Source organism: Hylobates moloch, unplaced genomic scaffold, assembly GCF_009828535.3.
Source record: "Hylobates moloch isolate HMO894 unplaced genomic scaffold, HMol_V3 SCAFFOLD_23, whole genome shotgun sequence".
Classification (NCBI taxonomy): domain Eukaryota; kingdom Metazoa; phylum Chordata; class Mammalia; order Primates; family Hylobatidae; genus Hylobates; species Hylobates moloch.
The window spans coordinates 38876484-38983459 of record NW_026652298.1 but is presented as its reverse complement, the minus strand read 5'-3'; the positions used below and the strand labels follow the sequence as shown (position 1 = coordinate 38983459).

General features: G+C 47.7%; 4 protein-coding genes, 1 long non-coding RNA gene, 3 other non-coding genes and 1 pseudogene across 15 annotated transcripts; 6 read left to right on the top strand and 3 right to left on the bottom strand.

Moving 5' to 3' along the window:
• Window positions 1–1213: 1213 nt before the first annotated feature.
• On the top strand, window positions 1214–1285 carry TRNAP-AGG (transfer RNA proline (anticodon AGG)). The gene has a single exon. It is a non-coding gene; the product is annotated as a tRNA-Pro (tRNA).
• Window positions 1286–3058: 1773 nt separating this feature from the next.
• TRNAK-CUU (transfer RNA lysine (anticodon CUU)) lies at window positions 3059–3131 on the top strand. Its single transcript has one exon. It is a non-coding gene; the product is annotated as a tRNA-Lys (tRNA).
• A 2347-nt stretch (window positions 3132–5478) lies between these two features.
• Window positions 5479–5551, top strand: TRNAR-CCU (transfer RNA arginine (anticodon CCU)). Its single transcript has one exon. It is a non-coding gene; the product is annotated as a tRNA-Arg (tRNA).
• An 8052-nt stretch (window positions 5552–13603) lies between these two features.
• On the top strand, window positions 13604–15878 carry LOC116462466 (olfactory receptor 1F1). 2 transcript variants are annotated; one of them, XM_032144983.2, is made up of 2 exons: window positions 13604–13683; window positions 14928–15878. In XM_032144983.2, exon 2 carries the CDS (start codon window positions 14940–14942, stop codon window positions 15876–15878), a length of 939 nt encoding a protein of 312 aa, XP_032000874.1. In that variant the 5' UTR covers window positions 13604–13683; window positions 14928–14939. The 2 variants fall into 2 exon arrangements, with proteins under 2 accessions (XP_032000874.1, XP_058289770.1); XM_058433787.1 differs by lacking the exon at window positions 13604–13683 and adding an exon at window positions 14142–14160.
• A 14266-nt stretch (window positions 15879–30144) lies between these two features.
• Window positions 30145–44315, bottom strand: ZNF200 (zinc finger protein 200). 5 transcript variants are annotated; one of them, XM_032144979.2, is made up of 5 exons: window positions 43408–44315; window positions 42398–42728; window positions 41460–41548; window positions 41044–41170; window positions 30145–32342 (listed from the first exon to the last, which is right to left on the bottom strand). In XM_032144979.2, exons 2-5 carry the CDS (start codon window positions 42645–42647, stop codon window positions 31624–31626), a joined length of 1185 nt encoding a protein of 394 aa, XP_032000870.1. In that variant the 5' UTR covers window positions 42648–42728; window positions 43408–44315; the 3' UTR covers window positions 30145–31623. The 5 variants fall into 5 exon arrangements, with proteins under 5 accessions (XP_032000870.1, XP_032000871.1, XP_032000869.1 ...); XM_032144980.2 differs by having other exon boundaries at window positions 43477–44315; XM_032144978.2 differs by having other exon boundaries at window positions 43529–44315.
• Window positions 44316–51231: 6916 nt separating this feature from the next.
• MEFV (MEFV innate immunity regulator, pyrin) lies at window positions 51232–65314 on the bottom strand. Its single transcript, XM_032144886.2, has 10 exons — window positions 65038–65314; window positions 62894–63526; window positions 58167–58516; window positions 57645–57740; window positions 55468–55698; window positions 54977–54999; window positions 52935–53050; window positions 52716–52748; window positions 52317–52349; window positions 51232–52151 (listed from the first exon to the last, which is right to left on the bottom strand). Exons 1-10 carry the CDS (start codon window positions 65312–65314, stop codon window positions 51598–51600), a joined length of 2346 nt encoding a protein of 781 aa, XP_032000777.1. The 3' UTR covers window positions 51232–51597.
• An 8221-nt stretch (window positions 65315–73535) lies between these two features.
• Window positions 73536–76335, top strand: LOC131382337 (uncharacterized). The gene is made up of 3 exons (XR_009211727.1): window positions 73536–73711; window positions 74403–74526; window positions 75894–76335. It is a non-coding gene; the product is annotated as an uncharacterized LOC131382337 (long non-coding RNA).
• A 6144-nt stretch (window positions 76336–82479) lies between these two features.
• On the bottom strand, window positions 82480–91883 carry LOC116462257 (inorganic pyrophosphatase-like; annotated as a pseudogene).
• Window positions 91884–92240: 357 nt separating this feature from the next.
• ZNF263 (zinc finger protein 263) lies at window positions 92241–100967 on the top strand. 3 transcript variants are annotated; one of them, XM_032144564.2, is made up of 6 exons: window positions 92241–93308; window positions 94103–94283; window positions 94729–94802; window positions 95072–95198; window positions 97869–97985; window positions 98797–100966. In XM_032144564.2, the coding sequence occupies exons 1-6, from the start codon at window positions 92922–92924 to the stop codon at window positions 99960–99962; spliced, it is 2052 nt and encodes a 683-aa protein (XP_032000455.1). In that variant the 5' UTR covers window positions 92241–92921; the 3' UTR covers window positions 99963–100966. The 3 variants fall into 3 exon arrangements, with proteins under 3 accessions (XP_032000455.1, XP_032000456.1, XP_032000457.1); XM_032144565.2 differs by lacking the exon at window positions 97869–97985 and having other exon boundaries at window positions 98797–100967; XM_032144566.2 differs by lacking the exons at window positions 94103–94283; window positions 94729–94802 and having other exon boundaries at window positions 98797–100965.
• The last annotated feature ends 6009 nt before the right edge of the window (window positions 100968–106976 follow it).

The following is a 106976-nucleotide window of genomic DNA, read 5'->3' as shown; positions in this document are numbered from 1 at the left end:
TGGTCGCTCCAGGGGCATAAATGTTTTCTATGATTCGAGTATGGCGGCTCCAGTCCCAGGTGAGCCCTACTCCGCTTAAAATTCCAGTTTATTCGGAGAAGGGGAGAACATGGGAAGCCGGGGAGAAGGGAGGGGAGTGAGTGAGAGGAGGGAGGCGGGGAAGACCGGGCAGCCGCGGGCAGCACTTCAGTCGGCCCTGGCAGGGTGGGGGTCTCGGCCCCTGTCTCCACGCCCAGACCCCAGGGCCTTCCCACTGAGAGCGAGGAAATTCGCGGCTTGGATCTGGAAGGGACAGGGAGCCCCTTTTAGCCCAGATCTGCCGGATTCTCGGGAATCAGATGAAATCTGGAAACAGGTAAGGGCAGAGTGACAGTAAAGGGTGCTCCGGAACCGACGCCCGACGCCTGCTGCCCCACGGGCTTCATTCTTCCTCCTCCTCACTTCCTGGGGACTGGAGGTCCCTCCAGCTCCCCCCAGTGAAGGGCAAGGGGGCGCATCGCAGAATCGCCCCTGGTGCGCAGCGTGGTTGGTGGCGTAAGCCGTCTTCTCCGAGGGCTCAGCCATCCTGGGCACTTGAGGCCAGGCAGGCGCTGCGGGGCTGGTTCAGCCGGTGGAGAAAAGAGACTCTCAGCGTCAGCCTTTAGGGTTCGAGGCCCACGTGGGAAGCTCGCTTTCTGGGTTTTGGCTTCCCTGGGGAGAAGGGAGGACTGGAGCCAGAGAAGCGTGAGGTGCGGCGAGGTAGGGTGCCTGGTGGCTGGTATCTCGTGCACTCGGTCAGGCCTTTATTGAACACCCATTGGTGCCACGCTGAGGGACTGCAGCATTTCCAAGGTGGACGTCCAGTGATCGCGGCTCGCAGACCCTCAGCGCAGCCGCTGCCTGCTATTGGGAGGTTCCCATGTCCTGCGGAAGCTGGAGCTCCTCACTGCGCGCCTCGGAGACGCCGAATTCCCAGCCCAAGGCCGAGTGGCGGTGGCGGGCGAGGACCCAGGGCCCTTCTGGGTTGTGGGAGCGCCAGGGCTGCTCCCCATTTTGTGCGTCACGGAGGAGGGGCCGGGGCTCTGGGCTCCCGCCACACCCATCCGCCCTTGAAATTGCCCCTTCCAGGCGGGTCTGAAATAACAGTTTACTCCCTGGGTCCTGCTGGGTCCGCCCCCGCCGCCCCCAGGATGCTAGGACGCCCACAAAGACAACCTTAATGAGTAACTTGTGTGGCTCGTTGGTCTAGGGGTATGATTCTCGCTTAGGGTGCGAGAGGTCCCGGGTTCAAATCCCGGACGAGCCCGGCTTTTGGTGCAGGGTAAAAGTCGTTTCCTGCTCTTTCTTAGATTTGGCTCGACCTACAGACCTCAGCGCAGAACGTGGACACCCTGCAAAGGTAATTTGTACAAAGGTCTCAAGCTATGTTGACGCCGCCTACTATCCCACTGCCTCTTCTTAAAATTCATCTAGAGTCCTGTCACCAGTGTTGCCAGAGCCCTTTTGACAAGCTATTTTTTGTCGTTTGTTTGGTTTTTGGTGGCTTTTTTTTGTTGTTGTTACTTCTGTCAGTGCAAACTCGAGGCACCGAAGAAGAGACAAGTGCCTATACACAATAAGAGCCGAATCTTCACAGTCAGACGCCTTAAAAGGTCTAGCCTGGGACTCCCACCCACTATCCCTGGCTCTAGCAGTCGCAGTCTTAACGAGAGAGTGAGCCAGGCACTTGAGCAGAGGAGATAAGCTATGGGTGTTTGTATCTGGGGTCCAGAGGCCTCTCCCTCCCCACATCCCGTCACTCCTCACCTGCGTGTAGACTCTTGGGGCTCCTCTGCTCCCCCGTCCTAGTTTTGGAAGGAGCACGGACTGAACCCTGGAGCCCGGGTACCCGGTCCTGAGTCCCAGCGCCCACCAGGACTGGGGCCTCCTCTGGTCTACTCTGAGGACAGATTCTATTGGCAGGGACTTCATTTTTGTTTGGGACGCTGGGTTTGAGAACGTGCTATGAACCAAGAATCAAAGAAATTTTCAAGGAAAATGGACCCAGCACAAGGAGGCAGGGAGCAGTGGCTGACGCCTGTAATCCCAGCACTTTGGGAGGCTGAGGCGGGTTAATCACCTGATGTCAGGAGTTTGAGACCATCCTGGCCAACATGGTAAAACCCTGTCTCTACTAAAAATACAAAAATTAGTCGGGCATGGTGGCGGGCGCCTGTAATCCCAGGTACTAGGAAGGATGAGGCAGGAGAATCGCTTGAACCCCGGAGATGGAGGTTTCAGTGAGCTGAAATGGCGCCAGTGCACTCCAGCCTGGGTCACAAGGTGAGACTCCATCTAAAAAAAAAAAGCAAGCAAAACAAGATATCATGAACAACAAGTCATCAACAGTAGGCAACAGAAACAAAATTGCAAACATTTTGGATGCAGAGTATTAGGAAGATTGTAATACAATTATCCTTAGGAAAGGCAATAAAGAAAATATCTTTGACAACAGGACCTATGTAAAATGCTCTCCTTTCAACCTTCTAGATTGAAAAGAGAACCAAATAGTTCTAGATATAAAAGCACACGGTAATGGAGACGGAACAGCTAGATGCACGTCACAGTAGGTTACAGTGCAGAGCGACACCTGCGAGGGCTTCTGCGAGCTCCCAGTGAGCTTCAGGCATTCTGTCTGCAGCTCCAAAGATGGGTTAATTTGCCCGATACACAGCAGAACTCTCCTGTTCCTGTAATTCGAGTGGCCTCAAAAAAGAGTTTGTCGTTGACTCCTTCAGGTGCGTGCAGTGTGGGTATGTTTTTTCTCTTTCTGAAAGGAGGACATTTCAGCGGACGGCAGAGAATACAGATTTATGCCAGCGCCGTGCGGAAAGAGCCTCTGGCGGGTCACCCCCATTTATGGGAGATCGCAGAGTGGTGAGCCAAGTCTTGCACTAGCGGGGATGTCGGGGCGGAACTGAACCTGTTGTGGGGGACCCCCAGTGTGCCCTGGTTTATGGGGCTGATTCATTACGTCACTTAGTTTCTACTATTCTCATGCTACCCCGCCAATTACTAGACATAAAATGTTCCCAGAGAAGCCCGGCTAGCTCAGTCGGTAGAGCATGAGACTCTTAATCTCAGGGTCGTGGGTTCGAGCCCCACGTTGGGCGACTTGTTTTCTTCCTTGCTACCTTGGAGTTCTGGAAACAGCCAGCATTTAATGAACACTACCAGGTGCCACATCGCGCTCTGTGATAGTATCCCCTCAATGATTGAATTTTGGTCTCCGCGCGCTCCCAGCAGCGAGGATCGTCAGTGAAATGACCAAAGGCAGCACCGGAACGGGCTGGTTGCCAGCCGGGGGCAGAGGGGCAGGGGCGGGTGAGAACACAGGGGCCACAGGATGGATGTGATTGGTGCAGGGGCCTCTCCCCACTTTGTGCGGTGCGGAGAGGGGCCGGGGCGCTGGCCCACTCGCCGAGTCTGCAATCCCAGTCTCTTCTCACTTTGCTTTCGCAGGCTTGAGCTTTATCGCTCCAAGTACTCCACGACTGCCCCAAAGGAAAGTAAATCTCCTGCTACGGTGTCTCGTTGGTCTAGGGATATGATTCTCGCTCGGGGTGCGAGAGGTCCCGAGTTCAAGTCCCGGACGAGCCTCTCTCCCTGTTTTTGAGACAGAGTCTCGCTCGGTCTTCCAGGCTGGAGTGCAGTGTCGCTATCTCCACTCAATGCAAGCTCCGCCTCCTGGGTTCACGCCATTCTCCTGCCTCAGCCTCCTGAGTAGCTGGGACTACAGGCGCCCGCCACCACGCCCGACTAATTTTTTGCATTTTTAGTAGAGACGGGGTTTCACCATTTTAGCCAGGATGGTCTTGATCTCCTGACCTCGTGATCCGCCCGCCTCGGCCTCCCGAAGTGCCGGGATGACAGGCGTGAGCCACCTCGCCCGGCCCACAGCCATGCACTTTCAAGGGCTCAAGTCCAGGGTTTACTCCAGTGAGACTCAACCCCTCGGTCCTGGATTTTTCTCCTTCAATTTATAAAACATAAAGTCATCGGGGGAATTTAGAATATGGATTGTATATTAGATCGTCTTGTTTTATGAGTCTCTGAGGTCCCGGAAGCTCCCTTGGTGGGATGAGTATCTTGAGCAGCTTCAACTCTGCTGAATTTTTACCACTGGGTAAATGACAGTCACAGCGGATTCCAGGGGTCGTGTCCGCGATCCCGGGGGCGTCGGCTTTGAGCAGCCTCAAGGGGAGGGTTTTGTCTGTCTCTTTGCTTCCTCTCGCGCCGAGCCTGGAAAAGCGAGGTGCAGGGTAGAATCTCCCGGGCCGCCTCCGTGTCCCGGACGTTGGCCCAGCTCTGAGTCGTGGCGCTCGGCCCTGGGGTGCGGCGCGGGGGGCTGCTAAGAGGGCGCTGACTTGGGCTTGCAGTTGAGCTTCTGGGGGTCCGGTGGGGTGTCTGACTCGCGCCGTCTGCAATCTTCCTCCCCGGTACTGTGCCCTGCGGGATTAAAAAAAAAAGTTTTAAAAAATGTTTTATTTTTTTGAAATGTAGTCGTCCTCTGTCGCCCAGGCTGGAATGCAGTGGAGCGATCTGGGCTCACTGCAGCCTCCGCCTCCCGGTTTCAAGCGATTTTCCTGCCTCAGCCTTCCGAGTAGTTGGAAGAGCCACCACATCCGGCTAATTTTCGTGTTTTTAGTAAAGACGGGGTTTCGCCATATTGGCCAGGCTGGCCTCGAACTCCTGACCTCAGGTGATCCACCCGCCTTGGCCTCCCAAAGTGCTGAGATTACTGGCGCGAGCCACCTCGCCCGGCCCCTGCAGGATCTTTTGTCATGCCCTGGGCCCCAGGAGGACCTGACCTTTTTTAAACACACGGTAGGGCTGTCAAGGGTCTCGCGTCAAGGCTCAGTGCTCCACCGACCCACCCAGCCCGAGACCTCCGTTGCTCTCTGACTCCGAAGGAAAATCAAGTTCCTTCGGGCGCCCGGGACTCCCTCCTGGAGGATCAGACGAGTCGGGCTCCGCGAAGCCCATGCGGACTGGAGGATCGGAAACCACGCGGGAGAGGGCAGCGCCGGGGGCTCGAGGACGCAGCCTGCAGAGCTCTACGGGGACTGGGAGTTTTCTCTCCTTCACTATGGCGTCCCCGGCGACCCGAATGGAGGCTGCTGCGTTGCAAGAATTCAGCTAAGATTTTTTTTTTTTTTGAGGCAAGATCTCACTCCCGTCGCCCAGGCTGGAGTGCAGTGGCGCCATCTCGGCTCCCTGCAGCCTCCACTTCCTAGGCTCAAGCGATCCTCCAGTCTCAGCCTCCCAAGTAGATGGGACCACAGGCGAGCACAACCACACCTGGCTAATTTTAAAATTTTTTTGTAGAGACAGGGTCTCGCTATATTGCTCAAGCTGGCATACTTTCTTGAATAAATGTCCAAACCAATTGTAGGGTCATTTTCTAGCCACCCACGATAAGTTATTCTTTTAATATTCTCAGTAGGGTACTTGGTAACTGCCCCAGTGGCCTAATGGATAAGGCACTGGCCTCCTAAGCCAGGGATTGTGGGTTCGAGTCCCACCTGGGGTAAGACAGCACTGACCTTTGCTGACCTTGGGGTAAGGCAGCACACCTTTTAAAAAGGACAAAGCATGGAGACACATAGGTAGAAAAACTTTACAAGAATAAGAAGCAAGGGCATGAATTTGGAAGTAAAACAGGGCATTAAACTCAAAGACACACAATCTCCCCCCTCTCTCTAGGATAAGAAGAGTGAAGATTTTACTTACCTCTCTCCACACCAAAGGGACAAGAAAAAGCAATATACAGCTTTTGTATACATCAAAGTGGGAAAATGTTGGAGGCTGGTTTTCTGTTTTGGTTTGTTTGGTTTGGTTTGTCTTTTGGTTTTAGAAAGCAACCTTTGTATACACACCTCTTTGACCCGCAAGTTCCATTTCATAGAAATAAAAGTACCATGTATGTACAAGGATGTTTTATTGCAGTAATTTTGTTCAAAAACGGGAAGGGGGATGACCATGAATAGGGGATGAAGTGAATACAGTTTGTTTCATTAATGTTGTTCAACCTCAGAAAAGAACGTTCAATCCATCGTGGTTGACTTGGATATCCCCCACAGGAGAGATGTGTGACACACTTTACAAAACAAGCAGCCACTCCGAGGCCCCAGATGTTTGTATATGATCAGTGCCAAAGGCTCTTGGCACTCGGGCCAGAGGAGAGGAGGGGAGACAAAAGAGATTCTAATAAAATGGAAAAATATGCAGGTCAAAAGTAAACAGGAACAGTAGAAAACAGAGGTCTATTTTGGAATTTAAGGGGGGCACTTGCGAAATTGGAAGTGAGGTGGGCAGATGATCACGTGGACTTAATCTGGTTTATGATCGTGAGTGATTTAGGTCTCGCTATGTTGTTCAGGCTGGTCTGGAACTCCTGGGCTCAAGTTATCTTCCTGCCTCGGACTCCCAAAATGCTGGGATTACAGGCGTGAGCCACCGCCCTTCTTCTGTGACTTCTGATAGTGACTCCTGGGCGTGAAAGACCTCGTGAGTGGAGTCTTGGCATCAGTCCAGGATTTGGGGTCCAGCAAGTGCTGTCCAGATTGGCGTGTCACTCCGTGAGCACTCTGATGGTGGAAGGCCCCGTGTCCCCCGGAGCACAATACCAACCGTGCTCCGGGGAGCGCATCCCGGCCCAGGAGGGTGCGTCTTGCTCAGAGCCCGGGTCCTGGACCCAATCTCAGAACCTGCGCCTCCGGCGCTCTCCCCCCCTCCTTCCCTTCCTGCTGCCACGGAAACAGGAGAGAATCCTCCCTAAAAAGACAGCTAACTCATTGTGCTAATTGCGTTTACTATTAAAAAAAAAAAAAAGAAAACAGAAAAAAAGGCAAAAAACAAAACAACAAACGAATAAAAAACAGCTACCGCGACTTGTGTGCGGGTTAAACGACGCGCTGACTTTAAATGCGGGCGTCCATCCCAGTGAGAAAGGAAACAGGGCTGGGCGCGGTGGCTCAGAGAGGCAAGGCTGGCAGATTACCTGAGGTGAGGAGTTCGAGACCAGACTGGCTAACATGGTGAAACCCTGTCGCTACTAAAAATACAAAAAAATTAACCAGGCGTGGTGGGGGTGGCCTGTAATCCCAGCTACTCGGGAGGCTGAGGCAAGAGAATCGCTGGAGCCCGGGAGTTGGAGGTTGCAGTGAGCAGAGATCACACCATTGTATTCCAAGCCCGGGCTACAGAGTGGGACTCAAAAAAAAAAAAAAAGAAGTGAAGACCAGCAACTGCCTCTGATACGGAATCCACCCTCTTTCCTTTTCTGTTTTGAAAGTCCATTTTGTTAACTGCTATATTCCCAGTGCCTGGCACACAGAGGCGCTCGATACATATTTGAGAGCATGAATTACTTTATTGGGCAATGTGACCCCCGGTACATCTGGGCACCCCTTGGGACCGAGAACATAGGATGGGATGTACCCTCCCACCTGGGTGCACAGCCCCACCAGGTGGGTTTGGTCCCTGAGCCCCTGCCTGGGGCTTCCAGGACCCCAGAGTCTCTATGCCACCTGCCACCAGGACGCGTGGGTCACGTCTCTCCTGGCTGACTTTCTCTTCTCCTGGGAAGGGCAGGACCCAGCGAGCAGTTGGTGGCACTCCCTGATTCATCCTCACGTTCATGTCAAGTGGTGGGCACACACTCCATTATCAGAAAACCTTGCAGTCATGCCCGGCTAGCTCATGCGGGAGAGCATGAGACTCTTAATCGCAGGGTCGTGGGTTTGAGCCTGTGTTGAGCACATGTTTCCTTTTCCTTTGCAGCCCTAGGCTGCAGAGAGGGTTGAGACATGGAGTACCCTCAAGTCTTTGCCCAGTGAAAGATTTTGGATGAAGGTTAGTAATGTTTAGCAAGACTTAGGAGATGCTAATCAGGGCCATTACAAGTTTTAGAGTAAACATATTATTATTGTTATTTTGAGATGGGGTCGCCCTCTGTTGCCCAGGCTGGAGTGCAGTGGTATGATTATAGCTCACTACGTCCTTGACCTCCCAGGCTGAGGATATCCTCCCCCCTCAGCCTCCTAAGTAGCTGGGACCACAGGCATGCACTACGACACCCAGCTAATTTTTAAAATTATTTTTGTAGAGATGGGATCTCACTCTTGTTGCCCAGGCTGGTCTTGAACTCCTGGGCTCAAGAGATCCTCCTGCGTTGGCTTCCCAAAGTGCCGGGATTACAGACGTAAGCCACCATGACTGGCAATGAAATTAATCTTTTTTTTTTTTTTGAAATGGAGTTTCGCTTTTGTTGCCCAGGCTGGAGTGCAATGGCATGGTCTCGGCTCACTGCAACCTCCGTGTCCTGGGTTCAGGCAAGTCTCCAGCCTCACCTCAGTCTCCCAAGTAGCTGGGATTACTGGCACCCGCCACCATGCCCAGCTATTTTGTTGTTGTTGTCGTCGTTGTTGTTGTTTTGTTTTGTTTTTTTTGAGATGGAGTCTCACTCTGTTGACCAGGTTGGAGTGCAGTGGTGCAATCTCAGCTCACTGCAACCTCCGCCTGCCGGCTTCAAGTGATTCTCCTGCCTCAGCCCCCCGAGTAGCTGGGATTACAAGAGTGCGCGACTGCACCTAATTTTTGCATGTTTTTCAGTAGAGACAGAGTTTGACCATGTTGGCCAGGCTAGTCTCAAACTCCTGACCTCAGGTGATCCGCTCTTCCCAGCCTCCCAAAGTGCTGGGATTACTCACGCCTGGCCTTTTCTCTTTTTTTTGTATTTTTATTTTTATTTTATTATTATTTTTTTTGAGACGGAGTCTTGCTCTGTTGCCCAGGCTGGAGTGCAGTGGCGCAATCTCGGCTCACTGCAAGCTCCGCCTCCCAGGTTCACGCCATTCTCCTGCCTCAGCCTCTCCGAGTAGCTGGGACTACAGGTGCCCGCCACCACGCCCGGCTAATTTTTTTTTGTATTTTTTTAGTAGAGACGGGGTTTCACCGTGGTCTTGATCTCCTGGCCTCGTGATCCGCCCGCCTCGGCCTCCCAAAGTGCTGGGATTACAAGCGTGAGCCACCGCGCTCGGCCTTTTTTGTACTTTTAGTAGAGATGGGGTTTCACCATGTTGGCCAGGCTGGTCTGAAACTCTTGACCTCAGGTGGTCTGCCCGCCTCGGCGTCCCAAAGTGCTGGGATTACAGGTGTGAGCCACTGTGCCTGGCTCAAAACTAATCTTAATAATACATTTTATTTGAACAAATGTTTTGTGTCACATGTAATCAATACATACATTATTAATGAGATAGATTATGTTGTTGTTGGTTTTTTTTTTCTGTCATTCTAAACCTTCAAAATCTGGCGTACTTTCCTCTAAGGCACATCTCAATTTGGACAGCCCACATGTCAAGGGCTCTAGAGCCACCTGCTGCCGGGGGCCAATTCCTCAGACAGCACAGGCCTAGATCTGACTACAAGCTTGAATGCAACTGGGGAGAGAGGGAGAAGGAGGAGGAAGAGAGAGGGAGAGAGAGAGAGAGACAGAGAGAGAGAGATTATAAGGAATTGGCTCACGCAGATGGAGGCTAACAGGTCCCCAAGTCTGCAGGGTGAGTTGGCAAACTGGAGACCCAGCAGAGCTGATGGTGTGGTTCTAATCCGGAGGCTGGCAGGCGGCAGGAGACCCAGGAAAAGCGGGTGTTTTCATTGGATTCTGAAGGCAAGAAATAGCCGGGGTGCCATCTGGCTGAGGCAGGCAGGCTGACATGTTTCCCCTTTCGGTGGTGGGGATCACACATGCAGAGAGAGGACACGCTTAACCCCTTAAGCAGGGGAAATGCTTGATGAACATGGGTGTTTTAGGGGAATCAACACAGTTCTGTACAGATACGCAAGTGGGGACAGGGAACAGGAAGCTCTCCTGGGGCTGGTCTATGTTGGACCTGATGGTGGCAGCTGGCAGGCGATGAAAGAAAACAAAAGTGAGACTTTGTACTTCAGGCGAAAGGGTAGTGGCGAGGCCCTGCCTGGTAGAAACCATAAGGTATTCTGATCCTTTTTGTTTACCCTTAAGAAATCACAGCGGTGGACGTGGTGGCTCACGCCTGTAATCCCAGCACTTTGAGAGGCGAGGCAGGAGGATCACTTGAGCCCAAGCGTTCAAGATCAGCTTGAGCAATATGGCAAAACCCCATCTCTACAAAAAATACAAAAATTAGCTGGGCTTGGAGGCTGAGATGGGAGGATCGCTTGAGCCCAGGAGCTTGAGGCTGCAGTGAGCTGTGATCGCTCCACAGCACTCCAGCTTAGGTGACCGAGCAAGATCTTGTCACAAAAAACGAAAACAAAAACAAAATCAAAACCCATTAAAAAAGGTGAGGATGGTGGCTCACGCCTATAATCCCAGCAATTTGAGAGGCCAGGGCAGGAGGATCACTTGAGCTTAGGTGTTCCAGACCAGCCTGGGCCACATGGCGAGACCCTGTCTCTACAAAAAAAAAAAATTACCTGAACATAGTGGCATGTGTCTGTAGTCCCAGCTACTCAGGAGGCTGAGACAGGAGAATCACCTGAGCCTGGAGGGTTGAGCTGTGTTCATACCACTGCATTCCAGCCTAGGCACAGAGGGAGACCCTACCTCAAATAATAATAATAATAATAATGAAAATAAAAATATGTAATAAAAGAGATTAAAGAGCTGGGCACAGTGTCTCATGCCTGTAATCCCAGTATTTCAGGAGGCTGAGGTAAGAAGATTGCTTGAGCCCAGGAGTTCAAGACCATTCGAGACCAGCCTGGGCAACATAATGAGACATCATCTTCACAACATTTTTTAAATTAGCCAGGTGTGGTGATGGTCTCACTATGTTGCCCAGGCTGGTCTCAAACTCCTGAGCTGAAGCTATCCTCCCACCTTGGCCTCCCAAAGTGCTAGTGTTGACCATTGATATGATACCTTGGTTTTTGTATTCTTGGTTCAAAAGAATTTAAACAAGAGACACACAGCAAAACAAATGCAGCATAGAGTAATTTCTTGGAAAAGAAAAAGGATATTTTGAAAGTTATGGGTGGGTGCGGTGGCTCACACTTGTAATCTGTCAGCACTTTGAGAGACCAAGGTGGGTGGATCGCCTGAGGTCAGGAGTTCGAGACCAGCCTGACCAACATGGAGAAACCCCCGTCTCTACTAAAAACACAAAATTAGCTGGGCATCGTAGCACATGCCTGTAATCCCAGCTACTCAGGAGGCTGAGGCAGGAGAATGGCGTGGACCTGGAAGGCAGAAGTTGCAGTAAGCCAAGATTGCGCCACTGCACTCTAGCCTGGGCGACAGAGCAAGACTTCATCTCAAAACAAACAAAAAACAAATAAACAAACAAACAAAGAACCAGGAAAAGGTCAATTTGAAGACAGATAAGATCAGAATGCACATGCTCTGCAGAAGGGAAAGTACCTACTGAAGATAGCTTTGCTTGAATGACCTCAATTACAAGGTGAATGCTGAGGCTTACTGTGCTGACTGTGTGGTCACCACAGTTGCTGTGTCCCAAGAACATGGTCACTTTCTTGACTATCCATCCTGCCTCACTAGGATTACAGGTGTGACCCACCATGCCTGACCAATGGCATTAATTACATTCACAATGTATGCAATAATCACCATTATCTGTTTCCAAAACGTTTTCATTTCAAACGAATTCTATAACCATTAAGCAATAACTCCCCCCACATCCCATTCCCCAGCTGTTAATAACCTTTAATCTACTTCCTGTCTCTATGGATTTGCCTACTCTAGACATTTCATATAAGTAGAATAATACATTATTGTTCTTTTATATCTGGCTTCTTTTACTTAGCATAACGTCTCAGGGTCCATCCACACTGTAGTGTGTGTCAGTGCTTCATTCCTTTTTTATGGATGAATAATATTCCATCATAAGGATCTACCACATTTTGTTTATCTATTCATCTGTTGATGGATACTTGCGTTATTTTCACATTTTGGCCATTGTGACTAATGTACAATAATTGTTGTACAAATAACTGTTTGAGTCCCTGTTTTCAATTCTTTTGGATGTGAACCTAGGAATGGAATTGCTGGATTGTATGGTAATTCTACGTTTAGCTCCTGGGGGAACCACCCAACTGTTTTCCCCAGCAGTTGCATCATTTTACATTCTCACCAGCAATGTAGAGCTCTAGTTTCTCTACATCCTTGCCAACACTTGTCATTTTTGTTTGCTTGTTTAATTATTGCCAAATACGTGGAGGAAGAGGGGAACTCCTGTCCTCCTCCATTTAGTCCTGGTGATAATGTCCATCACTGGATTCCCGCATGGAATGGATTGAATTGATGATCCAGAATGATGAGAGTACCCCGTTCTTCCATGCAGAATGGCTGGTTCAGGTTTAGACACATGACCCACGAAGGGATGATCACAACCTTACCTGGAGTTGAGGTACGAGGCAGGGCTCGGACACTGGACCAAATTGAAGATTAGCTAAAAGAGATGGGGTGGAAGCAGCTTTCCATAAGACATACCCACCAGTGACACCCAGGTGTCACCGCCCCTTTCCATAGCAATGACTCAATGACCCAAACGTTACTACCCCTTCCCTAGAAATTTCTGCATAAACTCCGCCTTATTCTACATGTACTTAAAAAGGAGTATAAATATGGCTGCAAAACTGCCCAGAGCTGTTACTCTCAGCACACTGCAGAGGGGGAGCCCTCCTCTGCAGAAGCAGTCAGGGAGCTGTAACACTGCCTGCTGCTTTAGTAAAGCTGTTTTCTTCTACCACTGGCTCGCCCTTGTATTCTTTCCTGGGCAAAGCCAAGAACCCTTGCAGACTAGGCCTCACTTTGGGGCTCGCTTGTCCTGCATCAGTACATGTTATTAATAAATAAACATTGGTAGAGAGAAGTTTCATGTGCCCTGTGGCTCCTAGTCTGGAAGGATGTGAATTTGGAGCCACTGTTGGACATCTTGCTGCCACATGAGGAGAGGTAATCTGCAGAATGAAGCTGAGCAGAAGCCGACACAGTAGTGAGACAGAGAAATACAGAGTCCTGATGTTATTATTCAGATCCCTGAATTTGGTTTGGCCTGAAACACAAAGGCTTTGCAAGAAGACACCCTGGATTTTGTAATGACATTAACCTGTCATTTCTCTCTAGGCTGATATGAGTTGGTTTTCTATCGCTTACAAACAATGTCTTTGCTAATTCAGTGGCCATTCTCCTCCTCCTCCCCAGATCTTTCGTAATTAGCTTTATGGATTGTTTGTTGTTCTTGTTGTTTAAGACGAAGTCTCGCTCTGTTGCCCAGCCTGGTGGGCATGGTAGTGCATGCCTGTAGTACCTTGCCTGGGCAACAAGAATGAAATTCCATCTCAAAATAATAATAATAATAATAATAATAATAATAATAATTTAATATCTTTAGCCTCCACCTAGTGGACATGGTCTTAGCCCAGTGCATTGATGAGGTTGAGAGTCACGAGATATTTAACATAAATTACCTAATTTAGTTATTACAACCCTACAAGGTGAATATTATCTCTCCACTCTACAGATGATGGGAGCTGGTGATTCAGTGGAGGTTACTAGCTCTCCCAAGGCTATACAACTGGTAATGGTGGATCTGGAAATTGCGTGCTGGTCTGTGAAAATCCAAAGGTTATCTTCTTAATCCCAGTACAGCTTCACAGGTATCTCCCAACAAGATCAGCATCCCAGCTGGGTGGGGGAAAAAATACAGGGTTGCGAGTTTCCTCTAGCAGAAGGGTTGTTGCCAATGATTACCCCTTAGATTGCATCATTTTCAGTGTTGCCAAATGCTGACGCAGGAATTACATACGACAAAGCTTTATCGTCAGTGTTGGACACAAAAGAGCCAAGGAGGGGAACGGACAATTACTCTCTGCTTTTCTTAATGAGGCTCTCAGGGAATATCACCCTAGTGGCCATGGAGGCTCCTGTAAAGAGCTTGCCCTGTGATTCTTCCAAACATCCTTCCTGCATCAAGGGCTGAGTCTGTGCAGCCCAGCTCCTGATTCATGAGATACTCAGCCTCAAAGCTCCAGTGACGAGTCACCCTCCCTCAGACCAATAACCTCTGGCCAGGTCTGAAAAAGGGAAGCCAACCCAGGACTTCAGGAGACAGTGAGGACTGCTGCTGTTTCTGGGTAAGAGTCAGATCAGCGGCCAGGTGCGGTGGCTCACTCCTGTAATCCCAGGGCTTTGGGAGGCCAAGGCGGGCGGATCACAAGGTCAAGAGATAGGGACCATCATGGCCAACATGGTGAAACCCTGTCTCTACTAAAAATACAAAAATTAGCTGGGCGTGGTGGCATGTGCCTGTAATCCCAGCTACTTGGGAGGCTGAGGCAGGAGAATCACTTGAACTAGAGAGTAGAAGGTTGCAGTGAGCCAAGATCTCACCACTGCACTCTAGCCTGGCAACAGAGCGAGACTCCATTTAAAAAAAGAAAAAAAAGAGTCACATCAGTGAGACTTCACTGATAACTGCTTGCCAGGACGTAAAGACTCAGAGGGACCCTCCTTCCTTTCCATTATGTGGAGCCAGAAAAACAGTCCTGAGCTCAGGAGCAGTTCCTCGCAATCACCCAGTCAGTACCAGTCTCTGTCCTGTCTGTCTGACATCCTGAACTGTGGGGAACACAAACTGACTGAGTTTCTGCCCAGACTTCTGGGTTGTTCCATTTTAATTTTACAAATTGGACGCAGGGAGCTCAGTGGATATAGCCAAGAAGACCTGGCTCAGACTTCTGTAAACCTGAGCTCTGAACTAAGCAGTAGCAGCCCCAGCAGGGTTGACAATATTGTCATTTACGTCCCGCAAGCAAAATTCTACTGCCATTCCTGTGCTCCATCTTAACCAGCATTTTCGAAGCTTTTGCATTTCATCTTCTTTGTCTGCCTCTGTGTCCAGGATCCCAAGCCCATGAGCGGGACAAACCAGTCGAGTGTCTCCGAGTTCCTCCTCCTGGGACTCTCCAGGCAGCCCCAGCAGCAGCATCTCCTCTTCGTGCTCTTCCTCAGCATGTACCTGGCCACCGTCCTGGGGAACCTGCTCATCATCCTGGCCGTCAGCACAGACTCCCGCCTGCACACTCCCATGTACTTCTTCCTCAGCAACCTGTCCTTTGTGGACATCTGCTTCTCCTCCACCACCATCCCCAAGATGCTGGCCAATCACATACTCGGGACTCAGACCATCTCCTTCTGTGGCTGTCTCACACAGATGTATTTCGTTTTCATGTTTGTGGACATGGATAATTTCCTCCTAGCTGTGATGGCCTATGACCGCTTTGTTGCCGTGTGCCACCCCTTACATTACACAGCAAAGATGACCCATCAGCTCTGTGCCCTGCTGGTTGCTGGATCGTGGGTGGTTGCCAACCTGAATGTCCTTCTGCACACCCTGCTGATGGCTCGACTCTCATTCTGTGCAGACAATGCCATCCCTCACTTCTTCTGTGACGTGACTCCCCTACTAAAACTCTCCTGCTCAGACACACACCTCAATGAGGTCATAATCCTTAGTGAGGGTGCCCTGGTCATGATCACCCCATTTCTTTGCATCCTGGCTTCCTATATGCACATCACCTGCACTGTCCTGAGGGTCCCATCCACAAAGGGAAGGTGGAAAGCCTTCTCCACCTGTGGTTCTCACCTGGCTGTGGTTCTCCTGTTCTATGGCACCATCATTGCTGTGTATTTTAACCCTCTGTCCTCCCACTCAGCTGAGAAAGACACTATAGCTACTGTGTTGTATACAGTGGTGACTCCCATGCTAAACCCTTTCATCTACAGCCTGAGGAACAGGTACTTGAAAGGGGCTCTGAGAAAAGTAGTTGGCAGGGTGGTGTTTTCTGTCTGATGAAATAACCAAGACTGAATCTCATTCCCAAGGAAATTTATTTTTCACCAATTGAGTTTAATGCAGTAGTTGTTTCATTAAATGATATTCTTGCTAGTGACACATAGGGGGAGATCTTATTACTTATACTAAGTTAAACTATTAATTATAATTTTTTTTTGAGAGAGGGTCATGCTCTGTCACCCAGGCTGGAGTGCAGTGCCGCGATCTTGGCTTGCTGCACCCTCCATCTCCCAAGCTCAAGTCATCCTCCTGCCTCAGCCTTCTGAGTAGCTGGGACCACAGGTGTGTGCCACATGCCCAGCTAATTTTTTTTTTTTTTTGAGACGGAGTCTCGCTCTGTCACCAGGCTGGAGTGCTGTTGTGGGAAGTCAGGGACCCCGAATGGAGGGACCAGCTGGAGCCGTGGCAGAGGAACATAAATTGTGAAGATTTCATTTTAATATGGATATATATCAGTTCCTAAAATTAATACTTTTATAATTTCTTACACCTGTCTTTACTTCAATCTCTGAACATAAGTTGTGAAGATTTGATGCACATTTATCAATTCCCGAAATTAATACTTTTATAATTTCTCATGCCTGTCTTTAATCCCTTAACCCTGTTATCTTCATAAGCTGAGGATGTATGTCACCTCAGGACCACTGTGATAATTGTATCTAACTATATAAATTGATTGTAAAACATGTATGTTTGAACAATATGAAATCAGTGCACCTTGGAAAAGAACAGAATAACAGTGACTTTAGGGAACAAGGGAAGACAACCATAAGGTCTGACTGCCTGTGGGGTCGGGCAGAATAGAGCTATATTTTTCTTCTTGCAGACAGCCTATAAATGGACATGCAAGTAGGGAAGATATCGCTGAATTCTTTTCCTAGCAAGGAATATTAATAATTAAGACCTTGGGAAAGGAATGCATTCCTGGGGGGGAGGTCTATAAATGGCTGCTCTGGGAGTGTCTGTCTTATGTGGTTGAGATAAGGACTGACATATGCCCTGGTCTCCTGCAGTACCCTCAGGCTTATTAGTATGGGGAAAAAACCCCACCCTGGTGAATTTGAGGTCAGACAGTTTCTCTGCTCTTGAACCCTGTTTTCTGTTGTTTAAGATGTTTATCAAGACAATACGTGCACAGCTGAACATAGACCGTTATCAGGAGGTTTGTTGTTGTTGTTGTTGTTGGTTTTTTTTTTTTTTTTTGAGACGGAGTCTCGCTCTGTCACCCAGGCTGGAGTGCAGTGGCGCGATCTCGGCTCACTGCAAGCTCCACCTCCTGAGTTCACGCCATTCTCCTGCCTCAGCCTCTCCGAGTAGCTGGGACTACTGGCACCCGCCACCACGCCCGGCTAATTTTTTGTATTTTTAGTAGAGCCGGGGTTTCACCGTGGTCTCGATCTCCTGACCTCGTGATCCGCCCGCCTCGGCCTCCCAAACTGCTGGGATTACAATTGTGAGCCACCGCGCCCGGCCAGGAGGTTTTGATTTTGTCCTTTGCTTTGTGATCTTTGCTTTGCCTTTTGCCTTATGATCTTTACTGGCCTCAGAGGCATGTGATCTTTGTTCTCCTTTTTGCCCTTTGACACCTGTGATCTCTGTGACCTACTCCCTGTTCGTACACCCCCACCCCTTTTAAAGTCCTTAATAAAAACCTCCTGGTTTTGCGGCGCAGGTGGGTCCTACCGATATGTGATGTCACCCCCGGGGGCCTAGCTGTAAAATTCCTCTCTTTGTACTCTTTCTCTTTATTTCTCAGCTGGCAGACACTTAGGGAAAATAGAAAGAACCTATGTTGAAATATTAGGGGTGAGTTTCCCCAGTAGAGTGCAGTAGAGCCATCTCAGCTTCCTGCAACCTCCCGAGTAACTGGGACTACAGGTGTGCACCACCTGTGCAGCCCGGGTGAAGACTCACTGGCCTCATCCTCCTTTTATGTGTCCTCCGAAATGGTCAAGCATAAAGCCTGGGTCACAAAAACGCTAAGGCAAAAGAACAGTGGAGTGAGGCCGAGTGTGGTGGCTCATGCCAGTAATCCCAGCAGTTTGGGAGGCCAAGGCAGGTCTATCACCTGAGGTCAGGGGTTCAAGACCAGCCTGGCCAACATGGTGAAACCCTGTCTCTACTAAAAATACAAAAATTAGCTGGGCGTGGTGGCAGGTACCTGTAATGCCAGATAATCGGGTGATGAGGCAGGAGAATTGCTTAAACTTGGGAGGTGGAGGTTGCAGTGAGCCAAGATCAGGCCATTGCACTCCAGCCTGGGTGAAAGAGCAGGATTCTATCAAAAAAGGGAGGGGAGGGGAGGGAAATGGAGGAGAGGGGAGGGGAGGGAAGGGAGGGAAGAAAGAAAGAGCGGAGTGAAATGTGAGTACTACAGCGAGTAACAAGCATTTCAGATGAACCTGGAGCCCTGGTCCGCTTGTAGCCCAGGCAGTGCGGAGGTGAAGTGCCGCTGAACCTTGGGAACGGGCTAGGAGCACCCTGATTGGCTGCCTGATTTAGGGGGCGGGGTCAACCGGAGCCAGGACTTTGACATCAGGGAAACAAATCGACATTTGGTCTTCCCTCCGTCCAGACCACTGCCCCTGGCTCTCCTCTCAAGTCAGCTCCCACCCACACCTTCAAGAACCAAGTCAATGCCACCTCCTCCTCCATGAAGCCTCCAGATTCACTCTTCCGGCTCTCAGAGCTCTGTTTTTCTTTGGTTTATCATTCCCTCTCCACAAGGGCTTTCCACAGACTAGGAGACCTACAGACCCGAATACACACACGACTCACTTTGTATCTCGGTGTCCAGCACTGCTCCTAGACCAAAGGTGATCGTCAACTTTAATTGAAAGGAAAAAATATAGGTGAAGGCATATTGGCATACATTTTAATTTGGAGAGTGTTACTTTAGAATAAGAAAGAAATAGCAGAGTGAAATGGGAGTACTACACCAAGTAACTAGCACTTCAGATGAGCCTTGGGCCCTGGCCCACTTGTAGCCCAGGTGGTGCAGAGGTGAAGCAACACTGAACCTTGGGAACTGGCCAGAAGCACCCTGATTGGCTGCCTGACTTAGTGGGCGGGGTCAAATGACAAAAAATCATTTCGTTATTTGAAAGCTAGTGTCTACCTATGCATTATGGTACACCAAAAATCATAAAGAAGAAAATTTAAGTAACCCGTATCCTTGCAGCTCAAAGGTAATCACAGTTAGGCACTTGGAATATCGTTTTACAAAACTTGGCTGCAATCAATGCATATAATTTTGAGTTCTGATTTTCCACTTCCTACTTCCCATGTCAGTGGAGCTCTCAGAAATGTGATTTCTTTTTTGAGACAGAATCTCGCTCTGCTGCCAGGCTGGAGTGCAGTGGCACGACCTTGACTCACTGCAACCTCTGCCTCCCGGATTCAAGCAATTCTCCTGCCTCAGCCTTCCGAGTAGCTGGGACAACAGACAGGCACCAACACGCCCAGCTACTTTTTGTATTTTTAGTAGAGACGGAGTTTCACCATGTTGGCCAGGATTGTCTCCATCTCCTGACTTCGTGATCCCCCTGCTTCGGCCTCCCAAAGTGCTGGGATTACAGGCATGAGCCACCATGCTTGGCCCAGAAATTTGATTTTTTTTTTTTTGAGACAGAGTCTCTCTCTGTTGCCCAGGCTGGAGTGCAGTGGCATGATCTCCGCTCACTGCAAACTCCACCTCCCAGGTTCACATCATTCTCCTGCCTCAGCCTCCCGAGTAGCTGGGGCTACGGGCGCCCACCACCACGCCCGGCTAATTTTTTGTATTTTTGGTAGAGATGGGGTTTCACCGTGTTAGGCAGGATGGTCTCGAACTCCTGACCTCGTGATCTGCCCATCTCGGCCTTCCAAAGTGCTGGGATTACAAGCATGAGCCACTGTGCCTGGCCCCAGAAATTTGATTTTAATGGCTGCATAATATTTCATCACAGGGATGTGATATAATTCACCCATTCCCCAACTCTGAACAATTTCAAGTGTTTCTGTACCATAACAAACACTGCTGCACACTTCCTTGTGCGGGAATCGTTGTTTGTGTTTGTTATTGCCACAAGTATCCTGAGTGATCTATTTCTCCAGCTTGGAGTAAAAATGTCACCTTTCCTTTGTTATTCATTATTTCTGCCTAACCATACCCTGCCATTACTACCAGGGGGTCCAGCACCTCCCTGTGGGTGTCAAAAAGCACCCCAGGAGTTCACTCAAAGGAGTCAGTCAGGTGGAGAGAGGGAGAGACTGGGGAGCTAGAAGCATCCACTGGCAGGATCCTTTGAGTTACTGGCACACAGTGTAGTCCCTGCCCTCTGATGTCTGGTCAGCTGGCAGCCTGTGTGCTGCAAGGTAGATGCCTGTGGCCCATCCCTTTGGGGGCCACACTGGGACCCCCCTGAGGTTCAGATCACAGCCATCTTTGTTCAAACTCATGTTATTCTCCATTAAAATCTGACTCTGGGCCGGGTGTGGTGGCTCACACCTGTAATTGCAACAGTTTTAAATTCCAAGGTGGGAGGATCATTTCAGCCCAGGAGTTTGAGACCAGCCTGGGCAATATAGTGAGACTCCATCTCTACAAAAAATTAAAAAATTAACTGGGCATCGTGGCTCATACCTGTGGTCCCAGCTACTTGGGAGGCTGAGGTGGGAGGATCACTTGAGCCCAGGAGGTTGAGGCTGCAGTGAGCTGTGATCATGCCATTGCACTCCAGCCTGGGGAACAAAGCAAGATCCTGTCTCCAAAAAAAAAAGAAAAAAAAAAATCTGCCTCCAGATGGACACCCACTCTCCCTGGCCCTGTGGCTTCCAGTCCCACTGTGTCAAACCAGGTTTCCCCAGGAACACCCAGAGCAGATCCAGGCTTATTCCTTTGAGATTCCCTCTGGGTCCTAGGGATCTTTTTATGTGGAAATGACTTCAATATATTTTTTTCTCATGATATAGCTGTAGCTGTAAAATATAATTCAAATAGATCTATATGAAGATTATAATGTTTGAATTCTGACTGCTTCTTATTTATTTATTTGATTTTTGAAGTCTAATAATTAACATTTCAATTATTTTCTTTCTATATGTTAATAGCTTTTACTTTTTTTTCTTTACAGAATGATTGTAGTAAGCTTTTACTTTTTTTTTTTTTTTACATCCTTTTTTTTTTTTTTTTTTTTTTATGAAGTCTCACTCTGTTGCCCAGGCTGGAGTTCAGTGGCACGATCTCGGCTCACTGCAACCTCTGCCTCCTGGGTTCAAGTGATTTTCCGGCCTTAGCCTCTTGAGTGGCTGGGATTATAGACATCCACCACCATGCCTGGCTAATTTTTGTATTTTTAGTAGAGATGGGGTTTCACCATGTTGGCCAGGCTGATCTTGAACTCCTGACCTCAAGTGATCTGCCTACCTCAGCATCCCAAAGTGCTGGAATTACAGGCATGAGCCACCATGCCGGGCCAGCTTTACTTTTTGATTTGGTGTTTGGTTATGGAGGTGACGTGATTTGGCTGTTTGTCTCGACCAAATCTCATGTTGAAATGTGATTCTCAGTGTTGGAGGTGGCGCCTGGCAGGCGGTGTTTAGGTCATGGGGGTGGGTCCCTCAGGAATGGCTTGGTTCCCCCCACATGGTAATAAGTTACCATGAGCTCTGATTGTTAGAGCCTGGGAGCTTCCCCTTCTCCCTTTTATTCCCTCTCTTCATGTGACACACCCGTTCCCAGTTCACCTTCTGCCATGATTGGAAACTTCCTGAGGCCTCACCAGAAGTAGATGCCCACACCACGCTTCTTGTACAGCCTGCAGAACCATGACCCAAAAAAACTTTTCTTTATAAATTACCCAGTGTCAGGTATTCCTTTATAGCAGTGAAAACGGACTAACACAGAAGGCCTGGAGGTTGGTGAATGTTATCCATTCATTATGAATTATATTAAATACCTTCTAGTAATACAATGATCTTTGTCCTCTTCAATTCTTGCTTCCGCTTAAACCATACTTTGGTTAATATTAATATTACTCATTCTGCTTTCTTGTGTTTGCTCATTCTCTCAGACTTTCTGAAATAATTTACTTGGATGAGGGGCGCCTTCCCTCTGTATCAAGATCTTCCTTTTCAAAGCTTTCAGTATGTGAGAAAAAATTAGGCCAGGCGAGGTGGCTCACACCTGTAATCGTAGCACTTTGGGAGGCCTAGGGTGCTGGATCACGACGTCAGGAGATCGAGACCATCCCGGCTAACATGGTGAAACCCCGTCTCTACTAAAAATACAAAATAATTATCCGGGCGTGGTGGCGGGCGCAAGTCCTAGCTACTTGGGAGGCTGAGGCAGGAGAATCACTTGAACCCGGGAGGTAGAGGTTGCAGTGAGCTGAGAGCACGCCGCTGCACCCCAGCCTGGGTGACAGAGCGAGACTCTGTCTTAAAAAAAAAAAAAAATTAGAGTACAATCTAACACCTAGAAAGAACAGTCTACAGGCTGGGCATGGTGGCTCACACCTGTAATACCAGCCCTTGGGGAGGCCGAGGTAGGTGGATCACCTGAGGTCAGGAGTTCGAGTCCAGACTGACCAACATGGTGAAACCACATGTCTACTAAAAATACAAAAAAATAAGCTGGGCATGGTGGCGGGTTCTTGTAATACCAGCTACTCAGGAGGCTGAGGTGGGAGGATCCCTTGAGCCTGGGAAGTGGAGGTTGCAGTGAGTCGAGATCGTGTTACTGCACTACAACCTGGGTGACAGTGAGACTCTGTCTCAAAAGAAAAAAAAAAAAGAAATGATTCTGTTTTTCAATTTGTCTTTTGTCTGTCTCACACATTTTTGTCTCTGCTCTTCCACGTATATTTTTATCTACTAATTTTCATCGTTGAATGTCCCTCTTTTGAAGATGGCTGAGTGGGGCTTTCGGTTTTGTAAGGGATACTTGCATTATGTTAGGATCCATCCTAACATTTTCAGGAGCGTGTGTTTTGGGGAAGAGGTGTGCATATTAATGCCGCAAGCCAGAGGGTGACTCTAGTGGACATTTTTCAGACTTTGTGGCTTCCAAGCATCTGGGCCCACTTCCAAAGTTTGTAGAGTCCCCTAGTTTATGGATGTTGTTGGGAAGAGAGCCCACCTCCCACTATAGAAATAAGTACACCAGAAACTTGCTTCCAAGTGTCTCTTTCAGCTAGAATGAGAGCAAGTGACAGGCTCTCTGCCCATCAGATATACCTGCCTTGCATTTGACACAGAGAAGGGCAGAGAAGGAGGAACTTGCTCTGGCAGTGGCAGCCATTGTAGGGACATGGATTCCTGGAGCATGATGACAGTAATGCTTGGGGTGGCAGCGAATGTCTGTGAGAAGTACATCAGAAATGCAAGCTGCAGCATCTAGTGCTTGGTGGCAGCAGCACTGGTGTCCTCACTAGCTGGCTTGGAGTCATGATTTGGGGCACTGTTAACAGATGAATTTTTTTTATTGTTGTTGTTGTTTTGTTTTGCTTTTGTTTTTGTAGAAGTGGGATCTCACTATGTTGCCCAGGGTGATGTTGAACTCCTGGCCTCAAGCAATCCTCCTGTCTTGGCCTCCCAAAGTGCTGGGACTTCAGGCATGAGACACCACACTCAGCCACAAGACTCGTTTGTTAGTTCTCCTGAGAAACAGAGCCAACAAAATATATTGCTAAAGGGTGGGTGGGGGGCCGGGCACGGTGGCTCACACCTGTAATCCCAGCACTTTGGGAGGCCGAGGCGGGTGCATCACAAGGTCAGGAGATCGAGACCATCCTGGCTAACATGGTGAAACCCCGTCTCTACTAAAAAAATACAAAAAAATTAGCCAGGCATAGTGGCGGATGCCTGTAATCCCAGCTACTGAGGAGGCTGAGGCAGTAGAATGGTGTGAACCCAGGAGGCGGAGCTTGCAGTGACCCGAGATTGCGCCACTGCACTCCAGCCTGGGTGACACGGCAAGACTCCGTCTCAAAAAAAAAAAAAAAAAAAAAAAAGAAAGGGTGGGTGGGAAGGTAAGATTTTAAATTCTAAGGAATTGGCACATGTGATTGTGGAGGCTTGGCAAGTTCAGAATATGCAGGGTAGACCAGAAGGCTGTAGACCTAGCAAAGAGCTGATGTTGTTGCAGCTTGAGTCCAAAGGCAGTCAGCTGACTTTTTCTATCGTGGCCTTCAACTGATTGGGTAAGGCCCACCCACATTAAGGAGGCTAATCTGCTGTACTAAAATCCTATTGATTTAAATATTAATCTCATCTTAAAAATACTCTCCAAAAAGAAAAAAAAGAAAGAAGGAAAGAAAGAGGAAAGAAAGAAAGAGAAAGGAGGAAAGAAAGAGAAAGAAAGAAAAAGAAAAAAGAAAAGGAAAAGAAGAAAGAAAAGAAAAGAAAGAGAAGAAAGAGGGCCAGGTGCAGTGGCTCAAGCTTATAATCCCAGCACTTTGAGAGGCCGAGGTGGGTGGATCACAATGTCAAGAGATCGAGACCATCCTGGCCAAAATGGTGAAACCCTGTCTCTACTAAAAATACAAAAAATTAGCTGGGCGTGGTGGCACGCGCCTGTAGTCCCAGCTACTTGGGAGGCTGAGGCAGGAAAATCGCTCAAACCTGGGAGGTGGAAGTTGCAGTGAGCCGAGATTGCACCACTGCACTCCAGCCTGGCTACAGAGTGAGACTCCGTCTCAAAAAAAAAAAAAAGAAAGACGCCAGGCGGGGTGGTTCACGCCTGTAATCCCAGCACTTTGGGAGGCTGAGGTCAAGAGATCGAGACCATCCTGGCCAACAAGGTGAAACCCCGTCTGTACTAAAAATACAAAAATTAGCTGGGCATGGTGGCGCGTGCCTCTAGTCCCAGCTACTTGCGAGGCTGAGGCAGGAGAATCTCTTGAACCTGGGAGGTGGAGGTTGCAGAGTCGAGATCGAACCACTGAACTCCAGCCTGATGACAGAGTGAAACTCCGTCTCAAAAAAAAAAAAAGAAAGAATGGGACAGGGAGAAGGTGATTGGATTTACACATTCTAGCCAAGCATGTAGCAATGGCTTTGCTCAATCCTGATTCCAAATACTCTGGTTCAACCAGCTATGGTGAAGAGGAGGTGCTATAAACATGACTCCTGGGGCTCCACCACACTGTGCCTATGCAGATTAGGGAGCTCTATCCCAAGAAAAGGGTAAACCATGTGAGTTGCAGGGACATCCCCAAAGATGTCCATCTTAGGGGTCTAGAGTTCATAAATCACAGCATCCTGGGTTCTCTTGGAGAAAACCTCCCTTAGAATCAGACTACCCTTCATCTCAAACATTTTCTTTTTCCTTTTTTTTTTTTTTTTTTTTGTGAGACAGAGTCTTGCTCTATTGCCCAGGCTGGAGTGCAGTGGCGAGATCTCGGCTCACCGCAACCTCTGCCTTCCAGGTTGAAGTGATTCTCCTGATTCAGCCTCCTGAGTAGCTGGGATTACAGGTGCGTGTCACCACGCCTGGCTAATTTTTGTTATTTTTAGTAGAGATGGGTTGTCACTGTGTTAGCCAGGATTGTCTCGATCTCCTGACCTCGAGATCTGCCAGCCTCGGCCTCCCAAAGTGCTGGGATTACAGGCGTGAGCCACCGTGCCCGGCTGAAGGGAGGATTTATTTAGAGTTTCAGAAAGCCCTTATTCTGCCACTCATTTGAGCTACTTTTATTTTCTTATCTAAGCTTTATGTATCACACATTACAGCAGGAATATGCGTAAGTTAAACAAGAAAAATATCTTCCCCAGTCCCAAATATCCAGCCATATCAATCAACTACTTCTATTTTTTTACACTCTGTTCTGTGTCAATGCACACATATATTTTTATTTAGATGCTGATTTATATCCTGGTTCTTCGCCTTTCACTTTATAATAAAGCTTTTCTAAATCACTACATAGTGTCCACAATTTTATCTTAATACTTTGTCTCCACCAAGTTCTCTAGCAAAAGATTCTTACTAATAATTCTATTTCTAAATTAAAACATAAAGGAAATTTACTATTTAAGAGCGTGATTTGAATTTTATTTGTAGGCCAGGCGCAGTGGCTCACGCCTGTAATCCTAGCACTTCGGGAGGCTGAGGCTGGCGGATTACCTCAGGTCAGGAGTTTGAGACCAGCCTGGCCAATATGGTAAAACCCCGTCTCTACTAAAAATACAAAAATTAGCCGGGTGTGGTGGCGTGGTGCCTATAATCCCAGCTACTCGGGAGGCTGAGGCAGGAGAATTGATTGACCCTGGGAGGCAGAGGTTGCAGTGAGCCGAGATCATGCCACTGCACTCCAGCCTGGGAGACAGACTGAGACTCTGTCTCAAAAAAAAAAAAAAGAAAAGAAAGAAAAAGAAAGTGATTGCAGAAAATAACAAAACTGACCAATTACGAAACTGGTTATTTTCTCCTTGTCTTTAACATTCAGCATTTCTTTCTTTTTTTTCTTTTTCTTTTTCTTTTTTTTTTTTTTGAGAAGGAGTCTCGCTCTGTCGCCCAGGCTAGAGTGCAGTCTTGCCATCTCCGCTCACTGCAAGCTCCGCCTCCTGGGTTCACGCTATTCTCCTGCTTCAGGCTCCCAAGTAGCTGGGACTGCAGGCGCTGGCCACCACGCCCGGCTAATTTTTTTTTTTTTTTTTGTATTACTGAGACGGGGTTTCACTGTGTTAGCTAGGATGGTCTCGATTTCCTGACCCTGTGATCCGCCCGCCTCGGCCTCCCAAAGTGCTGGGATTACAGGCGTGAGCCACACGCCTGGCCAACATTCAGCATTTTTACTATGATGCATCTGTTTGTGGGTCTCTTTGTGTTTATCTTACTTGAAGTTTACTAAGCTTCCTGTTTGTATAGATTATTATGTTTTAATAAATTTGAGGCCGGGCTCAGTGGCTCAAGCCTGTAATCCCAGCACTTTATGAGGCCGACGCAGGTGAATCACGAGGTCAGGAAATCAAGACCATCCTGGCTAACCAGGCGAAACCCCATCTCTGCTAAAAATACAAAAAAATTAGCCGGGCATGATGGCAGGCGCCTGTAGTCCCAGCTACTCGGGAGGCTGAAGCAGAATAATGGCGTGAACCCGGGAGGCGGAGCTTGCAGTGAGCCGAGATCTCACCACTGCACTCCAGCCTGAGCGACAGAGTGAGACTCCGTCTCAAAAAATAAATAAATAAATTTGGGAAATTTTTAGCCATTATTTTCCCAAAATCTTTTCCTCTCCTTTCTCTCTTTTTCTGGTACTCCCAGTGTGTGTATTTGGTGCACTTAATGATGTCCGCATTTCTTTGAACTTATATTCACTTGTTTTTTTTTTTTTTTGAGATGGAGTCTTGCTCTGTCACCCAGGCTGGATCTCCCCTCACTGCGGGTTCAAGGGATTCTCCTGCCTCAGCCTCCCAAGTAGCTGGGACTACAGGCACTCTCACACTGTCATGCTGGAGTCAACCTCCCATTTACTCTGATTTTTTTTTTTTTTTTTAAAGAGATGAGCCCAGCACTTTGGAAGGCCAAGGCAGGAGGATCACTTGGGCACGGGAATTTGAGGCCATCATGGACAACATAGCAAGACCCCATTTCTACAAAAATAAAAATAAAAAAATTAGCTGGGTGAGGTGGCATGTCCCTGTAGTCCCAGAAACTTGGGAGAGTTAGGCGGAAGGATCTCTTGAGTCTAGGAGTTCAGGGCGGTAGTGAGCTATGATCACAGCTCTGTACTCCAGTCTGGGCAACAGAGTGAGACCCTGTTTCTTAAAAAAAAAAAAAAAGAGATGTGGTCTCAGTAAGTTGCCCAGGCTGGTCTCTAACTCCTGGATTCAAGGACTCCTCCCACCTCAGCTTCCAGAGTAGCTGGGACTACACGCACATGCCACCATGCCGTCTTGATATTGTTTTTTAGATTTTAAAAATAATCGTTTTTTGAGAGAGTATCTCACTCTATAGCCCAGGCTAGAGTGTAGTGGCACAACCTCGGCTCACTGCAACTCCGCTTCCCAGGTTCAAGCAATCCTCCTTCCTCAGCCTCCTGAGTAGCTGGGACTACAGATGCCTGCCACCGCACCTGGCTACTTTTTGTATTATTAGTAGAGATGGGGTTTCACCATGTTGGCCAGGCTGGTCTTGAACTCCTGACCTCAGGTGATCTGCCTGCCTTGGCCTCCCAAAGTGCTGGGATTACAGGCGTGAGCCACTGCACTCAACCAAATCTTTGTTTTTTTTGTAGACAGGGTCTCACTATGTTGCCCAGGCTGGTCTTGAACTCCTGGCCTCAAGCCATCCTCCTGATTCAGCTTCCCAAAGTGCTGAGATTACAGGCATAAGCCACCATGCCTGGCCTCCCTCTGCTCATTTGATACACCTAAAATGGTATCTTGTTCTTTCAATTTATAATTCTTAGATTATGTAAGTCTGAACATCTTTTCATGTATTTCAGCCACTCGTTTCATTATCTAAAAATGGTCTGTTCCTGTCTTGTTACTAGAACATCCTCCTTCCTCAGCTCATAATCTGGTCTGAGTGGTTGCAACACCACTTCTCCAGAGCCCTCTTGTCCCACCTTGTAACACTCTTATAAAATCCTTTGGTTCCTGGTGCCGTCAGTTTGTTGCCACGTACACATGTGCGAGATTCTGGACCTCTGTCCCCTCTAGCTCCAGGAAACTCTAGGGGCTGTGAGCCTAGTGCTGCGTCTTCAGAAAATTAATATTTTCTTTGTTTTTTTTTGAGACAGAGTCTTGCTCTGTTGCCCAGGCTGGACTGCAGTGGCGTGATCTCGGCTCACTGCAAGCTCCACCTCCCGGGTTCACGCCATTCTCCTGCCTCAGCCTCCCGAGTAGCTGGGACTACAGGCGCCTGCCACCGCGCCTGGCTAATTTTTTTTTTTGAAACAGATGGCTAATTTTTTTTTTTTGAGACGGACTCTTGCTCTGTCGCCCAGGCTGGAGTGCAGTGGCGTGATCTCGGCTCACTGCAAGCTCCGCCTCCCGGGTTCACGCCATTCTCCTGCCTCAGCCTCCCGAGTAGCTGGGACTACAGGCGTGCACCACCTATGCCTGGCTAATTAGGATTTCACTGTGTTAGCCAGGATGGTCTCGATCTCCTGACCTCATGATCCGCCTGCCTGGGCCTCCCGAAGTGCTAGGATTATAGGCGTGAGCCACCGCGCCTGGCCTATTTTCTGTAGTTACTACCGCAATTGGATCTTTGGTCTGTTACATTTTCCAACTCTCACTCTACTATATTGGGAAACTATTCACTATTGTTTACTTTTTCAATTTAACTGGTGATCAGGCTCCTTAGGTAAGAGAACTTACTCATCCAACAACTTCCCAGGGGTTCTCGCGTTTGGGGGCAGCCCCTGGTCCTGGTCGGGGCGCTCCTCTCAGTCCCACCCGGCCTCACTAGTGCGGAAGGAAACCCTACGGCCCATGTCCCGGCCTCTGGGACACTGGGTGCGGATTGACGGCAACCCTGACTGTGGGCACCTCCCCAGTCCAGGAGACGGTGTGGGTTGTGGTGGCTTCACCCACCTACACTTAAAAAAACAAAAAGCTACTCAGGAGGCTGAGGCAGGAGGATTGGTTGAGCCTAGGAGGCGGAGGTTGCAGTGAGCCAAGATCGCCCCACTCTAGCCTTAGCAACAGAGCCAGCCTCAACTAAAGAAAAAAGTGTCTCAGGTACTGTGCCATGGCTTCATGAGAACTGATGTAACACCCGACTCTGGGCAGGGGTGCCAAAGAGTGAGTGAGTGGAGACTCTCTCTCACCACTCACTGCCTGGCAGCTTTTCTGGACGCATGGGCAGGTCCCCTGCACATGAGATGGTGTGGGTTGTGGTGGCCCACCTACACTTAAACAAAAAGCTACTCAAGAGGTTGAAGCAGGAAGATCGCTTGAGCCTAGCAGGTGGGAGGTTGCAGCGAGCCAAGATCACCCCACTCCAGCCTTAGCAACAGAGCCAGGGTACTTACTGTTGACTTGAAATGCAACGTTGGTAAAGACAGTTTTTCTGTGGCTTTTCTCTGTTGTGGAGGATTTGTTGTTTTTAAATTATGATTCAGGACTGAAATGTATCATAGAATGTCCTTCTTTCAGACTGCTTTGTGCCAAAACAAGAAACCTCAGAATTACATGTTAATAACAACAAACAAAACAAAAAAGACCAATAGGCAGAAGGCAAGAAAAAAACTATTCTTTGTAGATGGTGTCATTTTACCAAAAGTTGTAACAGAACTAAACCAAGAAACTATTGAAAATTAACAACATTCAGTGAGGTGACTAGTTATACAAATATATAATTAAAAATAACTTTCCCATGTAAAAGCAATAATCAACTATAAAAATATAATGGAAAAAACTACAATAACAAAATTGTGTAAAACAAGTGAAGAAAATTAGAAAAATTTTCACAGAAATATTCTAATAAACAGAAAGGCATGTTTCTGGATGGGAAACATATACTAGAATTTTTCCCAAATAACTTATAGGATTGCTTTATTCCAATCAAAACAGCAGTGTATAACTTTCAGAAACCTAAAGCAAGCAAAACTGATCAAGAATCCCTAAAATGCACCACAGGATCAGTCCCGTAAAGGCACCGCTGGCCTTGCTTCTAGGCAGAGGACAGGAAGGTATGGATATCAAGAGGCTGAAGACAATGAATACCCACTACAATGAAGACACCTGGAAACCTGTCTCTTGAGGGGCAATGTGAGCTAACCACTAGAGACGTAATTTCTAATTATACGACACTTTGCCTTGTGAGGTAGTGACCACCCTATTGCCAAAGGTCTGATGACAGCATAGAGGGGACCTAAGCATATGGTAAGGTTATTGATGAGACATGGATCCAAGCCAACTTTTTCCTGCCTCCAGGTTGACCCCTCCTCTCTGGGTCTTGGGGTTTCCTTCCTAGCACATGAGATCTGGGCTCAAGAGAGGGATAAGATTCTGAAGAGCTTTTCTAGTGGTGGGGCTGGATGGCCCTGCCTGAGTAATCCAAACTTCTTTTAGCAAGGGAGAGGCATGAGACGGCTGCTAGAGAGATCAACAGCTGAACAAAATACAGTAAGAACAGTAAGACACTTAAATTGTGTTGTGAAAAGGAATCTGTAAAAGTCAATTTTATCACAAATTGCAAATATTATTGAAATTGATTGCAAATTTAGACCACATACAAATGAAAGTCTAACATTCAATTGTTTTCCTATATTCCAAAGTAAACAATTCCTTTCAACACGCAAGACTTAATAAACAGGTGTTGTTAGAGGGTTATATGAATTGCTATCAGAAGCTGTTGGCTCAACGAGCCAGTAGTTTGGTTCTTTCACCAGAACACAGTTCCAGATAAGCATCTTTACACTATTTCTCAAGTATGAATCACCATGTGCGGGGAAAATGGATATACTTTCAATAGACACGAGTCACTCTTTGCCTTGCAAGTAAGCAGACTCCAGATTCATCTTCAAAGTGTTGGGAAAGGGGATCTGTGACCTGTACATTATCATGTAACTTCAAAAAGGAAAGCTCCTTAGTCCAAAAAGCCTAGATGCTGAGGTATAGCCCTTGAAATGTTTTCTTCCCTGTGAATTTTCTAGCAATTTGAGGTTTTAGCTAAGATGGGCATTTATCCAATTTTGGCAATAATGAGGATTTTACATATTTATATCTTTTTAGACAGCTTGGGAATTCAGAACTACTTATGAAAGCTCTCAGGTTGAGGCAGCACCATCAGACCCCTTTCCCAGTATTACTTCTGCTTTCGGGTCTTACAGGCTGAGTGGGTTTTCTCATGCCGGGTACAGTTTGACAGCCGACCAAATCTTCTCCCACATTTTTTGCAACCATATGGTCTCTCAGCCTCATGACTCTGCAGATGAAGCACAAACTCCTCATTCTTTGGGAAGGTTTTCCCACATTCTGGACACTTAAATATCTTCTCCCTTATATGGATTCCTTCATGACGACTCCGATGAGAATTCTGACGGAAGTTTTTTCCACACTGAGAACAGGAATAAGGTTTCTCTCCTGTATGAATTCGCTCATGTTTATTGAGGTTTGTTTTATGATTGAAGCTTTTCCCACAGTGACTACAGTCATAGGGTTTTTCTCCAGTGTGGGTCCTCTGGTGGGAAATGAGGTAAGAACTTTCATTAAACTGTTTACCACACAGTGGACAAGTGTACCATCTCCTTGTCCTCCGATTTTGAGTAAGTGCAATAATACTGATGTCTACATATTTTGAGAGATCCTCTGGAGGAGTATCATTCTCAATGGTAACTAACAGATTTCTCATTTTCCTTTTTTGTGGAATGGATGTATTTGGTCTTTCCTTTTCCTGATTATCTGCAGGCTGCTGAGAGACCAAGGAAGAATCCATTTCATCATCATCTGAAGACTTTTCTCTATAATCTTCATTTTCTACAGGTTCCCTCTCAGGATCTTCACCTTCAGGATTACTGCCATTGACTGTTGAAACGAAGAATTTAACAACTTCTGAGAGATATGACAACACCAGGCAGGAAAAAACAAGTCAGGTTTCTTATGCCACAGCCACCTTGAAAGTCAATCTGAGTGGCAGATAACTGCCGTCGCACTCCTTTTCCACATTTATTGAGGGTGGGATACATAACTGATAAATCTTTCCATCTACCACAATGCAAGCACACTTTAAAGAAATAAAATGAGTGGGATTTCACTGAAAGACTTCATATGTTTGTTCTCTTCATAGGTGTTAATTACTCGACAAGTTCATATTCACCTTATACTCTGTAGAGCACTCAGCTAAGGACTAGGGATGAAGACTATAAATCTACACAGGGAACCACCCATTATTTTGAAAGAGTCTGGTAACCGAATAGTAAGATGAACCACTTGTAGGTTTTCACTACATTAAATACTATCACAGTATTATAGCACTAAATAATATAATGTCTTACAATGAGAAAATTGAAACAATTCCAATAACCAAAATTAAAGAGGGCACAGCATATTCATACAAAAGTGTATTATTGGCCAGGTGTGGTGGGTCACACCTGCAATCCCAGCACTTTAGGGGGTCAAGGCGAGCAGATCACCTGAGGCTGGGAGTTCGAGACCAGCCTGACCATCATTAAGAAACCCTGTCTCTACTAAAAATACAAAATTAGCTGGGCATGGTGGCACATGCCTGTAATCCCAGCTACTAGGGAGGCTGAGGCAGGAGAATCGTTTGAACCCAGGAGGCAGAGGTTGCGGTGAGCCGAGATCGCACCATTGCACTCCAGCCTGGGCAACAAGAGCCAAACTGTCTCAAAACAGAAAAAAGTTTATTATTTGGCAATTAAAGAGATTACTACAACTAATGAAGCTTTGGGATTAGAAGTCAGTAGTGTGTCTCTTTAGGTAGGAAAGGAAGTAGTGACTAGGCACAGGGTACAAAAGGGATTTTTGGGATGCTAAGAAAAGTCCATTTTGGGTGGTGATTAGTGTGTACACTTTGTGAAAACTTGAGCTATATATTTACAATTGGTAGGCTTTTTCTGTATTTCTATTATACTTCAGAAAAAAGTCAGCGCAAGCAGATTATAAAGACTATGTAACAAAGTGAAAAACAAGCATGCTGTGGAAATACTTGTGTGACAAGGGACCCCTCAACTCGGGCCTACTGAGAATCAAGGGTTCAAATCAACCACCAAGACATGTGACTGATCTTGAAGCTGGAGTAGGAATCTCTGCTGGATTTAGCAGTTTCACACCAGTAGATTTTTTTTTTTTATTTCACTTTTTTTTTTTTTTTTGGCAGAGATAGGGTCTTGCTATGTTGCCCAGGCTGCTTTTGCACTCGTGTACTCAAGCAATCTTGCCGAAGTGCTGGGGATTACAGGTGTAAGCCGCCACACTCAGCCTTAATTATTCTTTTTTTTTTTTTTGAGACGGAGTCTCGCTCTGTTGCCCAGATTAGAGTGCAATGGCACCATCTCGGTTCACTGCAAGCTCCGCCTCCTGGGTTCACGCCATTCTCCTGCCTCAGCCTCCCCAGTAGCTGGGACTACAGACGCCCACCACTGCGCCTGGCTAATTTTTTTGTATTTTTAGTAGATACCGGGTTTCACTGTGTTAGCCAGGATGGTCTCGATCTCCTGACCTTGTGATCCGTCCGCCTCGGCCTCCCAAGTGCTGGGATTACAGGCGTGAGCCACCGCGCCCAGCCTAATTATTCTTTTTTTTTTTTTTTTTTTTGAGACGGAGTCTCGCTCTGTCGCCCAGGCTGGAGTGCAGTGGCGCGCTCTTGGCTCACTGCAAGCTCCGCCTCCCAGGTTCACGCCATTCTCCTGCCTCAGCCTCTCCGAGTAGCTGGGACTACAGGCGCCCGCCACCACGCCCGGCTAGTTTTTTTGTATTTTTAGTAGAGACGGGGTTTCACCGTGGTCTCGATCTCCTGACCTCGTGATCCGCCCGCCTCGGCCTCCCAAAGTGCTGGGATTACAAGCGTGAGCCACTGCGCCCGGCTAATTATTCTTTTTAATCACTCCCTTAGGATAATGAAATGCCAATTTTTACCATAGCTCTTGACATGAACTACCATTCCGCTTTCAAAAGCAGCTCTACTAATTTCATGTGAATATTAACTTTACCTAATCTTGTTAGCATTAAATTTTAAAATATTTAATAGGTATAAAATGGTTTCTCATTGTAGTTTTACTTTGGATTTTGATTATGCAAAATAATCTATTGGGTTAAGACTTTTATAAATGTATATCTTTGTCAATGATTTCTTGTCTAATTTTTAAATGAACTCTTCCTCTTTAACTACAGTTGGACTGCTTCCAACCTTGCGTTTTTACAAACAATACCACAGTGAATAATCTTGTTTGTACATCACTTCAAATGTGTTCTGTTGCTGTATCTGTAGGTCAGATTCCCAGAATTGAACTGCTGGAACAAAGGATAAGATGGGTAGTTACAGATGCATTTACCCTTATACGGGGACTGTACCATTTTGTATGCCCACCAGCAATATACCTGTTTCTCAACAACCTCACCATCAATGTGTTTTTATTTCTATAAATATGAAATATAAAAAATGTTAATTCACTAGAGGTTTAATTTGCACTTCTTTTTGCTCCTGTCACGCAGGCTGGAGTGCAGTGGCACGATTTTGGCTCACTGCAACCTCCACCTCCGGGGTTCAAGTGATTCTCCTTCCTCAGCCTCCCAAGTAGCTGGGATTATAGGCATGCCCCCAACACATCCAGCTAATTTTTATATTTTTAGTAGAGACGGGGTTTTGCCATGTTGGCCAGGCTGGTCTCAAAACTCCTGACCTCAGGTGATCCACTTGCCTCGGCCTCCCAAAGTGCTGGGATTACAGGCGTGAGCCACCATGCCCAGCCTTTTGTATGTATTTGAATCTGTGAATCTTTTCTTTCAAGGCTTCTGGACTTTTGAGTCTTAATTACAAAAACCTTCCTATCCCATGGTTATAAAGGAATCACTCATATTTTGTAAATGTGCTTTTTATATTTGTTTTAAACATTTAAAATCTTTGATCTATGTGGACTTTTTCTTGGTATGTAAAGTAAGGTACTAATTTATCAAATGGCTATCAGTTGTCCTAATACCTTTTATCAGAAAGTCCCCCTTTATGGTTAGGCTTTGCGTCCTCAACCAAATCTCATCTTCAATTGTAATCCCCATAATCCCCACATGTCAAGGAGAGATCAGGTGAAGGTAACTGAGTCATGGGTGGGGAGGGGGGGCCTTCCCCCACGCTATTCTTGTGATAGTGAGTTCTCATGAGATCTGATGGTTTTATAAGGGGCTCTTCCCCCTTTACTCGTACTTCTCCCTCCTGCTGCCTTGTGAAGAAGGTGCCTTGCTTCCCCTTGCCTTTGCCATGATTTTAAGTTTCTGGAGGCCTCCCCAGCCATGCTGAACTGTGAGTCAATTAAACCTGTTTCCTTTACAAATTACCAAGTCTCGGACAATTCTTTATAGCAGTGTGAAAATGGACTAATACACCAACTTTATCACACACTAAATTCCCATATGTATTTGAGGCTATTTCGGGACTTTCTGAGATCACACTGTCTTGTTCCAAGGGAAAAATGCTATTGGTATTGCTGAAAAAAACCATGACATTAAATTCACAAATCAACAACAGGAGAAATGACCTTTTTAGGATATTGTCTCCCTAGCCAAAAACATACTATTTTTTTTTTGCATTCAATGAAATCTACTCTTCTGTCCTTTAGCCTTGTTTTAAAGTTTCCTCATAAATTTGCACATTTCTTGAGTTTATTCCTATTTAAACTTTCATGTTTCTACTCTAATGGGGCCTTCCACCGTATCTTCTAAATGACCCCATTTATATATGTGAAAGCCAATGTTTATTCACTTTATCTCCCACTACCTTACTGAATGGTCTCATTTTTTCCCATGAAAGTAGTTAAGACAAACAAATGTTCTTATTTTTAAGTTTTCTGACTACTCTGTTCTACCTACTAAGGAAGTATCTGTTAACTACTATTTTGTTAAATGTTCTTATAAAGGAGAGGCTTCAATTTTGTCAAGTATCTTTTCAGTAACTATACAAGTAAACAAAGGGTTTTTCTCCTTTACATATAAGAAATATTAATAGGTTTGTATTTTTTCTATTTATTTATTTATTTATTTTTTTTGAGATGGAGTCTTGCTCTGTCCCCCGGGCTGGAGTACAATGATGCGATCTCAGCTCACTGCAACCTCTGCCTCCCAGGTTCAAGTGATTCTCCTACCTCAGCCTCCAGAGTAACTGGGATTACAAGCATGCGCCACCACACCCGGCTAACTTTTGTATTTTTTTTTGTTTTTTTTTTGAGACAGAGTCTCGCTCTGTCACCCAGGCTGGAGTGCAATGGCGCGATCTCGGCTCACTGCAAGCTCCGCCTCCTGGGTTCACGCCATTCTCCTGCTTCAGCCTCTCTGAGTAGCTGGGACTACAGGCGCCCGCCACCACGCCCGGCTAATTTTTTGTATTTTTAGTAGAGACGGGGTTTCACCGTGGTCTCGATCTCCTGACCTCGTGATCCGCCCGCCTTGGCCTCCCAAAGAAAGTGCTGGGATTACAAGCATGAGCCACCGCACCCAGCCTATTTTTTTTTTTTTTTAGTACAGATGGGGTTTTGCTATGTTGGACAGGCTGGTCTCGAACTCCTGACCTCAGGTATCACCAGCCTTTGCCTCCCAAAGTGCTGGGATTACAGGCGTGAACCACTGTGCTCAGCATGGGGATTGGATTTCAACACGAGATTTGGAGAGGACAAATATCCAAACTATATCAGCAACCTTGGGTCAGATGGGTAAAGACAAATTAAAATTGCATATTTTTTCTAGAAACCATTATACAGACCTTCATATTCATGGGTTCTGCATCTGAGGATTCAACCAACCAAGGATTGAAAATATTTGAGAGAATAAAAAAGGATGGTTTTTGTCTGTACATATTCAGTTTTTTTGTCATTCCCTAAACAATTTAGTATAACAACTATTTATGTAGCATTTACTTTGTATTAGGTATTATAAATAATCTAGAAATAAAATATATGGTAGGATATGTGTGCAGTATATGTAAATGCTATACCATTTTATATAATGAATTTGAGCATCCATGGATCTGGTATCTGAGCAGGGGTCCTGGAACCAATCCCCCATGAATACCAAAGACAAGTGTATGACAGAATCTATGGCATAACCTAACGTGATGCTCATAACACAGTTCATGGCTGTAAAAACATGTATTAATTTAGAAAAGTGAGAATAATAAAGCCTCTGATTCAAAGACAGAAAAACAATAGGATAAATTTAAAAGAATGAAGGTATTAATAAACAATCAGAAAGTAATGAGTTTGGCCAGGCACGGTGGCTCACGCCTGTAATCCTAGCACTTTGGGAGGCCGAAGTGGGTGGATCACGAGGTCAGGAGATTGAGACCACAGTGAAACCCCATCTCTACTAAAAATACAAAAAATTAGCTGGGCGCAGCGGCGGGCGCCTGTAGTCCCAGCTACTCCGGAGGCTGAGGCAGGAGAATGGCGTGAACCCAGCAGGCGGAGCTTGCAGTGAGCCAAGATCCCGCCACTGCACTCCAGCCTGGGCGACAGAGCGAGACTCCATCTCAAAAAAAAAAAAAGAAAATAATGAGTTAAAAATAGAAAAAAATTAGTAAGATTTAAGCAAAAATAAACCAATTTCCATAGAGAAAATTGTAATTATAAAAAAAGACTAGCCACCTACCCAAGAAAAGCACCAGCCTCAGACAGTTCCACAGAAAATTCTTCTGAACTTTTAAAAATTAAATAATTCAAATGCTAGAAAAATTTCCAGAGTATAGAAAAAGAAGGTTGGGAGGCCGAGGTGGGCGGATCATGAGGTCAGGAGATCGAGACCACCCTGGCTAATACGGTGAAACCCCTCCTCTACTAAAAATACAAAAAATTAGCCGGGCGAGGTGGCAGGAGCCTGTAGTCCCAGCTACTTGGGAGGCTGAGGCAGGAGAATGGCATGAACCCTGGGGGGCAGAGCCTGCAGTGAGCCAAGATCACGCCACTGCATTCCAGCCTGGGCGACAGCGAGACTCTGTCTAAAAAAAAAAAAAAAGAAAAAAGAAGGAAACTTCCAAATTCAAACAAGAGTGAAACTCTGTCTCAAAAAAAAAAAATAAAAATAAAAAAGAGAAATCTGATCCCCAGTGATGGAGGTGGGGCCTAGTTGGAGGTGTTTGCATCATGTGGGTAGATCCCTCATGAATGGCCTGATGCCACCTCAAGATAATAAGTGATTTCTCACTCTTAGTTCACTAATGATGTGGCTGTTTAAAAGAGCCTGGTACCTTCCTACTCTCTTCCTTCCTCTCTTGCCATGTGAAGTCTGCTCTCCTTCCACCATGAGTGGTTTCTTGAAGCCCTCACCAGAAGCAGACGCTGACGCCATGCTTCTTGTACAGCCTACAGAAAACTGTGAGCCAAATAAACCTCCTTTCTTTACAAATTACCCAGCCTCAGGTATTCTTTTATAGCAGCACAAAATAGACTAAGACAGTTGCTTAAGAGTTTTAAATTTTCCATGTGGAAGGAACTTTAGTTTACTGATCTTTATTATTAATTTCTAGTTGTACTGCATTGTGACAGATCCTACTTTATTTCTACTCCTTGGAATCTGGGTCTTTCTTTGTTGCCTAGTATTTAGTCAATTTTCTTCAATCTTGAAAAGGTGTATTCTCCTATCACAGCACACAGTAGCTACAATAAGAATTATCTTACTGAGAATCTGTTTAAGTGTTCTACGTTTTTCCTTATTTTTATGTGGTTCACTTGGCCAACACACACATTCTCTGTTCCCCTAGGTTATCAAAGACTCTCCTTTGATTCCTGCCATCACAATGTTCAATCCGTTATAGTTTTTCCTTTGCAAACACTGGTTAAATGTTACTGTTTCAATTATCATCACCTATAAACTGATGGCTCCCCAATCCCTATATCCTCACATCTGAACTCCAATCCCCAATTTCCAAATATCTGGAGGATAATCTCATTTTATTTCCTATCATGGATTCAATCTCATCCAAAATCAATTCCACCTTCTTCCCTACTCTGCCCCTGGGTCCAAATCTTGCCTCAGTCTTGCGATAGCTCATTATACCTATAAAAATTTCACACTGCTTATCGTTTTATGAATGACTTGTCTTACAAACCAAATTGGAAGGTTACAAAAGGCAGGAATACAGCATCTTCATAACCTAATGAATACAATTCCAGAACCCAATCCTGCCTGAGGGAAAAACAAGTACATTTATGAAATGCTGGAAAATGACTAAGCTTAAGCCATCAGCTTCAGGGTACAGGTGGAGGAAACGGGGAATAGAGGGTGAGGATTGGGTCTTAGGGGCCCCAAAGTGCATAGTTGAAGTGATCTTGGAGGCAATATATCCACTAACCAGTCACCCAAAATAAATGCCAGCTCTGCCCAAGACTCAGGAAAAACTCAGTGTTAATAAATCTGATCTTTTTATACTTTTCTCTAAAATAAAGAAGATATCACAAAGAGCAACCTGTGGGAAATTAAGTACACTCATTACATACCAATACTTCTGACCATATGGTATAATTACAGCTAAGAGTTTGATAGTCATAATGGATTTTTGTCACCCCAGGCAACTCCTAAAACCTATTCTCTGTACAACTTCACCCTCAGAAGCAAAAAGCCCTGAAGGCAAAGTAAAAAGTGTCCGGCACTCAGTAAACACATTTGTGCGGGCCTCTGCCTCTAGGGTTGCAACATTTCTGGAGAAAAGGTAAAGCATCTCTAAGCAAATTATAGAGAGGCTGCTGCCTGATCAGTTCATACACAGCACTGGGGGACACTTGTCAACTATTACTGGGAAATGAGGGCAAATAAAGAATGCCCCATTCATGAACCATACATGGAATTCACTGACAAAATTATGAGAAATGCATCCAGGAGGCAGTACAGCCCTGGGCCATTACTGCAAATTCTGATGTCAGATTCCCTGAGTCCGAATCCCTGTTCCACTGCTTACAACTGTGTGAACTTCAGCAAATTTTGTAACCCCTTTCTGCCTCAGTTCTGTCACCTGTAAGGTGGCAGTCATTTGTATACCACTCAGTATTACCTTCAGAAGTACATGAGACAATAAACACATGAAAAGCATTTGGACTAGTGCCTAGCATGTAACAGTATATAAGTGCTCATTAAGCGTTAAACATTACTTTCACCAATAGTGGAATATATTTTCACTTAGGCTAGTAATCTTCACATCTATTGAATATCAAAAAGAGGAGGGGGATTAGAAGAGTTAGTCATGTGTTCAATGAAAACATTCAAATATACCTGTTGAGAACAGAGTTCAGAAAATGGGTTCAGAACAGTTTCTACGTCCACAGTTTCTATGTCTGCCGGTTTTCCCTACCTCTCCCCTCACTGCCCCCAAAATACAGGGAAAAATGGCCACCCACCCACAGCTGGAGCTCTGTGGCAAGGCTCTGCCACATTGAATAAAACAAAAGCAAAATAAAATGTGTGTGTGCACATAGGCTTATTAGGTGTGAATTGTCCCCCAAAGCTAAAGAGATGAAGGACGTGCTTTTCCCAAAGCAAACAACCTGAACACACAAAGGCTGTGATTTCTTACCCAGTAACATCATCTCCCCGACACTGCTGTCATCTTCCTTCTCTGAGGTGAGTTGTTGAGTAGGATCCAAGCTCACACATTCTTCCTGGCAGTGAAATACATTCAAATCCTCAAAGACCACCAACTCCTGAAAGAGCAACAGGCCCCTTTCATCTTAGTAACCGAGGTTCACTGACAGCCCTACTGGTAAGAAAAGCTGACACACAAAGATCAAGGGAAGGGATGGCAAGAGGGACCTAGAAATCCCACAGAGGTGCAGCAAAGACAGGACAGCCAGGCTGAGAAGCGCTCAAGGAAAAAGCAGAAGAAAAACACCCAAGAAAGCCAACTCCTAAGAATGTGTTTTTACACACAGGTTGGCCAAGCACGGAAGGTGATGGATTCAGGCAGTAAATGGGAAAACCAAACAAACCCACCTCAGGGTTAGCTTTCAAATACAGAGACACTGTGTCTTGTTCCCTTTGGACTCCTTTGGGCAGAAGCTTCACCAAGGGACGAGGATGCACTGGGGAAAAAGGAAGGTGTAGTTAGTGAAAAACTCAGTGACTCTAACACAGAGACTCCCCATACCGTGAGGCGAGGCTGTCCTTATTCCTTTGACAGGTAACTCATGGCCTTTTCTGCTCCTGTGAGCCCTTGTAGAGTTCAAGTCATAAACTCTAGGGTCTTGACCCTATGGCATCTCCCTGTTATGAAAAGAATGACTTCTCGGGCCGGGCGCGGTGGCTCACGCTTGTAATCCCAGCACTTTGGGAGGCCGAGGCGGGCGGATCACGAGGTCAGGAGATCGAGACCACGGTGAAACCCCGTCTCTACCAAAAATACAAAAAATTAGCCGGGCGTGGTGGCGGGCGCCTGTAGTCCCAGCTACTCGGAGAGGCTGAGGCAGGAGAATGGCGTGAACCCGGGAGGCAGAGGTTGCAGTGAGCCGAGATCGCGCCAAAAAAAAAAAAAAAAAAAGAAAAGAATGACTTCTCTAAGCACCTTTCAGAATTTCCCATAGAGTATTACTAAAGGAGAGCTTAGGGCAACGTAAAGTGTGAGGATGTCCAGAAAAAGCACAAAATTTCTAAAATTCCACATCAACCTAACTCAATAATTCATCTGATTTATACTAAAAAGATATTTCCCTCGGAATGTTTGGGTAAAACCCACACTACAGAAAGCTGCACACTGTTTATTCTGTGGCTTTACTCACACCCAGCACTTGAGAAGAACTTCCTCTTTCCAACACTAGAATTGACCATTTCCAATATACACTATCCTAACTTGAATTTATAACTAACACAGAAGCCTATCTTAGACTCCAGTACCTCCTCCTTCTCTTCTAGTCAAACAAGCATGTGCTTCTCACCTCTGTTCTGAAGGCTTGAGCTCACATCTTTCATAATAACCAAGGTCTCCTTGACTTTCTGAGTGGGCTGGACCAGGCTTGGCTTGGGCAAGAAGGTGAGGAAGTGCTCCAGCACTAGCTGGTGGATGGTCTTGGGCCCATTAGTGGCATCTCGAAGTAGGTCTTGGCCCAGCTTGGAGTCTGGCGGAACTCTCAGTATAAAGGACTGCTTTGGCTTTGGGGGCATATGAACCACTTTTGCAGCCATCATGCCTTGCAATCACACACCACACTGGTTTCGCGGGGCCTCCAGAGCCACCTCTTACTAGAGGAAATCTGCCAGAGAGCCAAGCTGTAGACAGAGAAACCAGGGATTACCCAAAAGACCAGGCAGGGCATTACTGCACTCCAATATGTGGCATGGGTAGTGAGGCTACATGAGATCTAAAGAAAACGACAGCTGGGGTAGGGAAATCATAACTGAAACGCAGTATTTGAACAGGATATGCTTAGGAAGATGTGAAAGGAAGATCCTGAGAATGAAAAACAGAGACTGTGCAAACCTTAAGTCCAAAGGGAAGGGAGTAAGGGTGGCGCGGAGAAGGCCAAGGTCCAGCCTCCTGAGAAATACAAAGTGCGGCCAGGCACCGGGGGCTCACACTTGTAATCCTAGCACTTTGGAAGGCCCTGGCGGGTGGATCACTTGAGTCCAGGAGTTCAAGACCAGCCTGGGCAACATAGCAAGACCCTGAATCCATAAAAAAAAAAAAAAAAACAGCTGGGCGTGGCGACACAAGCCTGTGGTCCCAGCTACTGGGGAGGTGGGAGGACTGCTTGTGCCCAGGAGGTCGAGGCTGCAGTGAACTGTGATCGCGCCACTGCACTGCATTCTGAGGGACAAAGCAAGACCCTGACTCTAAAAAAAGAAAGGAAAAGAGAAAGGAAAGAAGGAGGAAGGGAATCAGGGAAGATAAAAAAATAAAAGGAGAAAAAAAGAAAAGACAGAAAGAAAGACGGTGTGTAAAACCCACCAGGAAGAAGTTAAATCAGGCTTGGAGAAAGAGCAATGGGCTAGAAGACAGGAAATCTGGGGTCAATACCGAGGACATCTGCCTAGAAGCAGGTTGGTCACTGAATCTGGCCATACTGTACCCCTCGAACCGAAGCTCCCTCCGGTGCCCTTTGGGCGGGGAGGCGGTTGGTGACTCTCCCGGGGAGCAGACGCAAGGCCGAGGAGGTGTCCACACACCGCCTGCCGACTCCTCTCCGCCGTCAAAGCTCTGCTGAGAGCGGCAGGCGACATCCCACTAAGGCCCGCCGGGCCAGGCTCACTCTGGGGTCTCTTCCGCTGGTGAAGGAACACCTTTACCGTAAAGCTCAGCGTGCGCTCCTGCCTGAGGCGCTCACCAGGCTCCCTACCCGGCCTTGCTCCCTCAGCAACGGACACGCTCCGCTCCCCAGAGGCGGCCTCAGCCTGGTTCCCGCCCTCACGGAGCCCCTCACCTCTCGGGGCCTCTGCAGCCCCTGAGCGTTTGCTGGGGACGGCTCAGAGACTCAGGCTCCGGGAGAGATAGAAAAACTAGGCGTGAGCGGCCGAGCCCTCCCCTCGCCCTTCCGAGTGCCCTCACAGGTCGCCGGCGACTATTCGTTCGCGCCGCCGCCAGTTGAGTAGAACGGCAGGGACGCGGTGCCTTCTGGGAGGTCGGGCGCTCTGCGGCTGTGACGTCACAACCGGTGCCTTGTTTCCGGTGCAGAAGCCTGGTCTCCCCGTTCGGAGCCGGCAGTCTGCGCTTGAGACGTTAAGGCTTGAGACAGGCCAGAGGAGCTCTCAGGGCCGGAGGGAGGCCAGGACGGCTGTAGCCTGTCTCTCTGTGGCTCTGCCTGGAGGACGGAAGGCAGGAGGCTGGCTCTAGTCATCCATGACGGGCTGGCACCTCTCCAGCTACGGCCAGTCTAACCCCAGGGCGTGCTGGGAAATGTAGTTCGAATGCACACAACCAATGGACGACCGTCAGGCGCGGCGATGGAGCGGGGCAGGCCCCACCCCCCACGGCCCCCACTTCCCCACCCCCACACCCTCCCCACCCCGAGGCTTGAAGGAAGCGAGCTATCTCTGGGACCGGAAGATCAAGACGCCTCCGCGGTTTCCGCCTTTTACTGCGGTTTTCCAGTAAAAGGACTGCGGAGGCGGACAGGGTGTGGCCGCCATGGGACTCCGCCCCCGCTCTGGTGACGCCCATAGGTTGGAGCTGGGGCACCTACATTGCCCGCTCCAATTTGCTAACTTCTACACTGCTGTCCGCACCGGCTGTCTTGTTTTTAACGAAACAAGTATCCTCGTACCGTCTCGGTTTCCTTTCTCAATTTCAGCTTCCTACGGAGGCCGAACAGAGTTTTTTCTTTGTGCGTTGTATCCATACTCGGTTCGTTCCTCAGTGAGGCACTGATCGTGGTTGGGACAACTTGTGGGCAGGGATGGCCTTATTTCTTGATGTAACACCAGCCTCCGGAAAGTTGACAAAAGTAAAAATATAAATGAATGCTTCTTCTTAATTATACCTAGTGGCTGACGATGGCTTAAAATTTGTTACAAAGAAACAAGTATGAAAACTGTGTGGCACCAAGACATTCTAGAAAAATAAGGAATATCTGCCTTTTCAGATCAAAATTTACTAAAAAGTCTCCGTTAATCCAAGCATTATGGTTTGAACCATGAGGCAAAACAGATAACTGAGATGTCTTGAAGTAAAATATAAACCTGTGTGATTGTATTTTTTAAGAACTTTTTCTTGACTCTGTTAACAAACAAGAAATAGACTGGAAGATAGTTGTAAAGATTAGCTACACAAAGGATTATACATTCCCAAGACGAGATGAACCCCTGCCAACTGACAAAAAGCAAAGGCAATGAGGAGCTCTTCCCCGAGAGGAGGAAAACTAATTGGTCATTAACATTTAAAAAGATGCTTAACCACACTACTAGTCAAGATTGTCACTTTTAAAGGGAACAACATTTTTCACCTATCAAACAATGAAGGTGGAGAAATAGGCACTCCTTTCGCTGGTAGTATGGTATGTGAAGTCATCTCGTAAAATTAAAAGTACACATATGTACCCTTTGACCTTCACAATCTCATCTGTGAATCTGATGTCTACAAATTTCTTACAGAATTCTTTGTAGTGACAAAAACTAGAAATGACATGCATGTTCATACGTAAGGAAATGAGTAACTTGGTGCATTCATACTCTGGAAATTACCCAGCTATGAAAAAGAATGGATTGGAACTATATGTACACCTGGAGGGATGGCCATAAAATACTACATGAAAAAGTTTCAGAGCCACATATATTATGCATAATTATATTTTTGGAACAAACAAAACACCTTGTGTATGTCTGTGTTGAGGTATACACATTAGACTATTAAAATGGTTACTCATGGGATGGCCAGGCGCAGTGGCTCATGCCTATAATCCCAGCACTTTGGGATGCCAGAGGTGGGCTGATCACTGGAGGTTAGGAGTTCAAGACGGCCTGGCCAACATAGGGAAACCCCATCTCTACTAAAAATACAAAAATTAGCCGGGTGTGGTGGCGGGTGCCTGTAATCTCATCTACTTGGGAGGAGACTGAAGCACAAGAATTGCTTGAACCCAGGAGGTGGAGGTGGAGGTTACAGTGAGCCAAGATCGCACCACTGCACTCCAGCCTGAGCGACAGGCGCACCAGCCTGGGCGACAGAGTAGCAAGACTCTGTCTCAAAATAAATAAATAAAATAAAAATAAAATGGTTACTCATAGGGAGGGAATGGAAATGGAGAAAAGGGGGAGATTACACTTTTTTTTTTTTTATTGTGTCACTTCATTTAATGAGCACATGTCAATTTGGTAACTAAAAATAGTAAAACCTTAAAAAAAAATAGAACAATAGGCCGGGCATGGTGGCTCATCCCAGCACTTTTGGAGGCCGAGGTGGGCAGATCATATGAGGTCAGGAGTTCGACACCAGCCTAACATAGTGAAACCCTGTCTCTACTAAAAAATACAAAATTAGCCGGGCGTGATGGTGCAGGCCTATAATCCCAGCTACTCAGGAGGCTGAGACAGGAGAATAGTTTGAACCTGGGAGGCGGAGGTTGCAGTGAGCTGAGATCGTGCCACTGCACTCCAGCTTGGGTGACAGAGCAAGACTCCCATCTTGTGAGGGCGGAAAAAAAAGAAAAAAGAAAGATAAAGATTTTTTAAAACAATTTGATGGAAAAAAAAAGAACGATAAACATTTTTTGAAACAATTTGATGGAAAAAAAAGAACGAAAAAGATTTTTTAAACAATTTGATGGAATCTTGTTTTTAGAATCTAATCTGTAAAATGACATAAATGGATTTGAAATGATACCGTAAATTAAGGGTGTAAACACAATATATATCTCTATAAATGCCTTTTAACATAAAAGGATGGCTATTGTCACATACAATTACATGAAATTTAAAATAATAATTACAAAAAATAATACTCAGTATTCTGAAAGGAAATTAATACAATTATTTAAGAGGGCAAAATGGCACTTCCTATTTTAAGAAATAAACTGTTCATAAACTTTGTAATGGTCAATTCTCAACTTATTTTAAAGAAAAACTCATGCCTGTAATCCCAGCACTTTGGGAGGCCAAGACGGGTGGATCATGAGGTCAGAAGATCGAGACTATCCTGGCCAACATGGTGAAACCCCGCTTCTACCAAAAATACAAAAATTAGCTGAGTGTAGAGGTACATGCCTGTAATCCCAGCTACTTGAGAGGCTGAGGTAGGAGAATCGCTTGAACCAGGGAGTTGGAGGTTGCAGTGAGCCAAGATTGTGCCACTGCACTCCAGCTTGGGTGACAGAAGGAGACTCCATCTCAAAAAAAAAAAAAAAAAAGGTTAAATCATGATATGTTTATACAGTGGAAGCCAACGGAACCATTAAAAAAAGATAATTTAAGTGAAAAGGCAAGTTATAAAGCAGTATGTACAATAAGTCATTTTAAAAATAAAATATTAGGCTTTTTTTTTTTTGAGATGGAGTCTTGCTCTGTTGCCCAGGCTGGAGTGCAGTGGCGTGATCTCAGTTCACTGCAACCTCCATCTCCCAAGTTCAAGCAATTCTTCTGCCTCAGCCTCCTGAGTAGCTGGGACTACAGGCGTCCGCCACTACACCCAGCTAATTTTGTATTTTTAGTAGAGACGGGGTTTCACCATGTTGGCCAGGATGGTCTCGATCTCCTGACCTCGTGATCTGCCCGCCTCGGCCTCCCAAAGTGTTGGGATTACAGGCGTGAGCCACGGCCTCCAGCCGAGGTTTTTTTTTTTTTTTTTTTTTTTTTTTTTTAACTGGAGGAATATACAATAATAAGAGTCAACAGTTGCTTTCCAGAAATGTTGGCCAGGGGGGAAAAAAAGAGAGCTAATATTGGTTATCTCTAACGAGTAGGATTAGAGGGGATTTGTCACTTTTTATGTTTTATAAATCCATACATTTTCAAATAACGAGTGTTCCTTTTGTAGTTGAAAAAAACAACTATTTGAAAGGTGAGATAATTTAGTATCTGATCATCCAGGAGTAAAACTAAGTGAAGAAAGAATTTCCTATTTAAAAGATCTTGAATGCAAATCAAAACCATAATGAGACACCACTTCACACACACTAGAATTACTATAATAAAAAACACCATAAAAATGTTATTGGTGAGGATGTGGAGAAAATGAAACCCTCCTATATTGCTGGTGGTCCAGCTACTTTCGAAAGGATCTAAAACGGTCCAGCTACTTTGGAAAACAGTTTGGAAGTTTCTTTTTTTTTTTGAGACGGAGTCTCGCTCTGTCGCCCAGGCTGGAGTGCAGTGGCGCGATCTCGGCTCACTGCAAGCTCTGCTTCCCGGGTTCACGCCATTATCCTGCCTCAGCCTCCTGAGTAGCTGGGACTACAGGCACCCACCACCATGCCCAGCTAATTTTTTTGTATTCTTAGTAGAAACGGGGTTTCACCATGTTAGCCAGGATGGTCTCAATCTCCTGACCTTGTGGTCTGCCTGCCTCGGCCTCCCAAAGTGCTGGGATTACAGGCGTGAGCACCGCACCCGGCCAGCAGTTTCTTAACATAGTTACCATGTGAACAAGAAGTTCAATTTCAAGGTATAAACTCGAGAAATGGAAATTTGTGTTCACATAATAACGTGTTCACACTAGCCTAAAAGTGGAAACAACCCAATGTCCTCTAAGCGATGAGTGGATGAACAAGAAGTGATATATACATGTAATCATATAATGGATGATTCAGTGATAAAAAAGGATAAAGTACTGACACATGCTACAATGTGGATGAACCATGAAAACATACTAAGCAAAAGAAGTCAGTCACAAAAAACTCACATATTGTATGATTCCACTTAACATCGTATGTCCAGAATAGGCAAATCCATAGAGACAGAAAGTAGCTTAGTGGTTTACGTGCTCTGGGGAATGGGGGAGAATGGGGAGTGACTGCTAATACATATGATAAAATGTTCTGGAATTAGTGGTGATATTTATACACACAATGCATATACTAAGAAACACTGAATTTTCCACTTTAAAAGGATGCCTTTTATGGTGTGGATTTGGAGCTCCATAAAATAACCAGTAGGCAGAGAAATTTCATCCGACAGATGCAAATGTGTACTATCTAAAACATTTATGTTTTTGTTTTCCTTTTTAAATTTTTTTATTTTTTGAGACAGGGTCTTGTTCTGCTGCCGAGGTTGGAGTGCAGTGGCACAGTCTCAGCTCACTGCAGCCTCTGCCTCCAAGGCTCAAGCAATTCTCCTGCCTCAGCTTCCCGAGCAGCTGGGACTACAGGTGCTCACCACCATGCCTGGCTGATTTTTGTATTTTTTGGTAGAGACGAGGTTTTGCCATGTTGCCCAGGCTGGTCTCGAACTCGTGGATACAAGCGATCTGCCCACCTCCAGCTCCCAAAGTGTTGGAATTGCAGGCATGAGCCACCGCACCCAGCCTAAAACATGTATGAAGAAGTACAGCAAAAAACGAAGTTCAATATGTGGATTCCAAATAGCAAGTATTCAAAGGAACTGTACAATTTCCATAGAATGAAGCAAAGAGCAGAAATTCACATGGAAAAATTCACAGCCTCATTAACAGGTAATGAAATAAAACAAAAGTAAGGCCTCATTACATCGCTATTAAATCAGCAAAAAAATTTTAAACGGCAGTCATTGCTTTGGGCATGAAATATTTTTAAAATCTTTGCAAAGGATGGTATGGCAACCCGTAGCAAGCATTATCAGATATTTCACATTCAGGAACCATTTTGGGAATAACACAGGAGAAAAAAATATGTATATGGTCAGGTGGTGGAAAATATACACAGATATTCATGAAAAGCTTATTACGAGGGAGAATAGCTGCAGGGAACAGCTAAGCCGTAGGTCACGTGAACTGTCCTGGGATGTGGATTACTCTTGTAGAATAAAACTCGTGGAGGAAAGCACAGCAAGTTTACCTGCTCTCATCATAGCCATGGAGTATCTGAGTCCAATCTAGACTCTAGTAGTGAAGACAGAGGAGTTGGCACAGGAGTTTGAAGTTTAATCTTCATTTGATGTTTTTCTTCTTACATCCACCTTTTTTTGGAGACAGGGACTCACTCTGTTGCCCAGGCTGGATTGCCGTGGTGCAGTCTCAGTTCACTGCTGCAGCCTCGATCTCCTGGGCTCAAGCCATCCTCCCACCCCCATCCCTATGGCTAATTTTTGTATTTTTTGTAGAGACGGGTTTTCACCACATTACCCAGCTGGTCTCAAATCCCTGTGCTCAGGCGATCCACCCGCCTTTGCCTCCCAAAATGCTGAGATTACAGATGTGATTCACCATGCCTGGCCCCTTTACATCTCTTTAAATGAAGGACAAATGCGCGGGACGTGTGTGAAGTAGAACCTAATATTCCACAACCCACAGATTTTCCCATACAAACCAAGACAGAATAATCTGATACTTGGAATACATGCCAAATGTTTTTCCATACAGTAGTTCCGTCTGCTTCACGAAATGCAGTTGGGAAATGGGATTCTACAGTGATTGAGTGATAAATGCAAATGACCAGATTTTCTAATTTTTTTTTTTCATGAGGCCCAGTCAATTCTCTTAAGAATCATGGCCAGGCATGGTGGCTCATGCCTGTAATCCCTGCACTTTGGGAGGCTGAGGTGGGTGGATCACCTGAGGTGAGGAGTTTGAGACCAGCCTGGCCAACATGATGAAACCTCATGTCTACTAAAAATGCAAAAAATTAGCCGGGCATGGTGGCGGGTGCCTGTAATCCCAGCTCCTTGGGAGGCTGAGGCAGGAGAATCTCTTGAACCCGGGAGGCGGAGGTTGCAGTGAGCCAAGATTGCGCCACTGCACTCCAGCCTCGGCGACGAGCAAAACTTTGTCTCAAAAAAAAAAAAAAAAAAAAGAATCATAGGCCAGGCACGGTGGCTCATGCCTATAATCCCAGCACTTTGGGAGGCTGAGGCGGGTGGATTACCTGAGGTCAGGAGTTCGAGACCAGTGTGGCTAACGTGGTGAAACCCCGGTCTCTACTAAAAATACAAGACAACTAGCCTGGTGTGGTGGCATGCGCCTGTAATCCCAGCTACTCAGGAGGCTGAGGCAGGAGAATCGCTTCAACCTGGGAGGTGGAGGTTGCAGTGAGCTGAGATCGTCCCACTGCACTCCAGCCTGGGCCACAGAGCAAGATTCCATCTCAAAAAAAAAAAAAATCATAGTTCATTAATCCAGGTACACAAATACTTCTATCCCAATCCAGTCTGCTTGTGTTTCTCTAGGCTTCCCATATCCTCAAGACAGAAGCAGAGAGAACAAGGGGACATATCCTTGCCGTGGGGTTCTGAGGGAACACGAGGGCCAAATCTGTTCAGGAGCACCTGAGAGTGCCATTCACCAGGGGCGGATTATGCAACGACCCCATACTTCCTCCTCTGAAATCCATGATGATTTACAAACATGTTCGTTCCTAACTTACCTCTGCTATAATCAGGTAGGCTCCTTGGGCACAGTAACTATTTTGTTGTTTTTGCGTTTCCCATAGCAGCTAGCACCTAGTCGGCATTCCGTGACTGTTGAGTGTGTGAATGCAAGATACAAGGCCAGAAGCAGGAAGAGAGATGCAGCGTTGGGCATTCAGTCAGGCCCCTGACCACCCACTGGACAGATGGTCAGAGGAGCTGTGTTCTTCCCTCCATCATGTGTCCCAGGGCCGAAGATAGGTTGAAGGGGCCCAGAGAAAGAGCAGCTGGTGAATGTATACATGTGAGATCTGGCTGTCACGTTGTAAAAGGAGATGCTTCCAACTCTGTAGTCCACGAAGATGCCCACACGCTTGGGAGGCTCCTTTATTAGCAGGCGGGTCGGGGGAACGCTGGACGCCTGGTACTCATTTTCCTTCATCATTATCACCACCCAGTAGCCATTCTCTGGCGACAGAGTCATGTTCCCTTTCCTGATTATGGATGCCTTGCAGGCTCCCAGGATCCATGCTGTCTTGTCTCCGACCTCCACCTCCCAGTAATGGCGGCCGGAGAGGAAGCTTGGAGAGCCCAGAACAACGATGCAGCTGTCAAATCTTTGCGGGCCATCAGGCAGCCTCCCCCGCTTGTTTCCAAGTCTAACACTCTTCAGATCAACAGAGAAGATGAGGTTGGGGTAAGCGGTTTCTGCATCTAGAATCACATTAACTGCAAAGAAAATTTGAACACCTAGGTAGGGGTCCATGGGCAACATCCCTACAGGATTCTCCCCACCTGCAGGAAACAGGGATAGGGTAGTTCTTCTGGAACGTGGCCGGGGAGAGCACAGGGATCCAGCAGGCCAGGGCCACTTGCCTTGATCTGGGCACTTACCGGCATGTGCCTGAGCGCCAATCAGCTCTGGAACTACGGAGAAAAATGAGACAGAGAAAAAAGTCCTGAGCATTAGCATTAAGAGGGGCTAAATTACACTGTCCCGACAACAAGGAAAGACAAGGAACCCCCTGCTTAGGGCCCTGCATGCTATGTTGGGTATAATCCCGTTCCTCCCAGGAACCCAGGCCATGTCGGGGACTGTGGTCTAATGAGTCAACTCAGCCAATGAGTCACGCACAGAGCCTGGGAGGCCTGCCATGACCTTTCTCCTGCCTTTGCTTCAGGTGTGTGTTTTTTTTTTTTTTTTTGTCTTCTAAAGAGGGCCCCTCAAGTCAACAGCACAAGGGAACACTGCAACAACCCCGGGCCAGCACACACCATTACCGCTGGACTCACCATTCAACATTTCCATTTCTGAACGCAGGGTTTCTACAATGTGGGAAAGGGAGCAGAGAGAAGCCGGAGTTAGGTCCCTCAGCCAGGGACAGATGGAGGAGAGGTTGAAGGCAGGTCAGCAAGACCAGGGGAGGAGGAGGGAAGTGAGGGGCTCTGGGCTATGTGGATCTTAGGGAGGAAGTGAGCATGCACCTCCAATCTTCTCCCAAGCCCATCTACCTGAGAAGTACTTTGCGCTCTTCTCCACAAACTCTGACTTCCGGTGGAGGAATTGGATCTTTTGTTGCATCTCTTGAGGAGTGGTCCACTGTTCAGGGACAGGCACTGTCTTAGCCCTAGAGACAAAAGACTGTTGACCAGAGAAGGCTGGAGCGAGGGGGTGGCCCAAGTACCCATGAGCTGGAAATGAGCTGCACTCTCCACAGGGCACACCTAGCCCAGCCTGAGCCACACAAAGAAAAGTCTTCCCTGGATTCAGAGGTCTAAATGCTGGTCCTTAACTTTGGCCACAGGTTGTCATATACTGGGGTGCTTTAAAGACATGGATATCAAAACCACAAGGAGTTTTCAGAATGGACTTAAAATGACATTGATATTATCTACTAGAATTATCTATGTCAAATTGATTATACACCCCTTTCTATTGAAATAAAAATGATAATTAATGAAAAACAAACACACACAACAAAATATCCCTTCACATCCATTAGGATGGCTATTATAAAAACAGCAACAACAGGAAAAAATAGACCACGTATGGTGGCTCATGCCTGTAATCCTAGCACTTCGGGAGGCTGGGGCAGCGGGATCACTTGAGCCCAGGTGTTCGAGTCCAGCCTGGGCAACATGGCGAAACCCTGTCTCTATTAAAAATACAAAAAAGTAGCCAGAAGTGGTAGCACATGCCTGTAGTCCCAGCTACTCAGGATGCTGAGGTAGGAGAATCACCTGAGCCCAGGAAGTTGAGCCTGCAGTGAGCTGTGACTGTGCCACTGCTCTCCAGCCTTAGTGATAGGAGTGAGACCTTGTCTCAGGAAGAAAAGAAAGAAAGGAAGGAAGGAAGGAAGCGAGGGAGGGAGGGAAGGAAGGAAAGAGAAATGGCTGGGCGCGGTGGCTCACGCCTGTAATCCCAGTGCTTTGGGAGGCCAAGGTGGGTGGATCACTTGAGGTCAGGAGTTTGAGACCAGCCTGGCTAATATGGTGAAACCCTGTCTCTACCAAAAAAATTAGCTGGGCGTGGTGGCACGCTCCTGTAGTCCCAGCTACTAGGGAGGCTGAGGTGGGAGAATCCCTTGAACCTGGGAGGCAGAGGTTGTAGTGAGCCAAGATCACGCCACTGCACTCCAGCCTGGATGACAGAGCAAGAGGCTGTCTCCAAAAAAAAGAGAGAGAGAGAGAAACAGAAGAATATAAGTGATGGCAAAGATGTGGAGAAACTGGAGCCCCTGTGCACTGCTGGTGGGAATGTGAAGCGATGCAGCCCCTGTGGGAATTAGGATGGTGGTTCCTCAAAAAAATTAAACACAGAATGACCACATGGTCCCGCAGTTCCACTTCTGGGTATGTATCCAAAATAACTGAAAGCAGGGTCTCAAGCAGATATTTGTACACCCATGTTCATAGCAACATTATTCACAAATCAAAAGTTAGAAAAAGTCCCAATGTCCATGAATGGATAAACAAAATGTAGTATGAACACGTAATGGACTACTATTCAGCCATAAAAAGAAAATAAATTCTGATACACGTTACAACATGGATGAAGCCTGAAGACATTACGCTAAGTGAAGAAACGAGACACAAAAGGACACGGGGATTTTGTAAAGCTCCCAGGTGATTTTAAGGCTTAGCCTCTTCCTGTCCCTTCCCTCCCCTGCCTGCTGGGCTTAGCCTAACTCCAATCCAAACAAGCTTCCCGAGGCCACCAGTAGGCCTGAAGGGGCAGTTTTCATCAGGTGAATTGCACGGGACACAATGCACTTGGAAGGTTTCTCAGGGAGCCTCCATCTTGTTTCAGCAGGATGGCTGAATCCACCCTTCCCAGTCTGCAGCTCCACACCTGGTCAGCCTCCCCGCTGACCAGAAGCCCTTTTCCCTACGCAAATCCAGAGAGACTTTGGGAAGCTGCAGAAAAAAGGAGGAGTCTGGAATCACAGACCCCGGGGTTGGGAACATCTCCCTCCCAAGTCCCTTCTGGGACTATCTCCCCCAAAATGCTTCCTGCAAGACACCCCAGGGTACACCACAGGACCTCGCTGTACCTGTGCAAGATGTCTCCGATGTCCTAGGAGAGAAAAGAAGGAAACTGTCGGTTACCAGGCTCCTAGTGGCTGTGCTGATTCCTGGCCTCTACTCCTGGGCTCCTGGACTTTTAGCTCCCCGCTGCACTTACCAGGGCTCCTTGCCCCAGGGTGTCAGTGGAAGTGGAGCACCTTTCTTCAATTCTAATTCTAACCACGGGAATTCAGGCATCCCAGGTGGCGAGGCCTGCAATGGATCGGCCCTCAAGCCCTGCTGATCCCTTCTGGGAAATAGCAGGGATCCCCTGGATACTGGGCCACCCTGGGCTCCTGAGAGACCTCATCAAAGGGGTCTGGGCACAAGAGGCATTGTGGGTCACCAAGACCAAGTCCTATCCTAGGCCTTAGGGGCTTCACCTACTTGTTCCAGAACAGCTGATGGCAGAGCTGGGAGCCTGAGGCATCCTGATAGGCACAGGGGACCCAAGAAAGCCCGGTCCAGGCACACCCACCTGCAGAAGCTCCCATTCTGACTGGCACTGCTTGGCCTCCAGTTCCCCAATCAGCGCGTCGAGCAGGGCGATATCCTGGGATACGCGGGTGTCATATGCCTTCCTGATCTGCCCAACCATCTGGCCCACGTCCTCCAGCGAGGCCACAAAGAAATGCTCTTGCTGCTCCAGGAGGTGGTACACCTGCTCCAGCTTCCTCTGCACCCGCTGCTTCAGCACTTCAGTTTGTTTCTGGGGAGCAGAGGACAGGGAGGTATGGGGGTCTGTGCTATGGGCGGACATGTATGTCCAGGAACCCCCAGAAGCCCACCTCCTGGAGGTGTATAAGAGGTGGGCTTAGGCCGGGCGCGGTGGCTCACGCTTGTAATCCCAGCACTTTGGGAGGCCGAGGCGGGCGGATCACGAGGTCAGGAGATCGAGACCACAATGAAACCCCGTCTCTACTAAAAATACAAAAAATTAGCCGGGCGTGGTGGCGGGCGCCTGTAGTCCCAGCTACTCGGAGAGGCTGAGGCAGGAGAATGGCGTGAACCCGGGAGGCGGAGCTTGCCGTGAGCCGAGATTGCGCCACTGCACTCCAGCCTGGGCGACAGAGCGAGACTCCGTCTCAAAAAAAAAAAAAAAAGAGGTGGGCTTATGCTGCCTCTTCAAGGCCTAGATTCCAGAGCAGGAGGCAGTATTGTCTGGAACCTTCCAGAACAGACTGAGCATGGCTGGGGCTAGCTCTGGGAAAATGTCCTTAAACCTGGTGTTAAGGTTTAACTGTGTCCCTTTCAAAATTTACATGTTGAAGCCCTACCCTCCAGTACTCAGAATGTGATCTTATTTGGAGATAGAGTTCTTGCAGATGTAATTAGCTAAAATGTGGTCCTACTGGAGTTGGGTGGGTCCCTAAGCCAATATAAATGTTGTTTTATAAAATGGGGAAATTTAGGCTGGGTGCAGTGGCTCATGTCTGTAATCCCAGCACTTTGGGAGGCTGAGTTGGGCAGATCAGTTGAGGTCAGGAGTTCGAGACCAGCCTGGTCAACATGGGGAAACTCTGTCTTTACTAAAAATACAAAAATTAGCCAGGAGTGGTGGCATGTGCCTATAGTCCCAGCAACTTGGGAGGCTGAGGCAGGAGAATTGCTTAAACTGGGGAGGCGAAGGTTTGCAGTGAGCCGAGATTGCACCACTGCACCCCAGCCTGGACGATGGAGTGAGATTCCATCTCAAAAAAAAAAAAAAAAAACAACTCTAAAAAACAAAAAAACCAGTCCAGGCACGATGGCTCACACCTGTAATCCCAGCACTTTGGGAGGCTGAGGCAGGTGGATCACCTGAGATCAGGAGTTTGAGACCAGCCTGGCCAACATGGCAAAACCCCGTCTCTACTAAAAATACAAAAATTAGCCAGGCGCGGTGGTGGGCGCCTGTAATTCCAGCCACTCAGGAGGCTGAGGCAGGAGAATTGCTTGAACCTGAGAGGTGGAGGTTGGAGCGAGCCAAGATCGTGCCACTGTACTCCAGCCTGGGTGACAGAGCGAGACTCCATCTTGGAAGCAAAACAGAAAAACACAGAGTAGATTTTAAAGTTCAGAGTGTTCTTGGCCGGGCACAGTGGCTTACGTCTGTAATCCCAGTACTTTGGGAGGCCAAGGCGGGCGGATCACGAGTTCAGGAGTTCGAGAACAGCCTGACCAACATGGTGAAACCCCATCTCTATTAAAAATACAAAAATTAGCTGGGCATGGTGGCACTCACCTATAATCCCAGCTACTCAGGAGGCTGAGGCAGAAGAATCGCTTGAACCCGGGAGGCAGAGGTTGCAGAAGATCACACCACTGCACTACAACCTGGGTGACAGAGCGAGACTCCGTCACAAAAAAAAAAAGTGGCGTTCTCCTCCCCTTTCCTCAATCCCATCTTTCTGCGATAGTCACCGGCATAGGTTGCTCTATACCATCTTCTGGTGAGTATGAGAAAGCATGACAGGATCCTCAGAGATACCTGCTGGGGGTGGTCTCCCTCTACAGGGATGAGCTCACCCTTGGCTACTGGTTACCCCCTGCCCCTTGAGAGGATGTGGCCATCCCTGCTGCCCTGTGAACCACAGCAGAATCTCGGGGACCCCTGCTCACTCTTCCCACCCTCCTCCCAGGGACGGATGGGCCACCGGCCACCTCTGGCCTTACCAGAAAGCTCACTGCCTTCTCCTCCCCATAGGATCGCTGCTCCTCCCCTGATTTTCTCAGCTTCTTCAGATGCTCCAGCTGCTTCCGAATTTGCTTCTGGAAAAACAGCACTTGTTGAAAAGCTTGAATTTGGCTCCTGCCATCTTTAGCTGGTGCCAACTCTGGAGGGGAACATCTCCTTCTGGTAGCAAGGCTGAGGGTGCTGCTGCCAGAGGCATGGGGAGGGGTGCTCAGGAAAGAGGAGGGAGGAATGGCTGCATTGCCAAAGGCGGCAGAGCTGAGAGGCACTTCCTCTGAGCCTCTGGATTCAGCCATACCTGAAGCCAGCTCCCCCTGGATCTCTGAGCAACATAAACCTGTAACTCCCCTCTTTGCTGGACTGGTTTATATTGTGTTCTTGCCATTTCCAGCCCAAGAATGCTGGTTAATGCACCAACATCCCAGAGTTGTTGGGAAAATGAAGTAAGGCCCCGTGTGTCCAAGTGCCTAGCAGAGAAGAGCCCACAGGCAGGGAGTGCCTACCTTGTGTTCCAGGGCGGCCTCCTCAATGGGGCGCACCCGGTGGCCTTGGTGCTCCTGACTCAGACTGCAGATGAGGCAGATGGGCTCACTGTCATCATCGCAGAAGAGCAGCTGGACCTGCTTCATGTGGCGCTTACACTGTGGCAGGGGCTGGGGGCTTAGGCTTCCCGTGCTCTTCCTTTCATGGGAGGCCTGGCACCGGGGGCAGCCAGGTGAGCGGCTGCCTGAGGCCTGGGGGTGCCCAGAAACTGCCTCAGGGCAGCTGCAGGAATCACGCACACAGGTACCGCCAACTGGGTCTCCTTCCTGGGCGTGGCAACGGGGACTCACAGCCTTGTCTGGTGGCGTTCCTGGGGACATGCAGTGGAAAAATCCCCTGAATTGCAAACCCAAGTTGCTTACACGGAGGTATCACAAAGCACAGCGGAGACAGCCCTTGCCTGAGATGCGCGAGTTCTCAGTTAGACTCTGCCCACTTCCTAGCTTGTCCTCCCCTGACTTCCATCTAGTGGGGCAGCAAACAGGCCACTGGGCCTGAGAGCTAGGGGCTAGACCTCAGACATTCCTGAGACTTGGAATTCTTGGGCATTTTTCCTAAAGAAAGACCGATGGCCTTGTGCTATTGCTCCTGCACAGACGTAGATCTAGCAAGTGATGCCAAGGAAAGAGACATTCTGACCTGTGTTCCTTTGCCACTTGAACCCATCCCTGGCTGCCCATAACGTGAGCAGAGGCTCCCAGGGGATGGTGACTTGTCTGCCTTGCTCCTAGTTGGATCCCAGCCCCTAGCAGAGTACCTGGCAAATGGTAAGCATTGGGAAAATGAGTATTGAATGAAGGAATAAATAGACCACTGCTCACATCTGAGTTCAATAACCATTAAATGAAAGCAAAGAAGGGGCTGGGTGGTGGCTCATGCCTATAATCCCAGTGCTTTGGGAGGCCAAGGTGGGAGGACTGCTTAGGCTCAGGAGTTTGAGACCAGCCTGGGCAACATGGCAAGAGCCCATCTCTACAAAAAATTAAAAAATTCGCCAGGTGTTGTGGTGCACACCTCTGATCCCAGCTACTTGGGAGGCTGAGACAGGAGGATTGCTTGAACCTAGGAGGTTGACGCTGCAGTGAGCTAGGACTGCACCACTGCACTCCAGCCTGGGCAGCAGAGTAAGACGCCGTCTTAAAAGAAAAAGCAAAGAAGGGGGCATTATAGGGCTAAAGAGTGGAACTCATCATGAAGACATACCAGTTATGAATAGCTCTACCCCAACACTCTAATTGCAACTTCATAAGCAGACATGCCAGGAGATACAAGAAGAAACAGTAACACAAGGCGGAGCGCAGTGGCTCACACCTGTAATCCCAGCACTTTGGGAGGCCGAGGCGGGTGGATCATGAGGTTAGGAGTTCAAGACCAGCCTGGCCGAGATGGTGAAACCCCGTCTCTACTAAAAATACAAAAATTAGCTGGGCGTGGTTGTGGGCACCTGTAATCCCAGCTACTCGGGAGGCTGAGGCAGAAGAATTGCTTGAACCCGGGTGGCAGAGTTTGCAGTGGGTTGAGATCGTGCCACTGCACTCCAGTCTGGGTGACCAAGCGAGACTCCATCTCAAAAAAAAAAAAAAAAAAGAAATAGAAACACACCCAATCCTTTAGCCCCTGCTACCTCCCTCCCTCCTCACAGTGTCCCAGAAATTCACAGCATATCTGTAAATGAGACTGCTAGTAGCCACCAGAAATTATTCTCCCTCCTCCTCTTGTGATAGAATTAATTGTCCACATGACTGTTTCCCTGCCTCCCATTGCCCCCCAAATGCCCTGCATTTCTCAGCCTCCTTTGTAGTTAGGTGTGGCTATTTGACCATAATATGACCAAAGGAATGTAAATGAAGGTGTCACAAGCAGCTTCTAGAAACTTCTAGAGCTTTCCCCGAGGGATACTATTCCCCTCTGTTCCTCCATCTTGCTGCCTGGCATGAGGACATCACCTTCTTAGAGCACAAGCTTGAGGACGAACTTGGTGGAACAGAGCAACAGCAGGACCCCAGGGTCCTAGCCCACGGATCTGCCTGGGACTGCCTGTGTATCATTTATGTGAAGGAGGCACAAACTTCTTTTCTGTTGAGGTTACTGTTATTTGGGTGTTGCTATTATTCACAACCAAACATAATTTTAATGACTACCTCAGCAGTAGATAGTTAGGGCTTTAGCCAATAGGCTTTCCTTTCTGCTCAGAGAAAGGCAAATGGTAGACTCTTAACCCCATGATGACGCATTGCTGAGGTTATTGTGAGAGGGAGTATTTTTAACCAATCTTCCCCAGATTTTCTAGCTGGTGTCCACAAACCCCTTGGATTCTAAAGATGGACTTCAGCGTGTCCAAGAACTACCTGAAATTTGATGTGACATTTGTGAAGCTGTGCATATATGCATTTTTCAGGGTGTAAGCCTGCATCAGATTAACAAAGTGGCCCCAGGAGACACCCAGGAAAACCCAATGATATAAATACAGTGGGGACCTGGTGCAGTGGCTTACACCTGTAATCCCAGCAGTTTGGGAGGCAAAGATGGGAGGATTGTTTGAGATCAGGAGTTCGAGACCAGCCTGGGCAACATAGCGAGACCCCCCCATATCTAAAAAAAAAAAATTAAAAAAAATACAGTGGGGATAAAAGAAAATTAGGGAGGAAGTACTTTAGTACTTTTCAGGTGGCTATTCCTAAGGATGCTACGTTTTCCAGATCCCAGGGTCCTTTCTCACCAGAAGACCCAGGGACTTCTGGATTTGAAGACTCATGCAGCATACCACATCCTGTCCCCTCCCAGGTCTCAGGGGTCCGTGGACTCCCAATTTTTTTTTTTTTTGAGACAGAGTTTTGCTCTTGTCGCCCAGGCTGGAGTGCAGTGGCATGATCTTGGCTCACTGCAACCTCTGCCTCCTCGGTTCAAGCAATTCTCCTGCCTCAGCCTCCTGAGTAGCTGGGATTATGGACACCTGCCAGCACGCCCAGCAAATTTAGTATTTTTAGTAGAGATGGGGTTTCACCATGTTGGCAGGCTGGTCTCGAACTCCTGACCTCAGGTGATCCACCCCCATTGGCCTCCCAAAGTGCTAGGATTACAGGTATGAGCCACCACACCTGGCCTGGACCCCCAATTCTATTTCTCTTCCTTGAGTGCTGTGATTTGTCCTCTCCAGCCAACAATGCATTGGAAAGTGTGTTCCATAGGCCAGGTGTAGTGGCTCATACCTGTAATCCTAGCACTTTTAGAGGATAAGGCAGGGGGATCGCTTGAGCCCAGGACTTCAAAACCAGCCTGGGCAACATAGAGAGTACTCGTCACTACAAAAAATACAAAAAAAAAAAAAAAAATTAACCAGGTGTGGTGGTGAGCACCTATAGTCTCAGCTACTCAGAAGGCTGAGGTGGGAGTATCGCTTGAGCCTAGGAGGTCGAGGCTGCAGTAAGCTGTGCTCACAGTATTGCACTCCAGCATGGGAGACAGACTGAGACTCTTGTCTCAAAAAAAAAAAAAAAAAAAAGGAAAATGTGTTTCTGCATGCTGCCCCCACCACGAGCATGGAATTGCCAACTGGACAACCTCAGTCCCCTCTAAACTGGTGGCATTTTTCTTTTACAGTTTTTCTTTAGTCTCTTTACCTATAGGGACAGCTGCTTAAAAAAATCCAGATGGCCTGGAGCCTCCTGATTCCTTGCCAAAAACCAGAGGAAGTTAAGATCAGAGCAAAACCAGTGCAAACTGGAACAGGTGACTTCCAGTTACCTTTAGATCATTTACACATAGTTATAAGGCTAAAGGCCCCTCCCCTAAAAGAAGATGGCCAGGGTTTTGTGTCCATGAGATGTAGGAAGAAGCACGCTGGGGACAGCGCCTGCATGTATGGAACCCTACCCTGGGCCTGCTTACCCATCTCCCTTCCCCTCCCCGGACTCTAAAATCGCCCTGCCTCCCGTCCCTTGCAAGCAGACGCCTGCAGAGGTGAGCTCCCCTTCTCCATTATTTGGCCACTGAATAACACCTGATTGCCTTTTTCAATTGGACATTCTTTCTTTCTTTTTTTCCCCCCCCAAAATGTTTAAGAGACAGGGTCTTGCTGTGTTGCCCAGGCCGGAGTGCAGTGGCACAACCTCAGCTCACTGCAGCCTGGAACTCCCGGGCCCAGGCAATCCTCCTGCCTCAGCTTCTTGAGTGGCTAGAATTACAGGCGTGTGCCACCATACCCAGCTAATTTATTTTTTAGTTTTGTAGAAGTGGAGTCTGGCTACGTTGCTCAGGCTGGTGTGCAGTGGCATGATCTCAGCTCACTGTAGCCTGGAACTCCGCCTGCTCAAGTGAACCCAAGCAGCTGGGACTACAGGAGCATGCCACTATTGTATTTTGTAGAGATGGGGTCTCACTGTGTTGCCTAGGCTAGTATGGAACTCCTGGGGTCAAGAGATCCTCCCGTGCAGGCCTCTCAAAGCTCTGGGATTACAGGCGAGAGCTACTACGCCCTGCCCAACCTTTGGGTTTTTATTTTTAAAATTTTATTTATAGAGATGGCGGGGGTCTCACTATATTCACCAGGCTGGTCTCAAAGTCTTGGCCTCCAGCAATCCTTCCGCCCTGGCCTCCCAAAGCGGTGGGATTAGAGGCATGAGCTATCGTGCCTGGCCAGCCATTCTTTCTCTGCAGCCGATATAAAGTAGGAAAGAACACAATTTACCGGTGACCGAATGTTCTGGATTCCCAGGGCCTTCCTCCAGGTCCGCAGATGCCCCTCCATCCGGAGTGGGCCTTGCCCGGGGTTCTGTTGCCGAGACCAGATTCGCAGCTGTCGTTTCCTCTAGAGTCAGAAGAATTTCTGGATTTGCGGGCGCCTTCTCCCCTGTAGAAATGGTGAACTCAAGGCTTCGAGGCCGCCTCTTTCCCGACGGCAGGTACACTTCAAAGGGCCTGCACTCCTTCCGCCCCGGCGCGCCCCCCCCCAGCCCCTGCAGCCTCCCCGCGGAGCTGGCGTTCCTGCGCAGCTGGACCTCGGCCTGGTGCCCCTCTGGCGCCCTGCAGGGGCCGGGGCTTCTCCCGCTGGGCAGGGCCGGGCTCCGGGTCCGAGGCTTGCCCTGCGCGTCCAGGCCCTCTGTGGCCTTCTCTCTTTGTTTGCCCAGGGGCTTCCTCGACAGCCCCCTGCCGGCCTCGGGCTGGCTGCACCGCAGGCTGGCAGCCCCGTCCCCGTACGGCCGAGGGCCGTTCCCCTCCTTCCCCTCGGGGTGGTCTGGAGTCTTCAGGATCCTGGGCTTGTTCTCCCCCAGGGAGCTGGACGCGGCAGAATCGTCTGTGCTGTTTTCTTGTGTGGAATATTCTGGAAGGACGACCAGATGCAAAGTCATGAAGCTGTCCCACGTTTAGGGCCCAAGATTCAGGGGAGAGGAGAGAGAATCCCATTGGATATTAAAGTTTAAAAATTGAGGAAAAAAACGGGCCGGGCGCTGTGGCTCATGCCTGTATTCCCTGCACTCTGGGAGGCCAAGGCGGGAGGACCACCTGAGATCAGGAGTTCAAGACCAAAAGGGTTAAACCCCGTCTCTACTAAAAGTACAAAAATAAGCTGAGTGTGGTGGCGCATGCCTGTAATCCCAGCTTCTCAGGAGGCCAAGGTGGGAGGATCATTTGATGTCAGGAGTTCGAGACCAGCCTGGCCAACATGGCAAAACCCCGTTCCTACTAAAAATAAGAAACTTAGCCAGACGCGGTGGTGCGCACCTGTAGTCCCAGCTACTCGGGAGGTGCAGGCATGAGAATTGCTTGAGCCCGGGATGTCGAGGTTGTAGTGAGCTGAGATCGGGCCACTGCACTCCAGCCTGAGTGACAGAGCGAGACTCCATCTCAAAAACAAAAGTTCAAGACTTCCCAGACAATGGCAGTCAATTACCATTCAGTAAGAACATGCTTGATGTTGCTATATATTTCTGTCTCTCTTATTTTATTTTTTGAGACAGGATCTTGCTCTGTTGCCCTGATGTGATCTCGGCTCACTGCAACCTCTGCCTCCCAGGCTCAAGCGATCCTCTCACCTCAGCCTGTTTTCTGTTTTTTCAGTAGCTGAAAATACAGGTGTGTGCTACCACGCCTGCCTCATTTTTTTGTATTTTTGGTAGAGACAGGGTTTCACCATGTTGCCCAGGCTGGTCTCGAACTCCTGAGCTCTAGCAATCCACCCACCTTAGCCTCCCAAAGTGCTGAGATTATAAGTGTGAGCCACCATGCCTAGCCTATATTTCTCAAATAGTACTTTTCAATCATTTTAAGCAGGACAACTGTTTCAAATAAGATCTTACACAGGTCAGCAAAACCCAGATTATACGTTTTAAAAAGAAAAATAAGCCTGGCACGGTGGCCCATGTCTGAAATCCCAGCACTTTGGGAGGCTGAGGCGGGAGGATCACTTGAGGTCAGGAGTTCGAGACCAGCCTGGCCAACATGGTGAACAGCACTGAGAAGATTCTATACCAACCCCGTTCATATGACTGCATAGTAATCCCTTTTTGCTAACCTAGCGATGTTTGTCTGGCATGAGTATTAATCATAAACGAAGTGAAGAAGTCTCAGAGAACAGGTGCTCCAGCTCCTGCCTTTGCTGACCGTGACCTGCTTCTTAAAAAACCCATTAGGAGCCTTAAGGAAGTTTACTAACCCAGTTCCAAAGGCCAGAGTGAAGGAAGGGACGTTCCTGAACTAAAGTCATCTGGATCTTGGTAGACCTGAGACTCCCAAACCCCAAGTCAGAGTGAGCTGCTCTGAGCTCCTGGTCCCCTTTCCCACAAAGCAGCCAGCACTCAACACTGGGTGAGGAGGAGGCCTGGGCCCACTTACCCTGAATGGCTGCCCTCTGGAGCTCCTCGGCCAGCAGGCGCTGGTTGATGGCCCGCAGGACCTGCAGGGTCAGCTGCACGGCGTACTCTTCCCCGTAGTAGGTGACCAGCAGAGTGGCCATCTTCACCGGCCTGGCTCTCTGGATCTGGCTCCGGGGGATCCTGGAGCGCTCTTTCTCCACACTGGTGTTCTGCAGCTTGAACTTGAACTTCTCAAAGTCATAGGGCACCAGCTCCTCCAGGGTGGACAGCAGATGGTCACTAGGGGTCTTAGCCATGGTGCTGAGGAGGAGAGACTGGAGCCAGCTGTCTGGCTTCTGGCAGGAGAAGAAGCCTCTGTCCTTGGTGAGCAAGAAAAGGCAGGTTGTGAAATAGCGGAAAAGGCACAGGAAATGCCCTGTGTCTTGGTGGGAACTGAGACTAAGCGTAAGGGTGTGTCCATGCCGGCTGTGTTCTCTTATTACAGGTTCAGAGGATTTTCCAGCTGGGAGGGCCCAATGCCTTGGCAGACATGTGCCCCCACACCCCTCCCAAACCCTGGACCTCACCTCCACACTAGACCACAGACAGACGGGTAAGTCTGCAAGGAAAGGTCTGGGATTGGATTCCAGACACCCCCTCCAATCTCCCTTCCTGCCAGGATCTGGGGCTGGCAGAGCGGGTGAGTGGAAACAGAGAGAACTATGCTGAGGGCCCGCCCTGCTGGTCAACTGTTCTCCTCCAGACTCGGGGTTTCACGGACCCTCCAGAGCCAATGGCACGGGAGGGGGGAAGGGTTGGCAGTGAATACAGTCCTGTCAGCTTTGCCTTTCCTGGCCCAAGAAGGCAAGTGAGGCCAGAAGGACACTGCCAGGAGATAACTCTTGCCACGCCATCACCCCTGTTGATCCGGTTCCAGTTGTCTGGTTCTTCCAGCCACATGAAGGGCTTGAAAAGCAATGCCTGGACCACCATCCTGACTCATCTGCTCCCAGAGCTGACTCAGTCCTCGCTCCCTGGAGCCAGAATGCTCTTCCGTGCACATTCATTGAACATTCTAGACAGTGTGCCAGGATGCTGGAGCTACAGGGGTGAAAAGGCACGGGTGTCCTTCAGCTCATATCTGGTGCAGGGCCCCAGAGGTGGCTTTGAAGCTAACAGAAGTTACATGTTGGGGGCAGGGCACAGTGGCTCATACCTGTAATCCCAGCACTTTGGGAGGCCGAGGTGGGTGGATCACCTCAGGTTGGGAGTTCAAGACCAGCCTGGCCAACACGGTAAAACCCCATCTCTACTAAAAATACAAAAATTAGCCTGGCATGGTGGCACATGCCTGTACTTCCAGCTACTTAGGAGGCTGAGGCAGGAGAATCACTTGAACATGGGAGGCGGATGTTGCAGTGAGCTGAGATTGTGCCATTGTACTCCAGCTTGAGCGACAGAGCGGGACTTTGTCTCAAAAAAAATTTAAAAAAATTACATGTAGGGTGAACTGACTTCTCATTTACCTACTTCTGACCGTTGCATACCCTAATTTATTTTTTATTTTTTGATAGGGTCTTGCTCAGTCACTCAGGCTGGAGAGCACTGGTGGGATCTTGGCTCACTGCAACTTCTGCCTCCTGGGCTTGAGCAACCCTCCAACCTCAGCCTCCCAAGTAGCTGGGACTGCAGGTGCATTCCACCACATCCGGCCAATTTTTGCATTTTTTATAGAGACAGGGTCTCACTATGTGGCGCAGGCTGGTCTTGAACCCCTGAGCTCAAGCGATCGACTCTCTTTGGCCTCACAAAGTACTGAGATTACAGGTGTGAGCCACTGCGCCCGGCCAGAAGTTTTGTTAATAATGCAATTTACCCTTCACCAGCACTTCCTCTGCCCCAGCCACCACTAGCTTTATAAACACCACCTCCTAGAATCTCTGCAGCACCCTGCAGGGCTGCATTTATCATCCCCCTGTGCAGCCAAGAGTCTGTAGCTTAGTGACTTGCCTAGAGCCAAGATCCAAACATCAAACCACTTCACAACATGGTCTCTTGCATGACAATAATTTGTGATTTTACTACTCATGACTACCCATGGATGTCACATTTCCACCTGACCACTGAAGTCCGGGATGGGTCACTTCCACAGGTCAGTCACAACAATGCAATGCCTAGCTGAACTCCCGGCTCTGGGTGTGAGCACCTCTGTGTGTGCCCAGCCTGGGATTCAAGGCTTTGATGAGTTCTGGTTGCTTGAATTTAACTTACTGTCCAGCTGGTCCACCTGTTTGCTATTTCACAGAGTATTTGGTGTTTTTGCGTTGTTTTCATAGCTGACAACAAACATGCAGTTCACTAGATCTTTCTGAGCTATAACCCCCCCAAACCCAACATCTTCCCTAAAAAAAGGGTGAATTGGGCTGGGTGTAGTGGCTCACACCTGCAATCCCAGCCCTTGGGAGGCTGAGACAGGAGGATTACTTAAGCGCAGGAGTTTGAGATTAGCCTGGGCAACATAAGGAGACCCTGCCTCTACAAAAAATAGAAGAAATATTAGCTGGGTGTGGTGGCACACACTGGTGGTCCCTGCTACTCAGGAGGCTGAGGTGGGAAGATTGCTTGAGCCTAGGTTGAGACTGCAATGAGCTGTGATTGCACCACTGCTCTCCAGCCTGGGTGACACAGCAAGACACCCTGTCTCAAAAAAAAAAAAAAAAAAAAAAAAAAAAAAGTGGATGAAATGCACATTGATGGTGCAGACGGCAGATTTTTGGAATTTTTAGGCTGGGCCAGAAGAAGGGTGTTGAATGGGGTATCACTGGGGCCAGCACCTGTCCCTGACTCTGGACGGTGGCAATCTAGCACCTCCCAGGCAGTCTCCCACTACCAGATGGAGAAAGGATGAGACTGTGCAGTGACGCTATGGGTGCTGTGTGATCCCATCTCGACTGGTCAGAAAACTCCTTGGAGCTGAGACCAAAACCCCATGACAGAATTGGGCAGGGAACGATACTTTCCGGTCTAAAGCAGGATATTTTGCAATTGTGGTGACACGTTTTGCAACAGAGGCTGTTCTGAGGCAGGACTTCTGGAAGGCAGTGTTTTCACACCACTTTGGACTTTCTAGGGCAAGGCAGGCTCACAGAGCTTTTGTTTGGAGGGGTTCCAGTAATTTCTCACAGTGAAAATAGAATTATTGCCCTTGTAACGTCATTTAAGTGTTTAATGATGAAAGTGGAATGGTCATGGGCTGTCTTGCATGCCCCTGCCATTGGATGTGTGACCTTATTTGGGGCGACATGGCAAATCTAAACCCAACAAAACTGCTGCAAAGCGTCTACTCTCTGCTGTTATTCCTGGGAAATGTGTGGCTCAGACACCACGACTTTCACTCCATTCCTGGTCACCAGGGGTTTCACTTTCTATTGCATTCACTTCTGCACATTTTGGGATTTAAAAAAATGAAGATTGTATTACTTTCGTAATAAGCAAAAAAGATAGCTTTAAAAAGTCTTTCAGACCGGGTGCGGTGGCTCACACCTGTAATGTCACCACTTTGGGAGGCCGAGGCAGGTGGATCTCTTGAGGTCAGGAGTTCGAGACCAGCCTGGCCAACATGGAAAACCTCATCTCTAATGAAAATACAAAAATTAGCCAGGCGAGGTGGCGCACACCTGTAATCCCAGGTACTCCGGAGGCTCAGGTAGAATTGCCTGAACCCAGGAGGTGGAGGTTTCAGTGAGTCGAGATTGTACCACTGCACTCCAGCTTGGGCAACAGAGCAAGATTCTGTATTAAAAAAAAAAAAAAAAAGTCTTTCAGAATTAGCTTAACTTCTAAGGGAGTATCAGTCCCGTGCCCCTAAACCATCACGATAAAGGAGGTATATAGTATTTACTTATTTATTTATTTTATTTATTTTGAGACAGAGTCTCACTCTATCACCTCGGCTGGAGTGCAGTGGCAAGATCACGGCTCACTGCAACCTCTGCCTCCCAGGTTCAAGCGATTCCCCTGCCTCTGCCTCCCGAGTAGCTGGGATTACAGGTGCCCGCCATTACACCCAGCTAATTTTTCGTATTTTTAGTAGAGACGGGGTTTCACAATGTTGGCCAGGCTGGTCTTGAACTCCTGACCTTGTGATTCGCCCACCTCAGCCTCCCAAAGTTCTGGGATTACAGGCGTGAGCCACCGTGACCAGCCAACTATTTTTTCATAGATGACGAAATGTAGGCTTAGAGGTAGGGTGACCAACACATTTTGTCTAGGAGCAAAACCCAATTTGCCCAGTCTCAGCACTGAAAGCCTAGTTCTGGGAACCACCACAGTCCTGGGAAATTGGGACAATTGCCCACCCTGTTTAGATGGGTTAATTGACATACTGAACACGTCTATCTAGGAAGAGGCATCACAGGGCCATTCATTTACTCATGGAGCACCTGCTGTATGCCAGATGCTATTCTAGGTACTATGGATACAGAACTGAACAGAAAAAAATATCTTGCAGAGCTCACATTCTTTTTTTTCTGATATAAATGCCCTTCAGAAGAGGCCACATTCTTTTTTTTTTTTTTTCAAGATGGAATTTCACTCAGTCGCCCAGGCTGGAGGGCAGTGGCGCAATCTCGCCACTGCAACCTCTGCCTCCAGTGTTTGAGCGATCCTTCTGCCTCAGCGTCCCAAGTAGTTGGGATTATAGGCACCGACGACCACGCCTGGCTAATTTTTGTATTTTTAGTAGAGACAGGGTTTCACCATGTTGGCCAGGCTAGTCTTGAACGGGATCCTGGCCTCAAGTGATCTATCCACCTCGGCCTCCCAAAGTGCTGGGATTACAGGCGTGAGCTGCTGCGCCTGGCCCAGAAGAGCCCACATTTTTTTTTTTTTTTTTGACGTTTCGCTGTATTGCCCAGGCTGGAGTGCAGTGGTGCTATCTCGGCTCACTGCAAGCTCCATCTCCGGGGTTCACGCCATCCTCCTGCCTCAGCCTCCTGAGTAGCTGGGACTACAGGCGCCCGCCACCACGCCCGGCTAATTTTTGTATTTTTAGTAGAGACGGGGTTTCACCGTGTTAGCCAAGATGGTCTCGATGTCCTGACCTCGTGATCTGCCCACCTCGGCCTCCCAAAGTGCTGGGATTACAGGCGTGAGCCACTGCGCCCAGCCAAGAGCCCACATTCTTATAGGAAAGTGTGAATTGATATAAACAAACATACACAATGTATCAGGGAGTGATAAGTTGGGGGAAAAACAGCAGAATAATAGGGTTAGTGAGTGCAGGGGATTGGTTTCATATTTTATTTTTTATTTATTTATTTTGAGACAGAGTCTCACTCTGTCACCCAGGCTGGAGTGCAGTGGTGCTATCTTGGCTCACTGCAACCTCTGCCTCCTGGGTTCAAGTGATTCTCCTGCCTCAGCCTCCCAAGTAGTCGGGATTACAGGCTCACACCACCATGCCAGGTTAATTTTTGTTTTTTAGTAAAGACGGGCTTTCACCATGTTGGCCAGGCTGGTCTTGAACTCCTGACCTCAAGTGATCTACCCGCCTTGGCCTCCCAAAGTGCTGGGATTACAGGCATGAGCCACCGTGCCTCCTGGTTTCATATTTCAATAGGGCACTTGAAGAAGTCTTTTGTGCTTGAACAGAGACCCAAAGGAAGAGGAGTGAGCCAGGTACTCATTTTGAGGATGAGCAGTCTTTGCCTATTTACAGAGTGCAAAAGGGTTAACTTTGTGCTTAGTGTTTGAGGAAGAGCGGTGGCTGGAGCAGAGGGAGGGAGGAGGAGTGGATGGAGGGGTTAGAGAGGGCGCTGGGGTCCCCTATCAAGTAGGAGGGCTCCCAGGACACAGCAAGTACTTGGCTCTTACTCTGAGATGAGGGGACACTGGAAAGTTTGAGCAGAGCAGTGACATGATTGGAGTTACGCGTTAAAAGAAACACTCTGGGCCGCGCGCGGTGGCTCACACATCTAATCCAGCACTTTGGGAAGCTGAGGCAGATGGATCACCAGAGGTCAGAAGTTCGAGATCAGCCTGGCCAACATGGTGAAAGCCCGTCTCTACTGAAAATACAAAAATTTGCTGAGTGTGGTGGTGATGTGCCCGTAGTCCCAGCTACTCCGGAGGCTGAGGCGAATCACCTGAACCTGGGAGGCGGAGGTTGCAGTGACCCGTGATCGCACCACTGTACTCCGGCCTGGGTGAAAGAGCGAGACTGTTTCAAAAAAAGAAAGAAACGAAAAGAGAACACTCCAGCTTCCATAAGAGACAAGAGAGGAGAAAGGTGGTGGAAACAGACAGGAGAAAGCAATCTATTGTCACAATGCAGGAAAGCGACTGCAGGGCCCTGAACCACTGTGGAGGCAGAAGGGTCAGATTCTGGGTAATTCTGAAAGCAGGGCTAACATGATATGGATAGATTGGAAACTGGCGGGTGTGAAGAGGCATCTAGCATAGCCGTTTCTGGCCAGATTTTACAAAGGGCCCTTGTTGCTACCTTAAGGAGTTAGTGTTGAATCCTGCAGCAGCTAAGAGCTTCTGTAGGATCTCGTTCTCAACTTGGACCAACCCACCTGCCTATTGCCGCCCAGATCAATGAGATCTGCTGCCCAGGCCCCTACGCAGATAACCATATTTGTAATTGATCTTTCTGAGGGCACCTCCTGAACAGCTTGGAAACGGAGGGAGACGAAGCCAGCTTCTCAAAGTGGGGTGTGGCAGGTGGCCTTAACCCTGCCGAAAGGCTGCAGTCATGGGGCTCTGAATAGATCCCCACACCACTCACCAATGAGTTTCATTTGGAATGCGGTAACATTAAACAAGAGGGTTTGTAAAAAATAAAGGCCTACACAGATAATTTATTCTGATAATTAAATCTAGGTGGAGAGTACGCGGCTATTCATGTTACTCTCTCAACTTTCTTGTACTTAAAAATTTTATAATAAAAACTTTAAAACGCTCTGTCCTACCAATATTTATAGGAACCTGACTAGCAACCAGGCTTTGGACACGCAATCCCCGGCCACCAAAGGGCTGACAGGCTAGCGAAAGGGGCAGAAAAATAACAAAACTGTGTCTGGAAGGCAGCTACTCCCTTTGTTTTTCCTTTCCTTTTTTTTTTTTTTGAGACGCAGTCTCACTCTGTCGCCCATGCTGGAGTGCAGTGGCGTGATCTTAGCTCACTGCAACACGTGCCTCCGGGGTTCAAGCGATTCTCCTGCCTCAGCCTCCTGAGTAGCTGGGACTACAGGCGCGCGCCACCACGCCCGGCTAATTTTTGTATTTTTTAGTAGAGACAAGGTTTCACCATATTGGTCAGGCTGGTCTCGAACTGCTGACCTCGTGATCCGCCCGCCTCGGCCTCCCAAAGTGCTGGGATTACAGGCGTGAGCCACTGCGAGCGGCCCTTTGTTTTCTTACCAACTAAGAAGCAGCACTGACACTGCTTCCTTTGAGGTTCCGTTTGCTGAATCCTGCCCTCTAAGGTGCTCCCCACTTCCCCTCCCCGCCCCGTGCTGCTGTCATTCCCACGCCTCACCCTATTTTGCAACTGCTTGTTTATGAGCCTGGAAGCCACGAAGTGGTGGGAAATACGAGATTCAAATATCTGGTGGCTGTGTGACGTGGATAAATTACTCGATTTTTCTCAGCTTCCATTTCCTATCAAATGAGTTGTTCTGGGAATTCGGGGAAGTAACAGTGCCGGGAACCGGGGGAGGAACCGCCAGCTGCGTCCTCGGACGTCCCCAGAGCCCAAGGCGGCGACTGGCACGACTGTCAGCGGCGCGTCTGTGAAGAGGACAGGGGGTCCCGCCCCGGGACAGCCGTCCCCTCCAGGACCCCTCCCGCCGACGCCCCGCTGACCCCACGCCCGAGCGGAGGCCGGCGCCAATCCGGCGTCTCCGGCCCGGCAGCCCCTCCCTGGCCCGGCGCCCCAAAGGGAAGCGGCCTGGGGGAGGAGACGTGTGGAAAGAGCGGCAGAGGATAAAGAGGAAGTAGCGGTAGAGAATAAAGAGGAACTGTCCGCTGTGTGCCCGGAAGCGGGGAGGCGCTAGGGTCAAGCGAGACCCGACCTGCGCGCAATTCCGGCCGGGGTCCCGGGCTGCCTGCAGGAGGGAAGGGACCCAGGGCGGCTTCTGCCGAAAGAGTGTCTTCTGCCGAAAGTGCGTCTTCTGCCGAAAGTGCGTCTTCTGCCGAGCGGCCCACGAAGGCGCAACAGACACTCCAGCCGGTCCCCGACGCCCCGCCCTCACGCATGCACATGCGCGGAACGCGCCCAGAAACATCTGCCAGAGTGCCCCGACAGCACGCGAGCCAATTGGAGGGCGGATTAGCTGGGGCCCACGTCTCCCAGAGGTCTCCGGGTCGCGGCTCCGTTGGTCTGATTGGCAGCCGCGACAGCCTATAGCTGCTTTTCGCCGGAGGGGCCGCGCGCCGTTTGCCGGGACTGAGTCGCTGTTGTTGCTGGTATCCCGGGAGCAGCTCCTGGAAGTGCAGTCGTCGTATTTCCGGGCGGCCCGCGGCCCACGGGGATGGGACGTCCCGGGGCTGTGCTGACCCCCAAACCCTTCCACCCTTTATTAGCTTGTCGCCCTTCTTTCATGTTTACAGCTAATATTTTCCAAGTGCCTAATGTGTTCCACTTATTGTGCCACGTGCGAGGGTGCACGTGTCACGCAAGCTCGCTGTTCCAAGGAGGCTGAGAACAGGTAAATGGTCATTACCAGTTATGACCAAAGCTGTGAAGGGAAGAGATATTTCAGCCTAACAGCAGCACTGCCATTGTCTCCCTTATAATCAGCAGAGGCGGGCTAGAGCAAGGATTCTCAAACTCTGGCCCCTCCGAACCCTAGAGTAGTTTCTGAAACTTCTGTTTTTTCCTTTTGAACAAATCTAGTAACATGCTATGAGCCAGAGAGGTGATGGTTTGGCTCCAAGAAGGCACATGCATCTGGTTTCTTTCTTTTTTTTTTTGAGACGGAGTCTCGCTCTGTCGTCCAGGCTGGAGTGCAGTGGCGCCATCTCTGCTCACTGCAAGCTCCGCCTCCCGAGTTCACGCCAGTCTCCTGCCTCAGCCTCCCAAGTAGCTGGGACTACAGGCTCCCGCCACCACGCCCGGCTAATTTTCACGCCTGGCTAATTTTTTGTATTTTTAGTAGAGACAGGGTTTCACCATGTTAGCCAGGATGGTCTCGATCTCCTGACCTCGTGATCCGCCTGCCTTGGCCTCCCAAAGTGCTGGGATTACAGGCGTGAGCCACCGCGCCTGGCCCAGATTTCTTATTTCAGGAGCTTCATAGGCATAGACCTCCCTCCTTCCCTCCTACTCCCTCCCTCCTCTCCCAACTAATGCGAGACCGGCCACTACTTTTTAACTGTTTTACGTATTTAACCTTCAAGAAAGATTTCCTTTGATCCAAGAGTGTTGCAGCCCACAAAAAAGCTTGGAAACCCAGCTAGATGGTCTGTTTTTCTAGTTCCTACGTTCGATTTAAGTCCTACCCATCAAGACTACTGTCTTCAGGTAAGCATATCGAGGCTGTGTTCACCTTCATGGTAGTCTCAGGGGCACTTTCTTACACAAATAATGGTAATCATCCTAGATCATTTCCCTGCCTGCCACACTTGCCAGTTAGTTAGAAACTGTAAACCACTTAAATGTCTGTCACCAGGGCACTGGCTGAATAGCTGAGTAAGTTTTGGTGAATCCATTCCTTGGACTACACTGCATCCACTGAAAACAGTGCGGTGAATTTCTGTGTGCTAGTATGCAAAGATGGTTTATGTATTATTCAGTGGAAAAAGCACATTTGCACTACAGTGTAGATAGCATGGTCCTATGTTTGTAAATAAGAGAAAAAATGTTAAAGTATCCGGAGGGAAATGCAATAAATACATATGACTACCTTTCAAGAGTAGAATTGGGGGTAGAAGTTGGCCTTTTCCCTCTATGTCGTCTATACGTTTTATTTATTTATTTATTTATTTATTTATTTATTTATTTATTTATTTATTTTGAGACAGAGTCTCACGCTGCCACCCAGGCTGGAGTGCAGTGCCATGATCTGGGCTTACTGCGACCTCCGCTTCCCGGGTTCAAGCAATTTTCTGTCTCAGCCTCCTGAGTAGCTGGGATTACAAGCGCACGCCCCCAAGCCCGGCTAATTTTTGTATTTTTAGTAGAGACGGGGTTTCACCATGTTGGTCAGGCTGGTCTGGAACTTCTGACCTTGAGTACCGCCCGCCTCAGCCTCCCAAAGTGCTTGGATTACAGGCGTGAACCACCATGCCCGGCGTTCAGTGAGCATTTTTAAATTTTATGACTCATGAAACGTAGTCCACGAATACATGCTCATTGAGAAATAGTAAGCGAAAATAAAATATGGCAAGCTAAATGTTAGAGGAGAAATTTCTTATTTTGCTCCATTACTTTTACAGCAGAAAAATTTAAAAATTAATTACAGCAGAAGATTTGACAAATGATTTTTAAAAGCAGACTCTGCCCATAGAGAAAAAAAAATATTCAAGGTTTCCAAAGTAGGATGAGTTTAAATTAGCAAGTCAAATAAGGAACCTTGAGCCAGTACGGAAGGAAACACATCCCAGACCTATCTCCAAACACACACACACACACACACACACACACACACACACACACACACACACTGCAGGCATAACATTTATGCAGACAGACTGTTCTTTAGGGCATAATTGTCTCATGTCTCAATTCCCCTGAAGCTCCAGAGCAGAAACTGAAATTTTAAAAATGCAGTTGAGATAAACTGAAATGACTGAGAGGCCATTTGCCAAGGAAAACTTTGGTTCTTTGGAACAAAGACAGGGCCCATATCCCAGCCAACATCAGGTGGTATTTCTCTTTCTGTCCTGTAGAGGGCATCTTCATGTGTGGGCACCAGGGCAGCGGCTGGAACCACAGTGGACACCCCACGATCCACGGACAATCGTCTGCAGAAACCAGCAGCTAGAAACAATTCTTAATGCTGCAGGAAGTGGTTAGAAGAAAACGACTGTGTGAGTCAGAGCTAAAACTGGAGTTCAAAAACCACAGAAAATATTTCCAAGGCTGTCTGTGAAGTGGGGTTGTCAAAATACCAAAAATTACAGTTTTGGAACTGCAGTGGATGACCTTTAATTGATGCAGTTTATAGGTGCTAAATATTGTGTGTGCTTTACATTGCCTCATGTGAGTGCTTCATAGCAGGGTGTGACGCTGGCCAAGTGATATACCTACCCTCTCTGTCCCTGTTTCTATCAACTGTAAAATGGGGATTCTAGAGTTGTTGTGAAGATTAAATGAGCTAATACACATAAAGCACCTAGAACAGTGCTGGATACAAGGTAATAGGTGTTTCTACCTAGTCTGCACTATCTTCATGTGAGGTGGGTGTGTTTATTTATTTGTTTAGAGACAGGGTCTCACTCTATCACCCAGACTGAAGTGCAGTGTTGCAATCATGGCTCAGCTCCCTACAGCTTTTTAGATTTAATTAATTAATTAATTATTATTATTTTTTTGAGATGGAGTCTCACTCTGTTGCCCAGGCTGGAGTGCAGTGGCGTGATCTCTGCTCTCTGCAAGCTCGGCCACCCGGATTCACACCATTCTCCTGCCTCAGCCTCCTGAGTACCTGGGACTACAGGCGCCTGCCACCACGCCCAGCATATTTTTGTATTTTTAGTAGAGACGGGGTTTCACCGTGTTAGCCAGGATGGTCTCGATCTCCTGACCTCGTGATCTGCCTGCCTCGGCCTCCCAAAGTGCTGGGATTACAGGCATGAGCCACCATGCCTGGCCTCAGCTCCCTACAGCTTTGACCTCCCCAGCTCAAGTAATGTCGCACTTCAGCCTCCCGAGTAACTGGCACTACAGGAATGCACCATCATGTATACCTGTGATCCCAGCTACTTGGGAAGCTGAGGTGGGAAGATTGCCCCTGAAATAAGACTCTAGATACAGTTCCCTTTCTCTGAAATTTTTGAAACAAAACGCCTAATTCAAAAAAAATTATTTTTGGTAGAGACGGGGTCTCACTGTGTTTCCCAGGCTGATCTCAATCTTGGGTTCAAGCCATCCTCCCTCCTTGGCCTCCCAAAGTGTTGGGATTATAGGCAGGAGCCACTGCGCCTGTCCAAGGTGAGTGTTGAGATATTCAATTTAACACAGAAAACAGGAAGTTTGTACACACCGACTTACCCAAGGCTACACAACTACAAAGAGTCAGATAGCCAACATTCAGTCTCGAGGTCTGTGTCTGCAGAGCTCAAGGCTTTTCCCTTTGGCTTTGCTGTCTCGGCATCCGGAACCTTCTTAGCAGTCATCAAGCCAACCCCCTCATGTTACAGAGGAGGACACAGGCTTCCAGGGGAACTGACTGACTTGAGTTCTACACATTAGTGCAGAGCTGGGACTAGAATTCAGTCCACCTAACTGTATTTGGAAGAAATTTAAGTGCTAGACTACATCTAATATCTGAAAGATAAAGGGAGAGGCAGAAGCAAGAATGAATAATGTGGCTGGGCGCGGTGGCTCACGCCTGTAATCCCAGCACTTTGAGAGGCCGAGGCAGGTGGATCATGAGGTCAGGAGTTCAAGACCAGCCTGACCAACATGGTGAAACCCCGTTTCTACTAAAAATACAAAAATTAGCCGGGCGTGGTAGCGTGCGCCTGTAACCCCAGCTACTCAGGAGGCTGAGGCAGGAGAATCTATTGAACCCGGGAGGTGGAGGTTGCAGTGAGCCGAGATCGCACCATTGCACTCCAGCCTGGGTGACAGAGTGAGACTCCATCAAAAAAAAAAAAAAAAAAAAGAATGAATAATTTTTGAAGCAGACTGTGAAGATCTAAAAACATGAGGACATGGAAATTCAGAAACACCCATTTCAATATGATTCCTTTTGGATAACTTGAAGCCCAAACAGGACGGAAAATCACAGGCCAAAGTCATCTGAAGGAAGGCTGACACCCATGACAGACAACTGGGATGTTGCTCTCCATTCGTCCCAAGGGCAGCAAAGTCTGTCCTGGAACATGGAATGGTTTCTTTATACAGACAAGTAAGACTGGCTCCAAGAGAAGAGTCGCTACCACTAACCCCTACATGCTGCCTTGAAAGAGTTGGTGGTAGGTGTTGGAAAATTAATCTGAGTAATTAGGAAACAAAATTTGAAACAAAGAATCCCATGCACAATAGCAGCAAAACCCATAACCAGACATAAATTAATAAGAAATTTGCAAGACCTATAAGAAGAAAATTATATAGTATTACAGAATTTTAAAAGTCCCAAATCATTGAAGAAATACACCACGGTCCTGGATGGAAGAGTTAATATTACAAATATATTGTGCATTCCTAAATTAATCAACAAATTATAAGCAAACCCAATTAAAATTGTAACAAGATTTTTTTTTTTACATTTTAAAAAAAATGAGATGAGATCTTGCTATGTTGCCTGAGCTGGTCTCAAACTTCTAAGCTCAAGCGATCTTCCTGCCTTGGCGTCTCAAAATGCTGGCATTACAAGTGTGAGCCACCATGCCCAGCCATAACAAGACTTTTTTTTTCTTTTTTTTTTTTTTTCAGACTGGGTCTCACTGATGCCCAGGCTGGAGTGCAGTGGCGTGATCTCAGGTCACTGCAACCTCTGCCTCCCAGGTTCAAGTGATTCTCCTGCCTCAGCCTCCTGAGTAGCTGGGATTACAGGTGCACCCCACCATGCCCAGCTAATTTTTGTATTTTTAGTAGAGATGATGTTTTGCCACGTTGGCCAGGCTGTTCTGCCCACCTCAGCCTCCCAAAGTGCTGGGATTACAGGCATCAGCCACCGCACCTGGCTGCAAGATTTTTAAGAATGGGATTTGACAAGTTGATTTTTAAAATTCATAGCCAAAAAAATTGTGAAAAAAATACAGTGGTGTGAGATGTATTGTACCAGATATAACAACATACTGTGAAAATACAGTAAATTAGGACAGTGATCTGTTTTTACAAGAATGGATATAAGGTAAATGGAAACAAGAGTCCACGAGACGTGTGTATATGCAAAAGATGGTATTTAAAACCCAAGGGGAAAAGGTGGCCCAACTTACAGTTTTGGGACTGTTGACAGTTGAGCTGGAAAACATAGACTTCTGCCTGACATCATATATAAAAAATAAACTCCATATATGTGTGTGTGTATATATATATATATATATATTTTTTTTTTTTTAGACGGAATTTCGCTCTTGTTTCCCAGGCTGGAGTGCAATAGCGCGATCGGGGCTCATTGTAACCTCTGCCTCCCAGGTTCAAGTGATTCTCCTGCCTCAGCCTCCCAAGTAGCTGGGATTCAGGCATGTGCCACCACACCCGGCTAATTTTTTGTATTTTTAGTAGAGATGGGGTTTCACCATGTTGCCCAGACTGGTCTGGAACTCCTGACCTCAAGTGATCTACCCGCTTCGGCCTCCCAAAGTGCTGGGATTACAAGCGTGAGCCACCGCACCTGGCCCAGATAATTTAAAGAAATACAAAGTGTAATATCTGTAAATTTGTTTAAATTTTGCAGTGAGGAAGATCTTTCTATCCAAGACAAAAAAACTGAAAAAGTTAAAAAATTCAGGTGAATAGAAAAATTAGAAAACTTCAGTATGACAGAAAAGCCATGAATATAGTTAAAAGGCCAGATGCGGTGGCTCATGCCTGTAATCCCTGCACTTTGGGAGGCCAAGGTGGGAGGATTGCTTGAGCCTAGGGGTTTGAGTCTCCACAATGTAGGGAGACCGCATCTCTACCTTCCCTCACAAAATGAACTGGCCATGGTGGTGTGCGCCTGTGGTCCCAGCTACTCAGGAGGCTGAGTTGGAAGGATTGCTTGAGCCTGGGAGGTCAAGGCTGCAGTGAGCTGTGATTGCACCACTGCACTCCAGTCTGGGTGGTGGAGCAAAACCCTGTCTTTAAAAATAAAAAAGGTGACAGAGAAAATATTTGTACATACGATAATACCTGGAATGTTAAAGCACTACAATTTTTTTAATGCTCAAAGGCTTAACTAGGCAACTCACGGCTGGGCGTGGTGGTTCACACATGTAATCCCAGCACTTTGGGAGGCTGAGGCGGGTGGATCACGAGGTCAGGAGATCGAGACCATCCTGGCTAACACGGTGAAACCCTGTCTGTACTACAAATACAAAAAATTAGCCAGGCATGGTGGCACGTGCCTGTAGTCCCAGCTACTCGGGAAGCTGAGGCAGGAGAATTGCTTGAATCCAGGAGGCGGAGGTTGCAGTGAGCTGAGATCCTGACACTGTACTACAGCCTGGGCAATAGACTGATGCTCCATCTCAAAATAAAAAAAAAAGGCAACTCAGAGAAGAAATACAAAGTACCACTTTAAAAGATGCTCAATCTCCAAGTAATCAGAAACATGACAAGCGACAAGGGGATATTATTTTTTTAAAATAGCGGCAGAGTCTTGTTATGTTGCCCAGGCTGGTTTAAAACTCCTGGGCTCAAGCAGTCCTCCTGCCTTGGCCTTCCAAAAGTGCTGGGGTTACAGGCCCTAAGCCACCACACCCGGCTGGGGGGACATAATTTTTCACCCACTATATTATCACAAATTAATACGATTGCCACAGCCAACTTTAATGAGCATGCAGACATAGAAGCACTTTCACCCCTCAGGCGTTAAATTTGTGAAGCTTTTTTTTTTTTTTTTTTGGTGATGGAGTCTCACTCTGTCACCCAGGCTGGAATGCAGTGGTGCAATCTCGGCTCCCTGCAACCTCTACCTCTGAGGTTCAAGCGATTCTCCCGCCTCAGCCTCCCGAGTAGCTGGGATTACAGGCAGCCACCACCATGCCCGGCTAATTATGTAGAGACAGGGTTTCACCACCTTGGCCAGGCTGGTGTCAAACCCCTGACTTTAGGTGATCTGCCTGCCTCGGCCTCCCAAAGTGCTAGGATTACAGGTGTCAGCCACCGCTCCTGGCCTGTGAAGCTGTTTGGGAAGGTGAGTTGGTGCAAGTTTTCAAAATTAAAAATGCACAAGCCTGGGCCAGGCACAGCGGCTCATGCCTGTAATCACAGTAGTTTGGGAGGCCGAAGTGAGCAGATCACTTCAGCCCAGGAGTTTGAGACCAGCCTGGCGAACAAAGTGAGGCCTTGTTGCTACAAAAAATAAAAAATTAGCTGGGTGGCACATGCCTGTGGTCCCAGCTACTCTGAAAGGTGAGGTGGGAGGACTGCTTGAGCCCAGGAGGTCAAGGATGCAGTGAGCCAAGATTATGCCACTGCACTCCAGCCTGGGTGACAGAGTAAGAACATATCTCAAAAAAAAAAAAAAAAAAAAAAAGCACAAGGCTTTTGCTTCAGTGATTCCATTTCTAAGACTATATCCAATGTACGCAAATCTGCATGTCTGAGATGTTCATTGGACTACTGGTTGTTAAAGGAAACAGTTGGAGACAATCTAAATGGGGAGATAGTCAATACAGCTGTGGTATATCCATAGTGTGCATGCTCTATAGTTGTTAAGAGTGGCAATGGCCTATTCATCTGGACCTAGATAGATGTCAAAGGCACACTGCTAATATTTAAAAAGAAGATCTGGAAAATATGTATAGCGTGATATATGCGTGTAATTTGTGAAGCTTTTTTTTTTTTTTTTTTTTTGAGATAGTCTCACTCTGTTGCCCAGGCTGGAGTGCAGTGGCATGATCTCAGCTCACTGCAACCTTCATGCCCAGGCTGGAGTGCAGTGGCATGATCTCAGCTCACTGCAACCTTCACTTCCTAGGTTCAAGCGATTCTCCTACCTCAACCTCCCAAGTAGCTGGGATTACAGGCGCCCACCACCACGCCCAGCTAATTTTGGTAGTTTTAGTAGAGATGGGGTTTCACCATGTTGGCTAGGCTGGTCTCGAACTCCTGACCTCAAGTGATCCTCCCCCGCCCTTGGCCTCCCGAAGTGCTGGGATTACAGGCGTGAACCACTGTGCCCAGACCTTCATTTTGTTTGTATACATCTGTATTCATTGAATCTTCTACAAGGTTTATTTATTCATGTATGCCTATTGTTCTGGTTATCTATTGTTGTATGAAAAACACCCCAAAACTTAATAGTGTAAAAGAGCAGCCCTTTTATTATGCTAACAACTTAGTGGTCAGATTTCAAGCAAGACCCAGAGGCACAACTCATCTCCTTCCACAATGGCTGGAGCTTCAGCTGAGGTGGCTCAAATGGCTGGAGAACACTTCCCTGCAGCAGAACCTACAACCTTCTTCCTCCGCTTTCTGGAAAAGATTTGTTTCTGAGGCTGGAGTCAGAGTCTTCAAACCAACAGCCAGAGATAACCTTGCTAATTATGCCTCTTTCCTTGGTCTTTTTTTGAAATGAAATGGTTCTGTTACCGGTAGGTCTTGACGCAAATTGTCCAGGTTCTTGGCATTTTGAACAAAGAATTGGACAAAACACACAGCAAAGCAAAGTAAGAATGAAGCAACAAAAGCAGAGATTTATTGAAAGTACATGCCACAGTGTGGGAGCCGGCCAAGCAGCAGCTTGAACACCCCCTAGAGGTTTCCCATTGGCCACTTGGTGTTCACCCCATGTAAATGAAGTGCTGGCCCGCAATCAGTCTGATTGGTTGCAACCAATCAGGCTGAAGTGAAGTTACAAAGTTACACTCCTATGCAAACGTCTGATTGCAAAAAAAAAAACCAATCAGAGGTACTTTCAATTTCCCATCTGCCCCTCAGAAAAGGTGGGCATTGGCAAAGGGAGTAGCCTCTGGTCCTTTTGTTACTTATGCGTGGAAAGTTGGAGTTTTTCTTTCGATTTAGTTCTAGGAAGTCAGGGAGAATTGGCTTTCAGTTCCCTGCCTCCAGACCCTATTCTGCCTCAGTTCAAATACACAAAACCTAACAAATACCTATATGACCACCATCCACAACTAATCAGTGGCAGTGTCTATTTGTTTGACTTTGTTTCTATTTTACAAGAAGCAAAAGCACCTCTGGACTCTCCACTAGAGAGCTATGTGCAGCCACTCCAGCATGGTGCTCTCAGGGTAACCAGACTTCTTACACTAGCTCCAAGTGCAAGTTCTTCTAGCAAACAAGATAGAGGTTGCAAGGCCTTTTATGACCTCACCCTGGAGGTCACACCGCATCTGTATTTCATTGTTTTTCATTGGTAGCAGTCACGAGCTGCCCAGATACAAGGCAGAGGGACAGATGCCCCACTTCTTGATGGGATGAGTGGCAAAAAAATCTGTGACCATGCTTAAAACCCAGAAGATTTGGCTGTTACAGATTTGTGAAATTTTTAAAAGTTAAGAATTTTTTTTTGGCAAAATAATTTTATTTCCTAACATATGGTAACATATACATCCAATATGTGCTCCCCTTGCACATCTATTCACAAGTGACTTCCAAATGACAACTACTTTGAATGTGCTAAAAGTTATCTTAGTTGAGATACAAAAAATGCTTTAGATGGATAACATTCTGAGTATATTGGATTGGTCACAGCAGAATTTAGTTAGATGAGTTCTACAAATTTAAATCTTTGAAAAGCTACTACTTTTACGTCTAATACATCCAGATGAACACGATGCAGCAATATCAGCTTGTATTCCAGAAAAATCTCATTAGTTTTTCTGGTGATGGAACCACTTACCCACGTCTGTTGGTACTGTGCAGGCAGATTCACAGCGTGGTGGTAAAGCATCCACGATGGCTCTGGCAGCGTCAGGATCACACTTGAAGGGGCTCTCAGACACAGTTGTCGTCATGCAACTGATTCCTTTTCCAGTCGTTTTCTTAGTCACTAATGCTTTCTAATGGTCATGAGTGCTTTTAATAATATCAGTTGCAAAGTCCTTATTTTAAATTCTTCATTAAAAGCAAACTCATTTTCTGGTTTTCCATCAGGAACCTTATACCTTCTAAACCAGTCCACAGTAGCTTCTAAGTAGCCAGGTTTCAGCCGTTTGACGTCATTGATATCATTACAATTGGCTGCATCGGGATTATCCACATTAATGGCAATGACTTTCCCGTCGGTTTCCCCTTCGTCAATCATAGCCAATATGCCTAGAACTTTCACGCCAATTATTTCACCTCTTGCACATACCTTGCTTCCAATTTCACACACATCAATTGGGTCATTGTCACCACAACAGCCAGTATGTTTATCACTGTGCCCTGGGTCTTCCCAAGTCTGAGAGATGGCACCATAGTTGCAGATATATCGTTTATACGGGAACAAATTCGCAACATAGTGAACTTTGCCTTTTTTCACATCTTGTTTAATAGGGTTGAAAGGGTCCTTTGCAGCAATCTCCATTTTTGCATTAGACCAGTGTGGTACTTCAACTACCATGTGGAACACATCCTTATCTGCATAAATTGGAATATCATGAAATGGAGATACATATTGTCCTTTCTCATTTTTGAGGAAAACTCGGTACTCCAGGGAGAAGGGCGCGGCGCACTCCTCGGTGCTGAAGCCGCTCATGCTGTCTGAGAGCCACCAGCCCGCACGTGGCGCCGACTGACAAGGAGAGAGAAAAGTTAAGAATTATTAAAACAACAATAAAACCCAGGAGACAAGATAGTGGAAGTGTGTCCCTCCCATTCACTGACCAAGGTGAGGGGACTCTAGTCCTTTGCTGCTGACCTTCAGCCTCCCTTCCTCTTAAAAAGGGGTCCTAGTTGGGGAGAGATGGCTGAAGAGTTACCATAAAATACCAGGTAGGAGCCAGGTGCGGTGGCTCACGTCTTTAATCCCAGCAGTTTGGGAGGACAAGGTGCGAGGATCGCATGAGCCCAGCAGTTCAAGACAAACCTGGGCAACATAGCAAGGCTCTGTGTCTACAAAAGAGGAAAAGAGTACAAAGTAGGGCCATTTAGTATGATTTCATCTTTATTAAAGGCCTTAAGTTTTAGATTTTTGAAGTTATCACCAATAAAATATCCAGTTGTGGTCTTGTGTTGAGTGAAGATGTTATTTAAATGCAGATATTTAAAATATACCACAATTTTTGTGCTATTTTAATTTTCTAGGAGCCTTAAAAAATGTGTGGCTACTGAAACTGCCCCAAAGAGTTAAATCAGTAACTAACAGAAATTCTTGAGTCTGCAGGATGGCAGATAAGAAACAACTCGCTGGCCAGGTGCAGTGGCTCACGCCTGTAATCCCAGCACTTTGAGGGCCTGAGGTGGGTGGATCACGTGAGGTCAGGAGTTCGAGGCCCAGCAGGTTGGTGGGCACCTGTAGTCCCAGCTGCTTGGGAGGCTGAGGCAGGAAAATCACTTGAACCCGGGAATCAGAAGTTGCAGTGAGCCGAGATCACGCTATTGCACTCCAGCCTGGGCAGTGCAGCGAAACTCCTTCGCAAAAAGAAAAGAAACAACTTGCTGAAATGCTGAAACTCCTTCCTTATAAGATAGAAGAAGAACAAGCAGAAATCTGTTGGAACCAATAAGGCTGACTGGAGTCTGCACAGAATGAGCTTGCTGACGTCACAGCCTGAATTTTGAACACAGGTTTCATGATGTCCCTGAATTTGCATGAGACCCATTAAGTAGCCTGAAGAGGTAACTGCGAAAGCCCAAGGACTTTCCAGATCTCCCCTTTCCTTCCACTAATCACCTACTAATCTCAGAATCCACCGCCTGAACCTTTTCTAATAAAAATAACTGCCTTAAAGCCAACATGGGGAGACAGCTTTGAGCTTGATATTCCTGTCTCCTTGTGAGTTGACTTGCAATACAAAGCTTTTCTTTTTTCAGAAACATAGTGTCATAGTATTGGCTTCTAGGGTATCAGGCTGGAATGCAGTGGTGTGATTATGGCTCACTGTAGCCTCGATCTCCTAGGCTCATGCAGTCCTCCCACCTCAGCCTCCCAAGCAGCTAGGACCACAGGCACTTGCCACCATGCCTGGCTAATTTTTGTATTTTTTTTTGTAGAAATGGGATCTCACTATGTTGTCCAGGCTGGTCTCATGCTCTTGGGCTCAAGTGATCCTTCTGCCTATGCCTCCCAAAGTACTAGGAAAAGCCTCCCAAACTGGAAAATATGGGATGGCTTCCCAGTTAAAACACCCTGAATTGGGAGCTGATTGCTTATAAACACTAAGAAAAAGCTAAGAGCTGAGTTCGCCTTCTCATTCTGTTCTCAGGTTTCTCTCCTTATAGAGAGGTTCTGATCATCTACAAGCTTTGCTAAATCTGGGGTGTTTCTCCACGGATTTCCTAAATGTTTATATCTTTTTTGTAAAATTGATGATTCAATTTTATTCTCCTCTGAAGTAACAATAGATGCAGAGTCTGACATTTCTTCAGCTTTGAAGAATCTGCATTTTCTCCTGATCTCAAAACCTGTAAGAAAAAGAAATTGCAGATATCACCCTGTCCAAGGAGAAAGAGAGGGGAAAAAAAGAGTTGTATTAAAGTAGTAGAGAGAAAACAGAAACTGCTACATAGAATCCCAAATCCTTTTATTCCAAGTAAGGCTGAACTTTTCTTTTCTTTCTTCCCCTGTTTCTTTCCAGTGAACACTCACCTCTCCTGGAGTCAAGTAATTGTTTCTTTCCTTTGGAATCCTGCTATTCCTGCACCCACGGCTCTGCTCTAGGCTCCAGTGGGAAGTACAGGTCAGGGTTTGGGACTAGATATACTGGTCATAAGAAATACAGGGAACATGATAGTCTGGGTCACACTGATTTTTCCTGAGTTCAGGCTGATTTCCAGGACAGAAATTTCCTATTTATTTCCTTCTCAATGAGGATTATTTCACCTGGAGCCTCTAACAGGCAGTTGGCTTTTTTTGAGACAGGGTCTTGCAGTGTCTCCCAGGCTGGACTGCAGTGGCACAATCTCAACTCACTGCAGTCTTGACCTCCCAGGCTCAAGGGATTCTCCCACCTTAGCCTCTGGAGTAGCTGGGACCACAGCCATGTGCTATCATGCCCTGATAATTTTTAAAAAATTCTGTAGAGAGAAGGGCTTTCTCTGTTGCCCAGGCTGGTCTTGAACTCCTGGCTCAAGCAATCCTCTTGCCTTGGCCTCCCAAAGTGCTAGGATTACAGGTGTGAGCCACTGTGCCCAGCATAACAGGCAGTTTTTCAACATTAGAACAAAATCTAGGAGTACAAAAGGCGTACTGGAAAAATAATAAACAAACATTAGAACAAAAACAAAATGGGGGAAGATCCTTTTGTGCTCAATTCAAAGCTATTCTCCTTCAATCTCTGGGAAGAGGAGTGAATTAATTGTGCTAAAGTCAGTGCACTGATTTAGTTTTACCACATTTTTTGAATATTTTGATATCTAAGTTAGAACCAAAATATCAAGTTAATCTTCCTAAAATTCTGACTATATTAAAACTGAGAACTATTCTCTTACTGAATCCAAGAGAAGAGAGAGGTAAATGTGGTAGTTGAACTATGTCCTGGATTAATTTCAGTTAAGAGACTTTCAAATAAGAATTGGTATCTGAACTGGTTTGGTTGGCAACCAGCAAAAACAATCTTTACATGTTTGTTTTAGCTGAAGCCTAGAAGTAGATTGTCTTGATATTGACCAAAACAAACATCTAAGAGTGTTTCCATCAATCCAGACAACTAGTAAAATGTTCTCCAGTGTGGTCTCCCCTGTGTCCTGCCATGCCTTCCCTCACTGACGAGTTTGGGTTGCGCCCTCTTTCCAAGTTCTTTCCTCTCCCTCCTCATCTCTGACAGTTTACTGCTCTGAAAAAAAAAAAAAAATAGGTTGGTAAATAGTGATCTAATATGCAAATAGAGGAATATGTCTAAATATTAACATTATCAGACAATATTAGTAAGACAGTTTGGTTAATGTTAATCCAAAGGAAAATTTAAACTCGAGAACATTTAATCAAAATATAAGTGGAGTAAAATGCCTCATTTTATCTTTTCATGAGGAAAGGTAATATATTTCATATTAATAAAAATAAAATGCATTTCAAATGAAATGCCATTTCAATTTGCTATTTTGTTTATGATTGGATTTCAAAGCTAGGAGTAGGATCAAAGAGCATGTGGTACAGGTAAAAGAAAACCCTAAGTCCAGCGCTTTGGGAGGCCGAGGCGGGTGGATCACCTGAGGTCAGGAGTTCAAGACCAGCCTGGTCAACGTGGCAAAACCCTGTCTCTACTAAAAATGCAAAAATTAGCCAGGCGTGGCGGCAGACACCTGTAATCCCAGCCACCCAGGAGGCTGAGGCAGGAGAATCGCTGGAACTTGGGCAGAGGCTGCAGTGAGCCTTGATTGCGCCACTGTACTCCAGCCTGGGCGACAGAGCAAGGCTCCGTCTCAGAAAAAAAGAAAACCCTAAGTCATAGATCAAAGGAATGCTGTAGTCAAGTAAAAGAGGGGAGAGACCAAAGCTGGGGGGAGTAGCAAGTAGCAAAGGCTTAGAGTGGCAGAAGCTCCCGGAGGCTGAATGTACCCTAAGATGAAAGACAGGAAAAGCATCGATTTAAAATGACCACTATGTTGCCCAGACTGGTCTCAAACTCCTGGGCTGAAGCAATCATCCTGCCTCAGCATCCCTAATAGGTGGGGCTACAGTTGCATGTCACCACAACCAGCTAATTTTTTAAAATTATTTTTCGTAGAGATGGGGTCTTGCTATGTTGCCCAGGGTGGTCTCAAAATCCTGGCCTCAAGTGATGTTTCCACCTCAGCCTCCCAAAGTGCTGTGATTACAGGCATGAGCCGCAATGCCTGGCCTAGACTTGAAAGTCTTAACACTGTAGATTTCACCAAATGTCACTTTGAAAACCAGGCACAGATAACTGGCCCCTTGAGTACAAAGGAATCTGTAAGAGCTAGTTAGGGAATGAAAGAAGCCCCAGAGACAGAGTCTAGTACCCATGAGACCTAAAACCAGGAGTAGTAAGGGTTCTTTGTCGAAGATTCAAATTTATTTTTCTCTGCAACAGTCACGAAGTCACCTGCAGCTGAGGATGAGAAAACACAGTACGTCCTCACTTAACCTCATTGTTAGGGTCTTGGAAACTGGGACTTAAAGGGAAAAGACATATAATGAAACTAATTTATTTTTGTCATCAACCTTATAACAAAATGTGCTTTCACTTAAGATAACAGTTTCCAACCTATCTAGACGTTGAGTGAGGACTTACAGTGTGAAGAAAGTAGAATCTGTAGTGGTTTCAAAGGCAGTTACTTCTCTTAACTACTTACTTTTCACCAAAGCCCTAAAGTAGCAGTTCTTAGTCTTTTTGGTGGTTTTTAGAACTTGATGAAAGCTATGAACCCACTTACTGGAACGTACACATACAAACATACACACACACACACATCCAATTTTGCATACAGTATCAAAAGGTTTACACAAATCTCCAAACCCATCCATGGATCCTCTGAAACTGCACTGGCCAATATGGTAGGCATATGGTAATACTCGGCAAGACTAACTCCATTTTAAGTGCTCAATGGCTACCATCACAGAAAATTCTATTGGATAACACTGCTCCAGACATGGAGGCAGCTTAAGAACCCTGGCCCTGGCCAGGTGCAGTGTCTCATGCCTGTAATCCCAGCACTTCGGGAGGCCAAGGTGGGCGGATCACCTGAGGTCAGGAGCTCAAGACCAGCCTGGCCAACATGGCGAAACCGTCTCTACTAAAAATACAAAAATTAGCCAGGTGTGGTGGCGTGGTGCCTATAATCCCAGCTACTCGGGAGGCTGAGACAGGAGAATCGCTTGAACCCGGGAGGCGGAGGTTGCAGTGAGCTGAGATCCCACCACTGCACTCCAGCCTGGGCGATAGAGCGAGACTCCATCTCAAAAAAACAACAAAAAACCCCTACAAATCTGCTGGCCTGTTAACACCACTCCTAGTCTAATACCAGCTAGTCTGTTTTCCACATACTGGCAGATCACAAAGAATTGGAGGAGGACTACTACCACCACTGATTTTGAATAGCCCTGAAAGTTCATCTGCTTTTTAATTAAATTATTATTACTGTTTTTTGAGATGGAGTCTTGCTGTTGCCCAGGCTGGAGTGCAGTGGCACGATCTCAGTTCACTGCAACCTCTGCCTCCCAGGTTCAAGCGATTCTCCTGCCTCAGCCTCCCGAGTAGCTAGAAATACCGGCGCACGCCACCATGCCCGGCTAATTTTTTTGTATTTTTAGTAGAGACGGGGTTTCAACGTGTTAACCAGGAGATGATCTCGATCTCCTGACCTCGTAATCCGCCTATCTTGGCCTCCCAAAGTGCTGGGATTACAGGCATGAGCCACTGCACCTAGCCTAAATTCATCTACTTCTAAGTACCTATTAATAGCATAAGATCAAAGGGACCTTAGATAGAAAATGATTAATCCCTCATTCTCCCTATCTCAAGGTATGTGTAGTTCTGCAAACATTCCCATGCCCCAGATTCTGCAATAATAATCTGAGTGGCTTTTTTTTTGAGATAAGGTACACATTCAGGAACTTGCTGTGCATGCATAACAGCTACTATTTATCGGATTCATACTATGTGCCAGGTACTGTTCTAAGCATCCTGTGTAGCTCAGCTCATTTCATCCTAACCCAGTGATATGAGGTGAGGCGCGTATAGTAGTCCCTCAAAACACATGAGGAAACTGAGGTTTGGGGGTTAGTGAGATTACATAATTTGCCTGAGATTACATAGTAAATGTCAGAGAAAAGTGGTTTTGAGGCTACAGTCTTCTGCAATTGGTTATGAGTCTAGAATCTATGTCTCCTGAAATAGGAATGTCTAATAATCGTGCCACTGCACTTCAGCCTGGGCGACAGAGCAAGACCCTATCTCAAAAACAAAAAAAACAGGAATGCTTAAAACCACCAGAATGGTCCTAGGGAGCAAACAAGGCTTTCCAAACTGGACCTTGAGTGCCATGGGGTCGCTGGCTCTGCATCTGCCACGGCAGCCTGTGGATCTGTCATCTTCCCTGGAATAAAATAAGAAAAAAAAAGGCCAGGCGTGGTGGTTCACGCCTGTCACGCGTGTAATCCCAGCACAGTGGGAGGCTAAGGCGGGCAGATCACTCGAGGTCAGGAATTCGAGACCAGCCTGGCCAACATGGTGAAACCCCGTCTCTACTAAAAATACAAAAATTAGCCAGGCGTAGTGGCGGGCGCTTGTAATCCCGGCTACTCAGGAGGCTGAGGCAGGAGAATCGCTTGAACCCGGGAGGGGGAGGTTGCAGTGAGCCGAGACTGCGCCATTGCACTCCAGCCTGGGCAACCAGAGCGAAACTCCGTCTCGGAAAAAAAAAAAAGAAAAAAACTAAAATATCAGTACTCTTTTCACTTAGTCATCCCAAACTGACCTCTTTAATCCCATATTATCCTCTACTATCATGGTAGCCTCACCTTTGGCGACAGACTAGCTGTGTGACTCAAGCAAATGACTTCAGTGCCACCACCTGTAGGAAGGGGCTGCTAATAGCATCTGCTTCATACAAACGTGTTTTCAGCATCGATCTGCATATAAGCGCTCAATACACGGTAACTGATTGTCAGATTCAATCCCAGGACGCTTCCATTTGCGGATCTCACGGCCCAGAGGACCTGGGCCGCCTCACAACGGGGCAGCCCCGCTCACCGACACAAAGCCCACAACCGCGCCCAATAGAGAATCGGCCCTGCGGCCCTCCTGCCACTCGCCCCCAACTATCAAAGTCCACGGCGGAGCTGGAGGCAGATCCCGCCCTTGCAGGGCTGGGCAAGAGACTGAAACTTGGAGAATGAACTGCAGGCGCCGCACGTCTCGGGTAGATTTAAAATCTGGTCTAAAATCGGAAGCAGGTGCCGCGAGGCCGGACCCGAGCGCTCCTCTGGGACGTCCAGCTGCAGAAGCGAGCCCAAAGCCCAGCAGGGTTCTCCGCGGGACTCGGGGTTTCAGGATCGCCCGACTCTTGGGAGCTCGCCCAGGGCGCACGCGCAGTCGAGAGGCCGCGCCGCGGACTGCATCTCCCAGCAGGCCCCGCGCCTTAGGCCACGTGGCGCCACTGACTGGGCGGGCGGCTAGCTCCCTGGCCTCCCGGAGATGCCGAGGAGCCCCCGGCTTCCGGAGCCGACGAGGCCGCAGGGGCGAGGGGGACCATCTTCAGCCAGCCCAGAGTAGCCGAAGCGGGTGGGGCCTGGCTTGGAGAAGGATTCATCGGGGGAGGCTTATTAACAATTCAGATTTCCGGGTCTCACCCCGACACTGACGCACTGGAGAGCGCGTGGCCCTGGGATCTGCGTTTTCCCAAGCGCTCCGGAGTAATTCTAACCCAGGTTGCCCGCCAGTCACAACAGCCTTAGGTTTTTTGTTTTGTTCGCTTGGATCCAGCTGCCCTGCCCCCAGTCACTCCCAGAATTTCAGGACGCGCCCCGTGGCCCCGCCTCTCATCTCCAATTGGTCCCTCGCTCGTCCCGCCCCCGCAGGCAAATCTTCCCTTCTCATTGGTAGGTGGTGAGTGTGTGGCGAAACCTGACCTAATGGGCGCTGGGTTTGCAAAACGTGACCCGGAAGTTAGTCACGAGCAGGCGCCGTGGGCTTGTGGACGCCTAACTCTCGCGCTGAGACTTCCGGCGTGGGAGCAGAGGTCTGAGTCTTGCGTGGGTTCTCTGTAGGGTGAGAAGCGTGGCGCTCGGTTCCTGTCTCGGGGAAGTCCTGGCCCAGATGGACCACGGGGCCGGCGTGGCGGCGCCTGGTACCGACTGAGGCCTAGGCGCCGGAGCCGGCCGCGCCTGGGCTGGAGCGGGGCTCCTCGGCCTGGACTGGGAGCCCCCGGCCCCGGGCTCCTGCTGGCGCCGTCCATCCTTACATGGGTTCCGGGCGCCTTCGTAGGCGCGCACGGCTGGTTTCGGGCTAAGGCGCTCTGGAGACCTGACGATGGCGTCGGGCCCGGGCTCCCAGGAACGGGAAGGGCTCCTGATAGTGAAGCTGGAGGAGGACTGCGCCTGGAGTCAGGAGCTGCCCCCGCCTGACCCAGGGCCGAGCCCGGAGGCCTCCCACTTGCGCTTCAGACGGTTCCGCTTCCAAGAGGCAGCTGGTCCCCGGGAAGCCCTCAGCCGGCTCCAAGAGCTTTGCCATGGGTGGCTACGGCCTGAGATGCGCACGAAGGAGCAGATCTTGGAGCTGCTGGTGCTGGAGCAGTTCCTGACTATCCTGCCCCAGGAGATCCAGAGCAGGGTGCAGGAGCTGCATCCGGAGAGCGGCGAAGAAGCGGTGACCCTTGTGGAGGATATGCAGAGAGAGCTTGGGAGACCGAGACAACAGGTGAGAGAGAGAAAGAACTGTTTTATCTGTGGTTTGTTTAGCCCTGAGCACTGGGACATTGCGCCCTCGGTCGAATTCAAGTAAATTGCCCTGAGTAGACCTTACCTGGGGAAGAGGACTTGTGATTTAACCTGGAACACTCATCCTCCAGATTTTCCCCAAATGAACGAAAGCAGTGAAGAGTGCCCTGTTTCCACGCGGAGGCAGTGTCCCTGCAACAGTTAGTGTTAGCCGTGGAGTTAGATTGCCAGCGTACAAATCCTCAATCTGCTAGTACTAGCTTTGTTACTTCGGCAAGTTACTTGATCTCTTTCGGCCTGTTTTCCTATTCGTAAAATGATATTAACATATTTCTAGGGCTTAGAGGGAGAGCAGCATGTAAAGCTGTGAGCACTACTAGCTTATAATGAGTGCTTAGTACTTGTTAGCTGTTGTTACATTAGGGTCCACGGTCTGGTCTTCTCTGCAAAGCATTGGCCCCCAGGGCTACCCCAATTTAGCTTATCCTATAGTGAGGAATAGAAGCACCTAGAAAAGGTGGGAAGAGCAAAAGGGAGTGAGGTGTATCTTAAGAGCTGTGTGGGGAAGGTGTGCTCTGGGAGTGGGCCCTTTCCCTAACCCCTCCCCCTGCACATGGGATCACAAAAGCCTTTAGTGTAAAGCATTTTTCTGTTGCCTGGGCCCAAAGGGATCGCCTGAGGTTCTCTGTTGAAGGCTTGCTCTCAGTATCCTATACTAATTTCCCTTCCTCTTGGGCCCTGTTGTGATGATGAGTGATGTGGGTTGGTTCCCAGGTCACAAACCATGGGCGGGGAACAGAAGTGCTTTTGGAGGAGCCTTTGCCTCTGGAAACAGCACGAGAGTCACCGAGCTTCAAGCTGGAGCCAATGGAGACTGAGCGAAGCCCTGGCCCCAGGCTGCAGGAGCTGCTAGGCCCCAGCCCCCAAAGGGACCCCCAGGCTGTAAAGGAGAGGGGTGAGGCACAGTTATCTGGGCAGGTGGGAGGGAGGAGGGGCTTGGGGGTTGCCCCCGACACTAGCAGGATGTAGCACTGGTGCGAAGGAGAAGGAATTTCTGAAGTTCAGGTTGTCACCTGTAGAATGGAAGACCTGCAGTTGGTGGTGTGGGTTCTCCTTGGGCTGGGGGAAGAAGGGAAGGGAGTCTCAGTAGAGCCCTTTTTTATACAGAACAGAGGCGATTTAGAACCACTTGAATGATGCAGGGTTTGGAGTGCGACTCTTGGTATTCGTTTCCTCTCACCCTGTCATTTTGGATATCAGCTTATTAGGCCTCTGTGCAGTTTAGCGTCATCCCCAAAAGCAGAGACTGGGTGTTGGGGAATGGATACTGTGTTTTAATAATCCTTGGGTTGCCAAGAGTTAGCAATGCCATTTCTCATTATAATTTCTGTCACCTTCAGCATTCTCTGCTCCCTGGCTTTCTCTTTTTCCTCCTGAAGGGAACGTGGAAGACAAGGAGATGACTGGGCCCCAGGTGATGTGGAAGTTTCCATTGTCTCCCCCCAGCACCCTTCCTCCCCTGAGTGTTGGGGGTGGGGGGTTCTCCATGTGGAAGGTCCTTTCTCCCTTACCACAGCATCTCCCCGACTGCTTTGTCTATTTCACGCCTCACTTGTAGGCCTGACACCCTTCTTCCCCCATGACGTGTGCTTGGCATCCCTGGATTTTGCCCCTTTAACCCATGACTCTGCTTGAATTGTTCTTGGTGCATCAGGGGCTAAAGGAGATCTTGTGCTGTTTCAGTTGCCTGAGAGCTTAGAGGACGTGGCAATGTACATCTCCCAGGAGGAGTGGGGGCATCAGGATCCTAGTAAGAGGGTCCTCTCCAGGGACACGGTGCAGGAGAGTTATGAGAATGTGGACTCACTGGGTAAGGACTTCTTTTCCAGGGATGATGACTGCGCCATTTATGACCAGGGTCTTGCCCGTTATTCATTCACCTCCTGGACACAGACTCTGAGTTTTGCCAAGAAGCCTTTACAGGAGACTTCCCTTTGTCTAAAGTCCCTTGTACGAGAGTCATGTATCTGCCAAGTGGCACAGTTGGCACAGGCAGCCCTGGACTGGAGGCCCAGCTGCCAGAGCCTAAGGCGAGTCTGAGCCATATGGACTTCCTAGGGCAGAGCAAATCCAATGCAGTGACAACATGCCAGCATCACACACATGTAGTGTCCCTAGGATGCTGGGGGTGCTCTAAATGGTTGATTCCTTGCAATTTTGAGATGCTTATTCTTAATGAGCTCGCCAGTGTTTCCTCCTGTGTTACGTTAGTGTTTCTTTTCTTTTTTTTTTTTTTTTTAAACGGAGTCTCACTCTGTCTCCCAGGCTGGAGTGCAGTGGCGCAATCTCAGCTCACTGCAAGCTCTGCCTCCGGGGTTCACGCCATTCTCCTGCCTCAGCCTCTCCGAGTAGCTGGGACTACAGACGCCCGCCACCATGCCCGGCTAATTTTTTCTATTTTTACTAGAGACGGGGTTTCACCGTGGTCTCACTGTGGTCTCGATCTCCTGACCTCGTGATCCACCTGCCTCGGCCTCCCAAAGTGCTGGGATTACAAGCGTGAGCCACCGCGCCTGGCCCCATTAGTGTTTCTAGGCTCGTCCCCAAAGACAACAATTTCAGGGGTAGTAGGATCAACATTCCAGCCTATCATCTCTCGCAGCCCATAAAAATTCAGAAAGTGGGGAGGGCCTTGTGGAAATTTGGAAACAATGTATAGCTCCAAAGTAGGCTAAATCATAAATTAGGATGCACCTATGTCTTGTACTGTTACTCAGAGTTTTAAAATTATGCCTACGGAATATGACAGACTGACACATAGTTGGATTTAGGTGGAGGATATGCTAGTTTTTATCGTACAATTCCCTCAACTTTTCTGTATGTGTGAGAATTCTTTTAATAAAAAGTTGGGGGAAGTCTTAACATAAAACAAGACTGTGTGTACATTATGATTGGGTAAGGACTTTGTTGGACTATGTTGAAACACACCAGTTGAAAGACTCACTGGTGTGGTGGTGGTAGTCCCAGTTACTCAGGAGGCTGGGGGGAGAATCACCTGAGCCCAGTAGGTCAAGGCTGCAGTGAGCTATGGTGATGCCACTGCACCTCAACCTAGGTGACAGAGTGAGACTCTTTCAAAACAAACAAAAAAGACACACTGCACATTGTTTCCATATATCAGGTTTGCCTAAAAAGTATCACAACTATACATTTGTTGACACTAATTCTGCAAAGGCAATGCAATCTCGGCTCACGGCTCACCGCAACCTCTGCCTCCCAGGTTGAAGTGATTCTCCTGCCTCAGCCTCCCCAGTAGCTGGGATTACAGGCATGCGCTAACATGCCTGGCTAATTTTCTGTATTTTTAGTAGAGACAGGATTTCTCCATGTTGGTCAGGCTCCTCTTGAACTCCCGACTTCAGGTGATCCACCCGCCTCCCAAAGTGCTGGAATTACAGGCGTGAGCCACCGCACCCGGCCTTTTTTTTTTTTTTTTTTTTTTTGAGGTTAAGTCTCACTCTGTTGCCCAGGCTGCTCTCGAACTTCTGGGCTCAAGCATTCTTCCTGCCTCAGTCAGGAAGTGTGCCACTGTACCAGTTTCCATATTACATTTCACTGCTGTGATGTCCAAAGTTGAACATGGCCCTTTTAGTGAGAGATGCTAAATAGGAGATCAGATTACAGCTTGTTGGAATTAAACTTCTGTTGGAGTCCATGTTTGCTGGAGGTGGAGGTTTTTGTTTTTCTTTTTGGCACAGCATAGAAATGGCACTTGTGGGTTTTAATCTCATGGTCCTCTTAGAGCCCTGGGTCCTTTTCTGATTGTCTATTATGTTATATTTTCTTTCCCTGGAGTTGCCCGTTCAAATTTAGTTCTGTTTTGTATTTATATGTAGAGACAAGGCTCTTTTATGATATTAAATGGATTATTCAAGGAACTGACCATGTTCATTTTATAGTTGTTTTAATTACAGTAGTGTATATTCTAATTGCAAAAAAGCATTCCAAGTACCATGAATATATTAAAAAAAAAAAAAATTGGTGGGCACAGTGGCTCACACCTGTAATCCCAGCACTTTGGGAGGCCGAGGCAGGCAGATCACTTGAAGTCAGGAGTTCGAGACCAGCCTGGCCAACGTAGTGAAACTCCATCTCTATTAAAAATACAAAAATTAGCCGGATGTGGTGGTGCACGCCTGTAATCCCAGCTACTTGGGAGGCTGAGGCAGCAGAATCGCTTGAACCTGGGAGGCGGAGGTTGCAGTGAGCCGAGATCGTGCCACTGCACTCCAGCCTGGGCAACAGAGTAAGACTCTGTCTCAAAAAAAAAAAAACAAAACAAAAAAACCAATAGTCTCCCTCCCCTAATTTCTTTCTCTAGAGGTATCCACTGGGAACAGCTTGTGTATATTCCAAGTAACTGCTATCAGATTTATGGAGCATTCTGTATTTATCCACTGAGGGCAGGGAACAAGATTGTTTCCCTACCCTGGTAGAGGAAAGTGGCAGTACAGAAATCTGTTTCTTTCATTGTGAACAGAGTCTCACATTCCCAGTCAGGAGGTCCCAGGCACCCAGGTGGGACAAGGAGGAAAGCTATGGGATCCCAGTGTCCAGAGCTGCAAGGAGGGCCTGAGCCCCAGAGGTCCAGCTCCAGGTAAGGAATGAAGATGAGCGGCCTGCCCAGCAAGCAGCAAGGCTCTCACAGTTAAGAGTGAGGCATTTGTTTTGTTTTGTTTTGAGATGGAGTGTCACTCTTGTTGCCCAGGCTGGAGTGCAACGGTGCGATCTCAGCTCACCGCAATCTCTGCTTCCCGGGTTCAAGCGATCCTCCTGCCTCAGCCTCCCGAGTAGCTGGGATTACAGGCATGTGCCACCACGCCCGGCTAATTTTTTGTATTTTTAGTAGAGTTGGGGTTTCTCCATATTGGTCAGGCTGGTCTCCCTGACCTCAGGTGATCTACCCACCTCAGCCTCCCAAAGTGCTGGGATTACAAGTGTGAGCCACCGCACCCAGCAGAGTAAGGCATTTGAGGATTTGGGTGCAGGGCCGGCCCAGCACAGCTACCAGAGAGGTACATTATATCCTTTGACCCTGCCATTCTCCATCCCAGTGAGGCGAGTGAGGAACCCAGGGTGTAGAGTTCAAGGAGGCCCTTACTCTTGAGCTCACTTGTCCCACCCGAGTCTCAGCCCTGCTCCATCCCACCCATTCCTGAAGGGTAGAGCAAGAGGCTCAGCTAGAAAGGAAAATTCTAAGACTGGTCTTGGCTCTGATTCCTTGACCAGTGGCCTGACCCTTTATCCTGATGCTTCTCCAGAGTGCTTTACCTTTAGGAGAGGATGGGAGACTGAGGTAGAAGTAGCACTTCTGGGCTGCTGACCTAACAGGCAGCAGCAGACAGGTGGGATTTTCTTTTCTCCAGCATAGAAATAATGTACGGGTTTGGTTTCTGTCTCTCTACCAGGAGAAGAGAAATTTGAGAACCTGGAAGGTGTTCTGTCTGTGTCCTCTGAGAACACCCACCCTCAGGTGCTGCTTCCTGACCAGGCCCGAGGGGAGGTGCCCTGGAGTCCTGAGCTGGGAAGACATCGTGACCGGCCGCAGGGGGATTGGGCGCCTCCCCCAGAGGGTGGAATGGAGCAGGCCTTGGCAGGAGCCTCAAGTGGCAGAGAACTGGGGCGACCAAAGGAACTGCAGCCGAAGAAACTCCATTTATGTCCCTTGTGTGGCAAAAATTTCTCTAATAACTCAAACCTAATTAGGCACCAGAGAATACACGCCGCTGAAAGACTGTGTATGGGTATGGACTGCAGTGAAATCTTTGGTGGGAACCCACGTTTCCTGCCACTACACAGAGCACACCTGGGAGAGGAGGCCCACAAGTGCCTTGAATGTGGGAAATGCTTCAGTCAGAACACCCATCTGACTCGCCACCAGCGCACCCACACGGGTGAGAAGCCCTATCAGTGCAACATTTGCGGAAAATGTTTCTCCTGCAACTCCAACCTCCACAGGCACCAGAGAACACACACAGGGGAGAAGCCCTACAAGTGCCCTGAGTGTGGGGAGATCTTTGCTCACAGTTCCAACCTCCTTCGGCACCAGAGAATTCACACTGGAGAGCGACCTTATAAGTGTCCCGAGTGTGGGAAAAGTTTCTCTCGGAGTTCACACCTCGTCATTCACGAAAGAACTCATGAGAGAGAGAGACTTTACCCCTTCTCTGAGTGTGGGGAAGCTGTGAGTGACAGCACCCCCTTTCTTACAAACCATGGAGCCCACAAGGCAGAGAAGAAGCTCTTTGAATGTTTGACTTGTGGGAAAAGCTTCCGGCAGGGCATGCACCTCACCAGACATCAGAGAACACACACAGGAGAGAAACCGTATAAATGTACCCTTTGTGGGGAAAACTTCTCTCATAGATCCAATTTAATCAGGCACCAGAGAATCCACACAGGAGAAAAACCCTATACCTGTCATGAGTGCGGAGACAGTTTCTCCCACAGCTCCAATCGGATTCGCCACCTGAGAACGCATACGGGAGAGAGACCCTATAAATGTTCTGAATGTGGAGAAAGCTTCTCTCGGAGTTCCCGTCTTATGAGTCATCAGAGAACTCACACAGGTTAGCAACAGTGGGGTTTCTCTTTGCCCCAGGTGAGGTGGCATATTCAGAGGAGCCTGTTGGCAAGAGCTGGTATTCCTTGCCCAGCCGACCAAATGACCTCTGCATTCTTCAGGTAATGGGGGCTCATTGTGAGGGAGGTGCAGAGGCAGCAGAGGATTGGCATAAAACTGAAAAGGAGTTCTGTCTGCATGAGAAAGGATGGCAAGTCTCTGAGGTGACCTCAGGGTGGAATTCTCTGTTAAGTCCACCCTGCCCCAGGGTGCTCCTACCCTCTTGGTCTTTTTAAAGCCAAGGTGTGATTTGGGTGCCTGACTGTCCAGTTTACCTTAACAACTTTGGGAATCCATGTGATGTTTTTGATACTTCTTCCTCATTTGGGACATTCAGTAGGAGTATTTGGGCTTCTGGGGCCCCTGAGACCAAAGAAGAGGGGTCAAGTGTCCTGGGAAATCAGCTGAAGGTCAACAAAAGACTGGTTGTGAGTTGCAGCTGTCCCGAAGGCCCCAGGTGGGAAGCCATGGGCAGTCCAGATCAAGCCACCACGTGCCCTACGATGGCCTAACAGGAGTGCCCATTGGCCGATCACACATGTAAATGTGACCTCAGACAAAAAGGAACCAGAGGCCCAAGGGCAGTAATAAGGTGGAATTTGCAGGTCAGCCCAGGAATTGGCAGAGGAAGTAGGTGTCTGATAACCCTTTGTGGAGAATGAGATTCCACACCTGTGTGAGAAAAATAAACAGCTCTGGAGTCTTGTTCCTGACCCCAGAGGAACAAGAGCATTCCAGGAAAGAGAGATTCCCTGGAAAATTGAAAATGTGAATCCTAGGGGGAAATTGGGGATTGTGTCTTTCCCTGTTGAAAATGTTTGGATGGGAATAAATATCTTCAGGAAACATAAATGTGTGTGAGTCTTCATTGAAAGCCTCTGTCTAGACGCACGAGTGTTGATCTGTCTCCCCTCTGCCTTGGGCAGAGGCCCTGCTTTCTCATAGACTTATTGGGTTGGTCAGGAAAATTCTGACAAAGGAGGCAGCAGACAGGCAGAGGTAGGTGAGGGCCTGGCAGCCCCCAGGCTGGGACTGCCATGTGGTAACAAAGGGTCAAGCCAAATGGCTGCTGGGGTGATGCTGTCATAGGGTCTCTAGAAAGTATTCTTTCCTTCTGTGGTCTATAGCAGTAAAAATGTTTAAAATTCTTTGTTTAGAATGTTTACATTCTTTTTCAGTAGCTGAGGAAGATCTGACTCTTACAGAACAGGATATTTTGGTCTTGCAACTGATTTCCAGGGTGGAAGCTAAGATGGTCCCAATATAACTGAGTTATTGATTATTAATGGTAGGAAGATATAGGAGATGGCACAATTATTAAGGGAAAGCACTATATTTATTTTTTGGTAGAGATGGGGTCTCACTAGTTGCCCAGGCTGGTCTTGAGTTCCCAAGCTCAAGCGTTCTTCCCATCTTGGCCTCTCAAAGTGCTGGAATTACTAGCATTACGTTTTAGAATGGCATATCAGAAATAGGAATTCTAGTAGTGTGTATCTGTGGGAAACGGGGGAGTATTCTAAGAGTAGGAAATCGGATGCCAGGAAAACACCTCAGGATACGGCCCTGGAGGAAGGTATCCAGCTGTTCTTTGGGTGAAAAAGATGAAGAAACAGTCCTTTGGGAACAGGCTGATGGATATAGCAACTTGAAGTTATGGAAACCGCGCTCCATTGCTCCTCCTCTCAGCCCTGCCTCAGTTTAGTATGAGTTTTTCTTTGGTTGTCTGAGCCAGTTTTTTAATATCTCACTATTTCTCATTTCTGTAACTTCCTCTTAATCAGCTTATTCACAAGAGGAGGGCAGTGGTGAGGTAGGGGTTGAGGGCAGGGAAGTGGAGGGTTAGGATTAGAGAGATCAGAGTAGGATCAACAGTGGTAGGAGAAGGACCACACTCCAGTGGAGCAGTACAGGGCCAGCCAAGCTGCTGAGTCATGAATTAGATGGAATGTAAAGCTGGTGTTCCTACAAAGCACTCTGGTTAAGATGGCAGTTAATGTGGACAGAGACTGGAAAGTGCCCCTTCCATCTACTCTCCCTCCCTTGGTAACATCACCCACACAGATCTTATGATGTGGTCCAACTGGTGCTGCTCATACTTGGAACACTGCAGCTTGAAGCTAGAAAATGACTCTCAAGGTATTTGCTCTAAAAAGGCATTCCAGTGGAACGCTTCACTCAATCCTCAGTCTAGTTCCCCTTCTAGTAAACTTCACATGCTTAGCTGTTCTTGGCCTGTTTTAATGAGATGACATCACAGAAAATAACTACATAAAGCAGCACTATGCCTGGCATGTAAGAAAATACTCTATTTGTGCCAACTGTCCACAGATGATCCAAAAGATTTCCTTCTAAGCACCTAACACTGACTGAGGTCACTGAAGACCACACTGGCAGGAATTTCAGGGACTGATGACATCTCCTTCCCTTGTACTCATGTTTGAGAGAGTAGGTCTGATTCCCTTACTGCAGGCCCCCATGAGGTCTGGTACAGTTTGGCTCTGTGTCCCCACCCAAATCTCATCTGTAATTGTTATCCCCATGTGTCGAGGGAGGGACCTGGTGGGAAGTGCTTGGATCATGGGGACGGTTTTCCCCCATGCTGTTCTGATACTGAATTCTCCCGAGAGCTGATGGTTTTAAAAGTGTAGCAGTTCCCCCTTCACTTGTGTGCTTGCTCATTCTCTCTTGCCATCTTGTGAAGAAGGTACCTACTTTGCCTTCCGCCATGATTGTAAGTTTCTTGAGGCCTCCCACGCCACACAGAACTGAGTCAATTAAACCTCTTTTGTTTATAAATTATGCAGTCTCTGTATCTTTATAGCAGTGTGAGAACTAGGTCACTGCAAGAGATGTCCAAGTTAGTGCTTTTTCACATTAATACTTTGCCCACTAGGGCTCTTGTAAAAGAAGCCAAAACAGTTTGAGTGGCTTTTATGTCACAGGCAGACTAACCCTGGGACAATAAGGACCTCTAGCCTCTAAGTCCAAATGGGTACAAAGGGGTCTTGGGAGATGTGGAGTGACCCTGAGCAGCAGCCACACATCCTTAGCAAAGGTAGCACATGAAACCAGCAGGGTGGCTCGTTGGTGAGAACCAGTGCCACATCTAAGCCGTGTGAAAAGGCCTGGCAGGGTCAGGCTGGGGAGCAATGACGACAAAGCCAGAGGTGGGACATAGACTGGAAGAGTTTTAAAAGCACTGAATTTTTCAGAAAAATCCATCAGAAGTCACTTTAAAAGTTTTGATAGCTGTAATGAAAGAACTTTTGGGTCTCAGCACCATAATCTGAAATTTGAGGTTTTAGACTCAGCACTTTTTTGTTATGTTTTGTTTGAGATGGAGTCGCTCTGTCCCCCAGCCTGGAGTGCAGTGGCGCAATCTCGGCTCACTGCAAGCTTCGCCTCCCGGGTTCACGCCATTCTCCTGCCTCAGCCTCCCGAGTAGCTGGGACTACAGGTGCCCGCCACCACGCCCGGCTAATTTTTTGTATTTTTAGTAGAGACGGGGTTTCACCATGTTAGCCAGGATGGTCTCTATCTCCTGACCTTGTGATCCGCCTGCCTCGGCCTCCCAAAGTGCTAGGATTACAGGCGTGAGCCACCACGCCCGGCCTAGACTCAGCACTTTTTAAAGAAGAATGATTCATTACATTAACCTATACTATTTTGGAATGTGCAAAATCACCACTGCTTTAAAACTTGTAATTTTTCTAAGTGTTTCACAAGCATTTGAAACAACTAAGTCATGTAAAGTGTCTTAATGTGTGTTACAGGAAAACCAACTAGCAAATTTCTTAGCACTAGGAGACTTAATTTTGGAGGTCAGGAACTCAGGAATAGCTAGATGAATTCAAGCAAAATTTATTTATTTATTTATTTGAAATATTTTCTTTTACTCTTCAGTCTAGCTTGCAAGCACTCCCAATTAAAAATTGACTTCTGTTCTTGAAAGGGCGGTTAATATTTCCTTCCCATCATACACTTTTTAATAAGAGCAGCTAAACCTTGCCTGAGTGGTACAGTGAAGAGGCACTGGGAATGATCGAGGTTAAGTTCAACAACGACAAAATGGTTGAGGAAAAATGACTCAGATCACAAAAAAATTCTGATCTTCCAGTTAATGTTACTGGTCTCAATTAGCTACAGAAACACCTTAAATGTCTCAAAAGATTCCGTCAGAAATCTGGTGGCTCTCAAGCATCCCCAACCTGCTCCAAGGAGAGTAATATTTCTCCAGGCAGCGAGAACGGGAAAGAAAAACATTAAGGAGTATCGTTCTGAAGTCCAGCTTAAGTTTTTGGACATCATGAGGAATTGCTTGCCCTCCATTCCGTTCAGGGAGGCCAGTTCCCCACTCCCGAGGTGCTGCTGCCCTTGAGGGAGTTCTCCTCCTCCCGGGAGGAGTCCGGCCCCAGCACCTGGCACAAGGGTGAGTGCCTGGCCTTCTCGGAGAAGTTCCTATCCCCAGGAGTGATTTGCAGAACCAGAGACTCCCTTTTCAGGCTTGGGCACAGCAGACGCCTCCTGCTCCGCATCGACTCACACGCGGCCGGGCCCATGAACCTCCTCCAAACGCCGCCCCGGGCCTCGGGGCTGCCGCTCCCCTCAGCGTCGGCTGTACTCCCAGAGGCGAAGGCCGCCCTGCGCCCAGTCCCAGCCTTTCCCTCCCCTCTGGCCGGTCCTCCTCCCGCGGCCGTCCAGGGACCTGTGCCCAGACCCCTGGGGCCACGATCACGCCCCCGCCGCCCAAGTTACCGCCCCTCCCCTCCCTTACAGCGTTCCCGCCCGGGCGGTGTATGGTGGTTCCCGCACGCACAGCCGCCAGCGTTTCCTCTCCTAGACTCGTAGCGGTGGCGCACCTGCACCCTCTAAAACTCCCCCGTTGGCCCTCGCGGTCTAGCGGGAGGCGCGGAGGGCCGAGCGAGGCGATGGGAGAGCCGAGCTGGGGTGCGTGCGAGCGGGCGCCAGGGAAGCGCGGGGCCGCCCTAGGGGCTGGGCCTTTCTTTAAACAGTGGGAGGCCCACGAAGCGTCTAAAGCCCGAGACTCCCCTTTTTGTTTTAGTTCGCTCTCTTCTGGTACAGGGTCGGGCAAGAATGGAGAGGGGACAGAAAAGACAGGGCAACTGAAGAGGCAGAGTCGACGCAGAAGGTGAAGGGGGCCTGGACCAGGGCAGGGCAGTGAGGAGGAAGAGCGGAGAGGAGAGATCCAGGAGGCGGAGCGGTCAAGACCTACGTGGGCCGAGACCCGCCTAAAATCGTAGGATGTCCCCTAAGGACACTGGCCTTAACCTGTCTTTCCTGCTCTTCGCCAGAGGCCCCCAAGGCAACGGTCCAGGGACCTTGCAGCTTGCCTGGGAGATACACGTGCCCACCTCAGAGACTGAGCCCCTGCTTCACAACTTTAAAGCCCAGCTCAAAAGTCACGCACTGTCCTCTCAGACACCTCCCCTGCTATCCAAGTCTCAAAGGCCCTCCCTATGCTCACTTTGGCTCCGGCCCTTACACATCCCATGGTGGTTTGTTCTCATTCATTTTCTTGGTTATTCAGAGCTGAATCTCCAACAACATGCTATTGTCTAGCACATGAAACAGTTAACAGGAAGTTTCCGGAATCAATGAGTACTTTTGAAAACTGGGGTGACTCTCGGTCACTCTAGGAATTTATTATCACTAAAAAGAATGATGATGTTTGATGCAAAGACCCAAACTAAAAGGAACTAGAGAGCTGCCCAGAGTCCTCATCTGCCATCCCCCTCCACTTGCACAATCCATCCTGTCCCAGGCTTGGAAGCTCTTTCAAAAGAGACAAAACATCAAGCAAAGAGTAATTACTACCCTCGCCCTCATCCAACCCCAGCTTGCAGTTATTATGGACTAATCCTAAAAAAAGAAAAAGTCGAGCTGCTTGATGTTAAAGGTCTCCCATCTTCCACAGGCTGCAGACTGAATAAGCCAAGAAAGCACAGATCAAGCCTAAACTGAATGTAAAAAGGATGCCCAGTGGCAATGTTGATACATTTTCTCTACAAGTTCTGGGTAATAAAATAAGACACAAAAAAGAGGTAACTACTGAATTTACAAGGTGAAAATATCAGCAATCACTACTAATAAAAAAGGATCCCACTTACAGCAACAACAAACCTACCTAGGAACAATAAAAAATAGGAGAACTCCATTAAATGAAAACTGCACTTACAATTTGAAAGGAGAAAAAAGGAGGCCGGGCGCGGTGGCTCACGTTTGTAATCCCAGCACTTTGGGAGGCCGAGGCGGGCGGATCACGAGGTCAGGAGATCGAGACCACGGTGAAACCCCGTCTCTACTAAAAAAAATACAAAAAATTAGCCGGGCATGGTGGTGGGCGCCTGTAGTCCCAGCTACAAGGGAGGGTGAGGCAGGAGAATGGCGTGAACCCGGGAGGCGGAGCTTGCAGTGAGCTGAGATCGCGCCACTGCACTCCAGTCCAGGAGACACAGCAAGACTCGTCTCAAAAAAAAAAGAAAAAAAAAAAAAAAAGAAAAAAGGAATGTAAATTCTTCCCAATTTTACTTAAATTATGAATAAATTCCCAGAGGGAGTTGGTGTCTGGAGGAGGCTTGAATAAATTTTACGCTGAAGTTGACTTAGGATAGTAAGAATAGCTTGCATATTTTCGAACATGGAAAATGGGCATTTGCTTTTTATTAAAATTCACAGGGCGGGCGCGGTGGCTCAGCCTGTAATCCCAGCACTTTGGGAGGCTGAGGCAGGCGGATCAGGAGGTCAGGAGTTCAAGACCAACCTGACCAACATGGTGAAACCTCGTCTCTACTAAAAATACAAAGATTAGTCAGGTGTAGTGGCACGCGCCTGTAATCCCAGCTACTCAGGAAGCTGAGGCAGAATTGCTTGAACCCGGGAGGCGGAGGTTGCAGCGAGCCAAGATCGTGCCACTGCACTCCAGCTTGGGCGACACAGCCAGACTCC

What these genes read in the sequence shown, in the direction of transcription:
- LOC116462466 (XM_032144983.2), top strand. Translation starts at nt 14,940, where the DNA reads ATGAGCGGGACAAACCAGTCGAGTGTCTCCGAGTTCCTCCTCCTGGGA.
- ZNF200 (XM_032144979.2), bottom strand. Translation starts at nt 42,647, where the DNA reads ATGATGGCTGCAAAAGTGGTTCATATGCCCCCAAAGCCAAAGCAGTCC. An exon ending in CTCAAGCCTTCAGAACAGAG is followed by an intron (nt 41,549 to 42,397) that starts GTGAGAAGCACA and finishes CTTTTTCCCCAG; the next exon opens with TGCATCCTCGTCCCTTGGTG. An exon ending in CGGGGAGATGATGTTACTGG is followed by an intron (nt 32,343 to 41,043) that starts GTAAGAAATCAC and finishes TCGTTTCAACAG; the next exon opens with TCAATGGCAGTAATCCTGAA.
- MEFV (XM_032144886.2), bottom strand. Translation starts at nt 65,314, where the DNA reads ATGGCTAAGACCCCTAGTGACCATCTGCTGTCCACCCTGGAGGAGCTG. An exon ending in TCCAGAACATTCGGTCACCG is followed by an intron (nt 58,517 to 62,893) that starts GTAAATTGTGTT and finishes GCATGTCCCCAG; the next exon opens with GAACGCCACCAGACAAGGCT. An exon ending in AGAAGGCAGTGAGCTTTCTG is followed by an intron (nt 55,699 to 57,644) that starts GTAAGGCCAGAG and finishes TCTGCTCCCCAG; the next exon opens with AAACAAACTGAAGTGCTGAA.
- ZNF263 (XM_032144564.2), top strand. Translation starts at nt 92,922, where the DNA reads ATGGCGTCGGGCCCGGGCTCCCAGGAACGGGAAGGGCTCCTGATAGTG. An exon ending in TTGGGAGACCGAGACAACAG is followed by an intron (nt 93,309 to 94,102) that starts GTGAGAGAGAGA and finishes GTTGGTTCCCAG; the next exon opens with GTCACAAACCATGGGCGGGG. An exon ending in TGAGAATGTGGACTCACTGG is followed by an intron (nt 95,199 to 97,868) that starts GTAAGGACTTCT and finishes CATTGTGAACAG; the next exon opens with AGTCTCACATTCCCAGTCAG.